The sequence below is a fragment of the Armigeres subalbatus genome, unplaced genomic scaffold, assembly GCF_024139115.2.
Source record: "Armigeres subalbatus isolate Guangzhou_Male unplaced genomic scaffold, GZ_Asu_2 Contig323, whole genome shotgun sequence".
Lineage (NCBI taxonomy): Eukaryota > Metazoa > Arthropoda > Insecta > Diptera > Culicidae > Armigeres > Armigeres subalbatus.
The window spans coordinates 23216-137194 of record NW_026943068.1 but is presented as its reverse complement, the minus strand read 5'-3'; the positions used below and the strand labels follow the sequence as shown (position 1 = coordinate 137194).

Genomic DNA, 113979 nt, shown 5'->3' with positions numbered 1-113979 from the left:
GACGATATCGGCGGAGAAAATGTTGTATAAGGTTGGGCTTAGCACAGAACCTTGGGGAACTCCAAAAGGTATTCCTACTGGGTCTGATGTACAACCGTTTACCGAGACTTGGAAAGTTCGGCCCGTCAAAAAACTACACACAATTTTAAGATTAGCATAGGAAAATTTCCGAGTAGCATTTTGTGCAGTATCGCTTCGTGCCAGACCGAGTCATATGCTTTCTCTACGTCGAGCAGGATTAACCCAGAAGATTTCCCCCGTTGGAAATTTCTTTTGACATCGTTTACCAACCGTACGATTTGATGACTGGTGGAATGACCTTTTTGGAAACCAAACTGCTCGTTCGGGATGATTCGGGTGGATTCCAAGTGCTTGTCAATTCGTGTTAAGATTACTCTTTCGAACATCTTGCTCAAAGTTGGTAAAAGGCTTATGGGTCTGTAGTTCGAGGGACAAGATGCATCCTTGTTTGCTTTTGGTATGGGAACAACTATTGCGTGTTTCCAATTGGTAGGAAAGTAGCATAATTTTAGACAGGCAGAAAAATTTTTCGAGAGAAACACACAGCCTTTCTTAGGAAGATGCTTCAACAACCAGTTCCGGATGCCATCATGGCCGGGGGCTTTTTTTGCTTTAAGGTTGCGTACGATTTTCACTATTTCTTTAGGTCGAACCAACCAGTCGTTATCGTTGGCCGGTAATGACTGGTTGATATGATCGACGGATCGCTTGACTGCTTCAATGGTATCCCATTCACTAGCTGCTTGATTGTTGTGCGCTTGTGCAAAACTTTTGGCAAGCAATTTTGCTTTTTCCTTGGGACATGCATGCAAGGTGTTGCCATTTCGCAGTGGGGGGCTGTACTTACAGGTATTTTTCATTGCTTTGGTGATGCGCCAAATGTTGATATCGCCACGAGACATTGATCCTAACGATTCTTCAAATTTGTTGAAGCGGGCATCCGCGCAATCATTGCGGATACGGTTTGACAGTGATGCAACGATTTCTTTCAGTAGAGGATCCCTAGTCCGCATCCACTGTCGCCGGCGTCGGTTTCGTAGTTGGATCAGTAATTTAGTTTCTTCAGGGATGCAAGCTGTTTTGTAGGGGCGAACATTCGTTTGTGGTACCGCCGCTGACTCTGCCTCCAAAAGTGCATCTTTGAAATAAACAAGAGCAGCATCAATGCCATTTGCGTCCAGAATGTCGGCAACCACCGGGTCATTGGGATTCAACTTGTTACTAGCTATTCTTTGAAAAATTTGCCAGTCGGCGCGAGCGTAACAACGAACAGTGTTTGTGTGTGCCGCAGCCACGTCTGTGAGGTTGATTTCAAAAGTAACGGGCAAATGGTCCGAAGAGAGTTCATTCAGGACGATTGGTTTACTCATGTCGATAATGTTGTTGGATAAGACGAGGTCCAGCGTGGATGGTTTCCCCCTTCCGGTTGGTTGAAAAGTTGGCGAATCCGGAAAGTTGATATTAAAACTCGAGCGAGCAGCTTCCTGATACAAAATATTTCCGGCCTTGTTACTTTTAGCGCAGTTCCAGTGGGAATGTCTAGCATTGAAATCACCGACTACGAAGAATGGACCTTCACGAGACACCATGGAGCGAATGTCCCGACGAAATTGAGACCAGTTTGAGCACCGCCGTGCACCAGCAAAATATGCGGCGATGATGCATATCTCACTTCCTCCATCCATTGAGATCAATATACCGGCAGCTTCGATCAGTTTCGTCGAAATATCAATTTGTTTGAATTGTAATCCCTTTCGTATGGCAAGTAGCACACCACCGCCTCTCCCGACATCATCATTAGCGGCCCGGTCGAGCCGAACACAGCAGAAATTTGGGTGATGAAAAGATAGATTAGGTTGTAACCATGTTTCCGTGACTACCGCTACGTCGATGTTGTATCGCAGGATAAAGTCGAAAAACTCCATATGCTTATTATGAATGGATCTTCCATTCCAGTTAGCTATACGAAGCGACAGTCGATTAGCCATTATAAACGTACTTCATAATAAGCTCAGAGAGAGCTAAAAATTGTTGCTCCTTGTTTCGGCAGCTTTGCAAACGCCGGAACAAATCCTTTGCTAGGCAAAGGAATTCGGTGACGGTGAATAGGTTCGGATCTTGCACATCTGTTCTCTGGGAACTCGCACCTTGCACAACTTGGGAGAAGGTGAGTCGGTCGATTACGCACGTGTTGTTTTGTTGCCCTTGAACAATAGGAGCATTCCTCGGATGCCTTGGCATCGCAGCCGACGAAGCGCGGGAGATAAATGTGGATTTTTTGGAAAGACGCCGTCGGTTCTCTTCTTGCTGCTTTATGTAATTCGTGCGGCTGGGGCAGCCGCGATAATTGGCAGTATGGTTACCACTGCAGTTGGCACATCGAATTTCGCTACGTGTGGCAACGGCGTCGTTTAAGTTGGCCTTAGCCGGAAGCTTACATTTGTCGGTAAAATGTTTCTCGCCACACTTGACACAAAGGGGAGAGACGTTACAGTATCGCATTCCATGCCCGAATTGTTGACAACGGTGGCATTGTACTGCGTCATCGGATTTCCTGACAGTATCTCCATTTAACCACCGTGTTGAACAATGCCTTGATTGCTTGCAATTCCGAAAGCTTTACGGAGCCTTTCTCGAAGTAGAGCAGGTACAGCACACTTTCTTCAGCTCCAACATTTTTCCGTGAAAAAATTTTGATCTCCGCCGGGTTGATTCCTTTGCAATTAATTTCATCCTTCAGCTCAGCTATGTCGAATAGTGGCAGGCCCGAGAGGATGAAACGCGCTTGCTGCTTATGCGAAGGAGTGAATGTGAAAAACTCCGTATGTGTATCACGTAGCACTTTGATTGCAGAATCGAAGATAGATTCATCTGCTGCAGTGAGTTGCGTCCCGGATTTCACCACTTTCACCTGATAGCCGGTTTGCGGAACACTACCTAGGTTCAGTAGCTCACGAATGTGTTTCGTGCCCTTGTTTACGATGGTAATAGGAGGAGGACGGCGAGATTTCTTCATCGAATTTGCTGCTGCTGCTGCTGCTGAGGCGTTGTTTACGTTACCTTCCGGATCAGCATTAGAAAGTGTGTCAAACAGATTTTGAGTGACCACTGTAGGTAGACACGATTGACTGGACAAGGACGTATCCATTGCAGTAGAATTGGCAGCAGTCAACATGTTCCGTAGGGAATGACTTCGTTTCAGCCGCTTCGCATCGTCTCGATCGGTATCGCAGTTTGAGGTTAGCGGTTGAGTTTTACCGTAATCACGACGAATGATTATGTTGGACTGAACATCGGCCACATTTTCATGTGAGATAGGCTGAGAGCTATCGAGGTTGTCCACTGTTGTGGCGAGAACTAAGAAACTCACGAAAAAACGACCAAAAAAACCGAAAAAAATATTGCTACGATTATAGCTGCTAGAGCCCAGTTGCTTTGACCAAAAACTGTCTTCTGCGTATAAGTCTTTCTCTTACGTCTTAAATACAGGCAAATGAGATGTTGTTAGGTCTCCAAATTGTCCTAGAGTTTAAATCAAATGGTCTATCGAATCAACCAAAGCCTTCATGATGTCCTTAGCCGTACGTCTCAAAACAAGACATATGTGGTGTTGTAAGAGCTCCAAATTGTCCTGGAGTTTGAATCAAATGGTCTACTGAATCAACCAATGCTTCAATGGTGCCCCCAGCCGTGGTATCAACCCACGTATGTCCTCCGATTATTTGTCTTTCTCTTACGTCTCAAATCCATATGAGATGTTTTAAGATCTTCAAATTGTCCTGGAGTTTGATTCAAATGGTCCACCAAACTACATCTCATCTGTGTGAAATTAAGACGCAAATGAAGGAAAAATACTCGGAGGACATAATTGGGTTAATACTGCGATTGGGAACATCATGAAAGCCTTGGTTGATTCGGTAGACCATTTGATACAAATGGGGTTACTTTTAAGATGGAACAAATCGACTTGGTATTTTTTTTCGAAATTTTTAGAACAAATTACACAGTATTATTTTAAGGCATAAAAATATAAACCAAAATATAACCATTGGTCATCAAAACTCAAAAAATGATGAAAAGTCATATGAGACAGTTATGCGATTACAGGCAGTATAGGTCAGGTAATATGGGATACTGTAACCTCCTTTATAATTCCAAACTCGCTGGTAATGGATAACGAACGAGCTTTCCAGTCTCCTGACATTAAAGGAAAACTGCTCGACCTGAACATTATCTTGGAACAACTTCTCGCATTTATGCAGCCCTTATTGTAGGCTACAATATCTAATTTAATTTAAAAAAAAATACTAAATATCGAACGATCATCTATTGTACTCGCAGTTCATGGTAGTATATGAGTAGCATGTAAAAAGTAAAATTCGTCGATATACTATTTAAGCATTAAGGTGTATCTGTTTGTATTCATCATTAATCACCTATTTTTAATTTTCATTCGGTTGCGTGACCAACATGTACCTATCCTTTTGAACGTGTAACTTCAATTTGCCACCAAAACATTTGCAACATGCTTTAAAAAATCATAAATAAAGATAAACCACACAATTATCGAAATTCGGTAAAAATTTTTTGAATGGGGGATTGTTATTTGAATGTCCAGAGGATGTTTAGTTTGTTTCTGCTCTGTCGAATCATAGCTTGCCGAAATTTTGCCGAGATCACTGAACAAAAATAATTCTCACGCACTTTGTTTTAGTTTTGTTTTGGTTTTTGTGTTAGTATTCGCGCCTATCTGTGATATTTTAGCGGGTCGGATAACTCCAGGACAATCTGAGGATCTTAGAACAACTCATATGTCTAAATCTTGAACGCGAGTGAATGGGAAATACTCGGATGACATAATTGGGTTGCTACCGTGTCTGGGGACATCATGGAAGGCTTGGTTGATTCGGCAGACCATTTGATACAAACTCCAAGACAATTTGGAGATATTAGAACAACTCATATGCCTACATTTGAGACGCAAGTGAAAGGCAAATATTCGGAGGACATATTCGGGATGAAACAGCGGCTGAGGAGTCTAGGGAATTCTTGGATGACCTGGAAAGGAACGGCTGCTTGAGGTATATTGAGTTTGGTTTAATAGATCATACAGGACAAGAACCATTTTTAAAAACAGAAAACAGCCCTTCGGTTACGCGAGTAGATCTCAAGACCTATACTCCAGGGAATTCTTGAATGACCTGGACCGGAATTTGGTTTAATAGGGGAACGGTTTGCCAATTAATCTTATAGCTCTCATTTCCATCCCATCAAAACAAAGCAATGGAAAGGAATTTGGTTTGTTTATTATTTTTGTGATTTTTTTACGCAGTGAGCACGCATGTTGACAAAAAGAAGCGACGAATTTGGTGCCTTATTTCTTTGTTTAGCGATGAGATGGATATATGTACAATGAGATGGAGATCGGAACAGTTCCCCTATATCAAATAGGGCATTAACCATTTTTAAAAAGATATAGCAGCTCTTTCGTTACGCTTGAAGACCTTAGGTCCTTTGTTACGCGTGTAGACTCCAGGAAATTCTTGGATGACCTGGAATGGGACAAATGTTGAAGGCAAATGATGAATATACAAAGCATCTACTTAGTTTTTTGGGTTTCTAAGAGTACCTTCTTATAGGCTTTCTTTTGGATGTCAATAATGTTTCAAATTCTTTTTACGTTACGTGCCGTAAAAAAAGAGGCCGGAAAAGTAAGCCTTGCACGCGGTCGGTTGTGTTTGATTTTCTGACAGACAATATCAAAATAAATACGCCCTGAATTGAATAAGTTTGCTTATGGATCCATTACGAAAATCCGGAAGAATCTTCCCTCCAATCACAAAGCCGGCCGCGCACAACGACATCACCATTAGGCCGAGATTCACCGAGACTGCAGCGTCGGTGTTCGAGACCGGCGATGACGACCGTATGGACCTGCTGGGAGCTCTTTGGTTCATGTTAATGGCAGCATGGATGGACGGAAATATACTGGAATACGCGGTGAGCATGTTTCATGCTTCCTATTTCAATTTTTCTTGCAAAAATTCCAACGGAACTTCATCATTTGTTGTTTTTCGCAATCAGTGTATTGCGTTAACACTTTTCTATGTTCGAATGATAGATGTTCAGTCGTACGAATTCTGCTATAGGAGAATGATCCTGTCTTTGGAATGTGATCAAGGAATGCCAATGCAAACATGTTTAGTGTAGGGATAATGTTGGAAAATGGTAAGTAATTTATGATGAATCATAAATGCATTTCCAAATATTGATTGATTTCATTGATTTCCCAGGAACCCTTGGGAACAATAGACAAATTTTTTCCAATTTTCCAACGTTTTCCGACTAGGACTCTTCACTAAAAAATGTAACGTGCCTAGTTTTGATTTGTTTTACGTAAAAGCTAATTTTTAAAAATCTTTCATTTATTTTTGTTGTTGCCGAAATTGCGCTTGCAAGGCAGTGGCCACTATTATAGTTGCCACCAATGTTTCAATGTTCCTAAACTGTTAAATTTTTTATGTATACATACATTTGAGTTTAATACCATATAAATAATCTTAAAAATCTTATTGTTGTTTTTGTTAAATTATTGTTTAGGTCCATCTGCCTTAGAAAGGCTTAAGAAAGATGCAGAGAACTCTACGATTTCTTATAGGTACCACGAGACACGAGAGCTTTTGGAATTGTTAGTGTGAAAGATTATAACAGTAGGAATTGTTTTGGTAGAACGTGTGTTATCGGGGAGCAGAGCTTGGGATCGGTCACAGGGCTTTCAGCAACTTAAACACGATTGGTTGTATGAGAGAACGCTTCAAACTATAAATATATTTTACAATCAGCTAGGTTAAATTTCGTTGTTTCATAACACTTACACGTTCGGTGTCCTATCTACTACTGATTCCAATCTGCTCAACCAGATCACCTAAGACTGAACTGACTACTATAAAATAGATCGATCTTAAATATTGTAGTATCCGCCCCTAGCTACACCACTGGCTGTCTGGTACAGCAGTAGCTATCGATCAAATAAAAGATCAGTTTTATCACTGACTGCACACCCGAGCAGACGTGCATTTACCTATCATTCTAATATCACTAGTCTCGATAGTAAGTAGTTTGAATATCGTTTAAGAACCCAATCTCCCACGAGTATATTACAGTGGCGACGAGGATGGGATGGTCGTAACGGGGTCACGGGTCGTGGTCCTGAGGCGGGGTTTGGTGTTCCGTGCCGTCGAAGTGAATCGTCAGTGGACGATGATCAGCGAGGGTCGTCGAGTTTGCCGCCTGAGCAGTTTGATCCGCAGGCTGGCCCATCGAAGCGAGCCGATCGTCACCATCGAAGAACCGTGTGGAAAGTGTCCGACGTTCGGAGCGACTAAAGCGTCTCAAGAAAGATGTCGATTTTAAATATTATTGAACTGTTGTTGTTTAACTGCCACGGAGGCGGTCAAAAGTGGACTAATTTATCGGTAGTAATGTTTTGCCGAGTTCTGATGTTGTTTAGCGGTAGTGAAGTTTAGCCGGGTGTTTAAATGTTTACGGCAGTCGAGTTTTGCCGGATGTTTGAGTTTAGGCAGCAGTCAGGTTTTGCTGCAGTCGTATATTATAAATATGTTCAAACTAAAAGGGGGAGAACTGTAGTATCCGCCCCTAGCTACACCACTGGCTGTCTGGTATAGCAGTAGCGATCGATCAAATAAAAGATCAGTTTTATCACTGACTGCACACCCGAGCAGACGCGCGTTTACCTATCACTCTAATATCACTAGTCTCGATAGTAATTAGTTTGAATATCGTTTAAGAACCCAATCTCCCACGAGTGTATTACAAATATCTGGTTGTTAATGTAGGCATGAGCATGAGCATGAGCACAAAATATTCCGATGATCGCGCGATCACTCTGCGTACTAATAGAAACACGATAGAACACGCACTAACTTTTTATTTGTTAATTAATTTAATTACCCGCACAATGCAGAGCCAAATATATCAATGATCACGCGATCGTTCTGCTTATTAGCTAATGTTTTATTTGCTAATTAATTTATTCACTCACACAAAACAGAACAAAATATTTCGAAGATCGCCTAATCGTACTATATTTGTTATTTAATTTACTCATTTGCACAACGTAGAACAAAACGTTTAGGTGATCGTGGGATCGTTCTGAGCGCCAGAAGTTCCTACTATTACATTGATTGTTCAATTTGTTTAAATATAATCTCTAAAAAGAAAAAAATGGCCAGGAAATATATCTCTGGAAAGCATAAATCGAAACTAACTTCTACAAAACGATGAATTTTTCTTCTATCGTTAGAAGAGTTTTGACACTACTCCACCAAATTCTATTCTCCGATCACGTATCTCGACCTTCTTCTTCTTCTTCCCTTTCTAATCGGCCCTTTACAGAGACCTGTGGGGATGGCATCAGCGTGTGCTATATCGCCAACGATGATTTGTTTATAGTCTTTTAGACTTTACTTCTGTCACTGCTGCCGCGGTGTTGGTTTCGTTGTATGACTTTTGTTTCGTCTGTTTTGTGTCGACCGTGTCGACTGGTTGCAAGCTATATATGACTCTTTATTTCTTTTAGGAATCGTACTACATTCTGTAGAAGAGTAACGTCTTTCTTTTGAAAAACTTGGTATATGTTGCAGTACTCATCGAGGTGATACTGTTCCCTCTTCTCTGCATATTTAGCGCAAAAGAACACAACATGGTCCGAGTTTTCTAGAACATCGCATACATCACAAAAGTTGTCATCTTCAAGCTTCATTTTATGTAGCCAATATTTGGAGTAATCGTGTCCAGATAATAAGCGATTTAGAGTACGAATTTCGATGTTGCTCAGTTGTAATTTATGGTGCCAGGGTTTTGAGGGTATTGTATTTTGTATCTGGAAAAATTTCCTACCTTTGCCGAGTTCAGCTGAGTACTGGAGATACCATTGCTGCGAGCTTTCCTCGCTCAGACTGTTGAAATAGTTGAGGGCGTCGTGTAGTAAAATTTTATTTGAACAGGTTTCTTCCTGACATATGCCTGCTTTCGCAAGTTGGTCCGCTGTGTCGTTGCCATTTAACCCAGTGTGCCCTGGGATCCACTGGATTGTCGTATTTGAAGTTGCTGCCATCCTAAGAATGTTGTCTATCATTTTGTCCCTTGTATTTGTATCCTGGTTTCGTATGATGTATTCGCAGCCTGACTTTGAATCAGTCATGATAACTGCATTCTGTAGCTTATGTGCGGTGACGTATTGTAAAGCTACATAAATAGCCTCCAATTCAGCAGTCATTATACACACGTTATTGTCCAATCTCAAACTTAGTTTGAAATTCTTGTTCTCGTGATAAATTCCAATACCGCACGTGATTCCATCAGTGGAGGCGTCGGTAAATATCAATTGCCGACCACCATATTTCCCATGGATCAGTGACAAACTTAACTGCTTCAGTACTTTGACGTCCGTCTTCTTTTTCACCCACGTTCCTTCTTTTAAAGTTGTGTTTATTTGTACTCCTTTCCATTGGTAGGGGTTCTTCACTTGCGAAGACATATGCTGCAACATATTATGATGTTCGTAGGCTATTTTTTCCAACACGGTGTATCGTTGATTCTCGACCAGTTTCTCTCCGAGTGCTGCCTGGCAAATTTGTTCCCAGACCGGTGACTTAGTGTAACAATGTTTCGCAACTTGTTTCCCTGTCATTTTTTCTCGTCTGAATTTTAATGGAGGTTGTGCAGCTATGGCTTGAAGCGTGTTGCGAGGTGTTGTCTTGGTACATCCTGTTATTCTTCGCAGGCATTGATTATTTATAATGTCCAATTTCTGTAGGTTAGTGTTGCTAGCTATACCGTACACGCTGATTCCATACTCAATGAAACTTCTAATGAAGGCGTTATATGCTATAGTTAGTGTTTCCGGGTGCGCACCGTACTTGGTTGTACTAATCGTTTTCAGAAGATTTAACCGTTCCGCCATCTTTTGAGTTAGCTCTCTTACATGGGATCCAAAACGTAACGATTTATCGATTAGAGCTCCCAAGTATCTGTGTGATTTGACCGATTCGATATCCTCATCATTGATAGCTACCTTCATTTCTTTCGGACCATTCAAGAACAAGACTGATTTTGTTTTTTGGGCGTTTATACCTAAGTTGAGCTCTTTGGTGTAAACGGAAAGTTGTTGCATGAACGCATTACTTCTTTCGTTCACTTCGTCGATCGTTGCTCCTTCAACTATTATGGAAAAGTCGTCGACATATTGTACTAATTCGACACCCTCAACATGAATATCGTGGAGCTTGGCAGTATATAAGTTGAAGAGTGTAGGCGACATTACATCTCCTTGTGGGAGACCTTCGTGTACATATCGCACTAGCTGCTGATCGTTCACCTGTAGTTGGATTCGTCTGTTGGTTAGAAAGGTCATTATCCAGCTTCGAAACTCCGGAGGTATTGAGTGTCTATACATTGTTTCTTCCAGAACTTCTGGCTTCACTGCGTTGAACGCATTTGAGAGGTCTACGAATATAGCTCCGACGATCAATCCTTTGCGTTTTGTTGACAAAGCTTTATTAACGACATACTCCAGACAACTTACTGATGATGTTCCTTTACGGGACCCGAACGACAGATCCGACAGGATGTGGTTTTGCTCCAAGTGTGTTTGTAGTTTCTCCAGTACTGCGGCATTTAGAATTTTAATACAGCTGTTTATCATGGAGATCGGTCTAGTTCCATCAACCAGTTCAGGATTCTTCCCTGGCTTTGGAATTGCTACCACTTTTATGGTCTTCAGATCAAATGGTATTATGTTTGTTTTCCATATCTTGTTAAGGTCCTCTACTATAACTCTGGCCGTTTCGTCCTTCAGTAGGCGCAACATGCTGTAAGAGATTGAGTCAGAGCCGGGTGCTGTTCTTTTTTGTTTTCGTGCAAGGAAACTGTTCCAAAACTCGATAGTTAAAATATCGTAGTTCGGAAAGAAACTTGGCGCAAATTCTTGTAGATCTTCCTGTGGAAAGAACCTGTCCATAAACTCTTCTGCCATTTTGATGTCCACATGAATCAGTACGCTGTCCGTCGAGCGTTTTCTTCCAGTTAGTTTACGTAGCTTTTCCCAGATGATTTTGGAAGGAGTACTCGGGTCAATACTCGCAACGAAATCCTTGAACCGTTTCTGTTGGGATTCTTTTTTTAAACGATTGAAAATGGCTTCCCTCCGCTTGAATTCGATTAAATCCTGTATGCTTCCCGTCCGGTTGAAACGAGTACGCACCTCGCGTTTGCTTTGCCATGCTTGTTCTACCTCCGGTGACCACCAGAATTTGGGTACATATTTATCCTTTTGCCTGGAGCTCTTCATTATACGCTTCGTTTCAGACTGTAGATCGTCGATACCATGGATGTCCTCACGGTTAATTTGACCAAAAGCGATGTTAACTTTGGCGGTGTTGACGAAATGACGTTCTGGTTGCATATTCGATAGTTGGACAATGGTTTCCAAGGCGAGATGACGACTACCAATTCCATAGTCAAGAGTCTGCATCGTGGTATAGTTGACCAGCTGGGGAGTAACCATTACCAAGTCAATGGCCGATGGGGATTTTCCTATTTCCGCCGGTATAAACGTTGCTTGTCCGCTGTTCAGAAGTATTAGGTTTTCATCGTTGATTAGATCAAACAGTGCTGCTCCCTTGTTATCGACGTGATATGGATCCCATGACCCGTGATGGGCGTTGAAGTCCCCGGCTACGATAGTCCTTTTGTATTTCTGGATCTCTTGAAAGATGTCGCGAATGTTGTCTTTCAACTCGAAGTGTGATATTTTAGGAGCTACATAAATGGACACTAGTAAGATATCAGTAGCCACTATGTGCCGAGCGATAACTTGTATTTTCCGGAAGCTTGGAAGCGCCACTGAGCGTGTTTTAATTTGTTTACTAATTATCAGTCCCGCGCCACCGTATCCGTCGTCCCTCGAGTTGAGAAAGGAGGAATACCCTGGCACCTTGTACTTTGTACTCTCTAGTTCTATTTTACTCCATGTTTCGCTTATAAAAGCTACGTTGTATTGATCTTGAATTAAAACTCTTGACAACTCTTCTTTGTTCTTATCTAGGCTTTGTATGTTTACTTGTATTATGCGTATGTTCTGTTTAGTCATGTTACTTACATTCTTCTTTCATTCATTCGCCGCCTGTGACCAGTCCACCGTGCTAGGACGACGCCACCGGTCACTAGTTTTCCCGTATCTGCTCTGTCTGCTATCTGCTGTATTTTCTTCGTGTTGAATACTTGTCTCTCCGTTGATCGCTGTGCCATCCCCGCTTTGTGTTTCGGATCCGCTAAGTTGTTGTGTAATGCTTTGTGTTCTCTGCTCTTCGAATCGTTGTGCCCACCGTTCAAAATCGGACACTTTGAACTTGTTGAACAGCGCCACCCCTGTAGGCTCCTTCTCGTTCACCTTCTTCTTCTTATCTGCTAGCACCTCGACCTGATCAGCAATGTTCACTTCTTGTATTGACCGCTTTGGTTTTTGTGGTTTGTACTGACGATCGTTCTTTGTTCGGAATTGTCCTCCTGCCATGCTTGCGAAGCTATCCGGAAGGGTGGGAAAGTCCACTGCGTTTTCTAGTGCTTCGTACCGATTTTGCGTCAGAGTCGGGTTTTGCTCCTTTGCCTCCATAAAAGTCATCGTGGATTTCGCCATTATGGTCTTGATGTTGCGTTGTCTTACTCTCTCGGCACATTCTTCGTCCGCAGTTCGATGGTCCGAATTAGATTTACAATATAGACACTTCTTTTTGTTCGGGCAGTCTCCTGTCTCCATGCCATCGTGTTGCAGGGCACAGTTACCGCACCGTTTTTTGGACCGACAACTGTCGGTTCTGTGGTTGTACCTCAGACAATTCAGGCATAGCACTGGTTTGCTTACGAATGGTCTTACCGAGTTCACGCAGCAGAATAAACGAACATCTTTCGGTAGGGTGCTTGCACGGAAGGCGATGCTAATTCCGGTGGTTTCGATTTTGTTGGCCCCTTCGTACCTGTGTAGACGATTTATGCTGAGAACTGGATAGTCACTGCGGATGTTAAGCTTGATCTCTTCGATTGTTATGTCAATCGGTACCCCCGATACTACTCCTGAGACTGCAACGAAGCTTCGAGGGATGTACGCCCTGTATCCTTTGCATGTTAGTTGTTTGTCCAGTTGCAAGCTGTTTGCTGTGTGATGGCTCTTCAGGAACACTTATTCTTTCCAAGGGGGCGCATGTTGACGATGTTGTTCTTATACTCTTGAGTCTGCGACAGCATTTTTCGTCGTTTTCCAGCTGTACGATAACTCGATACGGGTATGTGTCGTTTTGGTTGTACTCGTAGACATTATATCGCCTTTCGGTTTGATCTGCTGTTTTATCGGGTGGTTTGCTTTGCCTGCCCGGTGAATCCATCGTTTTGAGGTTAGGTCCTTTCACTTGCACTTCTTTTTTTTTTTTTTTGTTCACTTTCTTCTCAATAATAAATTTTCCTTTTTGCACTTGATATTTCACTATCCGAGTTCTGTAGGTCTCGGTGCTCACGTACACTATCCGTTTGACAAAATTTGCACGACTGTTTCAGGTATTTTTGCGAAAAAAAAACAAAGCTCGAAAAAATTCCTTCCGTCCGCCTTTGTTCGCGTCGAATTCAATCTGGTATCTCGACCTTAACACAAAAATGCTGTTCTTAGTGCCCTATATCTGACTTGAATTTGATCGAATCAAGTACTGGACATTGAAGACGGTTCCACTGTCGAGGTCGGAACACGTATCCGCATGGTCACTATCAAGCATAAACACTATTATATACTCCACAGACAAGCCGAGGCGAAGGCTAGTGCAGCCAAACGCACTGTCAGTGAGTGTAGCCAAACGAGCATGACGTCACGAGAGGCATTTAAGGCACGGACATATTCGCGTGGTACACTGTGAAAAAACGAAAAAAACACAGTAAATTGAGCTGACTCAACCGTGTCTCCGCTCGACAACACATAAAATAAGGCCAAATGAGCATACACAATTGGTGGAGCACATTTAAAAAAATGTATTGAAAATTGTAAACTGTAATGATTCCATCGAGTCATTTGATTCCGCTTAAAAAGATCTAAACGACAGCATTTCGTACGCACGCAAACCAACACCACATGTAGATTTATTAATAGCGTTATGTTACCTGTAGATGATTCTGGTTTGAACTTGGTGGGCCACCCAGTTAAACAATACGCCCCAAAAAATTTTGTATTGACATACCATATTTATTATGAGACGATGTCCATGAAATACTTTACGTTACAAGAATTTCATGAAGAGTGACGGTTAATATCAAATTTCAGATGCTGCATACAAAAAGTATGGCAAAATAGATAGGCCAATACTAACGTGGTGATCTAATATTCTTTGAAGAAATTCAGCTACAAATATTGAAAAAATAAAACCTTGCTCTCGAAGGGCCTTTTACCACTTTTTGGCTCTATTTCAAAATAGTATAACACCGCAATAATTACGAAGCTAACAGACATGTTATCATAAAAAAAGATTTAATAATTAATATTATACTTAGCGAAGTCCAAAAGGAATACATCGTCGACGTGGAAAAAGAGAAAAGTCCGTATGTTTGAACCACACGATCGCCTCACGGTCGATTGTAAATTTTGTTTTGAAAATCTTATTCCGAATCCTCATCAACTCCTGAAAAATTGCCAAGCCAAATCCTGAAAAATTGAAAATATTTGGAAAACAAATGACAAGCACAGGGAAAATAATTCTGTCTTCTCTGGTTGTTAATGTAGGCATAGAATAAGTACCTTTTACTCAAGAATGTTCTAAGACACTTCATAGATCTAGGGGTCGTACACTAATTACGTAAGCACTTATGGGGAGACGGGGGGTCTGCCATTTTTTTACGCTCCATATAAATAAAAAATGATTTGTATGGAAAAAATCTTACATGGGGGGAGGGGGTGTTGAAAAACCCAGAAAATTTGCTTAAGGAGGAAGTAAGATCGGCAACCAAGAATAACGAAAGAGCCGATTATATTCAACTATGAATTACAAGGAACGACAGTCGAGCGTTTCAATCATCTGAAGAGTTTCTAGGTAATCCTTATAAGCAGCAAATCGCATCCGTCCTTGATAAAGCTTTATATTCTTCGATGCTGTCATAAGACTAGTTTAGTGAGTTTTAACTTAGTTTGAAACCCGTCTCATACTTTTACTCAATTTCGGAAGGTAGGACTCACAGATTTCAATTTTATTCAATTAGGTATACTTATAATACTGATAACGGGAATAGATATTAACACTGATAAATGAAGATAACGCAAAACCACAGGAAACATTTACTTCTTGAGAACATAATGTAATTAACTACGTTTGATGGCGATATTAGGATCTGTTCAAACTGGAATAATCTGAAATGTCAGGAAACTGTGCCGTGTTGTGCTTCACAGGTGGGCTAAACCACGCCATCCACCTCAACTGGGTGAAATTTGACATTCGGTCAAACTCTTCCTGCAATCTTCGTCACCGTCAGAATCCCTCTCGTACTCGAAGCCAAAGCAGGTGAACCAATTGAAGATGAGAATTAATATTCCTGCAAGGTAGACAGATTACATCGATAAATTTAACAGTCTTGGAGCTTACTTGGCATTTGCGGTCCACGAGCAGCGCAGTTAAATAAATGTCCATCATTCTAACTAACTAGGATGCAATGTGAAAGCGTTTAGTCAATTTAGCGTGAAGGAAGACAAGAACAAACAAATGATCAGTTACTTTGTCCAATTTGCTCATCGACGTGCCCATGATACTGTTTAACTTTTCAGCCAAGGTTTATTATGAGGAGGACGTTGTTGACTAATAGTCTACTGCAGGGAAGGAAAAATCATAGTTTAAAAAAAATGTTTAGGCTTATTCTGCGAGTAGAACGACGTGAGATAGCTTGATTGAATCGAGCATAGTCATAGTCCAATTAATTGAAAGCAGTGGGTGATTTCCGAAGTTACTGTCATCATGGGGCCAAGTCGTGGCGGGCATCTGTTCGGCTAAAATGGTTCGTATGGTTACCATCGTTAAAAATGTCGTTATTTGTAGCTGAAACAGAAAATGATGGACACGTACAACACTCTCGTACACGTCCTCAATGTCAAGAGTGTCATCTACAACTAAAAGGGGTCTGAAGCAGCCAAATCAGCTTTACACACAAATGTAGATGTTTTTTTTTGTAAAAATGTGTTTCTTTATCTATATTTTATATCATAGTTCCATTAATATTAGTATTACTAGTAATATACATTTTAGCTAATTGATATTATCCGCACTCCATATTTGGTACATGATTTTGTAAAATCTAACGTATCTTTCGTCTTGGATGCGCAATGGTTATTTATGCCTTATGATACAGAAAAATCGCAACTTATACATAAGCTTGGCATACTACAGTTCAAATAGTTCACAGAACGATGGTTCTCTCCACATGCGAAGTTGTTCGATTCTGCTCGGACGTTTGTTCCAATTCATTTATCTTTCTCATCAACTCGTCTAACTAAGATCCCGTATCCTTTTTCTCGTTCGTTGCGTGTTTGATGTCCTAAATACTTATTCAAAATTTGACTGATCACATTGCAAATATAAGGTCAAACCATTGTAAAAGATATATTGTAAGAAATATCATAAAATAACTGGCTATTTTTATCTGTTGTTGGATGTAGCTGATGTAAATTAGCTTCATGGCTTTTGTTAACATTTCAAGCTTGGTTGGTACACTTACAGATGTTTATTTCTTGTTTCCCCATTTATTAACAATTTCCTCTAAGGAAGCATCTTGTTTTTACACACAAATGGGAGACATATTTTTCACATTTCAAATCCTACAATGTTTTATAAAAAGTTTATATTTGTTTTTTTTTCTCTTGACACTTAAATGTGATTACATTATATTACTCTCACCTTAGTTTTTGTAAAAACAGGAAATGGATAAGAGCTGAATGGGAGTTTAAACAATTTGTATATTTGATTACAAAACAAAAGCATAAAAGTGAAATCAGCAATGATTATAAATGTTTTGAGCATTTTGAGTGACATATCATATCAGTTATTGGCCCGTATGAATAAAAAGTAATAAAATCTGCAATATGTAGTTACTGCTTTGTAGTGAGGTCCACATGCAGTAAAAATGCTTTGGTTGATTTTTTTTTCAAACAATGAGTAATAGTTCCGATAGTCGTGGGTGTTCCTATTGTTGGGGTAGTGTTGTTTTTACACAATCTACGTATTAAACGCAGCAACCCATATGGTCTATCAGTTTGTCGACCTGTCATTGCACGAAATAACAGAAAACAAGTTAGGAAATGCATCAAAATCGGTAAAGTATCACTTAAATAACTTATATTTTTCTGTACTTTGCACCAAAAGTTGAACACGAATAAAAAAATACCGCCACTATTAGAACACTGCACCAATAATTGGAGGTATAATTTTGAGTAACAGTTACAGATTCTGCTGCGACATCCAATCACAATTACAGTGTGAAATATGATTGATGAGCCCTCGGACGCATACTTGAGGTAAGCGAAATAAATTACAGACTTGGTGTAGATGAACAAATAAATAGTGGTCGAACTATTTTAGTTCCTCCACTATTGGGTCTTTTACCCAAAGAAAATACTACTGTAAAAAGTAAAAGAGTAGTAGGTATTTGCTACAAATTATTTACGATACTTCCGTAGCATCAATCAGATTTTGGTTCCTTATTTGGCAAATCCCATTGTTTTCTTATGGGATTGGCCAAATTGGGACCACTAGTGCGATAACTGGTGCAAAGGACGTTAAAAATTAAACAAAATCAATTTTTACAATTATGCTTGTTTTGGAGGATATCAAAGGTGTTATCGTATCGTATGAAGGTGTTATCGTATCACAGAGGCTTGCTCTACCTACGTCGCTGCTGTTTAATCGCTCGCTTATGGAAAGTTCTTTCCCTTCAAGATTAATCACACCTATCCATAAATCTGGAAATGTTTACGATGTACAAAATTACCGAGGGATTTCCATCCTCAGCTGTCTTCCGAAAGTTTTCGAGAGCATGGTGCTGGATTTCTTGTACCCGGCGGTACAGCACATGATCGACGTTGACCAACATGACTTTGTAAAGAAACGCTCAACGACATCTAATTTGATGAGTCATGTATCTTGGATAATCGATAATATTGAGAAACGAAAGCAAGACGATGCGGTATATTTTGAATTCTCAAAGGCTTTTGATAGAGTTCCTCATCAGTTAGCGGTAGAAAAACTTAAGCAGATAGGCTTCCCTGATTGGCTTACTAATTGGATTGCATCGTATCTCAACAATCGAAGAGCGTCCGTAAAACTCGGAACAGTTATGTCGGATCCATTTCACATTACTTCTGGCGTTCCTCAAGGGAGCCATCTCGGGCCAGTGCTCTTTGTACTCTTCATCAACGATCTATGCAACGAATTGAAGTCGTCTAAAATCATGTATGCAGACGACTTAAAAATCTATCGAGTCATATCATCACTGGTGGATTGCTGCGCATTGCAAGCGGATGTTAATACAATTTTGGATTGGTGTGGTAGAAATGGAATGGAAGTTAACGTACAGAAATGCAACGTAATAACCTTCACTCGCCTTCGCTCTCCAATTGCCTTTAACTACTTGATGCAATCCCAGGATTTGGTACGTGTCTCTCAAGTCAAAGACCTTCGCTTAGCATATTTCATCGGTGACCGCAAAAGCTTATGCTACACTGGGTATGATCAAACGCAACACTCGTGATTTTACCGATATTTACTGCCTTAAGACGTTGTACGTTGCCTTGGTTCGCAGTATTTTGGAAAATTTGGAATATGGGTTCCGTATCACACCGTGCAAATTAACCGAATCGAGCGAGTACAGAAAGCGTTCATCAGATTCGCTCTCCGAAGACTTCCATGGCGGGATCGACAACAGCTACCACCCTATGAAAACCGCTGTGCACTTATAAATCTTTCTACTTTGAGAGAGAGGAGAAACTTGCTCCAAAGGCTCTTCATTTATGACATGCTTGAAGGCAACATCGACTGTACCGCACTTCTGGAAAGGCTTCGTTTCAACGTTCCCGGATGGACGACACGCCGCAGTGAATTATCAGGACACGGGCGCAACATGGACAGAACAATCCGCTTGATGCTTGTTGTATTTCTTTTAATAATGTTTATCATTTGTATGACTTCCATATTAGTAGAGATGTTTTCAAGTCGCGAATTAGCATTTAAGTTTTAGTCTGTACGATGTAAATATGTCGAAGACTGTAAATAAAATTAAATTAAAAATCATATGAATAGGGTAAATCACTACTTGGGCCTATGGACCCGATTCCAGGCTCACTGCACAGAAAACTAAGGATTCATACTTTTTGGAAGCCGTAGGTTTATGATTGATAATTTTTAAAAAGTCTCCCATTTATTTCGCACAATACTCAATATTTTCCAACTATTTATTTCACTCCTAATTGGTCCAATTATAGAAAATAAAAATGTAGATTCCGAACATTCGCTCTCCGTTGCTACACCACTGAGCCGAAGTGAATCTTTCCACTTTTACAAAACGGTATTTTCATACAAACACTTACCTGAAAATCGTCACAGTTCTCGATACAATCATTGCTTCAATCTGTTAATCACCGCACAATAATTCTAAGCTCGCGCACTTTAATCTTTTCTATTTGTTCGTTTCACTAGAACTAATATAAACATATTAGAATACATTTCAAAATGTATCCTCAAACCGAACAAAAATTCACCTCAGCCTACGAACTTCTAGCCGCACCGTGCTGCCAGAAGGCCAGGAGTCTTTTTTTAGTATGAAAGAATCCTCCATCGTTCATAGGAAAACAATCTAATTAGTTGACGCTATCATATTATTTATAATTCTCTCGATTTCAAAAAGTGAAAAAAATAGTTTTTAAGCGTTTGGAAGTAATTTGGATGAGTGAATATATCTTTTCACACAAATAAAAATTATTATAAATAATACCATATGGCATCATGTCGGCGTTGAACGTGCATACTTTGGTTTACGTCGCATTTTCTACCGTCCCGAGAGAGAATGAGAGTAAGATGTTGAGAGATTGAGCGAAATTTTGCTTAGGCCGGGAACTGGGTTGGATGTGGGCCGGATATGCAATCGCTATGACCGAATTGAGTGCTGCACATCGTTAATTTAAATCAAATGAAAGCTTTTTCAATCGATGTTTACCAAGAAAAGCTATTTTTAAGCAGAAGTGAACCCCTTTGCAGTATTGCACGGCCCACGAAATTCAGGAAAAGTTGCTTCCTGTCAACAATATCTATTAAATAATGCAGTCGTATGCATGTTAGACCGGGAATGGGGTAAGAAACCCTATGCTTTATTGATATGAACTTGGTTTGCGGTGATTTGATTGGCCATTTGGCATATCAAGCACTAGTGCGACAACTGGTGCTATAGCCACGACTGGTACATCTAGCCAAAAGATATTTTAGTTACCAGATAAAGATGGTCGCTGTCGTCGCTGTCCGGAACATCTTTTGCTGGCGAGGATAGGGGAGATAAATGTCAAAGAAGGAAAGTCCATACGATTTAACAGCTTGGTACCCAACATGTTCCGGACAGCAGAACAAAGGGAACCGAAGCGACAATTTTTATCTATTAACTAAAATATCTTTTATCTAGCCTATACTCGTTTTTTAACGTAATTCGCTTTTCACGCAACTATTTTGATTTTTGGATCTTTGTGGGTTTGGCCCGTATGAATAAAAAGTAGCTCATGTATTTTAATACCAACCGAATAATAAGTTGTTATGCGTTTGGTATTGTATATACACGTAGGGTAATATATCGCCATTCCGTATCCTCCATTTTGCCATCAGGACCTCGCGGGTTTTATTATAAAAACCCCTTGGCGGTGAATTAATAACTGAGGAAATGCTAATAGAATACTAAGTCGAAAAGCTGGCCAAGTTCCAGTTGAAATATAGAGCCATTGAAGAAGAAGAAGAAGAAGTAAAAAGTGGGAGGCGTCATCCGGTGTTTGAGGACGGACGCAAGAGTAGGAAGGCAGTAGGACGTCAAGGACAAAATAAAAGTGACCAAAGAATAAAACTGTTTTCCCATGGCGGAGTGGCATGAGAATACAGTCGTCTCCACACATCTCGATATTGAAGGGACCATCGAGATAGGGAGAGATCGAGCAATGGAAGGAAAATTGAAATGGGTACTAGATTCAAAAAAGCTCGTTACTATGAAAAACGACAACAAAACAAATGTCGTTTCTTGTTGTTGATGTGTTTGTTATTGTCCAAAGATGGTATAGTAGCCTAAATATTTGAACATATCGACATAAGGAGAGTAAATCATGAACAAAATATGATCAGAACACACCGAGATAGAGAGATATCGAGATAGGGATGTTATCGAGCTGTAGAAAGCTCAAATGTATGTAGATTGAAGGGACTGAGCAAACCATCGACATAAGGAGAGATATCGAGATGTGGAACATCGAGATGTAGAGAGTCGACTGTAGAACCGTAATTGACCGACACGTACCAAAGAGATCACAGAAAAAATCACACCATTCATGTTTCTTGACTGAACTACGAAAAATGAAGTCCACTAAGAGAGCAGCTTTTAGAATTTTCTCAAAACATCTAACACATAATGGCTTAATAATTATGAGTACCAACGAGCCTGTCGACAAAGCATTGCACGGTACCAACGCATGAGCACAAACTCAAATCTAAACCCAAATCCTTCTGGAACAGCGCAATGAATCCGACTTCCATCGACAATGAATTTGAATGGAGAAATCGCCTCAAATACTCAGGAAGTTTGCCGCCTACACTGAAAACCAAAACTACCCAAAAGTGGGTTGTTTGCACTCAAAACCGTGGTTCGGGCCAATAACCCAAATTTGAGTAAAATGACTTTTCTGGCACTAGGTAGTTTGCCTTTAATCCCATGTAAACAATTTACCCAGAGCTGAGTTTAATTTATCCAAAGCGGACCTTAATCAACCCAAAATAGAGAATATTGAATTTACTCAAATTTGGGTTATTGGGCTGAGCAACCTCGGTGAGGTGTTTGCATCTTGCTCTAGTTTTGATAGCAATAATGGGAAAGAAAGGGAAAACTACCCAAATTTGGGTAAATTTTCTCTGCGATATTCTCAATAGTGCGTATATTGAACTCAAAGTTTGGGTTGATTTATCTGTCCGTGTACTTGTCGAAAAATTCTCGAGCGTTTTCAGTGACGACAGGATGAGTGACAGCCAAGTCACTATCGCAGCGAACGTTCCTTTAAACAACCAGTCCTTGGGTGCAATCAACGTCGATGATGACATGATCCTGAGAGCCGCAAAGCAGCTAAAATCGTCACATAATGTCGGACCTGACGCCGTACCGGCCGTCTTCATCAAAAGGCATATCGACAGTTTGCTTGTTCCACTTCTTTTCTTGTTCAGATCTTCGATCATCAATGGAATTTTCCCCTTCTGCTGGAAGTTTACAGTAGTGTTTCCATTCCACAAAAGGCGATGTAAACAACTATCGATGGATTACGCCTTTGTGTGCCGGCTCGAAGCTGTTCGAACTCGTAATTATGGATCCACTGCTTTCACACTGTAGGAACCTAAGGAACTTCTTAGTCATGATCAGCACGGATTTACTGTCGGTCGCTCGACTTCCACCAATTTACTGTGCCTCACAGAACAGGCTCAAACGGATGTTATTTATACTGACCTCTCTGCAGCTTTCGATAAAATGAATCACTCATTAGCCATTACAAAACTGGACCGATTCGGAATAGGGCTTCCATTCCCGGAAACGATTTCCCGGGAAATCATATTTCCCGGGATTCCCGATTCCCGGGATTTGTGTATCAGTTTCCCGAATTTCCCGGGAAATGAACATACTAAAATATTTTGTAATAATTGTCTTATTTTTTTAAATTTGATGATAACGGTTTTTGGGGTATCAATTACATTTTTTACTAGCATCATCTCACTATTTGTTTTCCTTTTGAAGTTTATGAATTTAAGTCATACTGAAAATGCTACAGAATCATACGGTGCATTCCAACACGTGTTGAAGAGAGACAAAGAACCAGTTTATATCTATCGTTCGTTAATTCAGTAGGTCCAAACGTCGATAAGCGTTGTGAAGTCGAATTAAAAAATTAGTAATTAATTAATCCGCTAGATTGGCTTTTCTCGGTGATATTTTAAACTTCACAGCATTATTTTTCGTGACGCGTTTCGGCTTACTGACCTTCAGCCAGTGTTGTCCTACACTCAAGGCAAAAAAATCTGCTCTTTGATTTTACTCCATCTAAACGATTTTATAATCTCAACTAAGTAAGTTCAATTAATAGGAGGATATTTGAATTTTCTAAATGTCATGGCAAACTGTCAAAAAAATGCACTCCAGAGCCACAGGAGCGCGCGCACTGAAAATGCACTGGAGTGTTTTCACTGGAGTGTATTTTCAGCGCGCGCGCTCCTGTGGCTCTGGAGTGCATTTTTTTAACAGTTTGCCATGACATTTAGAAAATTCAAATATCCTTTTATTAGTTGAACTTACTTAGTGGAGACTATAAAATCGTTTAGATGGAGTAAAATCAAAGAGCAGAATTTTTTGCCGTGAGTGTAGGACAACACTGCCTTCAGCCATCATCAGACGTCTATAATAGACATTTATTTAAACGATTAACAATTTTCATTAATATACATTTTTCAAACAAACTTACAACGTGCTGGATGTAACCTTTCAGCTTGGTTAGTCAAATTACACTAATCTGAATTTCCCTCCCCAAGTTTAGTCTTCCCGTCAGTCAACACCCCATTTCGTTTATTGCGTCGTCGTTGTTGTTCGTACGAAAAATAATGCTGTAAAGTTTAAAATATCACCGAGAAAAGCCAATCTAGCGGATTAATTAATTAATAAACGCGCGGTGATTAGCACAAACAATAAAATTTAAAAATTTAGTGTCTGTGGTGAAACAGCAGAGCTACTAATGTTCGCAGATATTCAGGCAATAGCAGTGACCGCTTTGGCAGGTCTGTCCTATTATTGTCAATGGTATTTTAAGACCTCAATCCTTTTTGATTCAATTCCCGAACAGACTCATATTCCGAAGCAGAGCATAAAATAATCACCTTCACGAAGCAACTTCAGGCCGAATATTGACAAACGTCGCATGACTATTCAAAACATAGAATGACTTACTCAGTTTTCTTCTTCACATATTCATTCATTTGATTGGTACTGAGAATGGTTAGTGCGTTTAAAGAAAACATAATTGGCCTTGATTATGTCGACTTTTGGCACTAAAAATGTCCCTCAGTTTAACGTCGGGGTCAGATCTATGTGAGTAATTGTTGAAATCATCATTTAAGTGTTTAGTTTTACAGTAATTTATTAGTTTACGAAATCTAAATAAATAATCACTGACTGATATTTGACTGGAAATTGTCAATGTTCAGCCGAATATGAATATGTACGAAGTGAGGGTGACAAAGAAGGCCGATTGGCTTCACCAAAAATATTCGATTATTTAAAGCTCTGTTCCGAAGACTCGTTTGTATTTTGAGATATTTCTGAAAAAATTCATTTGAATATTTTATAATATTGGTGGGTTAACAGATCTTGATGGAAAAACAGATTTTAGGTCTTTAGTATGCGATCGTTACAACTGTCTTACAATAAATACTCGCAAAACTTTTGCAATTTGATGCGTTTCAGGTGCTGTTCGGCATTTCAAGCAAAGGAAGAATTCTCATTTCAAATATTTCATTCATCTGCTTTAAATACATTCAAAGTCGAAAACGTGTTCAAGTGGACGACATGAATAAAAATGGCTTATCCTTCAAAGTTGAGCAGAAGATTCTATGCACTAAAAAAAGTCGTCGAGTGTAAGAATAGTTCATGTTAGGAATATTTTAGCGATAATAGAAGAGAATCTCTCGAAGCCGTTGTTGTCCAAAAACTAAAAAAAAAATTTGGATACAACCCATAAAAGTTTTAAAAAATTTAGGAAAAGTAGCACATAGCGGAGCTCATCAGGACACTGCAGATCTTACTTTTGAGCCAGAGTAGATGCTGATACCTATGACATGGCAAACGTTTTGTAGAAGAAGTTAACGCTTTTCAAACTGAACAAAAACTTTCTCAGGCTTTCAACATCTTTTTCATCATTTGAGGACAAAACAGCAAGAATCACTTATGTAGAATGTATATTTTCGAAATCATATTTTACGACAAAATTTACGACAGAATTTTTTTTATTTCCCGGGATCCCGGGAAATCCCGGAAAATGATTATTTCATTTCCTTTTTCCCGGGAAGTTGATTCTCGGGAAAAATGGAAGCCCTAATTCGGAATAAGTGGCAGTCTGCTGAACTGGTTTCATTCGTATCTTTCTGACCGCAGGTATTGGGAAATGCACCTCTTAAAGTTTTCATGCACCATCCGGTATACCACAATGAGTAGGACCACTGATCTTCCTGATCTTTTTCAACGATGTATACCTCGTAATCAAATGCTCTCGGTTGTCTTACGCTGATGACCATGTGAAAGGGAGCAATGTGAAGGATTTTGGCGTGATCCTAGGCGCAACTAGTATTCTAGAAACATATCTTATTAATCGTCGACAAAACATCCAGAACTATGGGATTCATCTTCAGAATTACAAAGAATTTCATTGGCATATACTGTTTAAAAGCTCCATATTTTTCTCTGGTGCGCTCGACTCTAGCTAGAGTACTGTTCTGTTGTCTGGAGATCGTCTTACGACAACGATGCTGAGAGAATCGAATCTGTTCAACGCCGTTTCCTTCAATTCGCGCTTCGTAGGCTACCTTAGCAGGATCCGTTTAGCATACCGAGTAACGAAAGCCGATGCCAGCTGATAAACTTGGAGCTACTTTGCTCAAGTCGTTGGAACAAATAGATGAACGTCTAGCCACGCAGCCTCCGTAACAGTCATATTCTGAGGATGCACCTTCGTCGTACAACTATACAACAGAGCCACATCCCTCTTCGATTTCCATGTCACATGGAGCATGTTACGCTGAAGATTTTCATCGTACTCCATAAGACATAAGCAGACGAACACAATGACAATGCTCGTTCAAATGTTTTATATCTGCTTTATATTATCTTTTGACAACATCCTTTTATATACATTTTTTTGTTTTTTTCACATGCTCTACATCATTGCGGCTAGATGTAGTCTGTTGATGCAATAACAATAAAGATACAGATAAAGACCCTGAGGCTTGTGATAGGGGGTCTCGCCTGTGCTGGAAATAACACGGCCCTGGCCCGTGTCCAATTGAAAAGAGCTCGCCGCCGCACCAAAATGAGTCTACAAAACGGTCATTCAACCGGTAGTCCTGGACAATGCAGAACCAACGCGCACTCGGAAATTTTGAAAAAATAGTGTGGGCAGTAGCGTAGCATCTATGGCGGGAAGACGGTACCTGGAGAAGGTGATCGCAAACTCTATAGGAGTATGAGGATCAAAGTTTGTTTTTAGTTTTGATTCCACCGCACACAGCCAACGTATTGATGGTCTCTTACAAAATCGCCGACCTCTACCCGGTCTCTGTTGAATATTGTTTTTGTAATTGTTAATTGTTTCTTCTGATATTCGTTCAAAATGACCGACCCACTTTGGTCTGTCGTGTTTTATTCAATTCACAATATTTCCTTCTTTGTATTCTTGATATTATGCACAGCATTTTTTGCCCTTAACTCGAAGATTTTCGGTCTGCCTTTTTAAACGTTTCTACACTTCATGGTACATACAAAATCAAAAAGGTTTTATACAGAACAATTTTGTTTCCATCTTTATATTGCGGGTCCTTACCTGGTTACGTAAGACGTAGAAGTGCCTATTGGCCTATCATTCCGATCCATGCTTTTTTGTGCTTCAACTGTCATTTCTTTCGTGCTGCATCACATCACATCATTCTTTCTGCGATGGATTCGATTCTCATCAGCCATTACTACACTCTACCGTTCTCTGTTGAGTCGCATCCAACTGCTGGCACCATTTTTCTCAGCCGTCACTTCCTCGTTAAATCAACCAGAGTATAATGACCAATAGTGGAACCTCCAGCCATACTTACATTATTACAGAATTTAATATAAACATGTTTCAATGAAATTCTAAAGAGAGAAACTAGCATACTGGGATATAGCCGCCTCGCGATGAACACGATGATACTTTTATGATCAGGGAAGTCGAGAAAATTTCCAGCCCAAAAATTTCCTAGACCTAGATCCTAGATCGAATACAGCAACCTTCAGCATGGTCCTGCTTTGTTTCCGCGCATATATGCTTAAGATTTGATTACATGCTGCATTGGAAATGCCATGGAATGTAAAAATAGATGATTTTCTACATTTTTATCAAAAATAAACACGAGAGTGTCTATTATAGGAAAATTAAGGGGAATGGAGGGAAGAAGAATATCCCAAAATCAAATGGGGCTACTATAGGACAAAATCAGTCATATAAAAAGTTCGGTTTCGGAGTGATCATATATTTTTTTAAGTAAACAGATATCACCATATATTTTACACTAGAAAAGCAAAACATTACTTTCAAAGCCGGTAGAAGTTGTAGTCATCATCTTTGTCAAACGAATATTTCTGTAGCATTTTAGAGATTTCATTGGAATTGAAATAAAATCAATATCAGAATTGACCAAACCCACACATAGGCTTATTTGACATTATTACTTACCGGGGCGAATTGATTTACGGCATTCATATAAATTAAGTCGCAGATCTGATACGCATTGTAAATTATCACTCTAATAGACAATTAAATCATATCAAAACCGGAAGCATTCTAACCCTACCATTGTAACGGTGTTCCCCTAAACCACATCCGCCATCCGATAATATGCTACAATGTACCAACGAAACGAACTCAATTTTACTTTCCCGCGGCCACACATGGATGCGTTAGCAGGCTATTATTGGTGGCAGCTCACACGCACCCAGGATGCAAATTAAAATCCGTCTGATCTGCGTCTGACACGGTAAAAATCAATTTCGCCCAAATTGCATTGAATCTGGGTTTTAATTCGTTACACCCGGTTAATTAGTATTTTCAATTAAATCGCTGCTGGTGGATGTAGACGCGAAAACGGCATTCCATCAGATGCATCCAATCCGATTGACGTAACGTATAGATATAAATTCGCTTGTGCAAGGTTCCAACTACAAATGATAGAGTGGAAATGAAATACTGTCGGTAGTGAAAGGCTGTGATTTCTCGTTGCACTACTGGAACGGTGTCATTTTTGTTTTCGATTGGTATCAACATTACAACACATTTCGATAGAATTTCAAAAGAAGCATGAGTAACCGTAGCAATTAGTATTGCATTAATGCTATGCTATTCAATGATCACTCAACTTATAGTTATAGTGCTATAACATAGATGCGTACTTCGTGACCGTGCGGTTAGCGGCTTCAGTCGTCTAGGCTTATTCGCGTGCTATGGACTGTGGGTTCAATCCCGCCCCTAGTAAGGAGAAAACGTGAAGCGAAAAAATCTGCACTCGACCAGTGGGGGTGTTGTGTAAATGTCGTGTTCGTTGTCTAATGCTAGGTGTTAAGTATTCAGTCCGTGGGATCTTTTTTCTTTTTTGCCTTTCTTGTATACTAAGTAGGGGAACTGTTCCGTTTTTCATCTCACTGATCATATATTCATCTCATCAAAAAACAGAGAAATACAGAACCAATCTTGTCGCTTCTTTTTGCTAAAATGCGTGCTCACTGCTGAAAAAATCCCAAAAATAAATAATCATTGCTTTGTTTTTGATGGGATGGAATTGAGAGCTATGAGATGAAGTGCCGATCCGTTCCCCTATAAGCATAGGGCTATATGATCACTCCAAAACCAAACTTTCGATAGAAGGCTCGGAGACCCAAAGTGTTTTAACCAATCGACTCAGCTCGACGAATTGAGATGATGTCTGCTATGTGTGTACTGCCGCTAACCGCAAGTCGAGCGCATCTCAGCTTTGTAGGGATACCGGTAGCAATACCCCGCCTGCTGGTCTAGAGCCAACGGCAGCCTTTGGGTTGGGGACTCACGACTTCTTTTGGGGTTCCGGGTCTCAGGGTCAGGCTTGTAAAATGTCATCTGCATGTCATTTGACTAATTTGTTCATAAATTTCTTCAGAAGCCAAATTTACTTCAGAATTTTAGATGTAGTCATAACGCTTGAGTAGGGCTATATTTTTTATCCAAGGGTACATTACTCTAAATATAACATCCGCGGCTGGAAAGTGAAAACTCTCCAACATGTCACGTGTCATTTGACATAATGTCATTTGAATGACATTTTGCCTCCCACGCCTCAGATTACATATTTACAGCAATGACTTGTTAGACAAAGTTGTAGGCACATTTAAGCGCTATAAGTTTTTCATACCTCAGAAATTGGTAGCTTATTTCTGAAAAAAGTTCTGGGAAAAATATACAAACGAATGCAAATGACATTTTACAACACTGACGCAGGGGAGATTAAATTTTCGAATCACGGGAACCGAATATCGCTCGTAATACTCACGGTCAAACAGCGCTTTATTTTTGTTGAATTTGTGTTGAAGTATAACCCGAAGGATGCCGATTTTGCTGAAGAAGGTAAGTTGCTGGAATGTCCACAAACAAGTTTTAACCTTTCGAAGATTGGTTGTTCAAACCATATGCAAAAAATCGATCATTCTGCCAGCACATGGACATGGACATACATGGACCAATAATTTAACTAATTGTTGTTTCAAAATTATTGATCTTATAGGGCTGGGATTCTAACTGGAGTTATTCGGAATCATTTCTCAACGTAAAAATTGTGACAAGAAGGAGGGTTTTGCCCACAAACAACCACAGGTTGCCCGGTAGTGCTGGCAGAAACATTGATTTCTTCCATATTCGAACAATTAATCTTCGAAGCGTTATAACATTTTTTTTGAAGACGTCCCAGCAACGTACCTTCTTCAGCAAAATGTTTCAGCTTCATGCAAAAAAGTACATTTTCTTATTTTTAATTTCCATATAAATTTCAAACGCGATGCGGAAAGCCGGTACGCAACCAACCGAGCCCAACTTTTGCACATTGGATTGGGGTCCCAAAACGATTTAGGAAAACCTTGATTTCACTTGATTGGAAGAAGTTTGCGTTTCTCCATAGAACTGCGCCCTACTCTAATATGTATACATAAAACATAAATTTCGGCAATTAAAAAATATAAGTCGAAGATGTAAAAAATATATGAATACACAAAAGACAGATTATTATACACTATAAATAGTTTTCCCAATAATTATAAAATACTAGTTGATCCAGCTGACGTTGTCCTGCATTGTAGGCGCATTGGGAAATGCCCATGCGAAATTTCCATACGAATCTTAATTTTAGTTTTTTACGATGTCGTCCACTGCCGTTATACGCATAAATATCACATGTACATAGGAAATCCCAGCAAACATGGGACAAATATGCGTATGACAGCAGTCTACTTTACTCCTAATTTAAGCATGAAGAAGTATCATATAAACCCGTCGAAAACTGTAACGAACGTAACTGCTGAAGGAATGAAGAAAATCCATCCAGGTGTTTTCCAACCCTGAAAAATGCATATTTTCCAAAATAAATATGGAACAGTTTCAACAATGAAGAAGCATGAGAGATATATCTTCTGTTAGAGCTAATAAAACCCTCGAGAATTGCTTTATGTTTGGAGTTATGCGAGAACCTGGCCAAATTAGGAACATGGCCAACACTGGTACAGTTCTAGATAGATAGATAGAAGCATATTAGATGGGTATCCCAAATCCATTTTTTAAGGGTTTTAGCACTGCAATTATTTCTTCGATCTTCGTACTTCCTGCTTTATTCCTATTATTTTTGCATTCTTTTTATACATATTTCGATTTCAATGGATTAAAATCCAGTTAACGAGTGCCGCTTTTTAACTGGAGACAAGGGGATTCGCAATGCATTGTAATGATCGGTGTTTTGAGAAAGAGAAAGATAGAGAGACAGGGACACCGTCTTCGACCAGAGGTCGTACAGACTGAACACTAGGGTGGTGCAAAAAATCGATTTTGCTCCACAGTGCTCATCTGATTCTTTACCATGTTCTGAGTGTCCTCTGAAAATTTGAGCTCATTTGGATTAAAACTGATTTAGCACAAGCCGTTTCAAGTTTGCATGTAAATTAGTATGGGGAAATTTATTTTTTTATTATACTGTTAATGACGCTTCCCCATTAAGCGCAGGTTAAAAGAAAACCTGCACAGCTAAAAGGAATACTCAACAGCTTTTACCCAACGAAAATCACATGTTGATTAATCACCCCAATAATTAGTAATCGATTTTAAGACAGGTTGCGAATCTTTAGTCATGATCGTTAAACTTCTTTTAGGGCATCACTGAAATGAGCAGTGCAACATAGTAGCCTACTGAACACTTTACTTGGAACAAGAAGAATATACCATACCATCCCCACGCAGCTTACGTAAAACTGCTTTTCAGCTGGGCTTTGGCCCAGTTATCGAACGGTTGGTGTAGTGGCTAGGACTAGAAGCTCACCTACAGAAAAATTCCAGGAAATGTTGGCCACAATAATAGAAGGAACTCCAAACTTTGTCCTCAAACATTTTTTCAAGAATAGTGGGAATGCATAGTATTTAAAGCAAAAACATGCAAAATGATAGAAAATATACGATCTATTCCCCTAAAGTGCTTTCTTATGTGTTTTTTTTTTAGTAGATTTTACGATGCACGAGAAAGGCATCATCGTCGCTAGGTGGATTAGTCTGGTTTTTTTTTAATTTCTATATGAAAAACTCTTCAAAATTTCCACGAGGAATTTTCCGGAATCCTTTTTCAGGATTTTAACATTCATTTTTTTAATTTTTACGGAAAGTGGTTTGGTTTTTGGTGTTTGGAACTTTGAACGAATTTCTTTGGATTTCTAGGGAAAATTCTTTGTTTTGCTCATCGGAAATTCATCGACAATTCTACGGAAAATTACTAAAAAATGGGAAAGGAGTGAAAAAAAGAAATGACTTACTTGAATTTTTTTTATATTTTCACCTCAATTGATTTAAAAAAAAAGAAACGAAACGATTTTGAATTAAAACTCCAGCGGCATGTTTTCCTTGAAAATTGTAAACGAGTTTGCTCGCGCGTGAGAACTTGATAAAAAAGATTTGGAATGATTTTACCAGATTTTACTTGGTCGAGGTTCTGTCCATCCACATCAAGCGCCAATGGAAAATCACCCAATATTACGCAGAAATTTGCGTACCTATAGAAGTCATATTATTCACAATCCGTATCGAACATACCCCAACTTAATAATTGGGGATACTCTGTACCAAATAGAGGCATAAAAAGATATGAATATATTCCGGTGTTTTTTTTTTCAAGCATACTATGCCAGGACAGCGAAAAAGCCGCTCGGTATGGTTTAGCTGAAACCCGACAACTTGTTGTTTTAGAAAAAGTAATAAAAAATTACCTATTTTTCTACCCAAGTTTTCGTTCAGCAGATCCCTCACCCCCATACTTTGGGACTTCATACAACAAATTTGCTGCCAGCTCTACACCATTGTGTGGAACAATGTATTGTATGGCTTCGAACTTTTTCCTACAACCTCTGTATGTGAGAATGCCTTTTTATTATTGAAAATCATGTAAATAAATGCTAAACATCGAATTATTTTAACTCACAATGCATACAAATCTACAATAAGTCCCTTTGTCAATAAGGCTTAAAAACAATATTGCTATTTAGAAAATAGCACTGTTTCCAGAGTTCGCATTGCGAAATCATAAAACATGTTATCGGCAGCGAGCATAGTAACAAATTTAAATATATTTTTTGCGATTTTGAGCTCGACGTAACATAAGAAAACTTTTGAACTCCGATAAAATAAGGAAGAAACACCGAAATCTAGGAATTACAATATCGTTAACGAAAACCAACATCAAAATTAGTTTTCAATTTGCTTTTACTAACAGCAGTAATAGTTTTCGATTTGCTATCACAGTAAGATTTTTCTGCTATAAATTTTGATCTTTTAATCGTAAAATCGACCAAAAGGAATCAACCTGAGTTATCAAAATTAGGCGATTTAACAATAACAAAATTAGTGATCGATTTGCGCTCAAGCTTGCGTTTGAGTACCCCAAAACGAGATGTCCACAATGAGTAGAATGCTCAGCCACCAACTATTTTGTTTTTGTAAAAATCAAAACAAGCGACATGGATTTAAATCAAAGCCGATTTTGTTATCGTTTTCATCGAATTGATTGAAGAAACGACCGATTTTCGGATGCAAGTAACAACAGACCGTCGGGCTCACCACACTTTTCGATTTTCATTTTGATAACTCTGATAGGAAAACCAGGGAGGAATAATAAGGAAAGCCGAAACAGATACCCTAATATTATCTAAGTAAACCAACTAACCTGTGTAAGGCGTTCCTCTTTATTATCATTTGTTATCGTCTAGTGCATAGAACGCTGAAGGGAACAGCTAGGAATAGCCAAATATTCCTTTTGTTAGGTATTTTATAGAACGACCACAATTCACATTAATATCCGGTAGTGAAGTTAAACTGGTGTTAACGTCGAAATCAACATCAGAAACAAATTCGGTGCATTTATAATTCATTAAAGTAGAAAAGACTTGCAAAATACAGAGCAAAACAAGCACCGCCCTATGAGTATCAGCATCAGAAAATAAATTCATTGCAACGAAAATATAGAGCTGAATTAATAGCGGTCAGTCGCAAAAAGATACGACACATGTGTATTTTATACTTGCGGAAAGCTGTTGTCTGATATTATTCCAACCGTAGTTAAAGCTCATTTATGGGCAGTGCTTGTATTACGTAACAGCAACTGCATTTTATATCAAAGCATTTCCTATCTTGAATTTAAACCGATAGAATTTAGACTACACTACAAACTCAATCAAATTTAAAGTAAATTATCCTACAGAATCCTATTCAAACAAATAGTAATAGAAGTAATCACAGATAGACATCTAATTCGAACAAAGTTGATAATGCTTAGTATATTTTTTTGGGTTTCCGAGCGAATTACTTTCATATTCCTTCAAATTTTAAGATTGATTTGGATATTTAAGAGCGAGTTTGGCGTCTTGTCTTGATAATTATACAGATTCAACGAAACCTAACAAAAAGTCCTAAAACACAACATTTCAATACCATAACTTATCCTAAGCATGTTTGTTTCTTTTACATGTTCAAAGAAATAAAAACAACTTCATGTTTTATATCATTTTACAAATTACACTAGTTTAATGGATCTAAGGTGAAAATATATAAATTAACAGAAAACGAACAAGTGTGTACATGTATACATCGATGCACGTGATTACGTACCGTTAATCAATGATGACGTCTGCTGTATGATATGAAAGATGCATGTATAGAAAATTAGTTTAGATTTTTGATTTGATTATCTGAGGATAACTAGCATGTATGCGCACTTTCATCACTGACAAGAACAAACATAGTTTTTAGTAACACTGATCACACACGCCCATGGCTGCACAACGCAAACATTCCCTAATATCTAAACACGAACGCTCCGGTGAGATTCACTTGCTATCATTGCACACACTAAACAGCGCAACCAAGACAATCGGTGTGAGTACTTCCATAGTAGTTATAGTAGTAGTAGAGTTCGGTGAGAGTTGAAAAACTAATAAGGTGAATTAATTTTTCAAACAAGACAGCGCTAACTAACTTTTTGCGAGGGCCTTCTTCTTCCTTTGTACTAGAATGTCGTGAAACGGGTTGTGGCTGATGGACTGGTTCAGACACTTGATCCATTCCTGCTGTTCCTCTTCGTTGGCGGCCGACATTCGATAGACCGTATGCTTACCCTCGACCACCTTACCTTCCGAGTCGGTTTTGCACGCTTTGATGATTTCCGCGCCTCCGCTGGCGTGCAGCTCGAAGCAGAATTGTTTGCTGCGGTCTTGCACTTCGCGCACCTGTAGTGAAACAAAAATGTAGCTTATTATTGCACTCTTGTATGCATGTTAATGATTCTAATGAAGACAAATAGGATTTTGTTCAACACGACAGTACAAAGTAAAAGGTTAAAGGTTCTTGAATTGCTTGACTACGTATTGCTGTTTACATTTACCTACATCACGTTTTTTTTTTCAGATTACCAGAATAAATATTTAATGATCTTAAATTTCTTTATTTACACCGAAAGAATAATGTCCTAATTTAGTTCAATTAAAATGGACCCTAACGGAAAACGGAATCATAAAAGGCAGAATCTCTAAAGGCGGATTTTCAATTGAATTTTATCATTTCTTAGTTTTAAGCACGCGTTTGCTTCAGGTTAGGGAGTATATATTTTATTCTTGAGAGTGCACTTGTCAGGTTTAAGTTGAAGGGGGAAATGATTTCTTCCTTAAAAGCACTCCCTTTGTATATTTTTACTTTCCATCAATTGCAAATGCTTAAAGTTGGAGATTCGATCTCAATCACTTCTAGCATGGTATGCTAAGACCCGAGGATATCTTAAGATAGAGAAAGGAGAATCACTTTAGCGAACGTTTTGAATCGACTATTTGATCTGGTGGTTCAAAATGTCCGCCAAAGTTAAAACAGCCCAAATTCTGTCTTGTGTGATTCCACATTTCATGTTTTTGCCTCGTTTTTGTGTCGTTCTGACTTTTGTATTCCGACTGATAGGCTTTCATAGAACACCAAAAATTAATCACCCTTATTCTTGTTCACGAACGAACTAAACTTTCAATCGAATGCGACTTGTTCGAACCATTTCCGGTTTGATTTTGCTGGCGTAAACGAGAATGCGCATCAACTTTCGTTCGAATGCGTGTTCGTACGTAAACAAGAATTAGGGTGAATATTTAATAATCCTAAATTTCTTTATTTACACCAAAAAAATAATTTAGTCCTGAGGATTGTATGATTTAGTTTGATTTAAAGTCTTCTAGGACAGACGTTAAAATTTATCAGCTGCATGCAGGGATTGAATTCAGAGAGAAATGGATTGTCACAATTGTGTGACATTCATGCCTCTCTAATGCGTAATCTTCTATCTTTATTAATTGAAAGCGAATCTTACAATCCCTGGTAGTTGGATAGAACTACAACAGCTAATGTGGTCTTGTAAAACTTCCGCAACTAAAATTTGCATAGTTTCTCTAAGGTCAATTCAGCAAATATCGCACTTCGCTAAAAATGTATCTGCAATATATCTTTGTAGACGTAGCAAATCTATCCAAAGAAGGTTTACGCAGAGCGTATCGTAAAAGTCAGCCTTGCACAGATTCAATTATACCCGATTTGATGGAGTTAATTTAGAAAATATATTTGCGAGTGTTGGATCATGTATCCAATGTTCAGAAGTTGGATTCATTAGTAACAAATAAGTTGCGAAGGCCGACGGAGGTCCTTCGTAGTTTAGTTAGACAAAGCACCAGTCTAGTTTAGTGTACTAAGAATCGTGGGTTCAGCCCAACTGGAGAAATGTGGATAGCATCAATACATTTTGCTGTGCATATGCATATCGAGTTTGCAAACATCTTGCACTTATCAACAATATACCATACATCGTTTGCATGATAACGAAACACGTAGGAAAGTCATACAAAAGTAGTACTTACCGCAATGTTTTCGAGTGGAATAATTCCTCTTGGTTCCTTATCGGTGGTGTACTCGAAGTAGTACAAACAGTTGTCATTCAGAATGAACCATCTTCGCTTCCACGATTTGTATCTGTGAGGAAAAAATATAAAATAAGTTTGACGATGCAATCAACCACGATAAAGATACATACCGTCCACCTTGCTTCCAAAGCCATCCCTCTTTATCAGGGTTGAAGAATGTGTGCATCAGGTCGTTGCCATCGTCCTGCGGTATCTTGAATGGCTCTGTCCGTATAGATTCATACAGAGACTGAAAAACAAAGCAGGTATGGGTAAATGAACGAATCAGATTTTTGTGTAGCATCGAACATTAATATTGATATAATAATTAATTAGATAGTTATGAAAACTTAGTTAAATCTTCCAGCAGAATCACAACATTTATAATAAATGGACAATTTCAATTCCAATGGTATTACATACTCATGAATACACTTACCTCCAGTAATTCTCTCGGTAAATCTCCTCCATTGTTGATGCCCCTATTCATCGATATGAATTGCTCAACGGTTGGTTTTTCTTTCACCTGTAATATGAGGAAGCATTCAAATTAGCCACGCACGGTATAACATTCTGAACAGGCAGTCAAGCATTTAGGAAGTGCACCGAAAGGTGACCACATGATTGGCGAATAAAGCGATGTTCAATACGAACTATCAAGTAGATTGTAGCTAGCCATCGGAACGTATTAAATTCAATCAATTGCGGCACCTATCGAATAACAGGTGGGTCAATATGCAACAGTAGAGAGTTAATTCACACTGAAGAAGGAAGAGGAAATAGTCCCCATGCATTTTCATTACTTTTCCTCTTCTTTCTAATTGAAAGTTTGGCTGGTGAAATGGATGTTCGATTTATATCGATTTATATATAATTCTTCACGCCTTCCGTATCCTATCAGAACTATCAAATTTATAATTTTACCTCCAATTCTACCATGAAAATATACATTTGACTATGAAAAAGAGCATCAGTATTTCCATACCATTGTATAATACACGGATCTGGATCCATATTCGATCCGCCTTAACAAACACCGTAGCGATACCCTAATTTAAGGCGGGATCACAAAAAGCAGAAACTCGGTACTTAGACCATCTTACACATATAACATACCTATATAATAAGGCCTAATTACAATTTACGAAAAGTGAAATTTCAAAAGACAGAATTACAACAGTTCTTGGTATTCTGCTTGAACAATCCACCGCAAACTTTTTCGATTTGCTGTCTTTTCAAGAAATACCGTGAGAAGTAAATGTTATTTACTAGTAGTAATGAGGTGTGCGCCGCAACCCGCCGCCACCGACAGTTTTTGTTATCGTTCTTTTGGCATTGTTTGGAAGTGCAATATTGGACGCGTTCAGAATATTCGCGAGATCCGGGTTTGTACTTATACGAACGATGAATAAATAAATTAGTGTATGATTAGACGTATTCGTATTGGGACGCAGAAAAGAAAATTTTGTCCTTTGTGTACTGTTTGCGGTCGGTGATTAACCTCCGCTACTCGCTTCAAATTCATAACACGAGAACTTGCGTGTTGTAAAAAGTACAACAGTCCGAAAACCCGTTATAATGAGGCCAATTAAAATGATATCAACGTGATTTTTTTTTCGGGAAAATAATATAGGGGATAGATGACATTTTTTAAGTCCAAATAATCTTCTGATTGCTGTCTTCTACAAAGTTGTTCGAGGATTGGAAACCAATGTGTTGAGAAACTGTTTAGTTCAGAATTCAGCCGTAAGACGGCGCTAGTGTATATGAGAGATCAGTTTAGTTAGATATCTCGGGATCTGTGGATTTAGAAAATTGCCGTCTTCTACTAAATTGTTCGGGGATTATAAACCAATATTTTGACAAATTGTTTAGTTTAAAATTCATCCGCAGATTAGTGCTATTGCATGTGCGACCAGTTTAGTTATATATTCCCGAATTTGGGATATTACAAAGTTATTGTCTTCCACACATTTGTTCCAGGATGAAAATCAATATACTGAAAAAATGTATGTAATGTACTACGACGAAAAACATTTACAAAACTACGGCGAAGCGCATCTCTTGTCAAGTGGTAGTCAAATACTGATGCCACCCTACTAAAAACTCTCTGTAGCCCGTTCAGTGCGTTGCCTAAACCATAGTTGGTGCGGCGAAGGGGAAGTCTCAACATTATGCTATTCCGCAATGTCCTATGTTGCACGTTGATGTTAATTTGTTGCAGAATGTCTGGACAATCGATCCTTCCTTGTATAATATCAGCGACGGTCAGTGCTCTGCTTAAGTCCCTACGGATACGCAACGGAAGAAGGTCGATCAGCTGGCAGCGGTCCTCGTAACTAGGGAGGCGAAATGGATCTCTCCATGGTAGTTTGCGCAATGCAAAACGAACAAAGCGGCGTTGTATTGATTCGATGCGCTCCGATCCGTTGTTGTAGTAAGGACACCAGACCGCCGAGCAGTATTCCAACGTCGACCGGACGAGAGAGCAGTAGAGTGCCTTCAAGCAATGTACGTCGGTGAAATTTTTCGCCACCCTGAACACAAAGCCAAGCGTTCTGGCCGCTTTATCGACGACAAAGGATATGTGCTGGGTAAATATAAGTTGCGAATCCAGAAGAACTCCCAAATATTTCACGCAATGCACTCGGTTGATGGTCGTGTCGAGAAGAGAGTAACTAAACCGGATCGGCTCCTTCCAACCACAAGCTGGCGTCCGGTCAGTTATGATCGAAACCAATCGAGAAGATTTCCACCGACTCCAAGTCTGTCAAGCTTGGCGATTGCAATTTTATGGTTCAGCTTATCAAATGCTGCAGAAAGATCCGTGTAAATCACGTCCGTTTGAGTGCGTGCAATCATGCTATCCGTGACGTACGACGTTGTTAGTAGTTGTTGAACGGCCAGCTGTAAAACCATGTTGGTCAGCGAAAAGATATTGTTTGCAGTGGGCATTCAGCGGGTCCATGACAACCAGTTCAAAAAGCTTCACTATTGCACTAACCGATGTGATACCCCGATAATTGTTCACATCTCGCTTGCTTCCCTTTTTGTAGACCGGAAACATATCTGCAGTCTTCCAGCAAGATGGGAATGTGCCGCTGGATAGAGAGAGTTGGAATAACAGGAGAAGGGGTTCAAGCAGACAGGTAATATTCTTTTTGAGAATCATCGATGGAACACCGTCAGGACCAGGCTTAGATGATGTCTTAAGCTTAGACATCGCTCTTGAGATGGCTTCGACATTCACCTCGATATCACCGAGCGATTGATTCGCTAATGGGACGTTGCTGGCAGCGGTGGTCACGACATCAACAGGTAGTTGTTCGTCTTCAAACACATTGGCAAATTTAGCTGAGAACAGGTTGCATATACCTTGTTGGATGCTTGCAGATTCACTATTGAATACCATGGACGATGGAAATCCAGTCTCTTTGCGCTGTTCATTTACGTAGCTCCAAAAGAACTTTGGGTGAGATCATAGTCTTCGCTGTATCCCTCTTTGGTAGCGTAGGAAATGATAACGACTGATCTGCTTTTACTCGTTGTTGAGTCTGACATAGTGGAATTTGAGTGGCAACGTACGGTGTTTCGTGTGACTTCTGAGTGCAGCTTTCTTGCACCTTTTCAGCGACCGGAGAGCATTCGTCATCCACGGGATCCGAGAGTCTGATCTAACGGACTTTTTTGGGACATGCCTGTCGATGATGTACACCATGATGTGAGAAAAAGTTTCTGCAGCAGAATTAATGTCCACTGGATCGAGAATGTGTTCCCAATCCATATTTGATAGCACTTCAGTAATACTGCGATGGTCCGCCTTATGGAAATCGTACGACACCACGGCTGGGGGGTTGAAGAAATCACGCATAACATTATCTTCGACGGCAATCACTAGAGGGCGGTGATGAGCAACATCCTTAACTAAGGGTGCAGGAGCCAAACAGATGCTCACGAAGCAGAGGTCCAGAGAGCGATTATTCTCGTTAACCTCGCCATTGATTTGAGATAGCCTTGCGATACTGTCTGCCCAAAATCACAACCTCATCACAAGGTGTGGCCATATCTGAAGCACAAGATACAGATCGGCAGTGTGTGTCCATGAGATCCAAGTCGCGAGTCCGTTCCGGAGGGATGTACACAGCACAGAGAAATAGTTACCTGTCACCAAGCTGAATAACAACCCATACTTGCTCAACGATGTTCCAAGAATCGTCCTCAATTATTTTTGCTTTCAAGCTGGAGTTAACTGCAACAAGTACGCCACCTCCGGTAGTTTTCCTGCTATTCTCCGTGTTGCGATCACAGCGAAAAACTTCGTAGCCGGCTCCAAAAACATAGCTCAAAATAGTTCGAGAATCAAGCCAGGTTTCAGTAAACACTATGACGTCGTAGTTCTGATCCAGAACAGCTAGTCGATATTCGTCCAGAAGGTCATTCATTCCTCCAACGTTCTGTTAGTAGATGGATATGTCGGACTGCATGTGGCGAGGAGCGGATGAAGCACTGCAAATCGGAACACTATCAGGCAGAGAAGAATTTATTGACTGAGAGTACTTGCCTTGAGTACTTTATGATGATGATGATAGAACAATTAAAACAGCACAGACAATTAACCCTTATGCGGCCGACGGGGTACCCGTGTTCCTTTTTCAAATTCAAGTGGTGATATTTCAATGAATTTTTATCGCTGAAGGCTGAAACTCGGTGACATCTAAGAACTCCATAAAATGTAGCATCTGTGAGAAAATCACGTTGATACAGTAAGGAGGGACGTGGGGAGGGGCATCTGATTTTTTTTACCACGTGGATGGCCGACAGGGTACCCGTGTTCCCATAAATTGATATTTTCATAACTTTAACAATTTTCAACCGATTTAGATAATTTTGACAGTTTTGGAAACAGAAACTCATATACTTTTTGCCCATTGTCAAGGTTTACAGCTTTTGTCTATGGTTATACAAGAAATCTTTGAAGTAAGGCTTAAGAGTCTACACACGTAACCGAAGGACTATCATCCAGTTTCAAATATATTACATGCTCATTGCGCTTCTTAGAATACTCGGTGCTCACAGTATATATTCTGGGTCTCCAAAAAACCCCTGGAGTAAGGCCTAAGTCATCCAAAAAATCCCTGGAATAAGATCTTATGGTCTGCTAACGTAACCAAAGGTCAATCGTGTAAATTCAAAAACGGTACATGCATACATCACAGTATATGTTCCGGGTCATCCAATGACCTTTTCTTAAAACATGTTTCCATTCCAAGTAGTTCTTGTTGCTGTCATTGATTCCAGATAGTCTACGAACTCCATACAGTCAAGGTTTTCGGATCAATCTCCGTAATGGAGGCAGTTAACGAAGAATAAACAAGTTGCGTGACCCCTTCTTGGTATATGTTTGTATTCTAAGTAATTCTTGTTGTTGTCATTGGTTCCAGGTAGTCTACAAACTCTATAAATTCAAGGTCTGTGGATCAACCTCCATAATGGAGGCAGTTAATGAAGAATAAACAAGTTGTGTGACCCCTTCTTGATATTATCTGTTTTTCATGTAGTTCTTGTTGTTGTCGTGAGTTCCAGGTAGTCTATGAACTCCATACAGTCAAGGTCTTCGGATCAATCTCCGTGATGGAGGCAGTTATCGGAGAATAAACAAGTTGAGTGACCCCTTCTTGGTATATGTTTGTATTCCAAGTAGTTCCTGTTGTTGTCGTGAGTTCCAGGTAGTCTACGAACTCCACACAGTCAAGATCTTCGAATCAATCTCCGTAATGGAGGCAGTTATCGAAGAATAAACAAGTTGAGTGACCCCTTCTTGGCATATGTTTGTATTCCAAGTAGTCCTGGTTGTTGTCGTGGGCTCTAGGTAGTCTACGAACTTCATAGATTCAAGGTCGGTGGATCAACCTCCGTAATGGAGGCGTTTATCGAAGAATAAACAAGTTGCGTGACCCCTTCTTGGTATATGTTTGTATTTCATGTAGTTCTTGTTGTTGTCGTGAGTTCCAGGTAGTCTACGAACTGCATACAGTCAAGGTCTTCGGAACAATCTCCGTAATGGAGGCGTTTATCGAAGAATAAACAAGTTGCGTGACCCCTTCTTGGTATATGCTTGTATTTCATGTAGTTCTTGTTGTTGTCGTGAGTTCATGGTAGTCTACAAACTCCATACAGTCAAGATCTTCGGATCAATCTCCGTAATGGAGGCAGTTATCGAAGAATAAACAAGTGGCGTGACCCCTTCTTAGTATATATGTGTATTCCAAGTAGTTCTTGTTGTTTTCGAGGACTCCAGGTAGTCTACGAACTTCATTGAGTCAAGGTCTGGGGATCGACCTTGGTAACGGAGGCAGCGTTTGAAGAATAAACAAGTTTTGTGACCCCTTCTTGATATATGTTTATATTCCTAATAGTTCTTATTGTTGTCGTTGGCTCCAGGTAGTCTACGAACTCCAAAAATTCAAGGTCTACGAACTCCATAGATTCAAGGTCGGTGAATCAACCTCCGTAATGGAGGCAGTTATTGAATAAAAAACAAGTTGTGGGACCCCTTCTTGGTATATGTTTGTATTCCATGTAGTTCTTGTTGTTGTCGTGAGTTCCAGGTGGTCTACGAACTCCATACAGTCAAGATTTTCGGATCAATCTCCGTAATGGAGGCAGTTATCGAAGAATAAACAAGTAGCGTGAACCTTTCTTGGTATATGTTTTTATTCCAAGTAGTTCTTGTTGTTGTCGTGGGCTCCAGGTAGTCTACGAACTTCATAGAGTCAAGGTCGGTGGATCAACCTCCGTAACGGATGCAGTTATTGAAGAATAACTGGGAGGGACAGAAGGTAGCGGTTTTCCTCCAATACCTTTTCCGAACTTAATCTATCACATGTTGTGCATATGCATAATCGAGTTTCAGACATAGTAATTAATTTCCACTCCGGGTGGCTCAATACACGGAACATAGGCAATTAACTTTAAATGTACTGAACTCGAAAGGCGATCTTTCTTCGCTTATGTGGTCGGGTTGGGATCTGACGACCAACTGGTACAATCTCACACAACCCTACTTCATCGAGCGCCGTTGGTGATGAAGCAAGTGTGTAGGAGCCAGATAATACTAAATACTCATCCTACGTGGTTGGCATTGTACCATAACATATGTGAGAGAGTTAGTTCTGAGAATGTATTGCGAGAGTTCGGCTACATGCCCGGTGTTGTGAATTTGGTTTCATCAGTACCCGCTAAGCTGCAGAGGACGACGGAGGTCCTTCGTAGCTTAGTAGGGAAAACACCTGTCTAGCGTACTGGTTTCGTGGGATCAAACCCTACCGAAGTTCTGTAGATCAATCTCCGTAATGGAGGCAGTTATCGAAGAATAAACAAGTTTTGTGACCCCATTTTGGTACATGTTTGTATTCCAAGTAGTTCTTGTTGTTGTCTTGAGCTCCAGGTAGTCTATAAAATAGAGTCAAGGTCGATGGATCAACCTCCTTAATGGAGGCAGTTATTTGAAAATAAACAAGTTGTGAGACCCCTTCTTGGTATATGTTTGTATTTTAAGTAGTTATTTTCATTGTCGTGGGCTCCGTAATGAAGGCAAGGCAAAATACGTGAGTAGAATCCGTATTTTTTGTTGAAGGGACTTACAAACTTATTAACAGGTACTCATAAATGATTCATAATAAGCTACAGGCAGTGAAAGCTAATTCATGAAAATCTTTATTGCTTGCTGCAAATTGGGTCGAAAACGTGATAAAATCGGGTTAGGCAAAATCAGGGGTAGACAAAATCTGGGAGTGACAAAATCGGGTCAATCTCATCTGAGTGAATGTACGCATTCCTAGTATGTAGTTTTTGTTTTTGCCATAGGAATGATCTGCAGATCAACCCACGAACGGAAGGCTATTGGTATATGTTTGCATTTCAAGTAGTTCAAGTTGTTATCAATAGCTCTGGGCAGTTATTGAAGAATAAACAAGATGCGAAACCTCATCTTGATATATTAGCATTCCAAGTAGTTATTGTTGTCTTGCTGTTGTTGGTTCCAGGTAGTATACAAACTTCATTCATATCACTAATATGAAGTTGCCTATTCTTTGGAAATGCAAAATGTGAATAAATTGGAACGATACAACTTCACGCCGAGAACGTGAGGGAAAAAATGGGCTAATATCGCAAAGATCATGTACCATATTAAAATTAGATTAAGGGCACTCCTCACGGAATCCAAGTTTCAAAGTTGTCGCGTTTTCGGGGGCACACCAATTGATACGGAGGTGGCGCACAACTGTCATTTTTGTTGATTTAGCTTTGCTGCGTCGCAGCATGCGTGGAACAATAAAAATGACAGTTGTGCGTTGCTTCCGTATCGAGTGGTGTGCCCCTGAAAACGCGAGCACTTTGAAACTTGGATTACGTAAGAAGTGACCTTAAAGACCCTCTAGATATTCGTGTAAGCCTAGAAGTCTTACTCCATTAATTTCTAAGATGACCATTAGCATATGCCATGAACGCATTTTATTCATGGACCCCAAAGGCATGTACCAAATTTAAAACAGGCTGATATATCTCTGGTGTAGATTCTAATGCCTTACTTCAGGGTTTTCTTGGATGACCATGAACATTTGAAATGGGTGCATTCTATTCTACGTATCATTAAAGGCATGTATAACTATTCAAATAGGCCGAAATAACTCTGGTTACGCGTGAAGTTCTTGAGGATTGTTCAAGTGTTCTCTTGGATACCCATGAACATATGCAATGAAAGCGGTATATTCTATGTACCACAAAGGGAATATGCCACTTTTGAAACAATCCGAAAGGTATCTGGTTACGTGTGAAGATACTGAGGCCTATTCTAGCATTTTCTTGGAAGACCATGAACATATGCAATGGACGTATTCTATTCTATGTACCACAAAGGGCATGTACCACTTTTGAAACAAGCCAAAAGATCTCTGGGTACCCATGCAGATTTAAAGGCCTATTCCAGGGTTTTCTTGGATGACCATGAACCTATGCAATCTATTCTATGTACCACAAAGGGCATGTAACACTTTTGAAAAAATCTGAAAGATCTTTGGTTACGCGTGTAGATCTTAAGGCCTTTTCCAGGGTTTTCTTGGATGACCATGAACATATGCAATAAAGGCGTTCTATTCTATGTACCACAAAGGGCATGTAGCAGTTTTGAAACAATCTAAAAGATCTCTGGTTACGCGTGTAGATCTTAAGGCCTTTTCCAGGATTTTCTTGGATGACTATCAACATATGCAATGGAAGCGCTCTTTTCTATGTACCACAAAGGGCATGCACCACTTTTGAAACAATCTAAAAGATCTCTGGTTACGCGTGTAGACTTGAAGGCCTTTTCCAGGGTTTTCTTGGATGACCATGAACATATGCAATGAAGGCGCCAGAGGACTTATCCGAGAGATTTCTTCGATAGCGCAGAACATATGTAGTGATCACATTTGATTTCAAGATGCGCAAAGAGCATGTACCACTTTCGAGACAAGTCCATAGACCTATGGTTACAAGTGTAGACCTTAAGGCCTTATTCCAGAGATTTCTTGGATGACTCGGAACATATACTGTGAACGCATTCTATGCTAAGTACCACAAAGAGCATGTACCGTATTTGAATTTGCATAATAGGCCTTTGGTTACGCGAGTAGATCTTTGGGCTTTACTCCAGAGATTTCTCGGATGACTAAGACTTCATTTCAGGGATTTTTGCATTACCCGAAGGATATACTGTGAACACCTTAAATTCTAAGAAGCGCAAAGAGCTTGTAGCATATTTGAAACTGGTTGAATGGCCTTTGGTTACGCGTGTAGACTCTTAAGCCTTATCTCAAAGATTTCTTGTATAACCATGGGAATGGGCTGTAAACCTTGACAATGGGCAAAAAGTATATGAGTTTCTGTTTCCAAAACTGTCAAAATTATCCAAATCGGTTGAAAATTGTTGAAGTTATGATAATATCAATTTATGGGAACACGGGTACCCTGTCGGCCATCCACGTGTGTTTTTTTTTGTTGGCCGCATAAGGGTTAACAATGCAATTTGGGCGCGCAGACCATGGATGCAGCATTTGCGCGCGTAGCTGATGCTGTCTATCGAAGCAGCGATGATGTGATGAATGGCTACAAAGCAATATTGTTTCCTATCTGCGCGCGCTGCAGCTCGATGACGCCGTTCGTTGGTGCGAGCGCAAACAGCTAGTTTTTAAGCTGAAGTAGCTTGTTTTTGGCTAAATAGTGCCTTTGACAGCATTCAATGTTTGGTGCGTTTGGCCACTCGTTATTATTACAGTCTGTAGTATCCTGTATTTGAATTTGAATGTACTAAAAAAATCATAACCCATAATAAGATCAAACTTTATTCTGAGTGTATTATATACTTGTTACCAACACATTTGTCTTGTATTCGTTAACCATGATCGGAGAAATAAATGATCAGTCGAACGTGATCCCTAAGTGAAAACGAACGTTAAGCTAAACCAGTTATTATTCCCTAGATCTTTAAAACCGAAAATTCTTAAACTAATAATTATTGCTAGTAATAAATTATAATTGGAAAGGTAGAGTCCTCGATATATTACAGTCAAACCTCCATGAGGCGATATTGAAGAAACCATCGACTCATGAAATATCAAGATGTGGAACAGGGAATCTTTTGAGAGCTAGGGACCATCACAGACCCAGAAAATATGTTTTAATATGGCATAATTTGCTTCCATGAGTCGATATCGAGTCATAGAGCATCGACTCATGGAGGTTTGACTGTATCGAATTTATTATCAAGAAACTGATCATACTAGCCAGTAATTTTGTACTTTGTGCGGTCGAGAAGTAAATCAATTGATGTGCGTTTGATCGTGTTCCTGCTCGGTGTGTAAGTAGTTAATTTGTTCTGCTTTGTGCAACCGAATCATGGTTAGTTAAAATCATTGTATAAAAAGAATGATACGTTCGTATCGCTTAGAATCCAGATCCAACTCTGCCTACCGACTAACTGATAATCCTTCCTGTGGTTTTTGTGGAGACGCAGAGGTAAACAGCTCTTTGAATAGCAAAAATCACCTACTAATATTCCTTCCCTCTTCCTAACTGACAACAAGGACGTGGCCTGTACCGTTATTGATCTTTTGAATATTTGAGTCACTGAAACTTGCACACTGAGAATGCTTGAACAATCCCAGTCTATCATTTAGTTGATTCTTTGTGCAATTTCACTGATTCTGGTCAATCATGGAGTAGCAATTTATGGAACACCAACAATGACGGGAAAGAATACTGGCGATGTGGTAATTTTTAAAAAGAAAAAGGAATCACATATGTGTAATTAAATAACTTTACCAACGCGAGAGGACTCGTAGTTCATTATTAATTCAGAGCGAGTTCTGCAATCTTTGCAAATAAGATAAGTTCTATCTTCGGAAGGACTTATTTTTGTGAACAGCGCTTTTCGAAAATGAAAGCAGTGAAAAGTTTATCGATCCTCATTATTTGACGCAAACTCGGAATCCTGATTGCGATTATCGGTTACCATTGTGAAATCAATATGCCTCGAATATTGGAGTGGGGAGTAACTAACAATTCTGAAAATTATCTCGTGGCCTGAAAACGTTGGACAGGCCTGCACCACACCAGGAATATAATATCAGTGGTTGAGAAATCGAAGTGGTCAATGAATTCATGATCTTTGGCCAATGATACCAGCAGAAAAAATCGAAAACACAGCGAGCATTAGCAGAGAATTGCTCTTACTTTGATGTCCGCAAGATACTTCTAAAGGTTAAACATTACCATCGTACATAATTCACCAAATATACAGAAAAACACAAGAAATAAGATAAGCTTGGGATTTAACAGAAGAAACGGAGATGTGTGCTGTCAACCAACTTTTGTGCTATTGGTTGACCAACCGTGCCTTTATCTTCTTCTTCTTATATACATACATATACATATACATATACATATACATATACATATACATATACATATACATATACATATATATACATAAAAATGAATTTCTGTCTGTCTGACCCTTATAGGCTCGGAAACTACTGAACCGAGCGGCGTGAAAATTTGTATATAGAGGTTTTTGGGGCCGGGGAAGGTTCTTAAGATGGTTTGAGACCCCTCCCTTCTTTGGAAAGGGGAGCTCCCATACAAATGAACCAGCAATTTCTGCATAACTAAAGAACTAATCAGACAATAAATCAATTTTGAAACGAAACAAAGTTCGTCGGGTCTGCTAGTTTAATATCAATTTTTAGCTCTTAACCATAAAATTCCTAAAAATGCAAACAGGTAGAAACTTTAAAATAGTTTGCTTGCAAATTTTGTAAAGCAACTTATAAAACAATGCCTTAGCTCAATGATATATTATTATGTATCATGTTTTACAAAATGAAAAATCTGCATAGTAAGGATGCGTAAGATTCAAATCCCTCTTCGTTCCAGTTAGGAAAGCAAGACCCATTGCGTATCGGTAAATTGAATTATTTATGCCAAAATCGTACGCAAACGAAGAGAAATTGTCCGATGTACCAGCATTTATTTACGCTCGTGGGTCGAAGTTTGCAGAGCCGCCGCCAACCCGATACCAAAACTTACCGATGGATTATGCAACGACGTGTTCAGCATAATGATTGCGAAACTAAGCACATAGCATGTATCAGTGTTTGTGAAGATGTCCGGATTGAGCTGGCAGTACCGCTGTGCGAAGCATTCCATCATGCGGTCGATCTTCTGCGCTTCACCAGGCAGCCTGAATGACCAGAGGAATTGTCTGCAATGGTACGAAGAATGCTACTATTAACTACGAGTACAAAGATTGGGTTATTTAAATAGGGACGTACCTTAAAGCTTGAACTAGAATAAGGTTGGTAAAGTCATGCAGATCTACGAATGCCTTCAGCACCTGCTCGTTGAAGTCATTTTTCTCGCCTAGGTAATCGCCTGCAGATAGAGAAAAGAAACAAATTAAAGTATTTGAACTCATAAAATGTCGGCATGAGTAGCTATATTCTGTATCTGTACGTGTTTGCCGAAAGCCACTCTTTATGCATTTCGCATCGAGTGCAATTCAACCCAACGGGGATGGTCGGTGATGGATTTATTTCGTGGCTTAATTTCTGTAACACAACAACGGTAGTGATATCCGCAAGGTTTATGTAGAACATTTCATGAGAGCAAACCACAAACAAATTGAAAAACATAAAATAATTTGAAAAATTTTAATTACTTTTTATCAACCGAAGTATTAATTATTTTTGTTTATTGTTGTATCCCACCGATCATGGTCCGGTGTGGAAGTGCAGCACCGTGGATTTTCGCTGTACATCTCCGCGGTTATTATTAATTACTCGCTCCACATCGGTATGTGGACCGACTGCTGCATCATGGCAATACTTTATCATTTCGATAGTGTCGTTCAAACAGTGACACGGTGGCCGTTTGTTAATGGGATGGATGCGAGCTCGAAATACGAGCGCGTATGGCATGATAACGGTGTGATGATAGGTGCACTGGCTATCATTTTAATTTATTCAGCTCCACATTTACACACAAGGAGAGGGCTAATAAAATTCATCAGTCGTGGTATATCGTTTGCAAAAACAGTTTTGGCGCTGCTAGTCGGGAAGGGCTGATAGGAATGCCACTTATATTATGTGGTTAAAAAAAATAATCCCATAATGCTTCGTACTGGCTCGTGAATTTTTAAAGAATTTTAGATGAATTTTGAGAAAAAAACTAATAACATACTGTTTGTGACAATTTCTACTTACCAAGCTCCAAATACGATTTGGCGCGAAATGCGTCAAAAATGTCTGTCCACCAAAACTCACTTGCAAGCCACCATCAAACATGTTGCTTAAAATAAGCGAAAGAAAAACCTTTCATACTCCGTTTCTATTGTAGAAATCAGGCTGGAAATAACAGTCGGATGAAAAGAAGGAGAGTGTGGAACCACTTGACAGAAGCTTGGCAACTGTGAGTCCAAAATGCCATCAATGAGTTTACGATTCCAACAAAATCGTTAATTCTAGCGCGTGACCTCAGCAGATGAAAACAAACAACGTTAATCTCTATGCAACGAACATGCTCCGGTCAATCGCGATAAGATTTTCCAGGATTTTCCTAATGAGATGTTTAAAATCACGGAATCAAACAAAAGACAAAACAATCGCAGATAACTAACTGAGGATTGAAGGAAACGAAATAATGGTAAGAATCGCAATTGCTGTTTATTTTTTGCCATTTTCACAAAACCTGTGTGAGACGGTTTCGATGGAAGTATCCAACCAATTAGGATCAAATGGGGAGTCAGTCGCTAAGGTGAACACGGTATCTAAAACAATGTTTTCTTTTTTTCTATTTGATTGTGAAAACATGGATGGCACCGTTATCTAAATTTATAATTCTTGTGACTCTAAGACTTGCAACATGTGCTGTGTAACATTACTAGTTATGATCAACAATGAATTAGAAATCATTAGGGTAACCGTACGATTAGTGGAGGTAGCACCAATAGTGGACGTAGTGGGGTTTTAATGAGATTTATCATATTTATACACGTTACGATGGTTTCAGTTCATGCGTCGTGCTTTGAATATCCTGTTGAATGCAACTTATCTTAAGATTTCGCTTGAAAAACTATTGAAAACAATGATTTTCCTTAACAAAATTGACTTCCTTGCACCTATAGTGGTGCAACTGTACCGAATCTATGACAAAGGGTCGAAAGACAAAAGGTCGAGGGGTCAAAAGATCGAAAGACAAAAGGTCGAAATGACAAAAGGACAAAAGATCGAAAAGACAAAACGTCGAAAGGGACAGCAGGTCGAAATGACAAAAGGTCGAAAGAGACAAAAGGGCGAAAGAGACAGAAGGTCGAAAGGGACAAAAGGTCGAAAGAGACAAAAGGGCGAAAGAGACAAAAGGTCAAAAGGGACAAAAGGTCGAAAAGGACAAAAGGTCGAAAGGAACAAATCATCGATCAAGAACAAGTTGATAACAAGTTGGGTGTATTCCAGGACTTTGTTATGCATTTCAACTTCAAGCGAAAGTAATATACTTTTCTCATCAATCAAAGCAATTTTCAAAGAAGGAGTAATTACTATGAATATGAAACAATATTATGAATATCTAGATAGTTCTGTAAGACATAAAAAAGATTATTGATTAAAGAAATAAATTAAACTTATAGTGTGCAAGACTGATTCTCTTTGTCTCAGTTTCATGTCTATTTCGACCTTTTGTCCCTTTCGAACTTTTGTTCTTTTCGACCTTTTGTCACGTTTGACGTTTTGTCCTTTCGACCTTTTTTTCCCTATCGACCTTTTGTTCTTTTCGACATTTTGTCTCTTTCGACCTTTTGTCATGTTCGACGTTTTGTCCTTTCGACGTTTTGTCCCTTTCGACCTTTTGTCCTTTTCGACCATTTGTCCCTTCGACATTTTGTCTTTCGACTTTTTGACTTTCGACCTTTTGTCCTTTCGACCTTTTGTCGTTCGACCTTTTGTCACAAACCCAACTGTACCAATAGTGGCGAGTCTCATGGGGCCGTCCAGAAACCACGTGGTCATATATGGGGGGAGGGGGGTTTGGAAAATGACCACGATAAGCCACATGGGGGGATGGGGTGGGGGGTGTTGCTCTCGAACCACGTGGTTTTTTTTACACGAAAATCTTTTGGTGAATAACAATAGCGGTGTAAAAAATACAAATCATTAAAATTCAATGTTTTAATCATTAAATTAATCATTAATTTGACCATCTTAGCCTAAGATCCTATATCCATACAAAAATAAACGAAAAAACAGGTTGCCATTCAGTCTCAATTTCCACAAAAAAAATTGAAAAGGAAAAATGGAAAAATATTTAAAAAAAAATTCCGCCGCAGATGATTTTTGGCATCACGCCACCGACACTTTTGCATCAGCGGACTGCAGCTACAATTTTGAAAAAATGTTCATGTGTTTACAATAATCCAAGAAAAAATCTAAAGAAGAAAAATTCAAAAGAATTTCTTGTGGATATTCAGGAAAAACCAAGTAAAGAAATTTCCTGTAAAAACTTTGACATTACTTCATACAATCCTGATAAAGTGCTGGTATTCAGAATATTTTTTGAACAATTCTCTCTGAAAAATTTTGCTTGGAAATTTTGCTACAAATTGATAATGAAAAAAAAAACAAAACATCTCCAGTGTAAATTCCGAAAAAAATTCCTTAAAACTCCGAAAAAAATTCCATGTGAATTCTGTCTGAAAATTAAAAACAGTCCCGTGGGAAATACATATAATTTTCGGTGGAAAAACATTCTAATGAATTTCTTCGAGAAGATCTTCCGAATCTTCACCAGAAATTCTTCTTCATTTACAAAAAAAAGTTTTTCGAACATTTTAAGGGGTGCACTTCAAAATGTTCAGTCTCCAGTTAGCCTTGCGAGGATTGCCAATCCGGAGATGACGAGTTCGATTCTCGTTCATGTCTATGATGTTTTCGGGTGGGAAACATTCTCGACACCCTAGGTATAGTGTATCTAACGTATTTGCTACACAAGATATATAATCGTGCAATTGCTGGCATATAAAAGTTTTCAATTTATAACTGAGGAAATGCTAATAGAATATACTAAGTTGAAAAGCAGACCAACTTCCAGTTGGAATATGGAGCCAATGCCACATGAAACACTTATTCCCGTTGTTTTTTTTTTCAATTTTGGAATTCTGAAATGAAATTTTTTCGGAATACTTTTTTACGCTCTTTGTGAATTCTATCACATTTATTTAAATTTTCCAAGTATTTTTTTTTATTCGAGGCATTATTTAGAATTTCCACGGAAGAGTCTATGGATTATCTTCAAAAAAATCTTTAGATTTTCAAAGAATAAATCTTTAGAATTATCAAGGTTCATGTTTTTTTAATTTGAACCAGAAATCATTTCAAACTTTCATCGGGAATTTATTCTTCTTTGGGATGTCATTTTGATTTCACTGTAGGTTCAGCAAAACATTGCTTTAAATCTTTACCATGCAAAGATGAACAGGAAATGATTTAGAAAGTTTAAGGAATTTTCACATCAGAAAATCTTTAAAATTTTGATTTAATTTTTTAAGGAATTCCTACTGGAAACGCTTCAAAAGTACAACCTTTACAATTACTACAAAAGTACATTTTTGCCTTTCTCGTATACAAAGTATACGTAAAGGCTATAGGATCACTCCAAAACCGAACTTTTGATAGAAGGCTCGGAGACCCATAGTGTTATATACCAATCGACTCAGTTCGACGAATTGAGGTGATGTCTGTATGTGTGCATGTATGTGTGTGTGTGTGTGTGTGTACATAAATGTGAGACACACTTTTTGGTACTTAGCATTCGATTTGCTCGCAACAAGTTGCAGACGACGCGGATTGCGGTCTAATTGTTTCCTATTGAAAATTGGCCCGATCGGTCATTGCGTTCCGAAGTTATTGAAAAAACATTGTTTTTCTGCCAAGGGTCCCCCCTTGGGAAAAAAAATTTCAAAAACGAAAAAAAAAATGTTTTTCAAAGTTTGCAGCAATGCATTCAAATGACCGCGAATACATATGAATTGATGGAAAAAGTAAAATATATCCCCCTAAAGTGCTATTTCGACCTCTCTTATGTGTTTTTCTTATTATTTTAATGCGCGAGAAAGGCACCACCAACGCTAGGTGGATTGATCTGGGTTTTTTTTGTTATTTCCACATGTAAAAACATCGGAATTTCCCCGGGTAATACATTATTGGTGTTTCAGATGAACTTTTTCGATTTTCTACTGGAAAATCTCAGGAACTTTCATCGGAAATATTTTGGCATATTCAGAATATTTTTTTTGAAAATTAAAAAAAAAACTAAAAAAAACTAAAAATGTTTAAGAATTTCTTTTGGAAACGAAAAAAAAATCCATTGGAAATTTAGAAGAATTTCCTTTGCAGATTCATTAAAGTTGCACAGGATTTTGAAAAAAATCTTTAGAGATTCTGTAAAAAAGTAAGCTGGATTTTTTATCTAATTTACACTGGAAATTCTTCGGAATTTGATGTTTATTGGAATTTTCATCGTAAATATGCATTTCGGATCCTTCTACGAATTCTTCTAATTCTTCAAAATTTCTACCGAACATTTTTCGGAACTCTTCCACAGAATTACGATTCTAAGAGCATGTAAATAAAGTTTAAATGTTTGAATCATTCTGAACAGATGGGCGGTCATGTAAGATGGGCCATCCTGATTAATATTCCAGTGATTAATATTCAGGAATACGAGATGCTCAAGGTGCTCTCAAAGTTCTCAAGTTCTGCCCACGAATCTACCAGATCAATCAAGACATTTGCAATGTTCTCATCATCGGTATATACCTAATCCGATGAAATAAGCATATGATTCTTATTTCCATTAACATGAGATCCAAGAGACAAGGTACCCAAAATTATCTTGAGTCAACATCAAGTTGCACAATGACTATGAGGTTTGTTCGCAAACTGTTTTTGTAGGGCCTTAGAAGCACTGGGTTCACGGACTTGAATGATCAAGTAGTTCAAATATTACGACTTACAGGACGTTTTGTATAACCAAAAAAGTCTGTAGTAGCTTGTATAAATAATAATTCAACCCAATGGACCTACTGGGATATTATATCATACATCATTCATAAGTTGGTTAGTTGGATAAATCGTATGATCCGAACTCCAAAATAATAATTGGTCTACATATAATAGATTCATTCCTCTATGAGTCGCTTATGAAAGAACCATTGACTGAAGCATATTCGAGATGTGGAATAGAAGTTCCTTGGGAAATTATTCGAAAGAACCACCAGAGTGACCGAGAAAATGTTCATTGGCTTCCACGAGTCGATATCAAAATAAAATTTCAATGAAGAATTAGAAATTTTGAGAGAGCCAGCTCTGGATTGACAATCTCTTTAGTAGAGACAAAAAATAGAAATTTTCCATAATAAAATAGGAAATTGCCAATAAAGAACAATAATAAATTAGCACTTGTAAAAGCAAAATTGCAATTATGAAATAAGAATTTTCCATAAAGAAATCAAAATGGTCAACGAAAAAATACAAAATTTTCATGAATAAATCAATATTAGCAATGAACAATTAAAAAAAATTTTATAATTATTTATTTATAATATTGATGATTCTGAAAACAATACTTAAATTTCTACAGGAATGTAGGACAACAGTAGGAGGTTTTATTTGCATCTCTAAGATTACATATTAACTTTGTGATTCTCTGATAAACTTTTCGTTGTAGGAATTCAGTTCAGATGCTTCACTGAGGTTAAGAATTTCCAGTAGCTCCAGAGCTATGGAAGGTCCCAAATACTTCAAGGAATCTATAGGGATATTCAGTGATGAACTTCATAGTTATTTAAAAAAAACACTAATGAAAAAATTAAAAAAAAACATTAAAAATATAGCAATATTTTGGAAAATTTCTAAACTATTTTAAATTTTTCTCGAAATTTTTATAAGATATTCGCGAGTCCACATTTTTTTGTATCCTCCTGATGCATTGAAGGTGTGCGAGTTCTACATATCCTAATACCTGATACACATTACAACATGATAACATCATCAAAATTTTCGACTTCATCGACACTTCGAAAATTTATAATTTCCATGCTGGGTTTAGTTTGATTTTGAATCAATTGAAATTGTCCATCTTCAAAATTGATCGGATTAACCATATGTTTTAGTTGCATAAGGTTTTTTTTTAATTTTTGCACTTGAAAAAAAAAACACGTGGTCATAGGGGGGGAGGGGGGTCTGCCAAATGACCACGATAAGCCACATGGGGGGAGGGGGGTTTGAAAATCTTCAAAAATATGACCACGTGGTTTCTGGATGGCCCCTCATAAGAAACCAATGGATAGCACCACTATGGAAACCAAAATTATTTTTTACCACCATTAAAGGAACAGTGTACCCATATAGTAGTGCGAGCAATATTTGGTAATTGTTGATGTTAAATGACATCTATCTCATTTTTGTTAGCAAATTTATTAGTATATCTATTGACAAAGATATTGAAGCTGAAAGTTTCCCATGATTATCAATTTAAAAAAATATTTTCTTTTGTGGATCTACTAATACCTCCATTATTGGTACCTTTACCCTAGTTTAGACTGACTGCACATATGTTCAGTGATAACTAAACTTCTTCTTCTTATTGATATTACATCCCCACACTGGGACAGAGCCGCCTCGCAGCTTAGTGATCATTAAGAACTTCCACAGTTATTAACTGCGAGGTTTCTAAGCCAGGTTACCATTTTTGTATTCGTATATAATGAGGCTAACACGATGATACTTTTAAGCCCATGGAAACCGAGACAATTTCCAATCCGAAAATTACCTAGACCGGCACCGGGAATCAAACCCAGCCACCCTCAGCATGGTCTTGCTGTGTAGCCGTGCGTCTTACCGCCCCCTGGCTTTAAATTCCAAACGGAACTTGGCCCACTTTTAACTTATCAACCACTATTTTAAATGCACATAATTGAAACGCGATGATTAGCAAATAATGATATATATTTTAAATTTTACAAGCCGAAATTTATCATAAAAATCAGGGCAAAAGTAAGGTGGGGTGGAATAAAATCAGCAAATTGTAAGATAACAAATAAACTTCTCCTATTTATTTCCACTATATAAACTTTTGTGTTGATACACAACATTTTCAATAAGAGAAGTAAATGGAAGAAGAATATTTGTAGTCTTATAATTGCCTAATGTCCACTAAGACGCTCGAAAATAATAAAATACACGCAATTTTTTTTTTTACACGGAGGATGCGTTCCGTGTAAAAAAAGTTTTCAGTTCAAAATTTGAAAATCCGTGTATAAAAAGTTTTTTGATTTCTCGACGAATCATGCAAAATGTAACAACTTTGCAAAAAAATTGTATGGGATTTTTTTTACACGGCCGTGTGAAAAAAAATCCGTGTAAAAACAGAATCGGGTGTATTCCAATACGCGTTATTTCACGGAACAGAATCTGAAAAAAAATGATATTTACAAGCTTCCATTTACTCAATTTCCGTTTTCAAATTCCCGGTTTCAAGTTTTGGAATTTTCCCGACTGAGGTGTATCAACATTGGAAATGAACTTCGAATGGTGCATTTTAGGATTTATTCAACAAATCCATCACTGTGGAAAAATCTGGCAGAGACATAGCTATCATAAAAGAAATATTTAAATATTTACATGAAGGCGCATATAAAACAAAGACGCAGCTTTACCCTTGAAAAGGGCGAATATAGAGGCCGAAGAAAAATATAACTAATCCTTTTGACAAATATTGAAAAGGAATTCCACAAAAAATGCTATAGTTGATTTTTTTTTAATTTTATATGTATAGTTTTGGAGTGTTGATTGATGCTTTTATCGAGCGAGCAAAAATATGAAATTGAAATGATCGACGTTTCGGCAATGTATTCTGCCCTTTGAGGGGAAAACTATTAGTCACCCGTTTTTCTGGTAGACATAGGGGAAGTGTACCGGTTTTGGCCACCTTAGTGCCTAATTTGGCGAACCCTGAAAAATGCATATTTTCCAAAAACTATCGATTATTTTCCGCAGCGAAGAATCGTAAGGGATATATCTTCTGTTACAGCTAATAAAACCCTCGGAAATTGCTTTATTTTTGAAGATATGCGAGAAACTGGACAAATTAGGAACATGGCCCAAACCGGTACAGATCACCTATGTTGCAAAACAAAAAAACAGATACGAGCTCGGTGGTCTGGTGACTACCACTTTTGCCTTATAAGCAGGAGGTTGCGGGTTCAGTTCCAGGCTCGTCCCCTTTACTTTGTAATTCTATCTTAGTTCTTTCTGTGTTTCACGTTCTATTAAAACGATTTCTACTGTTATAACTTTCCACACTAACAATTCCAAAAAAAACCTCCTGTGGCACCTATGAGAGGTCGTAGTTTTCTGCATCTTTCTTAAGTAGGTGTAATTACCCATTACCCTTCCTCAGCATTCGTAAGGACGTGGCCAGGACAGTTTAATTCAAGGGCTATAAAAAGTGGCTCAGAACTGGAAACAAAGTTTTGTTTGGCCAAAAACGAACAGTTCATAGTTCATATGCTACAAAATGCCTTCCGAATCATAACAAGCCATGAAAACAAAACCAGGGCTGACAATAGTCATTCTCGTCGCATGAAGAAAGCGAAAAAAATTTAGTCTTCGTCATAACATTGCACGACGGAGCCCCTATTCGTTTTCTTCGCGCCGCATGCATACCACGACGATAGTCGCGGAACCAAAAGTTATGACGATTTTCGTCGTCACTTCTTCACACAATTGATTGCACGTCATTATAGACGGACTGGTTAAAAACATAATAGCGTCTTAAATAAACAAATAGTAGGAACTTTGGTAACATAAATGTATCGATAACATCCATAACGCTTTCATACGTTGCTTCAAATTAATTATTACAAAGGATTAGTAAAAATTTTCGCATGGCAGCTGCCGCTTGAAGAATAACGATATGAAGTCTTCGTTCTTCGATGTCGTCATGACGATTTGGTTACACGACGAAAGCTAACGTCGTGCGCGTCATTGACGATGTGTAGAGTAGCAATGAAGACACTGCAACTCGTCGCTACTGTGGCATTTCGTGCTATGACGATGACTATTGTCAGCCCTGAACAAAACTATCGCGCTTGTATACAAGTTGGGAAAAAACTGATTCGGATAGGCAGCCCCACCGAGGGGGTTTGATACAACACTTTATTCTCGCTCATTTTATGTTGGGGACCATATTTTTTTCGCACAGCTGTGTAAAACAAGTTGAAATGCATCATCAGAACCGGTACCCCCCGCAATTGAAGCTTATTAAAAAAAATATATCATGGGTTGTAGCCCCCTGAATCAGTTCATTATCGTAACAGCTACCGAAAAATGTCTCTCACGGTATCCCGATCAGGAATCCATAACAAAATTTTAACTCAATTCTATCAATGGTTGTTATTTAAAACAACGTGTGTTATAATTAGATAATTCGATGAAAATGTGTCTTCGGCCAGCTTTATTTCAAATCAAAATTATAACAACATTAGTTATGTATATTTACACAAAATAATTGCCTATATTTTTTGATATTGGAAAAAAGCGGAGGCAATCACCTCTGTATAACTTGAATCTATGTTCGATGTTAATAGCTAGTACAAAGTTAATTGCCTACATTATGGATGGAAATCCGGCGTTGTAGCGTACCACATTTTTATTCGTGATGTAGGCAATTACCATGAAAGTAGATTTTTGTACCTCATAATCATATCAACAGTTGTTATAATGTTGAAATGAAGGTAACAACCTCTGATATAATTATGTTACGGCTAGAGGGAATTTTGATATATTTTTTGTTATTTTAACAACTAACCAGCCAATTTTATTACACATTTTGTTACATTATTTTTCTGAAATGAATAACTCCCCTTGTTATAATTTTGTTATGCATTCTTGATCGGGATGCTACCTATCGAGAGTGTATACAGACATGATAGGTGAGAGATTTTCTCATTCTCCTTTGGATTCAAACCCTGGCTATCGGCCAAGTCTATCCGCATTCTCGTTCCAGATTTACCGTCATATCATTTCCCATCACCTTTATGTGGAAATTTCGCAGACCTGATGATAGCTGAATGGAGTTAACCGAAACGTTATTTAAAAACGGAAACTGTGTGTTTCGTTTATCACCGAAAAACATCGACATACAAAAACTATAAAAATTCACGGTGACCAAACCCACACGAGAAAGAGCTTTCGATCCTCTGAACCGTGTGTAGGGCATCTTTAGACGCAATGGAATTCCGGATAAAATTGTCGGCCTAATCGAAGCACAGTACGAAGCTTTTACCTGAGGAGTCCTACATAACAACTCGTTGTTTGTTGTTGTTTCGCGGTAACCGAAAAGTAGGCAAGCATATACGAATACATACATATAATACTATAAAAAAAGAGTAACAATAAAGGAAAACGAATAACTTACCTATAGCTGTTTTATTTAAGCCCTCTCCTTTATACAAAAATTGAGCTACGTCCTGCGGGTCCGTCCTTAGAAGCTGGTTTTCATATAAAAATTCTATGCCTGTAAATAGACAGAAGGATAAATCGTTAGAAAAAAAAACAAATGGAATATTAACAGATAAATAGTGGAATGATTAGGCCAAAACAAACATTATATTCTACGTTTATTGGGTTTTTCCATAAAATGCTCTAAAAAACTGATGAATTTTCCGAATTTATCAATTTACTGACTATTTTTTTAATCCCCACCACATATCCTGTCGTGGTGGTATCACATGTTGAACCGTCTAAGACGAATTAAGTACTGTCCATTTAATTCCACCAGTTAATTTTCGTTATCTTTGCAGATACGTATACAGTTGTGGTCGAAATACGCATCTGCAAAGATAACGAAAATTAACTGGTGGAATTAAATGGACAGTACTTAATTCGTCTTAGACGGTTTAATACATTCCACTAAAAGAGCTTAATATATTTTTCTGATCACATGTTGACTATTTTGGTTTGGTGCCGCGTCACATATCTGTCATTGACGCACTGTTTATGCATGTGTATGTGTCTACAGTAAACTTTGACCCGTAACGCTTGGTAGCGATGATACTTTTATGCCCAGGGAAGTCGAGATAATTTCCAATCCGAAAATTCCCTAGACCGGCACCGGGAATCGAACCCAGCCACCCTCAACATGGTCTTGCTTTGCAGTCGCGCATCTTACCGCGCGGCTAAGGAGGGTCCCACAAATGCATGACATACAATGCATAAATTTGACTACTTCTTCTTGCTAAAATAAAACAAATAGTTTATTCAAAATAATATAAATATATTTTTGTAGTTGGCGCATATTTTGGTAGTTGGGTAGACACCTTTACGTGGTGTGCTACGGGGAAATATCTACCACGGTTGCATTTCCAGCTACAGGCAAATCCTGACCCAACGAATACCTTCCTCATTATCCAACTCCGTGGTATTTAGGCTAAGTCGGTGGCCTCTCGTTAAGTAAGTACCACGTGTTGTACGTGTACCAAGTATTGATTCCTTCCTCTTCCTAGTTACGGTGAAGATGGCGTGACCAGGAGTAGTAATCCTCATGCTTTTGTTGTTATTGTTTAAGACTGGAATCAAGGACTCCCTTTCTTGATTTCTGATAGCATAAGGATCTCAAAAGTATGAAAAAAACATGAGTATCACCTGGGAGGGAGCTCTCGATACTACACATCAAATTAAGTATATACTGTCGTCATGCAACAAGTAAATTTTCAACAATAAAAAACAATCAACGTAGGCGCCACATGAAATGACTAAATTCTGTTTTGCGTGTTACTGTTGTTATATTGCCTTCAAAAATTTGCTTGCTGAGAGTTTCGGCTCACACTGACAGTTAGATTTCGGCTCGTCTTGACACACACATTTTTCGTATGTATCTGTTTCTCCCTCCCAGAGTATCGCTAGTGTCCAATCTACGAATTACACCGTAACAATGCTAACCCGAGCAAAGTCGGTTAACAAAATGAGAGCAAATTGATATTAAGCTCTGCTGTTGAGATTATATTGAAAACCAAATTTGATGTCAATTGTTAGTTAACACAAATGAATTATTGGCAGTGGCTGATTTACTACCCGCCGCTGTCACATCCAGGCGCTATTGTATATGCCCAAAGTAGCCAGCATGAGTTAACCGCCAGAAATTTGTATGACGAAAGACATCTAACGGAGGTTTTCTCAACAGCAGGATCTTTTCACGAAAATCTATTTGGTACCAGTTATGTAGGACGGTGTCCGCTACTACGCCAACCAGATATTTTTTCGATTAAGGTTCTTATTTTCGAGATATTAAACATTAGATGCCTTTCGCCATACTGATTTCCAAAAGTTAACTCCTAGTGTGCCGCTGTAAGCACGCTCAAAGCAGGCGATTCATTGATATCGCAACATATTTTCAATATGCATTCCACAGTTATCATAATAATAGCAGCTTTACATCAAATTACGCTGTCGATTATTTAAAGTGTATTCTACGAAAATTAAAAGCAATCTGCAAACAAAATATGCTGTTGTTGTAATGAATGTTCATAAAACTAATCTAATTGAATACTCATTTTGATATCAAATTAAAAATCTTATGATATCAAATTTAGTAATCATGTTGATTTCGACAGCAAAATTTGTTTTCAGTATGATTTCACAGTGTAAAAATATGCTCTCATTTCTGCTGTGTTAACCGTTAATCCATACAAAACGAGTACAACTGGAGTAATGAAATAATTGACATCATGACAGCAAATTTTGATTTTAAACTTTAAGATTAAGATTTTGTGACAGTACATATACTTGGTAAACAAAAAAACGGTACAGAGGAGGGGTCTTGAAATCTCAAAAAGTAGTGGACGTCATACTTGAATCACCCCTAAGTCAATTGAATTACCATTTTGCATCCGTTTCGTATATCATGAGACTGGCACGATAATACTCTTAGGGTTCGTTCACAAATTAAGTATCGTAAATTTGGGCTACTCTAGACCATCTCCCTTTCCTTCATAACACTTTTTGTATGAATGGTTTAATTTATTTGCATGAATCGTAACGCTCTGTCTGATCCCATCCCCCCCTACAGCGTTACGACATTTGTCAATGGTCCCTTATGACCAGGGAAGTCGAGAAACATACCAACTCGAAGCTTTCCTAGATTGGACCGAGAATTGAAGGTTGCAAATCTAAATGTTAAGCAAAGGAGAAATTCAATGTGAGCTTGAATGTCAGTTTTACTGATTGGGTCAAATTTACATGAAAAAGTAAATGCATAACAATGAAGCCAAGCATATTGACGTACATACAAGCGAATAAATTTAATATTTTTAACTGACACATCAAGCAACAGAGTACTTGCATCTAATGATGAATTTGCTGAAAGAGTGAGCTTTATGCTCATTCATGTCAACATTTTCAGGAGAGTTAATTCGATTTTATCGAACGAATGCTTCTAACCAACATGACCTACAATATTACCAGGGTGGTTCGAAATAAATATTTTGATAAATTTTGCATAATCGACTTCACATTTTGTTTGGCGATATGCTGCGGAAATGATGTCTGATACATGTTTAATATCAACAAATTGTAACCTTGTTTTGCTTCTTGCCTTTTTCGTACAGTTAGTGTACGTAATATAGTCTCTACGGACCTCTGGTGAATAAAACCACCCTAATGTGGATAAAACGAAGCAATGACAAACACGCTGGCATGTGGGACCGGCTGAGTAGGTACTGCAATCTACCGCAGCAGCATATGGACAACAAAGCAAAGATGAGATAGGTGTGGATCAAATTGTTTCTGCCTGATAAATTCCATTCATCGTGGTTCCGATCCATTAACTCTCGACGAGTACTGGAGGGAGCAGTTCAAGTGATCCGGGTAGCGTTGCACAAAAATAAATCTTGGCAAAAAGACAAAATTCACGTTTGGGTACAAAGTGGGAAATAAACTTCCTGAAAAAATGAATGAAACTTGGACATCTTTGACAAAATATTGACAACAGCGAATGTAACGAAGTAACAAAACAATTTGTATAGGTACGGGAAAATCAAATAAGTATTAATAGTAAAGGATGTAAATGCTCCAACATTTACAAGGAATTGTCTTGAAACATATTTACACACGTACGAATTGGCTGTCTTAGTAACAACTTAAATTCTAGTTAGATTAATTTTATCAAGGCATATTTGTTTTTCGTTCAAGTTCAATTTACAGACCCCATTCGATTTTGGCAATACGTTAGAATTTTTATATGTTGTAAATTCTGTCAGCAGTCTACATCCGTAAGCATGATATTTAGTATTTAAAACCTGCGTACCAGCTTTTAAAGACCATTACGGAGCTGGAAAAACAAGGCTAGAGTGAAGGACCAAGTTCTGTACTGTTCTTTTTTTCTTTATTGGCATTACAAACCCCATTCTATTTTGACAACATTCGATTTGGCAACAGAACCATACGATTTTGACAAAACTTTTTTTTTTAATTTTTGTTTGAAGACCGCGTACATTTCATAATCTTTATGAGAAACTGAATGGATATCAAAAACGGCGTAAACAATTTCGTATATGAAATCACGTAAAACATTGCGCGAAAAACGCTTGGATTTCAAAATCCGTGTAACAGTGTGTCTAGTTTCATGATAAGTGAAGAAATGTGAAGTATGACAAAACAAAAGTCATTCGATTTTGGCAACATAAACGTTCGGAATGTGTATGGGGTTTATAAAAATTGGGGTGAATGGGGTTTATAAAAATTGGCGGAAAATCAGATTTTTCTCAGAACATTTTTTGTGTATATATTTAAATTTCAGGGAAAATATTCGATTTGGTGAGTCACGTGCCCCAGCTTAGATGGAGTCTGTATAACTAACTTAACGTTCATTCAGCATTTAAAACTTCTTACACCGTACCGGGAATCGAACCGAACCTTGAGCATGGTGCACCATATTCATTATGTCAAAAATATGGGAGAAAGAATAATTGTTTATTATCAGCTCTCTTAGTCTCTTCATGTAAGTCCTGACTAGGATGCGCCAACTTCAGTCTCCATTCGATTATGGCAAGACGTTCGGAACTTTTCTTCTTCTTCTATGTTTCTACATTCCAACTGAAACATGGTCTGCTTTTCAACTTAGTATTCCCTCAGTTATTAATTGAAAGCTTTTCTATGCCCGCCATTGCATGAGTATGTATCTTGTGAGGCAAGTACAATGGATACACTATGCCCAGGGAGTCGAGAATGTTTCGCACCCGAAAACATCCTAGGCCAGACCCAGAATCGAACTCGCAATCTACGGATTGGCAATCCTACAACTTTACTCGCAAAGATAGCTGAAGACCCGTCGTTCGGAACGTTCATGTTGCCAAAATCGATTGGTTTTTGTTTTCTCATGAATACGTTATCCAAAAAATGTCAACCAATTTGATAATTTTTCAAATTGTTAGTTCAGATTTTTAGTCAGAATAAGGAGAAGAAGTTTCAAGAAGGTAAAACAGAATACACTCAGGTTTTTTTTACACGGTTTGGTTTTAGTCGTTTAAAACCTTCAGAGTCAATGAAACAATGAGTTAACCCCACAAAAAAATTCACAAAAAAAATAAAGAAAATTCAGGTGGTATTTAAAAAACTGTGAAAGTTCGAGTTAACCAAAAAAATTAGCGAATTCTATCCGCGTAAAAAAAACCTGGGTGTATATGACAAAATGTCAAAAAAAGCAAAAGGTCGAAAAAACATAACGTCGATAGAACAAAAGGTCGAAAACGACAAAAGGGAGAAGAAAAAGAAAGAACGAAGAAGAAAAACGATAGAAAGATATAACAAGAAGAAGGAAGAAGCAATGGAGAAGGAAGAAAGAAAAAGGAAGGTGAGTGAAAGAAAAAAGAAGAATGAAGAAGGAAGGAACAAGGAAAAAGTCAGAAAGAAAAGGGAAAGAGTGGAAGAGAGAAAAAGGAAGAAGCAAAATCGAGAAAGAAAAATGAAAAACGAAGTCGAAAGATGTAACGAGGAAGAAAGAAGAAGTATGAAGAAAAAATGAAGAAACGAGAACAAAGAAAGAACAAATAAGAAAGAGAAGGAAGAAAGAGGAAGGAAGACGGAAGAAGAAAGAAGAAAAAGAAGAAGGAAGTTTAAATAAGGAAGAAGGAAGTCCGAGTTTCGAGTTTTTGGCCATCTCAATTTTTTGTCCCATTCGACGTTTTGCCATTTCAATCCTTTGTCATTTTCAACCTTTCGTCAATTTCGACTCTTTGTTCTTTTCGACTATTTGTATTTCGACCTTTTGCCCCTAACGCGGTAAAGCACTATAGCTTTAGAGTGATTCAAATTTTGACTTTTTTGCTTTCCGATGCTTGAACGATTGCATTTGCCATTTTAATAATCCACCTATTTTTTTAGCAAATTTGGATGTAATTTGATTGTGCACACGTCATTTGAAGTTTGTATGGAAATTATTGTGGAAATCGACCCTTATATGAAAGAGCAGTTTTTGTTGTGAAGCGATTTGTCGTTAACAAACAAAAATGCTCATTATTGATATTGATGTTATTTTTTAACGTGTTTTTTTCCCACGATTCAGTATTTATTATTTCTCAGTAAGAAATTCTTGCAAGCATCAAATCGTTTCGCAACAAAGACGGACTGTTTCCTTTTGTGTTGTCAATTTTCTCACATATTTTTAGAGCTTAATAGGAAGCGTTGGGAAACAGCTTTCCATAAATAGTGATGAACTTTGTAATCAACTCGAAAATCACTATAATAAAGTTTAAAAAAAAAGCTTTCCGTAAAAGTTAATGTTTTCATTGTAATTTTCATACAAACTTCAAACCGCGCGTACTCATTCATTCAATGTAATATTTAGAATTAGCTCAAAATTTAGGATGATTATCAAAGTGGCAAATGTAATCGTTTAAGTATTGGGAAGCAAAAAAGTCAAAATTTGAATCACTCTACTATAGCTTACTTTATTCGAACATACGATAATGATGGAATTTTTACTATTTCAGAATTCTATGGATTATCTCAATCTATCCCACTTAAAATCAATTAGGCGTTTTGCTAATAAAGACATCCTATTCCATTTTTACTAAACGTTCAATACATACCTTTCTTTGGGTCCATGTTGAATTTCTTACGTCCTAATGCCATCTGCTTATCTTTGTTGGAATGTTTGTTCTCCTCTTTGTTCTCATGCGCTCTCATCTCCGACTCCACTTCATTCAACTCATCGTTTATTTGCTGTTGCGAAAAAAAAAGAAAAGAAATAAGCACCAAACGGGTTCAGGCATTAGTTGTTATCGTAATTAAATACGTTCTGCTATGATAAACATGGCTAAATGGAAAGTGAAGTCATACAAATGTTGGAGTCATTCCTCTTTAATTTACCTTCTTACGATGCGGCGAGCTAATACTTCTCTTGTAGACTAGATTAGATTTGTTTTTGCAGTTATTACATTTCCTAAGGACTTTTGGCGTTGAGCTTGCCGAATTGGCGTGGACGGCCACATTGTTGCCCGAGTAATTACGGTTGAACAAGTCAGCACTGTCGTCGATGAAGTCAAAATTACTATCGTCCAGAATACTGAACTGTCGCTGGCAGGCTGAATCCTTCCGCCTGTTATTATTAACTTCTTCCTCCTTGATGGTGCCACTGCTCTCGCTGGAAGCGAGCTCTGCCAGCTTGCTTTCCTCGAGCAGTTGCCGTAGGTCAAGACTGCTATTCAACAGTTCTCCATTGTCGCTGAAGATTAAGCCCACGCGGTAGGTTTTCTGTTTGTTTAACACCGTCGTTTTTGTCACAGTGGTTACGGTAGTTGAGGTATAGACTTGCTCCTTCCGCTTCGGTCTTCTTCTCAAGCTGCTGGTATTATTCAACGCTGACAGGGCAATATCCTTGAGATCGTTAGCGCTATCACTTGTGAGATTATTTTCCGAAGAGGCGGTTGGAAGTTGGTGATATTTGTTCTCCCGCAGACTTCTCGACACTGTGGTGCTAATTGTGGCCGTTGTGGCTGAGGTAAGACTCGAGGCAGATTCGGGTGAATCGGAAGAGAACGAAGGCGATGGTGTTACTTTTACCCACTCACACGTGCAGATATATCTTTCCGCAGCAGGATTGCGCAACGGGTCATCTGTTGTTGCACTGTCGTCGACCGCTTCTGGCGACTGACTAGAGTTGTCGCCACCACTATACAGACTACTGGACGTCAAATCTACACAACTCTTCTGGGTTAACTTTTCAGCGACCAGCGCTGTCTTCTTGGGCTTTGGTTGACGCCGAAGTGACGAAAACCAGTTCGTCTTTTTTGCATCCACGTTCGATGAGAAAAACATTTTTCAGGCTTCTGTTTTTCCTTCTTGTTTAATTAATTGCCACCGCTGAGCGACTCGTAACAACGGAAATATTTGTTTATTTTCGGGACTTTTAAACACTGATATATCACAATAATTTCAATCACACTGCGGGATTCACGATCAGTTCACATCTCGGTATGCTTACACTTGCTGTTGCTATGTTCGGCAAACGAATATTCTTCAGACGAGTAACACACATTTATGGGATTCTTCATCAAATATTTTTTCTGGGACTGCTATTCGACCATTATAAATTTGGTTTCGTTTTGTTACGGTTTCGCATGCACTCATTATAATCCGTCCGTATCAATATATTAACTGACACACTGAAATCTGGAAACCCGCCCAAGTAATGATTTATTTATTTAGTGATAGATTGTTTCAATTGCCAGCAGCTGATCGGAACATTAAATCAAAGCACGTCTCCGGTATCAAAAATAATAAATTCACGGTCAATGGCAGCAACAGCAGCAGCAGCAACGGTGTGATATACGAAGCGGAACGAAACTGCATCGCAGCTCACGAGGCGCGCTTGTGAATCCAATGTGCACAGGATGCTTGCTTGACTCCCTCACCTATTGGAAAGCGCACGGTTCCGTGTCGGAACATCCTTGGCTACCTATCAGGTGAAAATTGTACGACAAGGATATTTCCTGAAGCTGTCTCTCTCAATTTGATTGCCAAAGCTCCGCACCACCTACGCCATTCGCGAAACACTAGCTCGAAAGTGTTACCATAGAAATATTGTTTTACGGCATTGGCGCGATTACGTTAATATCAGAAAAGCGAAAAAATTCAACTGATGTATAAATAGCAGCTGTTTTTCAGATGTGTTGGCGGATTACACAAAATGGATTTAGAATTCAAAAGATTTTATATGAACTTGAACAGGTGCCTAATTAGTACCAGAAAAGAGACTTAAGCTATCCAAGGGCTCACACAATAATTTTAACTCATGACCTATCGAACAAAATTGCATTAAAAAATTGATTAAAAATACAATCTACTAATGTTCTAGCTCTACTCCATAATCAATATGAATACAAAATAAAGAAATTAGAGCCTTTCGGTATCATTTCGTTGTACGGAAAACAACAAAAAAGTTTAAAACAAAAAAGGATCATGCACGCTATTGACTTTGTTTATTCGCTAAAGGAAGGAAAACGAGTATTAAGTCAAGTGTTTTCTCCACATCCTTCCCTGTGGTGGATAAGGTTCACTGTCAAACTCGAATAGGCGAAAGCTGCTAGGGTCGAGAGTCTCACTTCTTCAACGCGTGTTAAAATCTGCACCCTCGACAAATAAACGACCCTCGAATAGAGAAGCTCACGCAACGAAGCGTTAAACAAGCCTAAAGGGAAAATGTGAAGAGTGTCCAAATGGATGCTATCTATTTATTTCAGTAACCCCGGCATCGGTATCCTAGCACGTTATATGCTGGGTGACCATTATCGGAGAAGTTTGCTAATTTAACTAAGGGCACTGAAGCCTGAAGAAGAATAGAATGTAGGTTAAGTGCGTAATAAAAAGGAACTAAATTTGGCAAGCTCGATACGAAAATGGGCCAATCATTGTGGATGGCGACTGGAAGGAATCGAAAAAGATGAAATTTCATAATATTTATGAGCGAAGATTTATCGATGTAATGCCAATGTTCGGCGATATAGTTGTGAGGAGAATGACACAATAATGGCTGATAGTTTTTATCATGTTGTGTACTGACATTATTAGCATAACTGTCCTATGTACATACAATTTCTCAAAGCCGTTACTTACAATGTGACTGAGCAATATGAGTTATGACCTTTGATATTGTTAATACATTTCCGAATTATATTTCAATTCCAAGGTCAACCTTCGTGGCCGTATATTTGAGTTTTCCAATACGGGGTTAGATGTTGAGCACACAAACACTCAATCATGCAGTTTGATTGTCGATATTTGCAGTATCGTTGCAGTTACAATACAAACGATGATGGTGCCAATTCCACTGTCAAGAAGGATTCAAAACGAGACACAAAGCAGTCAACGTACGACAGTGGCGTAGGTATTTGCCAGTCTATTTGACAGGCGAAAAGTGCAATGCAAATGGGTACTTTTATTTGGAAATAAAAATGGGTTTGCATATCGATAAAATCTATGTTAACCGCCATAGATTTCCGTTTTTTTTTTGCATGATACTCAATTTAACGAATTGTGGATTCAGGGTGTTCTAAAATAACTAGGTACGGGTTGGTATTATGGAAAATATCGACGATGCGGTTTCGAACGGAAACAGCACTCAATTAAATTGTGCAAATCGCCGTATCACATGAAAGTGGGGGAGTTCAACCAACAATGACATGTTTGGCAAATCCCATGGGCTTTGGCGAACAACATTGGCAACAGGCTTAGTTGGTGGAAGCAGCAAGAAGGATCAAAAGCGGAAAGTTGAATAGTCAAACGTGCAAAACAGTGGGATATGCTGGTGACAGAATCAGTCTATAATAATGTTTTTAATTACCGTTTTGCGGTTTGACAAACCCAGTGGTTTATGATGCTCAATCCAAGTGGGTATTACCAGAGACAAATAGACAACATTGAAGTTGAAAGTTCCAATCGAATCAAGCATAATCAACAAACATCACAAATCGGTAATAAATGCGTAATAAGTATTGTAAGTAAGTAGGGGAACTGCTCCTGGATTTTATCTCATGGCTCAAACATTTTTGCCATTTTTTCAGCAGTGGGTACGTTGAAAATATGCCAATGATGCCAATTAAACTAGTGATCAATGATCATACAGAGCATACTTAAATTCCCTTCAATGCCAAATTTTCAAAACGACTAATCTACTTTTGTAAACAAAGATTCAAACGTCGATTTGACAAATTTGATCGTACGCCAAGGAATGGGATTTTGATCAGATGGAGTTCGCTTTCTCAATATGCTCTTCAACTTAAAATAAAAAAGAAAATCCAGTTTGAAATGAATTTTTGGCCACCACACTTTTTTGAGACACTCGGATAGCATTCAATTTTTTTAAAAGATATTTTTAAACAATTTTGAGCTGTTATTAGATTTTATTAGATTGCAGCAGCCATTCTTAGACGCAAGGGAGTTCTAGACAAAATCGTCGGCCTCTTCGAAGCGCAGGACGAAGCTTTTACGTGCATAGTCTTGCATAACAGAGCTTTATCTGACTCCATCCGGGTAGTCGCTGGAGTGAGGCAAGGATGTATTCTATCTCCGTAATCGACGAAATCATGATGGGTGCGATTGACCGTGTACCAAACCGAGGGATGCTCTGGCAGCCTATTTCTATGGAGCATCTGAACGCCTTCGATTTGGCTGATTATATTGATCTACTAGCACAAGAGCGCTCTGATATGCAGAGAGAGCTGAACGACCTGGCCGAACGCTCCATCACGGTGGGTCTCACCATCAATGTCAACAAGACCAAATCGTTGGATATCAACACGAACAATCCCTCCAACTTTACGGTAGCCGGGCAAGCAGTAGTGGAGATCGAAAACTTTCAATATCTTGGCATAGGAGCACGAATCAAGAAGGCCAGGGCTGCTATTGCGAGTTTACGAAATATATGGAGATCAAATCAGATTAATCAACGCACTAAATTTCGAATATTCAACTCTAACAAGAAATCTGTGCTGTTATACGCCAGTTAGACTTGGTGTGTATCAACAAAGATCGTGCCAAAACTGTAAGTATTCAACAATCGATGACTACATCTTATAATTCGGGCCTGGTGGCTTCATAGCTGGATCTCGAATGTTGAGCTCAATCGATGAAACAAACAGATATCAACAGAAATTCGAGAGCGTAAATGGAGGTGGGTCGGCCACGAAATTTGCAAGCAACGCTGGACTAGAATCCGGCAGGACATCACAGCAGAAGCAGACCCAAGAGCTTCTGGCGACGTAGCCTCAACAAGGAAATAAAGGAAGTCGACAGGAATCTGACCTGGGCCCACATCAAGGGTAAAGCAAGCAGCCGCCCAGGATGGAGATTTATTTTTGTTGGCCCTATGTACCCCTGGGGGTGCTCAGGATACACGAGGGAGTGAGTGATCTTCCATGTGCTTTTATAAAATTAAAATCTATAAAATATGGTGATAATTCTTTCATTGTTTATATTTACTAAAAGCGAGGGAGGGAGCGTTATGAAAAAAACGCAAAACCTCTCCTTTCCGTACGGCAACCGTACGAGAAGCGGTGTCGTTTGATTGGCATCGAACCACTAGAGTTTAGACGGATTGCCGCTGAAGCTACGTTTGCGGGTAGCTGCTCACGGGTCACATCGGTTGTTCAGCATAACTATCGCAGTTAAATCTATATGCACCTGAAAGACCTCTTCGTCAACGTCTATTTTTGCTTCTAGAGCCACAGACTAGCAACTATGCACTATACGAACCAATTCGATCCATCAGTCGACGCTTCAACGAATTCTTCGACTTTTTTTATTTTAACTTATCAGTTGACGTGTTTCGTCATCGGTTACTAGACTTTTTCCGTACCGCTGACCGTAACCAATCAGTTTAAGTAATATTCATTTAGACATGCATTGTCAGTTGAATTTTTTGCATAAATAAACAAATAAAAAATAAACACAACAGGTGTCGAGAATAACTATTTGGTCACATGAAAAATCTCATCTCACAATCACATAATCGTTATTCGAAACATGGATTATATTGGTCATCTCCACATAATCAGAATGTGGAGGGTTTCGTAGCGTAGTTGGCTACACATAAGCGAATGGTCATGGGTTCGATTCCCAGCCCCTCCACCAAACCATTGTCAGTCGCCAGAAGCGCAGTCCGTACGGTGGCGTTTTGGGGAACGCGCCTCACCGACACGACTGCCTGATGACGACTGACAAAACTGTTCTTCTCGGAGGCATGCCTCCAACGTTCTTCGATTAATGGCAACCGAACAAAGCAACGATCACTGGATTCACCACATGGACAAATGAACACAATGGACTCACGATGATATGGACTGGCAACGACAACAATAACGAATTATGGACATCTTAAAATATATTCTATGTGGACTCTGTACAGCAGAGTACCACAGTAGATCACGGCACAGTAGCGGTTAAGAACACAGAGTGCCTACCAAATAAATATACGAATAAAAAAAAAATCAGAATGTATTATTTTCGATTCGATCGATCGATTTTGTAAATTCATGCCTACAAAAGTAAGGTGAAACACCAATTTACAAAATTTACAACATAAGGATCTGGTATTCCATGCAGGTAAAGGACTTTAAAATAGCTCCCTTTTGTACTACATAAGATGGTGGAGGAGTTAATAACTGTGGAAGTGCTGAATGAACACTAAGCTGCGAGGCGGCTCTGTCCCAGTGTGGAGATGTAATGCCAATAAGAAGAAGAAGATGGTGGAGGGACATCGGCAAGTGTCGTTTTTAGAAAATGTTTTTCTTATTTTCCGTGCACACACATACACACGGACAGACCGACATTTGTTAAAATATTTGAGCTGCATCGATTGGTATACAACACTATGGTTCTCCGAGTCTCCTATAAGAAGTTATATTTTGGGTGAAATGATAAAAATTCGGCATAACTTTGCTATACGAAAATACAATAACAACTGATAATGTTGAACTTTATCTAGAATTTAAAAAAACACTTTAATCAATGATATGGAAATGCTAATATCATCTTCCAAACTTAGACGTACATGTTCATGATAGAATTAGAGGCGAAAGTATAGAATTGAGCCAAGTTGGTTGCGACGAAACTGACGCAATGAGAAAACAGAACTGTGCAATAAAAATCCTTTTCGACTAGATGCTGATGTCATATTAGAAATTTGGAGACAGTACTCGTCGATAGAAAATCCTTTCGCACACGATAGCATATGAGCAAATCAAACCACCTTCCTTTTGCCAGTGAAGATATATCAGCTTCCACACTGATATTTTTCCCTCCCCCTTCATACGGGAGCTTGGCAGAAAAAAAGGTCGTGCGATATGTGCCATCACAAATATTGCCCTCCGCTCGCTTTAAAATAGACTTCTATAAAAACATTCTTCATGCCTGCCGTATCCTAACGGAACTAATTGTAAATCGTTTAACTTCACGTAGAAGTAACATACACAAAATCATTAATTAGTGTTACTTTAATCAAGCCTAAAAAATACTGATTTACTGATTTAAATTACTTTTATTAGCGTGTAAGAATGTAAATAAATATTTTAGTAAAAAATAAGACTAAATAATAGCCTTAAAAAACTCACTACCCACTATTTTCTCAACGCTTCAAGTTAAATTTTATCGTACAACAACACGTCAAAAACGAACCTTCATAGGGAAAGGAGAATAATTTTATGAAAGTAATTGGCCTATTACTCGGAAAACTGAACAATGTCTTTTTGTCCGTATGTATGTGTGTGCACGAATTACATAAAAAACTTTAGGACTTTTTTCTTTTGCAGTTAGTTTCCTTCGACTTAGCTCCATAGGGCGTAAAGACCATTTTAATAATTTGCCAGAGAAACTGCATATATCCATTTTGCACAATTCCGAGAAAGCAACAAAAACTGTATTATAACCAATTGGCACCAAATCTTTAAATTTTTTGCTCCTTAACCGTGAGGTAAGACGCGCAGGTACAAAACAAGACCATGTTGAGGGTGCGTGGGTAAGATTCCCGGTGCCGGTCTAGGAAATTTTCGGATTGTAAATTGTCTCGACTTCCCTGGGCATAAAAGTATCATCGTGCTAGCCTCATGATAATACGAATGCAAAAATTGTAACCTGGCTTAGAAACCTCGCAGTTAATAACTGTGGAAGTGCTTAATGAACACTAAGCAGGGAGGCGGCTATGTACCAGTGTGGGGATGTACTGCCAATAAGAAGAAGAAGATTTCTAGCAAACAGCTATTTAAAACAAAGATTATTTCCACCATTGTATTAATCCAGGCAAATGCTTGCTTCCAACGAATGAGTTATATTCACCGTTGTTTCATTTCGCCGGGCAAACGTCTTCTCTTACAAAAGGAATAACGCATTTTATTACAGAAGAAAACACAATCATCATTGCCTTTTACTGGCTAAATCATGATTCCTTTGAAAGGATAACAATTATCTTTGCGTAATACCCAGCTAATGCATGCTTTCAACGAAAAAAATAGGAGGGCTGGGGGTAATATGGACGGACACTTTTGGGAACTACTAAAGTTAGTCTTATACTCAAGCACTGCGATGGCTTTGAGTCGACCAAGCGTAAAATAATCAACTTCAAATTTTTTGGGATAGTGGGAACCGATTTGGAAAATTTACTTTGTCGATGATTGGACATTGCGGTTAAAAGTTATGATGGAAATGGTATATCAAACCATACAAAGGTGGTGTCCTGGCTAATTACAAGAAAGGCAATATTACTAAAAAGTGAACATTAACTTAGGTTTTCGCAATTTCATGTTTTTTTAACGAGTGATATATATCATTTTTTAGCGTGTTGGGGTAAATTTCACACAATTATAAGATATGGAAGTAAATGGAAGAATCTTATGATTGTTTTATCGAATGTTATATTTTTGTCTACAAAAAATCAGCCAGCATAGAATAGTGCATGAATGTAATCTGACCACATCCTATGCGACAATGAAGTTGAAAAAAGCACACCACAACAAGTTGCTAACAGCACAACAAACTAGCTGGCGACGAACCATCAATTATCCTTTGAGCAGCCAAAGTCAACGACCGGTCATCACCTATATGTCATCATGTTTCCCTTGCTCTTGATCTTGAGTTATGTGTCTCCCTCGCGACAAGAAGCGCAACTGCGCCGGAGAATCTCTACTCCTGTTTGTTCTGAGTCAACGGTCGTCGGTCTGTTCTGCAGGCAACGAGAAACCAAGAATGTACCGAACAACGAATAAGAAGCTAAATCACCTTCCAGTTTCTGGGAGAAAAAGATTGCAAGGGATTATCTCACATCGCATTCAACGATCAGCAATGATTTTATCATAATTGTTCCATTCGGTTTTGGATTTGGGAAACTTTCACTTCCAGAACCGCCGAGAGTGAAATGAAATCCTTCTTTATGTACATAGAGTGGCACTTCAGGCAAAGATTTCAACCTCTCGAAGTGAATGCATACATAAAGCTCCATTAGCATTCTATTTCCTTGGTTTTGTTATATTCTCGACACCGTGTTTCTGCAAAGCAGCTCTCTGTGCTCCCGTCGTGTATCCGTTGGGGGTCTTGCCTGTGTATGAAGATTGAGCATTGAGGATATGACTCCCCAACCGGTTGCAAACGGATCTTCATGTAACCAGCACAACACAAAAGGGTGCGAGGAAGTGCTATTTATAGCACGGCTTTATCCATTCGGTTTTATTACACAATTACATGTATGCATAATGGGCAGCACGACCTTGTGGATAAAGCTATGTTCATGGCTGTTGGTATCGGACTCATAATTAATCAGAAATTATCGCTCATATTTTTATTCTCGCAAAAGGGCGCACTCAAAGCTTGGTTCAAATTTACGAGTGAGCCCAATAATTACGATACAAATGTTGTAATAAATAGGACGAATGGATATTTCGGTAGTAGGCTAAACAGCTAATGGAATTGGAAAAGTTTAGATCCAGAAATAGGACCTCTATCAATAATACAAGTTGTTAGTCTAAACCCTAAAATACATAAGTGCCTAAAACTCAAATCACCTACTTTCAGATTAAAACAAACTATGGGAATGCTTATAGTATAGAAACCTGAATTTAGGCCGTTCAGATGAAAATTATCACAAACACTATTTATTTAATTCTCGTTCGTGTAAAACGATTCTCGCCGCCATAAGAGCGACCGAACTATGGCCATCCAACAAAGAGATGACAAGCAACAATAATTGTTGGTCATTTGCTCTTTCAATGTTTCAACATTTCCCACAGGCCGAAATGTATCTTAAATTAAAATTTCTAAACTGCTGAAAGATGAACAAGAACTTTTCTTCCCATCGAACGACCCTATATCGTAGCGCAGCAGCAGCAACCAGACATGCGAGACAGGAAAAAATAAATAAAGAACAGAGAACGGCGGTGGTTCCTTATAAATAACATTTGCCATAATTATAGCCCGCTACTTTCGGCGAATCTAATTTCTCAGCTCGAAATTAATCCATCTTGACTAAATTTATCATTGGCATCTCTCTTGAACAATACAAACAGAAGACGTCGTAATTGGATTCGAAATGGCAATCACAGTCGTTCATAACTTCAATATTGGATATAAAATAAGAATAATACAATACACAAGGTACTGGAATATATTTAAAAAAAATCGGCAGCAAACTTCAAGAGTAAACGTCTAAGAATCAATAAAACAGCTACTAGTTTGATCTCTTCCTTCGTTTTCAAAGCTAAAAATCTATATGAATCATCAACTAATATACGGAAGATAATCAAAATTCGATGCACGCTGCTATGTAACAAAGCCGAACAGTGGATTTTTAATGTCAAAATATCCACTCTAGATCCATTTTGGAACTCTATAACTTAAATATATCCTGGGAGACATAATTACATAGAGGGCAGTGAGGGTCTTTTATTTCCTTACGTCTCATGGGAAACAAGGTTGGAAAACCCCTGAAACACGTGATTCGAGAAACTGAGAACCACCGTATGATCCGGCAAGCATTTTGAAAGCCATGCAAACATCAAATATCAAAAGTTGTTCGTACGAAAAGGTATAGCATAGAGAATGTTCCCACATATGTATAATAGAGTGGGGCGTCATGGTCATTTTTTCAAATCAATGGTTTCTCGAAGCCATTCTGGGTACTGAACAACTGTGCAGAATTTGGGACCGATTGGTTGCTTCCTTGCTTTCCGCAGCGCGTTTGAAGTTTGTATGGAAATTAGTATGGGAGAACGTAATTTTTTGCATTTCTACTACTAGAGGCTTCAGTTCATCGTAAACCACGTGGCACATTGGGTTAAAGTATAACCCAAAGGATGCCGAAACACTTTGCTGGAACGTCCACGAAAAAAGTTATAACGCTTAGAACATTGAGTGTTCAAACCATATGCAAAAAATCGTTTATTCTGCCAGCACTGCCGAACTACGTGGGGCAATAATTTAACTGAGTGTTATTTCAAAATTATTGATTTTATAGGACTTTGGAGCTAATGGAAGATATTCGGAATGATTTCACAAAGTAAATATTCCGACTAGAAGGAAAATGGGTTTTGCCCTCTGACAATTACAGGTTGTCCGGTAGTGCTGGCAGAAACATTGATTTCTTGCATATGGTTTACACAATCAATTTTCGAAACGTAATAACATTTTTTGTAGACCTTCCAGCTACGCACCTTCTTCGGCAAAGTCTTTCGGCATCTTCCAGACTAGATTCTAACGTATTGAGTCACGTGATTGATGATAAATTGAAGCCGCTAACAGCAAAAATGTAAAAAAGTACGTTTTCCCATACATTTCCATGTAAATTTAAAACGCGATGCGGCATGCGAGGTTGCAACCAATCGAGGCCATATTTTGCACAGTTGATTGGGGTCCCAAAATGATTCAGAAAAACCTTGATCTCACTTGATCGGACGAAGTTTGCGTTTTTCCATACAACTGCGCCCCACTCTAATGTATAATCACATGGTTTTGGATGACAGCACATTGTACAATCCGTAAAACGAGGAACTTGTTGCATTTTTATGATATCATTCAATACACAATTCCAACGATTCTTATGTATTAGTAATGTTGTACATTCTAATCAGATGTGATGAAATCAATACTTGTTTGACATATTCTAAAAATTAATTGTCCTGCATTTTTTTTGTCTCATATGCTCGGTGATTCCCAAGATACGAATTTCTTTGGGGTGTAGGAATCCCTGCAGGTGAAGTCTGCTGTGCCTAGAGGTGTGCGCCGCCGCGCCACGCTGCCACCGCCGACAGTTTTTGGCACGCCGCCGCCGCCGACATTTTTGCATCGACGCGCCGCCGTTTAAAATTTGTCACGCCGCTGATCTATAATTTTCACGCCGATTCAAATTTAAAGAAGTCCACAAAATGTTCAGTGGAAATTCCGAAGATTCAGTGGAACTTTCATATAATTTCCTGATAGATCTTTACAACATCACGTTGAAACTGAGAATGTTTCGTGAAGATACCAATGATTTCCATGAAAATTTCATACAATTTCTTGTTCAAATTTCGAAAAGCTCTCCGTAAAAATTGCGAAGGATTTCCCGTTGAAATTTAAAAAAAATCCTGTTGAAATTAAATTTTTGAATTGTTTTTCCAGGAAAATATTGCAAAAATCCATTTGGCTGAAGGCCACAAGGCTGAAAGTTGTTTGGCCGAATATGTTGTTCAAATGTTTCAAAAGACTACTTGGTAGAAGTCTACCAAAGCAAAGCTTTAGAGAAAATCAATAACTTGTTTTAATGTTGTGAAATCATCGATTATGTTTACTATATTTGATATCTTTTTGGTCAACCGTTAATGAAATAACAAAAATCTTACTGTTAATCATTAGCATTAGCATTAGCATTAGCATTGTTACGGTGTAATTCGTAGATTGGACACTAGTGATACTCATGTTTTACTTTTGAGATCCTTATCTAGAATGCTATCAGAAATCAAGAAGGGGAGTGGTCCTTGATTCCAGTCTTAAAAAAAATAACAAAAGCATGAGGATTACTACTCCACACCACGCCCATCTTCACCGTAACTAGGAAGAGGAAGGAAGTGTTGATGTGGTACTTACTTAACGAGAAGCCACCGACTTAGCGACACCCTCATAAATACCACGGAGTTGGATAATGAGGAAGGTATTCGTTGGGTCAGGATTTGCCTGTAGCTGGCAATGCAACCGTGGTAGATCTTAACCCGTAACACACCACGTAAAGGTGTCTACCCAGCGTTACGGGTCACAAAAATCTTACTGTTAATCAAGTAAAAAATTATTCCTGCTGTCGATGAGAGCAAATCGAGAACTAATTTTGATATTGGTTTACGATAACAAAATAAGTACACAGTTTGATGTCATATCATTCAATTTAGTAATCTCCAGCAATATTTGTAAACAAATCTTGAATCAATTTGATGTCAAAATCAAAATATGTTATTTGGCCGAGAATGTCATTTGGTCGAATAGTTCCTTTGGCTGAAAAATCGGTTGGCCGAATAGCGTAATAGCCGAATATGCTCTTTGGTCCAAATGGACATTCGGTGGAAAGTGTCGTTCGGCTGATTTGGTCATTTTGGATATTTTTAAAACATTAACGGGAAAATCTTTTATGCTTCGCCTCAAAAAAATAATGAACTTTCTTAGAAATTTTCCAGTTTTTCCAGAATATTCATTTGGATTTTTTTTTTTTCAGATTTCAGGACACAAGAACTACTTTAAAGTTTCGAGAACTCTCTAGAATTACCAAGAGGAGCTTTTTGGATTTACCGAGGAAAACTTTTTGGAATTTACATGAGAATCTCTTCAGAGTTTTCACGGGAAGTTGTTCCAAATTTCTACAGGAAAATATTTGGAGTATCCACGGAAAGTTCTTATTGAGTTTCTGTTGAGTATTCCTTGAAATTTACACAGAAAAATGTGACTTGTGAAAGGGACGCTTTAACGTTGACTTTGTCAATCTAGATCAATTAAAACGGCTAGTTTTTTTAATCCTTAATAAGAGTGATTTCTTCACATGGAGAAGTTCATCACTAGACGGCTAGTTTGGCATAGCCAACTTTAAAACAACGGAAAAATGCTCGGAATTTTCGAGGATTTTTTTTATTTCTTCAGAAAATTCTTTCTATTTTCGATAAGAAATTCTTGGGAAATTCCATTGACCCAGCGGTTCTCAACCTGGGGCTCATGTACCCCTGGCGGTACCTTCGCTGGCGCTACGGGGTACCTCGGAAAGAAATGCGTAATGGCGGAACTCATTGATATAGTTTTGATAATTGTGTATTTTTAATTGCAAAAATTTATATTTTACATAATATGCAATGCGATCAATAAATAAAAGCCAATTGAATCCTGCCTTCCACAAGCATACTTTCAAGAGGCTCAGAAGCACCCTTTCAAGATGCAAACGAAGCCTCCTGTTAAGTGGCTCGAAAACCGCCTTCAATAGGTTCGGAAGCCTCTCTACAATAGGCTTAGAAGCCTCTTATCAAGAGGCGCGGAAGGCTACCTTAAAGGGATTCAAAAGCTGAAAGGAGCTTCCCTTCAAAGGGCTCGGAATTATTTTTTAAAGAGGATTAGAAGCCTACTTTCGAGAGAGGGTACCTCAATTAATGCAAAAATTCGAAGGGGTACCTCTCAAGAAAAAGGTTGAGAACCGCTGCATTGACCGAAAGCGACAGACGGCCGAACTGGTAACTTGGCCGAAAAAGCCGTTTGCTAGTAGGTCATCTGGCAAAAACGATCGTTGGTCAAAAATGCCGTTTAGCTGAAATGTTTTTTGACAGAATTTAACAGAGAATGGACACATTTGGCCGAAAATGTAATTCGGTCCAACGGGCCAAATATCAATGACGCTGAACCTCGGACTGAACGGGTAATATGATCAAAAATGGTCACTTGTTTGGTTAAATAGAATTTTTGTCAATTGACCATTTAACAAAATTCCGTTGTCTCTCTATTTTTTGAGTCGATGCTGGCCCTTAGGCCAAAATACATCTAGCCAAGTACCATTTAGCAAATCTAAACGTTTAACGAAAACTGTTATCAGGTCAAAACTGGTTTGACCGAAAATGTAGTTTGGGTAAAAGCAAAATGGCCGGACTTGTAAAAAGTTATTTGCCCTAACAGGTCATTTAGCTGAAAATGACGTTCGACTGAAAAAGTCGTTTGACCGAATATGGATCATATGACCATTAGCATTAGAAAATTTTCGGGAAGTAGAAGGCACTAAGTGCCTTTCTCGTGCACATGATACAATAGTCATAACTTTTGAGCCCATAGTGCCATCTGACAAACTTTCAATAGGAAACAATGGGACAGGATTCACCGTCGAATGCATTGTTGCGAGCAAATCGGTTGAGGATAAGCGCCTGAAAAATGAATGAGTTTTTTGCGCACAAACATTTTTTCAGTGGATTAACGACTGCTGATGCCGTCAGGAATAATTTTTCCGATACAGGCCCGAGGTCTGACTGGAGACTAAGTCTGAGGGAGACTGGGTAGAATTTGATTGATCCCCTTTTCTCAATTCCGATGAATCAATGCCAAAAATAAATAAATTTTGGTCATTTCCGCAGACTTCCTGAGAAACATAGTATTTAACTTGAATTGTTGCTGTTATTAAAAAACAATTAATTTTCTGTTATGCTGTCGAAAACCTATTTTTTTTTATTTGCTTCGACAACAGTAGAAAGCAGATTTTTTGAAAAATATTTTTCTTTCATACTTGATAAGTAGATTTTCCGACATGCTGTTTGTATGCCATCATGTATGCTGACATTTCATGCAATCTTAGAAATTAGGGATTTGATCCCCTTTTTATGATATCTACTCTGACTAACGAGGGATCAAGTGTGTCCTTGTATTGAGTTAACAACTTAATAACTAAATATCGTTAAATTGTGAATGTCAACATTCATTTTTATCAGTACAGATCATTTTGTATATGTACGGATTTTAACTTTGAAAAAAATAATAGCATTCGGTCAGTGTTATGAGAAGTTATTCAAATTTTGCGTGGTCACTAAAATGATTTTTAGGAGGATCCAAAAACACAAACCTCACCTTCCGCTACAGTCATGATGAAAGTGTGAAATATCCGCTTTATTGTTGTGTTTATTACCATTTCCAACTCGGTGGATTAAAGACATATGATTAACTAGTTGACCCGGCCAACTTTGTCTCGCCAAAAATTGATCAATATTTTGATACAATTTTATCGAAAAGATTAAGTTTTGATTTTCAGAATATTCAGAAGAAAACGAATATAAATTAACAAAAATTGGGCTGTATATTCTTGAGTGATGCGCGGTCGTACAAATGCCAACTTTGTTTTATATAGATAAATAGTGGTTAGGGACAAAAGGTCGAAAGACAAAAGGTCGAAAGGACAAAAGGTCGAAAGACAAAACGTCGAAAGGACAAAAGGTCGAAGGGGACAAAAGGTCGAAAGGACAAAACGTCGAAAGGGACAAAAGGTCGAAAGGACAAAACGTCGAACGGGACAAAAGGTCGAACGAAAAAAATATCAATAAGATCAAAAAGGCGAAAGGGACAAAAGGTCGAAATAGACAAGAAACTGAAAGGGAGAGAATCAATCTCACACCAAAGTTACATAAATGTCAAAAAAATCTGCCCTTTTATTTTTCACAATTTTTGACAATTAAATAAAATTCATTCAGTGAGTACAACTAATAGATGGATGTTTGAGTTTTCTAAATGTCACTTCGATTTGTCAAAATGGTGCACACCACACATTTTGATTTGTATTACACGCAGGTGAATTTTTAATGCAGGCGTCTTTTTTATCTCTAACAGAACTATCCAGATATTCATAATATTGTTTCATAGTCATTACTCCTTCTTTGAAAATTGCTCATTCTTCAACTTTGATTAATGAGATGAGTGTTATTTCTGTTTGAAGTTAAATGCATTTAAAAAATTCCTTTGGAATAAACAAAATTTCATCTTGTTCATGATCGACCTTTTGTCCCTTTCGACCTTTTGTCCTTTTCGACATTTTGTCCCTTTCGACCTTTTGTCCTTTCGACCTTTTGTCCTTTCGACCTTCTGTCCCTTTCGACGTTTTGTCCTTTCGACCTTTTGTCTTTTCGACGTTTTGTCTTTCGACCTTTTGTCCGTTCGACCTTTTGTCTTTCGACCTTTTGTCGTAGATTCGATAAATAGATTTATCGACTAGTCTTTATTCCTCGCATAATGCTTGAACGATCGGGACACCCTATACAAGTTCAATTAAATATTTCAATTGTATGATCTTATCGTTGCTCTGTACTGACAACGAGAGTCCAACTAGATATCCGTTCCGCTATTGGCTCAGTAAATGCATTGAATTTCCTAAATTCAAAGATTGAGAATGAATGGCTAAATCCCAAACTTCATTCACTTGGTTCTCTGTACAATTTATTGTTCTAATTCCCGTCAATCATAGAGTACATACCAACTTCTAGTTTGCATGGTCAATTGTCATCCTGCTCATACTCATGCGATCTCTAACTTACAGTACTCTAATCTACAATTTAGTGAGTTTTGCAAAATAAGATGTTTTCCAAAATTAGACTCGAGAATTATTTAAATTGGAAGCAATATTTTTAGAAACAACTTGATATACGACGCATGATTAATGGCAATTTTATCTCCCCTTACAGCCTCGGCTGAATCGAATTATAATGTCATTGAGTATCATTTGCGGTGCAGGACCGTTGTTCAAATGAGAAAACCACTTCCATTGTTGAGCTTATTCTACCCAATTGAGGGAATAAAGGATAAACGATGCCCAGAATAAGTATCACTTGCGAGATGTGCGTCATTTTCTATTTGTATATCACACCAGTGATAACATTAATTTAAGATCATTGAGCAAATGTATACGATGCTGCGCAATGTCCTTTCATTATTCTCAGAATCTCAGCAAATGGCCTGTATGGAATAAACTTGTCATGATTATTAGCTGTCTAACTCTGATTCCAGTGAACTCATCCGAAACCCACAATTAGGCCAGAAATGCATCATCATATGCACTTCGTGGGCGACACATTTGTCTATATTTATTAAAATATATTCCATTCAAAGACATATGAGCCAGTTCCGTCTGGTTCAGTCTTCACTTCGAGTGTTCAGCAGATTAGGTCATATCATATAACTTGTGGTATTTTGTTGCAAGAGCCAGACGCGTAGGAGAAAAGAATCGTCACTGCTCAATCTAGAGCGGCATGTGTGTACAAACCGCTTATTATGTGACACTAAAAGATCGAAAAGCACACATTCGCTGACACTGACTGGGGTGTGCTCATCAATAGTCAGAGAAGGTATTCAATCCATCAGGAATCAGTCTTCTATAGAGCAAATACAAATACATACGATATGCTGGTGGTGCTTGAGTCTATTCAAATAAGATTATCCACTGACAAACTTTGCGGCCTTTGGTATGCTCATGAATGCAGGCATCCTTCCGAAGCATCATTGTCAAGCTGGAGCACATGGGCAAAGAGGAGGCAAAACCGATGGCGGAATATGGTAAATTCCATCTTCCAAACAATCGACTGGCACGCTTCAGGAATCTTAAAAAGGTCTTCCTCCCCGTGAAGAATGGCCTACACTGTGTCCCATTCCCACTTCTGAGAAAGGCATTATGCTGCAACTGACACTCGGCGACAGATAGTGGAAGGCTGACTTTGAGGAACATAAACAGACAAGCTTGCAAGGGTTTGTCCGTCAGCTTTGTTAGATGTGTTCGAATTTATCAAATGACGCGACATGACTTCCGAGCTTCTCTGCTTCTCGGTGGAATTGTGGTTCAACGAACGTAACAACTTTGTTTACTAGTTTCTTCCTCACACCGGCACGATACGCATATTATATTCTGTTCGCTCTATTGAAAAGTAATTTACCTATCTAGAATCTCTAGCAACTGGTTTTGAGCTCAAGTAACGCACTACAAATGATGAATACAAAATTTATTACGGATTGCATATAGATTAGATCTGTTCACATTTGAATAAGTATCAGGTTTACCACAACTCAAAATCCTCATGCAACTTCTGGGCTAGATAGGTACAACGTCGACATGATTTTGTCACGTTTTTGATCCAATTTTGTCACACTATTTTTGCCGATTTTTTCACATTTCCAATTTTATCACCCCAAAATTCACCAAGGGGGTGTTGAAATCGGGATATAACTGTATTGTAAAAATCAAGGAAATTTATAAATATACATTGAACTTCCAAGCCAAACAAATGTATTGGCGTGGTAATAAAAACACTGAACACAGTGAAAGAAATGCTCCATTTTCCATCTCATCGTTATAAATTCATCTCATATCTTTTATATGTTTCATACGTATTCCGAACGGAAAAGACTGAAAGAGTAGTAGACTCTTCCTATCAAAGCACATGTTTATGCAAAATAAGATGAAAAAATAACAGACTGCTGCTTCAAATACACGCATTTACCATGATTAAAGCAAAAAAGAATAAAACTCACTTTTTAAAAGCATGCATCCTACTTTTTCTTCTTCAATGGCTCTACATTGCCATTGGAACTGGGCTTTTCACCTCAGTACTAGAATACTATTACCATTTTTTAAGTCATTAATTGAAAGGTTTCCTATGTCCGCCATTGCATGATTAAGTAGGGTTACTCTTATAGCTCCCATATTCATCCTACGAAAAACAAAGCAATGAAAATGTATCCCCATCCACCCCTGCATCCACGAAAATGTATTGACGTAGGAATTGTAGTGATACACGGTTTATTCTTCAAAAATTACAGCCTTTATAAATTCAACTTTCCCGTAACACGGTAGATCACTTTGACGTAGTATGTTGCGGTGTAAGATCTACCAAACAGAGCCCTAGCCTAATCCGTTTTTCTAGCTAGGGCAATAAGTTGTGGTAATTAAGTATTCATCGTATTTAGTCCTCGCTACCAACAGCAGTCTCAGAAATAAAACATAATTAATGTTACCTTGCAGACAGTTGAAAGACTCGAATTCCTCTTGTTTGAGGCTAAACTGTATGCAGCGGAAACAACTTTTCAAGCAATTAGTTAAAAACCTCGGTACCCGGTCCTAGGCTGAACTGACTGCTGAGAAAATCGAGTTAGGGTTTAAATACGTATTAACTCTTCATAAACTGGTGAACAATGGTGGCGAGAAGAACACAAGGAAGTTCTTATTACTGAACAAATTCTCTTGCTTGAAATGGTCTTGTAAACAGAGCTAAATCCGGGTTTTAAGAGTTTCACTGGTGATATTCTAGAAGCAAGACAAGGATGTGGCTAGGGCTCCGATGCATGGCCAAAAACAGTATTACTGTTCTGTTTTCTCAAGAAAGGATTGATTTCCTATTGATAAGGGGCGCGCCTTCAATGAGATTGCTCTCTATGAAGGGTCTAAATAGCGGGACCTTGTCATGGTGGTCTTGAGAAAACAAAACAACAACTGTATCGAAACCGATACTGCATTGCTTCTCAATAGCACTGGAGTAATTCGACATGCACAGGAAAAAAAAATTCAACTCTTAGCTATGTCCCATTTAAAATCGTTTTCCATTCGAGCAAGTGGCCCATTCGTGAAATAATGTTTAGTGTAGTGGCATTGGCATAGAGTCGGTAAACACCAAATAGATGTTGGAATAAAGAAAGTGAAAATATTGCAGCAAATATTCACCTCATGATTTGTTTTTCATTTGAGGTATCTTCCTCTGCTATTCTACATAGTATCTTTACTTGTTTGAACCTTCATGAGTCGAACCTTTTTTATAAAAATAACTTCGAATTTTCTGAAATATAGAAACTTATACGCCAATATAAACATTTTTGCATAACATAGAAATCATTAAAATGATAACGTAGAAAATACTAATGAAAACAAAAACACTAAGTTGAAAAGCAGACCGTGTCTCTAAAAAAAACTTTGGAAAAAGAACTTTGGTCAAAATGATTGAAAAGTTATGCCCACTTGTTCCAACCGCACAGCACAGATAACAAGCTATCAGTTTAGCATTCCTTTGTAAAAATATGATATGCATTAAGGCTTTGTGTAACCAACCAAGATAAGCAAACTGCACCCAATAAATATGCAGGAGATACTGATAGAGCTTGATATCATGAACCAGTTCCTATATAACAGAGCCAGTTTTGAACAGAGTCAGAACATGAATTTAAAAATACAATTTTTGCGGCGAAATATGCAAGTTAAAAAAATCGCACCGAATGTTATGACTGTAAACTGAATAACATGTTACACAGAGTACAACCAAGAAAAACACTATCGAGACGGTAGATATCGTGTTACCAACAAACAAGCAAAGTGAGACCATTTCTTACATTTGTTTCTTATCAGTTCATGGCGTGTCATTATCGTCTTTCACAGGATCGGCCGTAGAATAAACCCGATAAAAACATTCACCCGTGTACGAATTCTTCTGCCACAGACCGACCAAATGGCACTTCGACGTAGCCGACGAGCAACAAAACATATGTTTTGCATGCCTCTTTACGCTTTTATGGTCAACCCTCACCACCGCCGCCTCGCTCTTCACCGACCGTATTCCATATCCATATGGTTATGAGTGCTAGAAAATGTTTAGCATAGCGCACGCGTTCGCCACAGCCGCTAAGCAGACGATAACATCGTCGCATCATAATGTTTCCACTATTTAGTATGTATTTTCATACACGTAAACAAACTACAAACTAGGAACCGCGTCAGCGGTGCGGTCTTGAAAATCTATCGATATACGGGCTATCATTTGTACCGCTAAATAAATATTTTCATATCGACAAACCTTTTCCGGTGAAACAGACAGGAAATGAAGGTTCTTCTAAATGAAGGAGCATGTGAATTGTTATAACACTAAAAAATTGTAAGCATGCGTTTATAAAACATAAATAGTTCCAACGGAATGCAAATATTATCGGTAAGTATATAGTTTTCCTTGAGTATCTCAACATTATCCTCGTATTCTAACTTTTATATGCATTTTGAAATCAAGGTTTGATTTTACGGGCTCACTAGAATTACTAAAACAGGTTGATTCATTTCGAGCCCTGATGAAGATCCAAACCCCCTGATCGAAACGTTGTCAATGATTTAAAATAACAAGCCGAAAATCTTATTACTAGTTTTTCAATATACATTGTATTGAATATGATTTGAGTTCGATTTAGTATAAATTGTATTGAGTTGGATTGGGCTTGGATCACATTGAATTCAAATTAGATTGAGATTGATTTGGTTTGTATTTAAGTGCATTTAGATCGATTTAGATTTGAACTAAATTTAGAAATAAATTTTATTTGGATAGAATTTGGAATTCGAATTTGATTTGATTTACAATTGGATTGAATTTGAATGGGACTCGATTTAAATTAGCTATGGATTATTTAGGGTTGAAATGGAATTTTATTGGATTTGGATTGACTCCAATTGGATTGGATTCATTAGATTTGAATTGGATTTGTATCGGCTTTGATTTGGATTAGTTTTAGATTGGATTTGAAATAGAGTTAGGTTACATTTTTGGATTACAATTGGATTTGGATTAGATTTCATTTGGTTTAAGATTGGATTTTATTTGGGTTTGAAATTGAGTTTGATTAGATGTGGTCAGGCTTGGAATTGGATTGGGATTGGTTTTACATTGGATATGGATTGGGTTTCAATTGAGCTTGGATTGCATTTACAGGGCTGTTACAAACTGGGCAAATTCCAATCCACGAAATCCGCTACTAACAAAAATGAATCCGCGACACAAAAACAAAACCGCGACAAACAAAAATAATGGCCTTTTCACGTAAAAACACATTTCAATGCAAAATTTCAAAATTGTTGTTTTTAATATCAAACTGTCAAACTGATGTCAAAGTTCACAGATTTAAATTTCACTGAAAATAAAGTACATGACGTTTAATCTCACGAACTGAAGAACTGACTTTCAAGTTCAGCCAAAACAGGTGATGGGTTTCGAGGCCTGCAATGGCATGAATTTGAATCTAGAGTGATAAGAACAGTTGGCGACTCCGAACCCATGGTGGACCCAAGTGGGAAGCCACCAGTTTGGATTCTACACACTCGAACTGACATCGATACTAGATTCTAAGTTGCTCAATCGATTCTTTAATTTATTCAAGGTCAACTTTCCCAAAGAACTCATATTTTTTACGCCTCTAACTATTTTTAAATATTCAAAACAAGAAATCGAAAAAGTGCTGTTTTTCAAAATTGGCATAACATTCGTCCGGTTTTAAACCAACACCAGGCGAATCCTTACGCGTGCAGCACTTTTTCAGTTTTTGTTTTCGATTTTTTTTTAAATATGGGTTCTTTGGGAAAGTTGACCTCAAATGAGTCAAAGAATTGACTGAGACTATAAAACGAGATACAATTTTTAACGGGAAAGGTCAATTGAGCTATGACAGTACAAAGGACTAGATGGCAAATAGTTGGAATAAGTGGAGTACTGGTAGTCACTATGGTTGAGAAAGAAGCCCGGAAAGATGAAACGAATCTTTATCGCTCAACCGAGTGGACAGAGTTAAAAACAACCAGCGAGCAACCCGAACGCTTTAGCTCAGTTCCGGCGGTTCAAGGTGCGAATTTCAATGTGTATAATCCTCAAGCAGAGAAGACAAAGTGCCACTCCCCAGGTTCTAATTCACGATATTCGCAACAACATTCATGGAACCACTCTCAAATATATTGGAAACAAAGAAGAATAACTTCTAATCACAATTCGGCGTGCCGGGACGCAAAAATCGCGAAATCCGCGACTATTCTAACAACCCAGCATTTAGATTGTATTGAGGTTAGAATTTTATTGAATATAAATTGGATTTAAAAAGGAGTAGGATTACATTTGGAATCGGATTGGATTCAAACAGAAAGTGGACTAGATTGGAGTTAGATTGGATTGTATATGGATTTGATATGGATTGGATTAGATTGAAATTGGATTTGGGTTGCATTTTGGATTGGTTCTGGAATGGATTTGGATTGAATTTAGGTTGGGTTGGAATTGGTTCTTGATATGATTTGCATTGGATTTGGATTGGATTTAAATTTGATTTGGATTTGGTTCGCAGTGGATTTGGATTAGATTCGGGTCGAATTACATTTGAATTGGATTAGAGATACATTTAAACTAGATACAGATTGGATTGGAGTTGGATTTGGAGTTAATTTTCATTGAATTTGGGTTTTGATTAGAGCTGGGATTGGATATGGATAAGACAGAATTTGGATTATAATCGATTCGGATATAAAAATCAAATTTTATTTAAATTAGATTTTGATGGGATTCAATTTTGCATTGGACTTATATTCGATACACCCAAAAAACAAATCTGACAATTATTGTATAAAATCTGGGCATATACAATTCTGTAAGCTTTTTATACAGATATTGTATTAAAATAATACAAATCTGTATTATTTTAATACAACAATTGTATTAAAATCTTCCGAAATTGTATATGCCCAATTATTATACAGTTTTTGTAAGGTTCTTATGCAGAACTGTATTAAAATCTGCCATCCGCTGGTTGGGTGTTCGGATTTGAATTGGATTTGGATTGTATTAAGATTGAATTTGAGTTGCATTTGGATTGGTTTTGGATCGGATTTTTAAATGGATTTGGGCAGGATTCGGATTGGATTTGGATTCTGAATTCATTGTTCTACAAGGGTGTAAACGTATTCAATTCGAGGCCTACACACATCAAACGTGCATCGACACTAGCACAGTTCAAGAGACAATGTATTTCACACGTCAAAGCTGCATTTTAAACAGTGTTGTCGAGAATCATGAATACTATAAATTCATATGAGTTGTTGAGCGAAAATTGACTTGAAACGTGATTCCAGGTGAAACTTTTGAAATCTGTGCAGGGGTATCACAAGTTTTGCATTTTAAAAGAGCTCTATGTATCAGTTTTTTTAAATTATATTTTTTGCTGTATAGTGATGAAAAATATTTAAATTTATATCTATGATAAGAAATCGGATCGTTTTTTTAAATCCGATTAAATGTATATCAATTAATTATCTTAAAGATAACTCGTCTGGCTCAAACCCTTGTAGGGGTATGTGGCGGGATCATCATCATTATTTGAATTAGAGTTGGATTGGATTTGGAATGGATTTTGGTTGCATTTGAATTTGATTATGATTGAAATTGAATTGGATTTGGATTGGATTAAATTTGAATTGAATTAGTATTGGTTGAATTGGATTTAGATTTGATTTGAATTGGATTGGAATTGGAATTGAATTAGAATTAAATAAGTATTGGATTTGAATTGAATTTGGATTGAATCGGATTTGATTTGCATTTGGATTAGATTTGAACTGGGATTGAATTTAGATTATGATTAGATTTGGATTGGATTTGCATTTGATTTGGATTAGATTTAAATTTTATTTGAACTGAATCAGTATTGGATTTGGATTGGATCAGTATGAGATTTAGATTGTACTGGTGTTGGATTTAGATTGAATTTGAATTAGACTTGGATTGCATTTGAATTAGATTTAGATTGGATTTGAATTGGAGTCGGATTGGATTTGGACAGAAATATAATTGGATTCAAATTGGATATGGATTAAATTTGTATTGCATTTGAATTTAATTTATATTGAACTTGGATTCGATTTGGACTGGCTTGGGATGGGACTTGCTGTTTAGTCTTTTATTTGAATAATAGAGGAAGTTTGCTAACGAGCTTGCCTCATACGGAAAAGGTCGTGGGTTTAATCACAGAACCGTTTCATCCCTTCTCAAATTCAGATTCAAACGTCAGCTTTTACAATCTGATGGCACTCCCACGCAAACCATCACCACAGACAGCTAAGGGAAGGTCTTTGCTATCTGTTGGTGGTATTGGTTTGCGTGGAAGTGTCGCCAGATTGGACAAATTTGTTTACAAAATCACATACGTCCTTTTGACTAATCACACGAGAACCGTTAGAATTCGAAATGAGCGTAAAAAGAATCTACCATCCTTTCATTATCACTTTGTCAACTCGCTAACCAAGGTTAATAACTCAAGAACACCTCTGCCTTAGAACCAATAAAATTCCGCATGCACTCGTGGCTAGGGCAGAGGTGTTATTGGCTTGCAGTGGGCGAGCGATTGCATCATCAATTTCTTCCAATCTCCGATAGACCGCAAGGACGTGGCCAGCGACGTTATTGACTAAAATTTTAGAGCAATCCCATGCCTGGTTCCCTGTGCAGTGGCGTTGCCAGAAAATTGGTCTGTGGGGGGTTTTCTGAACATTTTTTTAATTTAAGAGGGTTCAAAAAAAAAATTTCTAAAAATTTTGTCTCTGGGGGGTTTTATGTCACGAGAAAATAAAAACTGGTTATGTGTTGTGTGTACACTGAATCTCCCTTCCCAGAGTGGAATGCTGTATACTTCGACAACTTTAGATACATTACAAAAAAATCGACCAAAGACAGGTGTCGAACCTGGACCCTCCAACACTTAGTACTTCCCGACTGACACGCTAACCATCTGGACTAAATACCAGATGAGGAAAGATGCGACCAAAGGATATCATAATCCACGTTTCATGCTATGTGAATGTGAGAATCATCTGTTTGAGAAACTGCATAAGTCCATTTTACACTATTTCGAAAAAACAACAAAAAACTCAGAAAAATATATTAAGCTCGTTTAGTGGAATGTATTAAATCAATTAAGACGAATTATATCGTCCATTTAATTCCACTCAGTTAATTTTCGTTATCTTTTTGCAGATACGTATTTTCGACCATTAATACTGTGAGTCGTCTCAGTGTCTTGTACTTGCCACTCTGTACTTGTACCAAGTCGAGTCAAGTACAAGACACTGAAGACGACCACACAGTTGTGGTCGAAATACGTATCTGCAAAGATAACGAAAATTAACTGGTGGAATTAAATGGACAGTACTTAATTCGTCTTAGACGGAACAAAAAACTATTTTCGAACAAATTTGCACCGAATCTTTCGATTTCTTCGATACAGATCAATAGTTTTTGGCAAAACTCAACACCCTGGGGCACTTTCAGTGCAAAAAATGTAAGCAGTACTCCACAATTGCTCTTCAAAGAACGTGGATATATGTAGTTTCTCAAACAAACGAAAAAAATTCGGGAAAAAAAAATTTTTTTTCGTGTTTTTTGCCAGAATACGTATTTTTGGACGAGGATTCAGAATATATATAAATCTCATTTCGGCCAAAAATGTTACATATGCAGTTTCTCAAACAAACGGTTCAAGTGGGATTGGCACATTGACAATCTCCAATCGGTTTACAAGCGAAATTTGATACAAAACGCTTAATACAACGAATGCCACAAAGAATTGTTTTGGGTGTAGCAACTACGAAATGTACGGTCATCATGTTCATGCTCCATAATAGAGAAAATTTGAAAACTAATGGCAAATATAATGAAAATCGATAATTGATTAAAATTTAAAAAAAGATATATGATACCAAGTGTGATGCTAAAAAGTATTCATGTAGATATTACAAAGATTTATCAATCCTTGGCCAAACCTCTAAAAAATCCTCGTAGTACATATACCTATAAAGTATGAAATTAAAAACATTTCAAAAGAATAAAAATTGTTGACTTTGAAATAGGGTTTCTTACCCCATTCCCGGGCTAAAATGCATATGCGACTGCATTATTTAATTGATATTTATGACAGGAAGCAACTTTTCCCAAATTTCATGTGCCGTGCAATACTGCAATGGGGTTCATTTCTGCTTAAAAATAGCTTTTCTTGGTAAACATCGTTTGAAAAAGCTTTTACTTGATTTAAATTAACGAGGTCCAGCACTAATTTCAGTCATAGCGATTTCATTTCCGGCCCACTTCCAAACCGGTTCCCGGCCTAAGCAAAATTTCGCTCAATCTCTCAGCACCTTACTCTCATTCTCTCTCGGGACGGTAGAAAATGCGACGTAAACAAAAATAAGCACGTTCAACGCCGACATGATGCCAGATGGTATTATTTATAAAAAAAATTATTTGGTTGAAAAGATATATTCACTCATCCAAATTACTTCCAAACGCTAAAAACTATATTTTTGTCACTTTTTGAAATCGAGAGAATTACAAATAACATGATACGGTCAACTAATTAGATAGTTTTCCTATGAACGTTGAAGGATTTTGTTCATACTAAAAAAGACTCCTGGCCTTCTGGCAGCACGGTGCGGCTAGAAGTTCTTAGGCCGAGGTGAATTTTTGTTCGGTTTGAGGATACATTTTTAAATGTATGTATTCTAATATGTTTATATTAGTTCTAGTGAAACAAACAAATAGAAAGGATTGAAGTGCGTGAGTTTAGAATTATTGTGTGGTGAAAAACAGCTTCCAGCAATGATTGTATCGAGAACTGTGAGGATTTTCAGGTAGGTGTTTACATGAAAATACCGTTTTGTAAAAGTGGAAAAATTCACTCCGGCTCAGTGGTGTAGCAACGGAGAGTGATTGTTCGGAATGCACATTTTTATTTTCTATAATTGGACCAATTAGGAGTGAAATAAATGGTTGAAAAATATTGAGTATTGTGCGATATAAATGGGAGACTTTTTTAAAATTATCAACCATAAACCTACGGCTTCCAAAAAGTGTAAATCCTTAGTTTTCTGTGCAGTGAGCCGTTAATCGGGCCCATAGGCCCAAGTAGTGATTTACCCTATAGCTCTTTTGGTAAAATGTAAACTCCTACGACATTCGTAAGCCGAATACAACAGTCACAGACGAAGCCAGCCATTAGATTTTATAAGACATTACACGGCACGACAACGAGAACAATAGGCTCTGAAAACTATGGTGTGATAGCGTCAGATAGGGCCCCGGTTCTGTTTCCTCCGGTTGTTGTAGCCGTTAGACTATTCCTTTGATTGCTACTTTTCCCTTTGTTACCAGAACATGAGCAGTAAAGCTAACTAAAACGAGGAGTAAATTTTCCACAATAAAGCCACAAATGAGATCAAACCAGATTAGAATTAGTGTGAAGTGGGCCTAATGCGAAATTTAGGCATCGTAAATGGCAAAACACATAGCCAATTAATGGTTTCACCTGCCTTTGAGTATCAAACAATTTTTATTAAATTTGTTTCCATGATGAGATTTCTATAGATCAAATACACGCTAAAAATGAACTACTCAAAACTGAGTCGAATCCGACTCATTTTCATTAAAAACGGGACAATTCAAAATTTGAGTAAAAGATACTACTTCAATAAAATGATGATTTCGCGAAAGTTAAGCTTGGCCATTTATCAATTTTTAATACGACAGATGCGAATCAAGTTTATCTATCTATCTAAGTGCATTTTACGACAAACAGACTCCTAGTTCAAGTGCAATCATCATTTTATTGAAGTAGTATCTTTTACTCAAATTTTGAGTTGTCCCGTTTTTAATGAAAATGAGTCGGATTCGACTCAATTTTGAGTAGTTCATTTTTAGCGTGTATCTAAAATGTGTTACAATAAATATATCATGGAGCTAATGTTTTTGTCAAATCGAGCATCACAATCCGTATAGAAAAAAAAATCAGTTTTATTTTGTTAAGTCGATATTCACTAATAAAGAAGCTAATTTCAGTATGTGTTGAATAATCGTATATAAGAAACAACACGAATGCTGTTTTAATTTCTTTTCACATCATCTTTATAATTGACCTATATACTATTTAGTAATTTAGGATTATTCGTGCTGTATTAATTAACATATTTTTGTCAATGATAAATGTTGGGGGAAGCAAGTGATATGATGCAATGTAACCTATTGTTACCAATCATGTACTAAATGCCAATAAATTCTGATGGGACGAGGTCGAGTAATAAACATTGGGGACAAAACCAAAAAAATAGTTTGCAAATCACTATCATTTGATTTGCATTTGCATGAAACTGTCTCATTTTGATTAAATACTCTAAAATCCATCAACATTCATCGTGTAGATCAGCAAGTACGAAACGGTTCGAAATTTCAAGCCAAATATTTACTCTGTGTCCGCTCCAGACACCACCGCGATGAAGTATCACGCCCAGCGCGAACGAGAAGAACATCAATTTCAGCAAACGATATCGCACGAGTTGTATTTTTACGGTCTCAATAGAGCTTGTTTGTTTGGATGTCTTCTCTACTTGTCCTCGCCATCATCCTACCCACAGAAACCGATTTAGTTTAGAGCACGCCGCCGTTTCTGCTGCTGTTGTTGTTGCTGCCATTGCTGTCGTTTCTTCCAGTGAATGAGCAAAAATCGCGATGACGTGATGCGATGTGACGATTCTATATAAACAACACCAGCAGCGTCAAATTGAGAAATACTGCAATACTGATTTCACACCACCATCAGTAGTGTCGCTGTGTGTCAATTCGATAATGATCATCGTTATCGGCCGGCCGAGAGCCATGTGAGCATGTGACTCATCTTCAGTCAACGCAGCGCATCAGGCTGCAGTGAGTAATTTTAGCACTTTCCGAGAAGGAACACTTCTTTTCCACATTGAGTTCTCACATTGATGTTTGTTCAATTGGACACGGTAATCGACGATACGACACTGCTGTATGATAGCAATTGAACCAATCTTTGTCGTTCTTCCGTTAGATCGATAGGCACCACTTTCTTTTATCTCACGCTTCGTTTTCAACGATCATGGTTATATTTATGTGGATTATTTCATGTACAATCGGCCTGACTTTGTATGTACATTCATTGAAATGATTTGAAACAAAAACAAATCTCTTCAAATTTTTGAGTCACTAATTTGCAATACATATCAATGCCAATGAAAAATACAACGAGAATTTGCAAGTGTAGAAGACGTAATTTTACAAACCCATCTATGCACTTATGACAAATTTCGGAGGAACTGCATAGGTTTAAAGGTTCTTATTGGATTTAATTGGATAACAAAACCCAAGCGATAACAATCAGATAATGAACAAATACCAGTTAATTAGATGCTTTTCGATATCAGATATCTGTCCGTTGAGTTTAGAAACGGATACACAGTGATATTATATGTTTATTATTATCATTGTGAATTTTGTGTTTTATACCGAACATAAAAGAAAATACTAATTAAAAAATTTAAGTTTTGTAATGTACAAATTAATGCAAATCTGTTGAAAATCGTAGTTGAAAGATTGGCTAATTTGCAATGAGTTCAGATTTTTTTTATAGTAACGCATACATACATACAAAAATTGGTCGATTGGCCACGGAATGTAATCCTCTTTTGTTAAGTTCACATTTTCTCACAGATCTATATGAAATCACAGTTTAGAAGACCAGTAAAATATTTACAAAGACACATTTGCGGATTACAACTGCGTCACACTTCATTTTCATCACCTAAAGTGAACAATATTCATCAACAGACATCTACGTTTGATGAATTTCCACTAGGCGTATTTTTTCATTTCTTCAATCATCTTCTGCTTTTCTTCGGTATAATGCACACACTCCGCCTTGATGAGCTTTGACATACAGTTTGATGGATCCAGGACATTCACGTGGGCGAGCATTGAGACTTCCCGCTTTACTGATAAGTAGGCATAGCCCGCAATAAGGCACAATATGTGAGCACGATGAGTCACTGAAACTTGCTTCGTTGCGCTGCGCAACCCGTGCGTACAGGTGACAAACCAAATCCCGGTTTAGCACTCGCCAAAGGGGTTATCAGCACCCGACCTAAGCAAATTCCGCGCAAAAAGAATCCGGTCGCACACTTGACTCACACGAACCCCGATAGCCTGTGCGACCTTCTATCTCGCGAATTATTTAAAAACTGAGAACATACTCTAGGCTAGTGGTCTGGCTGACGTATGCCGACTAGGCTAGCACAACAATTGCACCACAGTCCACAGCACAACACAATACGGTGGAAATACACTACCGTCCGGTCTACGGTGAACTACGACAACAACCAGCGACGACGATGTCGGTACTACGGAGCTATACTTCAGTCGCCGTACTCTTGTTGTCACTTCCCCGGTTCGAAAGCATGGACAAACGACGGACGCCCGGACGCGGACGGATAGATGATGGGAGAGCGCTGAGTTTAGTTGAGCAGCCAGCACCCGCAGAGCCGCAGTTAGTCGGTGGTGTGTGAGACAGGAAAATAAAAAGCACAACACACAGAAAAGCAAAGTCAACGACAGCAGCAGCGGATCTGAGGAAAAAACAACCAAAACACATTGAACTTGGCGCGATGCTATACATACTAAATGATGTGTACGGATACGACGTTTTCTCTCAGCAAGTTCTTCTAGCATCCCTTAGCGGTTGGGGTTGTTCTGAGAACTTTGCGATAATCGTAAAATTATCATTTTATAAAATCACTCTAAAATGACAGTTTTTCCGTTAGATTCAGTTTTAACTAACTTTGTCGTAAATGACCCATGCTACAGCACAAAGCATAACAATGAAAATTTGGCACGATTATATTGCCATCATAGGTTTTTTTAACTTGTGCCGGGAAAGCGTATCGTTACCAATAAATATATTTCCATACCAAGATATGTTTTATTTCTGAAAAATAGTTTAAGATTGGACAAAATCTTGTCGATCCTTCCGAATTCTAATCTGGTATCGTAACAAAACAAGAGGATACATGTAAATTTTTTGAATCGCTTTAAGTTAGGTACTTTTTTATTCGCGATGAGCTAATTTTTTAACCACAATTTCAGTTGATAATTGATAAATAATTGATAATAAATTTTAGTTTATAAATCGATAATTTACAGAAAAGGAGAAGAAATGTCTTCGACCTGGCTTGATGGCTCATACGTCCCATCTACAAGAAAGAGCACAGACTCGATTGTTACAACTATCGAGGTATAACACTTCTCAATACCGCCTACAAGGTAATGTCCCGAATTCTGTTTAACAGACTGTGTCCGTTTGCGGAGACCTTTGTCGGCGAATATCAAAGCGGTTTTCGAGAAGGACGACCAACAATAGAACAGATTTTTTTGTTAAATATCTTGGCTGTGCATATACACAGCACGTGTATCGAAATGGACAAATTGATATGAAATTTGCGAAAAAGAACCCACGTGTCTTGGAGGGACTCGAACCCTCAACCTCCTACTCTTTGGATAGGCTCTCTCTGATCCTCTCGTTTAATAAACAGTGTGCACTCGCTTGACTGTGGATATACAACAGTAAAGCACATGTGGAGATTGGACAAATCAAGCATCCGAAAGATATTCAATTTGCAAAAAAGAGAGCTTACCGCGGTGGAGGTTGGTACTCGGATTCTGATGGCTTTTCCGCAAACGTGACCTTTAAGTGGTCTTGTTGTGCAGGGGTTATCACGGCTATCTAGAGAGTAGGAGGTTGAGGGTTCGAGTCCCTCCAAGACACGTGGATTCTTTTTCGCAAATTTCATATCAATTTGTCCATTTCGAAACATGTGCTGTGTATATGCACAGCCAAGACATTTAACAAAAAAATGGTTTTCGTACGGCCGAGTTGCCGAATAATATGTAAATAATTGTAACAGAACAGATGTTTACTCTGCTAAAAATCCTTTAGATCCTACAAACAAAGGCGTTTGATATAGAGGCGTTTCATTTCTACTCCGTTTATGATAAGTTTTTTCGAGTGAAACTTGTGAGAATAATATTAAATTATAGCTCATTCTATTGCTATTTTCCCCATCTAACCGCGGATAGTGCTCAAATTTAATTTGAAGTCGCACAGTGAACATTTTTGCAAATAATATCCCGCTCGGTTGGTTTGCCATCGTCTGGCTCTTTCGTTTGTTTTGCTTTTTCTGCTTTGTTCGACGCGCGGGTGCAACATGACCAGAAACAGCAAGTGTGATGCGGACCATTGTTTTGGTTCCTCCGGCTCTCGCAGTCAAAAAATAAACTGCGAACTCTGTGCTAAGAGCTTCCACTGCAAATGTGCTAATGTGAATAACTCGATAGCAAAAACAATTCGCGACTGTCCCGGTGCTTGTTGGTTCTGTCGTTTGCCTGAGAATCGCTCGCAATCAGCCTCGGATTCTATGGATCTACTTCTACAGCGATCGACTTCCAACCTAAAACTTACCGGTGCTGTTATGGATACGTTGCAAAGTTTCTGTCGAATGTATTCGCATTCGCTATCTAGGCCAAGCTGCTGCCACCAGCTCCAACTCGAATCTCGTGACCGGAATATCAGTAAAAACCCGTTTCCGGATCGTACACTCGACGAGCAACCCCTCAATCTAACAAACCTGTTCGACTCCATCATTGCCGATAATAATTGCAAACGACCCCGGACGAGTAGTGTTTCCAGATCATCTTTCCGGCAACCGGATAAATTAACGAAAGTTGATGTTCCAGTAACCAAAACTATTGCAACAAACACTATAGTTTCCACAATTTCAGACGACATCGATAACAATCTGCCACCGCCTTCATCAACTGCATCGTTAATCAACCCCAAGTCAACTGTTCGATAAATCAACGTCCACACGCTGCCGTTGTCGACACCGTAGCTGCTGCTGTTGCTGATGCTGTTGCTGTTAATACTATTGACTCTGCTACTGCTGCCAATAATCAAGCCATGCTAATCGAGAATCAACGTCATAATATTCCTGCTGCTCACACCAATACGCTTCCTCACCACGCCACTGCTGCTTCCAATGAACCCACTGCCAATGCCACTGCTTTTGTTGCCACCTTGCCACTCACTCAAGCCAACATAACCAATGCACCCTACGCTCAACGTGTTCAAGAACCTGCTGTTTCCAAGTTTCCAAGCAATCAACCTTCCGCTGCTCATCATTATCAACCAACCGCTCACCGCCTTGCCAACAACGCAACCAACTATACCATTGCTTCGAATAACACCAACATCGCTGGCCTCGTCGATGGGTCACAATATTTCAACTCGTACTATCAACAACGCTCGAATATTTCTCAACCGCCATCCAACATTGAATCCACCATAAGTATACCTAGTGTGCAAGTTTACTCTAAACAAAGTGTTAATCACACCCAGCAGTATAGCGAAATTCCAGCGGTAAACGGTAACAACCCTGTGCAAACTCACAACACCCCGGGTAGTAATAGATATAACTTAGGAATCACTGTTCTTTCCGATAGGGTAATAAGGCAGCCTAATCCTTTACCACTAAACCGTACCACTACTATTCACACAAATGCAAAACCCACTCTTGCTGTCGCTCGTCCTGTTATTAAGGACAAGTGGTTCTACGTCACTCGATTTATGCCACACGAATCGGAAGAAAATGTCATCGCGTACGTCTCAACTCAGGCCAACTGCGATCCCAATCACATATATTGTCAGAAACTTGCTCGCCAGGACACAAATATGAGACCTCTTTCATTCCTTTCTTTTAAGTTGAATGTTCCTGAAAACATAGAAAACATCATTCTTGCAGATGGTTTCTGGCCCGAGGGAGTATCCATCGCCCCTTTTTTAGACCGCAAACCGAGCACCTTCAAACAAGTTCGACCAGAGTATCAAACCACTTCGTTTCCCTCTCCGGCTGCGACCCATGGCATCCGTTCACGTGGCCCTCCTCGATTAATGTACCCTCGATATCGACAACCAACCCCATCAGCCCAAACACCTGTCTCGCAGTTAGCACCAAACATGTATCAGCACACACCAACGCAAACACAACCTCCCAGAGTTACCCTAGTTTAAACAATGAACTTTCACTTTATTATCAAAATGTTGGTGGTATTAATTCGCGAGTAAGTGATTATGCCCTTGCTTGTTCCTGTGAAACCTACGACCTCTACATATTCACAGAAAGCTGGCTTAATGATAATACTAATTCAAAGCAAATATTTGGCAATTCATACACCGTTTTCCGACAAGATCGCTCGTTTAACAATAGCAGTAAACGATCTGGTGGCGGCGTTCTCTTAGCTGCGCGATCTAAATACAAGGCACATCTTCATTCTCCACCTAACTGTTCTGGCGTTGAGCAATTGTGGGTTTCACTTGCTCTCCGCTATTACACACTGTTCATCTGTGTCATATATATTCCACCTGACCGGCTGAACGATACATCCCTCTTTAATCAACACATCGACTCGCTTGATTGGATAACTACTAAAATGGGGCATCGTGACAAGATTTTAATCATCGGTGACTTCAACTTCAGCGGCATCAACTGGATTCCTAGCAACGCATCGTTTCTCTATGCTGATCCATCACATTCATCGATGAATTCTTCTGTCACCAGGCTGCTCGACTGCTATAGTACTGCTGGTTTAGTTCAACTGTGTGGTATTTGTAATGAAAACCGTCGTATGTTGGATCTCTGCTTTGTCAGCGAAGAAATAGGCGGACACAGCCAAGTTCTTCGTGCTCCTGTTCCTCTTGTTAAGATAAGTCGTCATCATCCAGCGCTTCATATTCTGCTCAGCGAATGTCAACCATACATCTTTGAAGATTTCGCTGAAACTCTGACCTACGTCTATCGGAAGACTGATTTTGACGGGATGAACCGCTTCTTGTCTCGTGTCCAATGGAACGAAATACTCGACGACTCTGATGCTAATGCTGCTGCGATGACTTTGTCAAATGTATTGGCTTATGCCATCGATCAGTTCACTCCCAAAAGAGTACATCGAACCCCGACATACCCTCCATGGTCTAATCGACACCTCAAACGTTTGAAAGCGGCTAAGCGATCGGCTCTCAAGAAATACTCGAAGTTTCGAACAAATATGCTTAAATCGCATTACATCTCTCTAAATAATCGCTACAAAAAGTTGAACGAATCCCTTTTTAGTTCTTACCGCCAACGCATCCAGTGCAGCCTAAAAACAATCCTAAACGGTTCTGGAATTACGTGAACAAACAAAAACGAGACTCTGGTCTGCCGTCTTCTATGACACTCGGTGTTGCAGAGGCTTCTTCCATAAAGGACATCTGTGAATTTTTCCGCATGCAGTTCAGCAGTGTTTTCACCAACGAGACTCTTAATGAACAACAAGTATCTGCTGCAACACTAAATGTGCCCACCTTATCTACTGTTGGAACTCACCCTCCCATTGATTCTGAGACTGTATTGAATGCTTGTACGAAACTAAAACGCTCATCGAATCCCGGACCAGATGGAATTCCGTCCTTAATTTTAAAGAAGTGCTCAACTGCTCTATCTCTACCATTGGCCGCCATTTTCAATACATCTTTACGATCCGGAGTTTTTCCAGATGTTTGGAAGTGCTCCTACATTTTTCCAGTCTACAAAAAAGGCGACAAACGCGAAGTTTCAAATTACCGTGGAATCGCTTCTCTCTGCGCAATGGCTAAACTACTCGAGATTATTGTCCTCGCATTCTTAACTCACAGCTGCAGTAATTATATAACTGAAACTCAACATGGGTTCATCCCTAAAAGGTCTACCACCACAAACCTCGTGTCGTACGTTTCGTTTATAGCTCGTTCTCTGCAGAATCGACTCCAAGTTGACGCTGTATACACTGATCTATCAGCTGCCTTTGATAAAATCAATCATCAGATTGCAGTGTTCAAACTGCAGCGACTTGGATTCCTATCTAGTTGGTCGCAAAATGTCTGTCAAAATAGGAAACAATATTTATACATCTTTCAATGTTACATCAGGTGTTCCTCAAGGAAGCCATCTCGGGCCATATCTTTTCCTTTTATATTTAAACGACGTGAATTTCTCTATCGAAAGCTTCAAAGTTTCGTATGCAGATGATTTTAAACTCTATCATGTAATTCGTACTGAAACTGATGCTTTGTACTTGCAATCTCAGCTCAACGCGTTTGCCGAATGGTGTGTTACAAATCGGATGGTTTTGAATGCCTCTAAGTGCTCTGTTATTAGTTTTGCTCGCAAGCAATCAATTATTAATTTCGATTACAAAATCTTTGACACAACCTTACGGAAGGACAAAACTGTGAAAGACTTAGGAGTAATGCTTGACTGTAAGCTCTCATTCAAGGACCAAATAGCGTATGTTTCTTCAAAAGCGTCTAAAAATCTTGGATTTCTATTTCGAGTTACTAAAAACTTTACAAATGTGCACTGTTTGAAAGCTTTATATTGCTCTATAGTTAGACCAATATTGGAATTCGCAGCCGTAGTGTGGTCCCCATACTATCAAAATGGCATCCAACGCATTGAGTCTATCCAGCGTAAGTTTGTCCGTTTTGCTCTTCGTCTCTTGCCTTGGAACGATCCTCAGAACCTCCCAAGATACGAGGATCGTTGCAAACTCATAGGACTTGAACCGCTGTATCTGCGGCGTGATGTCGCAAAGGCTTCATTTGTATCTGACCTTTTGCTCTCAAACGTTGACTGTTGTAGTTTACTCCGTCTTATAAATATTGATATTCGTCGTCGTGATCTTCGTTCCCACAATTTTATTCGTCTCCCCATGTCCTGCAAAAGGTAAATTATGGCCAAAATGAACCAATCAGTAGTATGTGTAGAACTTTCAATCGTTGTTATAGTGTATTCGATTTCAATTTGTCTTGTTCCACACTGAAGAAAAGCTATAGTAGATATTTGTCCAATTCTATGTAAGTTGAGCCTTTTGTTCTGTTAGACGTAGTAATAATGTTTTAAGATTGTATTGTAAAATCTAGTGTTTGTCATCAATTGTTAGTTTTAAGGTTATCATGTATGTATCATTTGGTTGTGAACTGTTGATATAAAAAAAATAGAGGTTTTATGCCTACGGGAGAAGGAGCGTAATATTGCTTGAACTCCACTCCCGCCGGCTTTTCCCTCTCAATAAAAGATAAAAGATAAAGATAAAGATAAAAATCCTTGATAAATTCCTGGAATACAACTTTCGGACTCATCATCTGTTTGTGGATTTTAAGGCATTGTAAGACTTAGTGAAACGAAACGAACTGTGGCACATAATGCTAGAACATGGATTTCCGACAAAGCTTATTAGGATGATTCGTGGGATGCTGGATGAGTCAAAATCGAGCGTCAGAGTATCTGGTGAGACATTCGATTCGTTTATAACGTTAGATGGATTGATTGAGAGCTCTGGAAACTGCAATACAAAGATCTTGGGCGCTGTGGAGAAAAGGAACCATCAAAGGATTATCAACGAATTCTCGCTAAACTTTTCAAAAGGACCTAAGTAAAAAAAATTTCATAAAATAATTTGAATATTGCAACCAGAGATTAAAATATTCATCTTCATGAAGCAACTTCGGTCCGAATTTTGACAAACATCGCATGAATATTCAAAACATAGAATGACATAGTCAGACGACTACTCCACGAACTCATTCATTCGACTGTCACTGAATGTGTTTACTATGTGCAGAAAAAAACATAATTTGCATTGTTTATGTTGATGTTTACCGCCGAAAGTGCCTCGCGGATGAAAATCGGATTTAGTCCTGTGTGATAAATCACTTTACTCATATGAAACGTGTTCAGATTTCAGATAATTTATCAATTTGTAAAATGTGCATAAATATTCAATGACTAATATTCAACTGAATATTGACTGTCCAGAGCCGACTATGAATGTGTCGGAAGTGAACTGACAAATGAAGAAAAATGGACTTCACCAAAAAATTTCGATTATTTTACACTCTGATTGCAACCAATAGACCAATACGAAGGCTTTTGTTAGCAGTACCTAAATTAATTCATGAAAAAAAGTTACTTAGGTCCTTTTCAAAAGTTAAGCGAGGATTCATATATCTTCAAACACTCGTGACATATAATAACGACGTTAGCCGCGAGGTCAAAAGACGTGTTGCGGTTGCAAGTAGGACGGTTTGCGTACCCAGCAGACACCGATTGGTGGTGAAAGAGTGGCCTGGAATACGAAATTACCTTCGGTTTCTTTTTCGAACAACACGGATTAAACGACCATCATAGGTATAGTCTTCTTCTTCTTATTGGCATTACATCCCCACACTGGGACAGAGCCGCCTCGCAGCTTAGTGTTCATTGGGCACTTCCACAGTTATTAACTGCGAGGTTTCTAAGCCAGGTTACCATTTCTGCATTCGTATATCATGAGGCTAGGCACGATGATACTTTTATGCCCAGGGAAGTCGAGACAACTTCCAAACCGAAAATTGCCTAGACCGGCACCGGGAATCGAACCCAGCCACCCTCATGGTCTTGCTTTGTAGCCGCGCGTTTTACCGCACGGCTAAGGAGGGTCCCTATAGTATAGATAGATAATTGAATACAGTTTATGACAAAAGTCATGACAAACAAGTGCTTGTTTTATAAGCAATTAGAAAAAAAACATATACTCTAAATGTTTCATAATATTTTACATTTTTGCCTTTCTCGTACAACAAAGTTGTACCGAAAGGCTATTTTTTCACTCCAAAATCGAACTTTTCATAGAAGTCTCGGAGACACATGATGTTATATACCAATCGACTCAGCTCGTCGAACTGAACAAATGTCTGTTTGTCCGTGTGTATGTGTGTGTGCGTGTGTGTGTGCACGAAAACCGAAGAACATTAGTCACTTTTTCATATAGTAATTCTTAACCGATTTTCTCGCAACAAGTTGCATTCGACAGGGAACCTGGGACAGGGGACAAAGCCTTGTTGATCACTATTGAATTTGATAACGATCGACCATTGCGTTTAAAAGTTATTAAGAAAATGGAATTGAACTATATAAGCGCCATATAAGGTTGGTGTCTTGGCTAAATGCGAGAAAGGCAGTATCACCACTCGGTGAATTAGGTTGGGTTTTTATTCAAGATTTCAACAACGAAACAAATTTAAAATGATCAGCCATTTGTTACTACTACTATTAAATTTAACCTTTGTAACAAATTCAATACAATTTTGCCTTGATCCCTCTTCAATTCTTACAATGACTTTATCCTCTCCCAAATCTAGTGGTACGCGTGATAAGGGTGCGTCAAGCGTCAAGGAGAAGAAAGTGTTCTTTGTGTCTACTCGATGGCGCAGCGTGAGCCACTAACCAGCCTGTCAACACGCTCGACGGGTTGTCGTCGAGCAGCTTGATGCGATCATCGAGTTCATGAGCGATCGAAATTAAATGAACAAGGAACCGACACAGAACCTGCTGATACGTCGGCAAACGCTTGAAACTAGCCAGCTCAGGGACTTTGGGTTTGGAATCTACAGGGTCGTTATTGCTATGATTTTGAGCATAAACATCGCCACTTGTCGGCAGGGGGTACACATACTAGGCAGGAACAGTACTTACATTTGACTTTGGATGGAACACTGGTTGATTATGAATAGGGCTATGGAACAACGATGAAACCTAGAAGGGGGGGTCTAAATGCAAAGTCTGATTCACTTGCGAATCACAAGGACGTCGAGGCTTGACGGTTCCTTTCGAACCCGGGAATAACGAGCAAAAGCGAAATTTAGTGGAAATATCATTAACCGGGGTTTCCCTTTGACTGAATATACGAGGCTATTATTCCTATTAACAATACCGGTTTATTTAGCGTTTTATCGTCACATGAGAGGGGGGGGGGTTACTTGCGGTTTAGCTGCTGTTTGGTGGTCTGGTTGGCCGGATGGTGGCCACGGAGGTCGACGAGCGGTTGATCAGGCCGCCCATCGGAACGCGTTGTGGTTCGTCATGGCGTCTTGGCACACTGGCTTTGGCCGGAGGATGATGGGATTGAAGATGGCGTCGTCGCACAACGGTCGACGGGATTGAACCGGCTCTGGCCGGCAGATGGTCGGAGAAAGATGGCGTCGTCGCTGACACCGAACGAGGGCCTGGATTGGACGTTCACTCAGGCTTCTTCTTGCTGGGTCTGGTTCACTGCGCGTCCGGGAGTTCCGGAAATAGTATTCTGCCAAAGAAAGGCCACAAACAAAAGAAAAAGGCCCGCTGGACCTTTTTCTTGTTGGTATTTCTGTTTGTTTCGTTTGTTCACTTATTTTTCGTTGGATTTTAATTCGTTTAGCGTACTAATATTCACCGTACTACACTTTGGTGATAGTTTTAGTTTAATACGTACTAACTTGGCCGTACTAAATCTGTTCTCAAATTAAATAACGATTACACACGCGCGCACTACTATTACGTACAAGAATCCACAGCAAAAAGAGAACATTCACATTCGACATTCCATCTTTTATACTTTTCTAGGTATAAACATTGAACAATTACAATGTTCAATTTTTATGTTTAATTTTATTGTTCCGCACCCTATTGCATGATTTCACCCGCGCTCCATCTGCACGTCATTCAAAATGAGCGGGGTAATGTTTTGCTCCGTTGCTCAAACTGCTCGATTATGCGTGGCCACTCACAACTGACAGTATTGACATTTATACGCTCTATCACACCACCCATGTCATTGATGAAGCGATGCTCATAGTTGAATAACTTTCCAAAAGGGTGTATTGGGTCGAAATTGGGATAATGAATTCGGGAAAATGGAACTTGTGGTGGAGCTACAAGTAGGATTTGTAACCGACGGTTACACGCTGGGTATAGCATACCATTGGTACTTCACGTACCTGAAGGAATAAAATAGGCCCAATCTCGCGGTCTTTAGCCTCTTACCCAGCAACTCCTATCCCTACCTCCTCGTGGTGCTGGCCGGAATACGAACTACCTTAGGGAAGTCGGTTAACCAACGCCGGTGGGAACTATGGTCGTATGGTGACAGGCACCTCTCCGGAGGTGCAAATCTTACTGAGCGTCTGTTCTCCATGTCAGGATCGACTCACAACAGCGTCTGTTCTCCATGTTAGGGGCGGCTGATGCCAGCGAGGGACTCTAAGTGAAACTGTGCACCTTGGTCCACCGGGAATAAGGAGGAATGGTCCTCCGGAAATTAAGGGGGTTTGGTGTCAGGCCCTGCAAGCCAGCCTTAAAAAAACATACACACCCCTTTTTTTACCGGGATCTCAGCAATTTGTTCAACTTTTACCGAGTTTCGCACAGCCGAGCCCCAGCAAACATGTTTTTCGTCTCGGCGAATCCGTCAAAGTTGCTGAAAATCGGCAAATAATTTGCCGAAACCCAGCTAACAAACCTCATTTTTGACGGGATATCAGTTTTTCATTTTACTGGGCACACGGCTGTGCGGATTTTGCCGAGCTGCAGACATAAAAACTGAGTGTGTACGCAACGAACAATCAACAAGAGATTACGGACCGGAACCATCGGCGAAGACCACTGCGACGAAAAGGGACTGCAAATCTCTTAACTTTATCGAGAGCACACGCATACTCGCCGATGTGCTCAAGGGCCGTAGATTCGGCATCGTAGCGCTACAGGAGGTTTGTTGGAAGGGATCAATAATGGTGCGAACGTTTAGAGGTAATCATACCATCTGTAAGAGCTGCGGCAACACACACGAGCTGGGAACAGCTTTCATAGTGATGGGCGATATGCAAAGGCGCGTGATCGGGTGGTGGCCGATCAATGAGAGAATGTGCTGGTTGATGACCAAAGGCCGGTTCTTCAACTTCAGCATAATCATCGTCCATAGCTCACACTCCGAAAGCACTAATGATGATAAGGACGTAATCTTCGCGCAGCTGGAACGTGAGCGACTGAAGCAACCTGATGTCGCCACTGCATACGCGCAGCATTTCGAGGCAGCGTTTCCGGAAGAGGGTGAGCTCGATGGGGCCCCTCTTGAGGACTGCTGGAATACAGTTTAAGCAGCCATTGACGATGCAGCGGAGAACAACGTCGGGTATGTGGGACGAAGTCGACGGAACGATTGGTTCGATGAAGAGTGCCGACAGATTCTGTAGGAGAAGGACGCAACGCGGGCGGTCGCGCTGCAGCAGACCTGCTTGTTTTAGGAGAAGAAACGCCGCCTGGAAGAAGCGGAGTGCGAGGAGATGGAACAGCTCAAGGCATCCCGCAAAAGCTTCGTGTCGCGAGCCGAAATGTGCAGGGATAAGAATGGGAGCATCTTGACGGACAAACGTGTGGTGATCGAAAGGTGGAAGCAACACTACGATGAACATTTGAATGGCGCTGATAGTACAAGCAGTGAAAATCAAGGCAGCGGAGGAGAAGACTACGTTAGTTCAGCGGACGATGGAAGCCAAACAGCCCCCACTTTGAGGGAAGTTAAGGATGCCATCCAACAGCTTAAGACCAATAAAGTAGCTGGTAAGGATGGTATCGGAGCTGAGCTCATCAAGATGAGCCCGGAAAAGCTGGCCACTTGACTGCACAAACTGATAGTCAGAATCTGAGAAACCAGGTGAATACTAGGTCCCGACGCACCATCTGTTCATTGATTTCAAGGCGGCATAGACTGTATAGGCTGCGTAGAGCTATGAGAAATTATGGACAAGAACAGCTTTTTTAGGAAGCTTACCAGACTGCAACTGTGGATGGTGTGAAAGAATGTGTGAAGATTTCGGGCGAACACTACAGTTCGTTCGAATCGCGCCGGGGACTAAGACAAGGTGATGGTCCCTCGTGCCTGTTGTTCAACATTACGCTAGAAAGTGTCATGCGGAGAGCAGGGTGTAACAGCCGGGGTACGGTTTTCAACAGATCCAGTCAATTTATTTGTTTCGCGGATGACATGGACATTGTCGGCCGAACATTTGCAAAGGTGGCAGAACACCCGCCTGAAACGTGAAGCAACAAAAGTTGGACTGGTGGTGAATGCGTCAAAGACAAAGTACATGATTGTGGGCGGAACTGAGCGTGACAGGGCCCGCCTGGGGAGCAGTGTTACGATAGACGGGGATACCTTCGAGGTGGTCGAGGAATTCGTCTATCTTGGATCCTTGATAACAGCTGATAACAATGTTAGTCGTGAAATACGAAGGCGCATCATCTGTGGAAGTCTAGCCTACTACGGGCTCCAGAAGAAACTGCGGTCAAAAAGATTCGCCACCGCATCAAATGTGTCATGTACAAGACGCTAATAAGACCGGTTAAACATGGAAAATGCTCGAGGAGGACTTGCAAGCACTCGCAGTATTCGAGACACGGGTGCTTAGGACCATCTTTGGCGGTGTGCAAGAAGATGGTGTGTGGCGGCGAAGAATGAACCACGAGCTCGCCCAGTTCGCTTCAGATCCGGCATACGAGACAGCGTGGAGCGCAGCGAGCGAGGTGGGCAGACCAGGTGCAAAACGGCTTGGCGAGCGTGGGGCGCATTCGAGGATGGAGAGATGCGGCCTCGAACCATGTATTGTGGCGTCAAATTGTTGATACAGTGTTATCTGTTTAGATGTAAACTAAATAAATGAAATGAAGGCGCCGGTTTTTGCCAAGGCACATAAATGCCTTACCTGCGCCAGAAGAATGCAAGCCCGTAACCATATTATGGGCGGAGCTGTGTCTTTTCGGTGGTGGCAATATGATGCTGCTGGGGAAACCGTCTCGGAATCAAGGACCGATGTTTCTCTACTGGCCGATCCGTCCAGCGTCCCTGTCAATAACGGTAACTTGGTAGCTGGCGGATCTAAAACGGCAGCGATTTGCACTAAGTGCTGGTCCCCGGTCCAGGAGGTCCTAAACACCTGTCGAAGTTGCTGCCAGAGCTAAGATTAATGGAGTTTTCTTTTGGAGCTGATATGCCCCAGCACGGTGACCAATTAAACAGTTCAACCAGATGGTTGATATGCTAACTTCTGTGCCCTTGCCCTTCTTAACCGTATGTAGATGCGCGGCTACAAAGCAAGACCATGCTGAGGGAGGCTGGATTCGATTCCCGGTGCCGATCTAGGCAATTTTCGGCTAAGAAACTGTCTCGAGTTCCCCGGGCATAAAAGTATCCTCGTGTTAGCCTCATAATATACAAATGCAGAAATGGTAACTTGGTTTAGAAACCTCGCGGTTAATAACTGTGGAAGCGGCTAGGCCGCAATTTTCCAGTGTAATGCCAATGAAGAAGAAGAAGAAGAAGAAGAACACATATTCAATGATATGGAAATGCTAATATCATCTTCCAAACTTGGACGTACATGTTCAATGCTATCTAATGCTATCATGAACATGTACGTCCAAGTTTGGAAGATGATATTAGCATTTCCATATCATTGTAAATCGTTTAACTTCACGTAGAAGTAACACACACGAAATCATTAAATTAGAACACATATTCGATTTACTGTGTTTGTCGCACAAATACTGCGTAAGAGAGATGTTGTGCTTTTTTTGCGTATAAAGTATCGTTGTTCGGTGTTGCAACCTAAACACAACACTTATCGATAAAGCTTCTCTCTCGCTTTGCTTGTGCGACTGGTATCATTTACACCTATGTTGATGGTTTACTCGGTCCTTTTAATCTACACACATTTTTGCTTTCTTCATCTCGATAACCTCCCTATCTCGATATCTCTCTATCTCGATGTGTTATAGTTATATTTTGTTAAGGCTACTAGACCACCTTGAGACAATGACAAACACATAAAAAACAAGAAATGACATTTGTTTTCCTGTTCCATAGCAACGGGATTTTTC

The 113979-nt window shown here is 38.9% G+C and overlaps 1 protein-coding gene across 5 annotated transcripts; it reads right to left on the bottom strand.

Moving 5' to 3' along the window:
• Positions 1 to 15417: 15417 nt before the first annotated feature.
• Positions 15418 to 99614, bottom strand: LOC134203996 (cytohesin-3). Of its 5 annotated transcripts, none has more exons than XM_062678833.1 (11): positions 99472 to 99614; positions 67881 to 69182; positions 67601 to 67733; positions 60934 to 61032; positions 49737 to 49836; positions 49492 to 49666; positions 37304 to 37390; positions 36996 to 37114; positions 36823 to 36934; positions 34917 to 35166; positions 15418 to 15660 (listed from the first exon to the last, which is right to left on the bottom strand). In XM_062678833.1, the coding sequence occupies exons 2-11, from the start codon at positions 68826 to 68828 to the stop codon at positions 15542 to 15544; spliced, it is 2142 nt and encodes a 713-aa protein (XP_062534817.1). In that variant the 5' UTR covers positions 68829 to 69182; positions 99472 to 99614; the 3' UTR covers positions 15418 to 15541. The 5 variants fall into 5 exon arrangements, with proteins under 5 accessions (XP_062534817.1, XP_062534816.1, XP_062534815.1 ...); XM_062678832.1 differs by having other exon boundaries at positions 99376 to 99523; XM_062678831.1 differs by lacking the exon at positions 99472 to 99614 and adding an exon at positions 99211 to 99364.
• Between the last annotated feature and the right edge of the window lie 14365 nt (positions 99615 to 113979).

What these genes read in the sequence shown, in the direction of transcription:
- LOC134203996 (XM_062678833.1), bottom strand. Translation starts at nt 68,828, where the DNA reads ATGTTTTTCTCATCGAACGTGGATGCAAAAAAGACGAACTGGTTTTCG. An exon ending in TTCCACTCGAAAACATTGCG is followed by an intron (nt 35,167 to 36,822) that starts GTAAGTACTACT and finishes GTTTCACTACAG; the next exon opens with GTGCGCGAAGTGCAAGACCG. An exon ending in GAAGAAGGCCCTCGCAAAAA is followed by an intron (nt 15,661 to 34,916) that starts GTTAGTTAGCGC and finishes TCTACCTTGCAG; the next exon opens with GAATATTAATTCTCATCTTC.